General features: G+C 39.7%; 5 protein-coding genes across 10 annotated transcripts; 3 read left to right on the forward strand and 2 right to left on the reverse strand.

Moving 5' to 3' along the window:
- Positions 1 to 9,930: 9,930 nt before the first annotated feature.
- Positions 9,931 to 17,411, forward strand: spi1b (Spi-1 proto-oncogene b). Of its 4 annotated transcripts, none has more exons than XM_056752794.1 (6): positions 9,931 to 10,262; positions 10,831 to 10,923; positions 11,015 to 11,096; positions 12,738 to 12,931; positions 14,857 to 15,025; positions 16,865 to 17,411. In XM_056752794.1, the coding sequence occupies exons 1-6, from the start codon at positions 10,221 to 10,223 to the stop codon at positions 17,176 to 17,178; spliced, it is 894 nt and encodes a 297-aa protein (XP_056608772.1). In that variant the 5' UTR covers positions 9,931 to 10,220; the 3' UTR covers positions 17,179 to 17,411. The 4 variants fall into 4 exon arrangements, with proteins under 4 accessions (XP_056608772.1, XP_056608782.1, XP_056608791.1 ...); XM_056752804.1 differs by having other exon boundaries at positions 11,018 to 11,096; XM_056752813.1 differs by lacking the exon at positions 10,831 to 10,923.
- A 941-nt stretch (positions 17,412 to 18,352) lies between these two features.
- si:ch73-314g15.3 (uncharacterized protein LOC368688 homolog) lies at positions 18,353 to 29,272 on the reverse strand. Of its 2 annotated transcripts, XM_056752770.1 has the most exons (12): positions 29,117 to 29,272; positions 28,381 to 28,469; positions 23,714 to 23,832; positions 20,695 to 20,800; positions 20,530 to 20,612; positions 20,210 to 20,359; positions 19,952 to 20,119; positions 19,797 to 19,866; positions 19,624 to 19,702; positions 19,196 to 19,349; positions 18,563 to 18,667; positions 18,353 to 18,485 (listed from the first exon to the last, which is right to left on the reverse strand). In XM_056752770.1, exons 1-12 carry the CDS (start codon positions 29,221 to 29,223, stop codon positions 18,438 to 18,440), a joined length of 1,278 nt encoding a protein of 425 aa, XP_056608748.1. In that variant the 5' UTR covers positions 29,224 to 29,272; the 3' UTR covers positions 18,353 to 18,437. The 2 variants fall into 2 exon arrangements, with proteins under 2 accessions (XP_056608748.1, XP_056608757.1); XM_056752779.1 differs by lacking the exon at positions 18,353 to 18,485 and having other exon boundaries at positions 18,539 to 19,010.
- Positions 29,273 to 29,408: 136 nt separating this feature from the next.
- arl14ep (ADP-ribosylation factor-like 14 effector protein) lies at positions 29,409 to 32,233 on the forward strand. The gene is made up of 5 exons (XM_056750507.1): positions 29,409 to 29,667; positions 30,150 to 30,348; positions 30,476 to 30,592; positions 30,785 to 30,840; positions 30,973 to 32,233. The coding sequence occupies exons 1-5, from the start codon at positions 29,597 to 29,599 to the stop codon at positions 31,199 to 31,201; spliced, it is 672 nt and encodes a 223-aa protein (XP_056606485.1). The 5' UTR covers positions 29,409 to 29,596; the 3' UTR covers positions 31,202 to 32,233.
- A 756-nt stretch (positions 32,234 to 32,989) lies between these two features.
- fshb (follicle stimulating hormone subunit beta) lies at positions 32,990 to 33,924 on the reverse strand. Its single transcript, XM_056749575.1, has 2 exons — positions 33,360 to 33,924; positions 32,990 to 33,211 (listed from the first exon to the last, which is right to left on the reverse strand). The coding sequence occupies exons 1-2, from the start codon at positions 33,531 to 33,533 to the stop codon at positions 32,990 to 32,992; spliced, it is 396 nt and encodes a 131-aa protein (XP_056605553.1). The 5' UTR covers positions 33,534 to 33,924.
- Positions 33,925 to 38,227: 4,303 nt separating this feature from the next.
- Positions 38,228 to 71,266, forward strand: kcna4 (potassium voltage-gated channel, shaker-related subfamily, member 4). 2 transcript variants are annotated; one of them, XM_056747947.1, is made up of 3 exons: positions 38,228 to 41,673; positions 60,395 to 63,345; positions 69,453 to 71,266. In XM_056747947.1, exon 1 carries the CDS (start codon positions 38,402 to 38,404, stop codon positions 40,388 to 40,390), a length of 1,989 nt encoding a protein of 662 aa, XP_056603925.1. In that variant the 5' UTR covers positions 38,228 to 38,401; the 3' UTR covers positions 40,391 to 41,673; positions 60,395 to 63,345; positions 69,453 to 71,266. The 2 variants fall into 2 exon arrangements, with proteins under 2 accessions (XP_056603925.1, XP_056603933.1); XM_056747955.1 differs by lacking the exons at positions 60,395 to 63,345; positions 69,453 to 71,266 and having other exon boundaries at positions 38,228 to 39,494; positions 39,613 to 39,774.
- The last annotated feature ends 36,700 nt before the right edge of the window (positions 71,267 to 107,966 follow it).

The following is a 107,966-nucleotide window of genomic DNA, read 5'->3' on the forward strand; positions in this document are numbered from 1 at the left end:
CTACTCTCTCAAACATCTTTTCCACCACTCAACCTGTTTCGCTCACCATGTCCGGAAATCACACTGAGGAGCTTCAGTTTCTCCTGATCCATTCTCCCTCCACTCCAATCGTGTTGGGTCATGCCTGGCTGTCTAAGCATAAGCCCCATTTTAACTGGAGAACGAATATTGTTTGTGAATGGAGTGTTTTTTTGTGCTACTAATTGTTTAAAACTGTTCTGTCTCCTTGATCTCTTCCCCTCTGTTTCAGGAGGAGCCTGTTGACCTCACGGGGGTACCTATCATTTATCATGACCTGAGAGTGGTTTTTAGTAAGTCTCGAGCGACATCTCTACCTCCGCACCGCCTGTACGACTGAGCGATTGACCTCTTACCTGGCACGTCTCCACCTAAGGGTTGCCTCTATCCTCTTTCTAGCCCGAGAGGGAGGCCATGGAAAGGTATGTGGCCGATTCCTTGTTGTCCGCCATTATTAGTCCCTCTCTGGCTGGGGTGGGGTTTTTCTTCGTGAAGAAGAAGGATGGTTCCCTTCACCCCTGCATTGATTACCGGGGGCTGAACGACATCACGGTCAAGAATAGCCATCCCTTGCCTTTGATGTCGTTGGCTTGTGGTCTCTTGCAGGGTGCGACCATCTTTACGAAGTTAGACTTATGCAATGCTTATCACCTGGTCAGGAAAAAGGAAGGGAAACCCGCCTTTAATACTCCCACAGGCCACTTTGAGTATCGTGTGATGCCTTTTGGCCTGTCGAATGCTCCGGCGGTTTTTCATAGACTCGTCAATGACGTGCTTATGGACATGGTCGACCAGTTCGTTTTCATCTACCTCGACGACATATTGATCTTCTCGCACAACGAACGGGATCATGTTCAGCATGTCCGGCGAGTTTTAAGCCGGTTACTTGAGAATCGCCTGTTCGCCAAGGTGGAGAAGTGCGAGTTTCACGCACGGTCGGTTCCGTTTCTTGGTTTTATCTTGTCACCTGAGGGTATTCGGATGGACCCCACTAAGGTAGAAGCAGTTGCTAATTGGTCTACCCCGGTGAATCGCAAGGTGGTTCAGCGATTCCTGGGGTTTGCCAATTTTTACAGACGGTTCATCCGAGGATTTAGTCAGGTCGCTCTTCCCTTGTCGGAGCTCACCTCCACTTTGACGGTTCGAATGGTCAGAACGGACTCACAAAGCTTTTGATAGACTTAAGAGACTATTTACGTCTGCCCCCATTCTGGTTAATCTTGACCCTTCTCGTCAGTTTATTGTGGACGTCGATGCTTCGGACACAGGGGTAGGAGCGATCTTGTACCAACATTCCGCCCCAGATGACAAGATAAATCCCTGTGAGTTCTTCTCCCCCCGGCTCAATTCCTCGGAGCGGAATTACAACATCTGTAATAAGGAGTTGTTAGCCATGAAGCTTGCGTTGGAGGAATGGCCCCCTTTCTGGTTTGGAACGACCATAAGAATCTTGAACACATCCGTTCAGTTAAGCGACTGAACTCTCAGCAGGATCGCTGGGCTCTTTTTTTAGGTGTTTTGATTTTGTCATCTCCTCCCTGCCGGGGAGTAATAATTGTAAGGCGGACGCGCTTTCGCGTCAGTTCGAGGTCGAAGCCACTTCCCCCCCGGTGTCCGTTGTTCCCCCCGCTCTAGTGGTGGGGGCGGTCACTTGGAGGGTGGAATCTTCAGTTCGCGAGGCGCTAAACGGCGTTACTCCTCTGGCTGGTGTTCCAGTGAACCTGTTGTTCGATCCACAGTCAGTCAGAACCAGCGTCCTCCAGTGGGGACATTCCTCCAAACTAGCTTGTCACCCAGGAGTTTCTCGCACCCTGTCTCTTGTCAAGCAACGGTTTTGGTGGCGTTCCATGGCGCAGGATGCTCACGAGTTCGTCTCGGCATGCCCGGTCTGTGAGACTAATAAGTCTTCTAACCGTTCCCCGGTGGGACACTTATATCCGTTACCCACCCCTTCGAGACCCAGGTCCCACATCACCATGGACTTCGTCACGGGACTCCCTCCGTCCCATGGCAATTCCGTGGTCCTCACTGTGGTGGACAGGTTCTCGAAGGCGGTACATTTTATCCCCCTTCCTAAGCTCCCATATGCTAAGGAGTCCGCTAACATCATCCTTAACAACGTTTTCCGCATCGATGGTCTCCCTGTGGACGTGGTTTCTGACAAGGGCTCTCAGTTTGTTTCCAAATTTAGATTTAGTTTTGTTGACTCCTGGGGGCCACTGCAAGTTTAATGGGCTAATGGGCAGTCCGCGCGGGCTAATCAAGATCTCGAGAGGGTCCTGCATTGCGTCGCCTCTTCGGAGCCGTTGTCTTGGAGTTCTAAGCTGACTATGGTCGATTATGCTCACAACTCCCTCCTGGTGTCGTCTACTGGTTTTTCGCCCTTCCAGTGCTGCCTAGATTACCAACCCCCGTTGTTTCCTTCCCAAGAGGCGGACGCCTCCGTCCCTTCCACTCCGGGTTTCGTTAATCGTGTCTTCGCACCTGGAGAGTTGCAAGACGAGCCCTCATTCTCGCACGTAGACACTACCAAACGTCAGCTAATCGCCATCGCTAAAAGGCTTCCCCTTACGTGTGTGGTCAAAGGGTCTGGTTGTCTACATCTGACTTTCCCCTTAATGTCCCTGCACGTAAACTGGGGCCTAAGTTTATCATTCCCTCCCGATCACCAAGATCATTAATCCTGTAACCGTTCACCTCAAATTACCTCCCTTTCTCAAGCGAGTTCACCCTACGTTTCATGGGGCCAAGATCAAGCCCATTGTTCACTCTCCTCTTCAACCCTCGACCTCTGCCCCCCTGCCCCCTAGACTCATCAAGGGATTGCCGACCTATACGGTATGTCGACTCTATGTAAGACGGCGGGGTAGAGGTCACCAATACCTAGTAGACTTGGAGGGCTACGGTCCGGAGAAGAGATGCTGGATTCCCGCTCGAGACATTTTGAACCGCTCCCTTATTGATCGGTTCATCCGCTCTCGTGAGTAGGTTCTGGATGCCAGGAGGCATCTTTGGGGAGGGGGTTCTGTCAGGCTTTGCCTTTTGTTTTAGATATTTTTTGGTTATTTTTGTATAGTACTGCTGAATTGTGTCTTCTTTATTTTCCTCCAGTCTGGTACCCCATTTAGTCTCTCATCACGGTTAATTACTCTCACCTGCTCCTCATCTGTGTTCCCTCTATTTTACCAGTTCTCTGTGTGGTGATGTATTTGTTTGTTACCTTGTGTCTTGCATTGGCTAACCTTGTTCTCTGAGCCGGTTTGGATTATTTTTCTCCCTTACGGCTCTTTTGGCTTCTTGTTTACTTTTACAGACGGATTACTCGCATTTCGGAGAGAACACCCGGCCATGTTTTCCTGTTAAACGGACAGGAGTGCCCTGCCGTTTTGTTGTTGCTGTTTGGAATCTTTGTTCAATAAACTGTGTTCACTTACCCTGCATCTGAGTCCTTTTGTCTATCGTGACAAGTACCAGAACAAATATTGGTTCTAGATCTCTGTCTTGAAAAAATTATTGAAATTTCACTTGAGATTAAATTAAATCTATCTCACTTGCCAGCTCTCTTGGATTTTTCGGATATAAGGGAGGCAGTTAATATAATTTAGAAATGTGAATGCTGGTGTGATTGTTTTCTTCAACAGCATAAAAGAATAGCTGACACAGAGTGACATGCAATTTTAGGAGGTTGCAGACCACTTAACTGTACATGGTCCGCGTGGTTGTATTTTGAGAGATTTTGCAGAAAGTAACATCCATGTTTATTGTTCAGTATTCTTTTCTCTTCCATTATAGTTAAAGCACTTCAGCAGGAAACACACACTTTTTACAGCAAGCCTTTTAACTTACGTACTTCATTCATTATCAGATCATATCATCTTTTCCCATCAGATTGTTTGTTTTTGAATAACCAGCTGTATGCTAAAACAGTCTATACTGTATATGACATGTTTATTTACTAAGTCGTGTATGAAAGGTTAATCTCAACTATTGAGGGTCTGTCATATCAGGGAGCTTTCTTTATCAGGGAACCTCTTCTAGTGAGTTTTGGTGTGTGATGATGTACAGTACTCCTGGTAAGTATAGCGTATCCACGTATACAATGTAGTTTGTGGTCATTCTCTTTCTGAATAAAGCCTACTGTATAGTGGTCATTGACTGGTGTGAGGGTCTAGGTGTCTGTTAATGCAGGTGTGATCTCTTGGGCTGGACGCTGAAAGGAAATGTTGAATCTTACAGGAAATCTGCTTTGTTTAGATAAAAGCATGCAGCCAGCCTTCGGTCAACCGCCCCCTCCGCAACAAGTACCGGTTTTAACACCACCAAAAAATGCACTCATACAAATTTAAACACACCTTGGTGTTTGATGTGGCTAATTTTGTATATCAAAACCACTGAGATAAAGTCCAGTGAATGTTGCAGAACGATTAGAAAAACAGACTTTATTCATCCAGTGTGTGTGTTTGTGTGTGTGTGTGTGAAACACTGTTGCTAATTTTTGCCACTCAACCTTTCAAATTAGACATATTTGAGATAACCAAAAGGACAACTTTGTCTTCATCTGTTTAATCCTTTCATCTATGTGTCCATACCAAGTGTGTTTAGATCAAACTCTATAAATAGCTCTCTGACCATATCCTGCTGGTGGATCTTTTGTTCTGCAGTAAAAGTTATGATAAAAATGAGGAATTGGGAATAAGAAGTGAGAAGGTTGGATGTTCCTCTGATGGCCAAACCTAATGCCTAGTTTGTGTCATTGTGAAAGAAGTGGAGGCCACCAAAACCTCCTCTCAGGAAATGCAGACAGGAAATAAAGGCCAGTCTGTGGCAGGTCCACTCCATGTACTTACAAAATCTTAAATATTCCCAACATGTGCTCCCTTTTTGATAGGCATCCATATGCATGCAACATATATATGGCTCATTCAGTTTCCCATTACTTTTTCAGTTCTGTGATTTGAGTTGAAATAATTTATTATTCTTTTTTTAAACAACGTTTTGCATTTTATTTGTGGCATCAGGAAAAAAAAAAGCAATGATAAATTAGACCAAAATCCATTTGAGGTGGAAGATTAAGGTTGTTTAAAGGATTCTGTGATTGAACATTTTAAAGCAACTTAAGTAAAATTAACAGATAATTGAATCTTCCACCTTTTGCCAAATGAATGAACCAAATTATGTTGCTGAATAAATGAACTGCCAAGCGATTTTCTTCAAACTTCATGGTGTGTTGTTTTTCATTTCTTTGTTTGACATTGCATGATGTATTTTATTTATGGCCATGACTGACTTTGATATAGGTTCTTTATGTCCACATGAGCATGTGGACATCAATCTGGTGAAACTTTAGCCAAGGCATGCTATTATTTAACAAGAGGGGTGCAACATGTTGTTTTGCAATCCACTACAGGGCTTCCTGTTTTTCTTAATATTCTGTTTGGTCATAAGCAAAGATCAGGACGAAATGACCTGCCCTGTGGAAAAGAACACAGTATTTGGGGTCATCATTTCTCTTTTTTAATATAGAACAATCGTCATTTTATTTTGAGAAACAACAAATACAGTCTGAAAAGTAATTACCTATACCACTTTTACATAAGCTCACTTTCGTAAAAATAAAAATGAAAGGTAGCCGACTCTTTTTTTAGATTAAGGAGAATCCTTAAAGGAGGAATAATGAAAGTTAAGGAAATCTATTTCTTTACATTCTTTATGATGCTGAATTCAAAATCACAGAAACAGACAATAGAAATTAATTAATTGTCAAAAATACTTATCCTGATAATACTAAGACACATTTTTATTAGCAGATATTGTGCATAAGTACTGATAAACATTTGTAAATATATTTCAGATGTGCTCCAAATGTTTGTCTCCAACACCAGAGTTTAAATAAATCAAAAGATGTAAAATAATATATGGGGAAACCAAAGGAAATTTGAGTGAGTGTGTGATAAATAGGTGCTTCACTTTTGCTGTCTGGTTAACTTCTCTTATTCTTCAAAATGATGTTAAACTATTTACATTGCAATATTGTAGCATATAACAACCTTGCACAGCTGAGGGAAACCTCAGTCCTGTAGGTGATTTATGAAGGCATGTAAAATGATATGTGTTTGCCCATTACAGTACCCTTTTTTGAGTATTACATCTAGAAGCATAGATTTTACCCAAACAAATCCAGGACCACAAACAAAAATGTATGTGTGAATTATATAATTCTAAAAATCATTATCTGTCTATGTGTTTGAGGTTTTTATACCGATGCATTGACTCACCCAGTCCAAGAAATGTATTGACCTGCTATATCTCCTGTTGATGTTCCTGTATAGATGTGTGGTGTTTTATAATGGCATGACTACAGTTACTTAGATTTTGAGTTAGCCAAGTGAAACACTGCTAAAGAAAAGCTTAAAACTGTTGTATTGTCATATTAAAACTTTGCTTAGTTAATAGGCTTGTTCGACTTGATGCGGCGCTGATAGATCCGACAGGCGGATGACATCAAAGTACCGCAAGAGCGATTCAAAAGCAAACTTTAATGTTTTTTTAATCGCTCTCGCGTTACTTTGATGTCATCCGTCTGTCAGATCTTGTGCCGCCACATCAAGTCGAACCAGCCTGTTAAGTTGACTTCATTTTCATGTGAATAGTTGCAAACATGCAAGAGTTGAGGATGTGACACAAGCATACGTGTACTAAATAGCAGTAGTATAAAAGACAGACGTGTGAATAACCTTCTATTCACACCTCATGATGCAGTGCTGGCCACAATGTGCAGTTCAGATGAAATGACAGTTCTGGCTGCACTATACTATACCGATGAGCAATAACAATTATTTAGATTTACGGAAGATGTATTTTTTCACAGGCTTTCTCATTATTGTAGGCCGCTTGTACAATTTCAGTATATGAAAAAGGCTATTATCTCATGTCACATAATACTTAACAAGGATCTCAGGACAAATACAATAGGATGCTTTGTGTGTTTTTTTTTTAGATAGTGTATGACAATACACTGTACATTATGTTCAAGTAAACAATGTAACGGAGTTAGACAGCTATATTTTTGGTGTAGCCTAGTTATTGTCTGTGTGAAGAGTGTGAAGGTCTCAGCTAAAGATCCTCACAGGCCATCCACTTGCGCTCTAACAGGAACTGAATCTGAAAGAAACCTCCTACTTCTGCTTTTTACTCAGATACACGGAGTGGGTTGCTTTATTTGTGTGGGTCTGTGTGAGGGTGTTGTTTTAAAACAACAGGTTCGCTTCAAGTCAGACGTGCAAAGCCTTACAGAATGCCAAGTCCAAAAGAACAGACTGATAATGTATAGCTGATAACAGTGATGTCCATTTTGAGTATGCAGTTCCTGTTATATCTGAGATTCATTGTTGTATTTAAAATTAAGGGACTTTCATGTGTATTTATGTACAAGTTGCGTACAAAATATGTCCAACGGTAAATCCAAAAATTATTTTATTACATTAAAAGGTTATGATTATGTCTATGGTGGTAAAATGCTATCCCTTTATTAAAAGGTGAAGAAATTCTCAATCTTCCATTGTTGAAACGAAGAAGTGAAATTTGTTTAATTTTTGTCTCATTTTATAGAAAGAAATATGATGAGGCCTTGTCACAGTTTGTTAACATGACTTAATACAGCAGACATAATAAACTGCCAAATCCTAACTAGCGTTAGCGTTACCGTTACAACAATCTGACATTCGGTTTTCAACAGGGATCTCCTGTATCCTCCATGCAAAAATGTTCAATCTTCTCCAGTTTAGCTCTTTTAAATAAAAACAATACATATAATAGGTGGTTACACTAGGAAACATACTTTTCAAACTTTACGGGTTTAAGCAACACAGTCAAAGCTTTCCCGCAGTTGCACCATTCTAAGACGGGCAGGGGCAATGAAGCAAGAGCTAAATGAGCTGACATTGAGCGGATGAGGAAAGGCTTTGTGGGTGGAATGTCTAAAACTCTCATGAAGAGACGCAAGCAATTTGGAGAAAGAACCACATTGTTTAAATTTCAGATAGAGGAATAGATACATAAAAAGTCAAGATGGATACACGTAAATAATCCATAGCCACAGTCACATCATCTAATATTTCAGTGTGTAAAAGTCAATTTAGCTGTCTGCACCTACCAGATGCTTTTGCCTTAACTATATTATAATCTTTGCAGTAAAACAAGAAAAGTTTACATTGTTTTTTTTTCTCATTTGCATGTTAAATGATATGAGAAAATAGACTGCTGAGGTTGTTTTAACACATGCAATGTGTATTAATACATAAGGAAAACAGCGAAAGTCATCAGTTTTAGCCGGGTGTGCATGCAGCTGTGTTTTACACCAGGGCCGCAGTAGTTTGTGGTTAAGACAGCTTGAATCGTGATGAAACGGAGCAAATACAAAAGCAGTTAAAGAATTTTACTTGGAGAAGCAATACACTGAAGGCTAGGTTTTCAAGTGTTTTGCAAACAATGAAGAAAGACACATTTTTGTGAATCTAAGTATCTGAAAAGCAGCAATCCTGTCACTTGAATTGGATGTTAATCTGTTTTGTTTATTTACTCCTAAAGACCTAACCTTTTTACTTGACATGTTAAGTTTATCACAATCACAAGCTGTACAGATGTGCACTGCAGTACAATTGCAACCCAGTTAGTGTAGAGATAAGGGTCAAAATCTGTTAAATAAGCCTAAATCACCAATTTAAACACAGTTTGAGTCAAAATACCAAATTGTTGTAATAGGGTGAAATTATAATTTGGGATTACTTCAAGAAGCTTTATACTGTATCTAAAAAAAATGTAGAGTGGCAGACAATACCAAGTTACCTATTGTGTGCTATTTATTCTGAGCGGCAAACCTTTTTTCTTGGTTACAAGGTATATCTGATATAAAAACCCGTACAGACAAGCAAACACACCCCAGACACAAAAAGTATCTCTGATATAGTTATAAGAATCTTTATCTTTCTGCTGCAGCTTGGGTTTAAGATAAGTTAAATGTGTGGTTTAGTAGATGAGGACATAAACTAAATTCCATTTCTTACGAAATTCAACCGAGTACTATTAATACCTTCAGGCATTCACTGCAAGCTAACCAAACTGAAACTTTCTATGTATATGCCTCTATTGTTTTCAGTGCATGACGTATCCTGATAATATTTAATTGTAGAGGATAAGTCATAAATGAATTTTTAAATGTACAGACAGTATTTTAAGCAGTCACTTATATAGTATCAAACTTAATCCTTTGTAAATGACTGTCATGATATTGTCAATGACGTACCCAGCTGAAAATGTGGTAGAATGTTTGACACAGGTGGAAATGTTGATAAAAGATAAAAGGTTCTTTCCTCATTTTCATTTAGGATACTGTATCCTCCATCCCAGCATGTAATGATGTATCTTAGCCGGAGGCTGATAATACAACGCAATCAGACATCTTATCAGCCTGTAGGTTCTCTGTCTACAACCAAGATATGTCTGAAGGTCCAAAATGAGACCTGATGTGATTAAATTAATGAATTTAGTTTAAGTTGTTGAAAAAAAATATTACATATACATATATTGAATGTAATTCTCGCCTACATAAATAATTTATTTAAAAGCCGGCTCATCTGAGTATTTAAATTAAATAATCAAATGTGTTAAACAATATTGACATTAAATTAGAGCTTTTGCCTTAAGCTTCTCAACAGGTACAATCTCTTGTGTTTTCTTTTTTGGTATTTTCTATTGCATTAAGTACTTTCTATAGAATGACAAGCACCTTGGAGGTGGACAGAAAGAACAGCGGTCAGCTGAACTGTCTCTGATTGGCCATTGGGGGAGGTGACACTGTACGCCTATTCTAACTGCAAAGATAAAATCCCCACCTGCCATTACCCTAAAATCAGGAACCTCTAGCGGACACACACACTTACCCACACGCCCCAAAATAAAGAAGTAACAAACAGAAACCTTCGTCCCTTTGCTACCTCCAGTGTGACAGTAGCTCGCTCTGGCTGTCTTCTTTCTGGGCCTTCGCTGATTTGAGGGCCCCCGCTTGATAAGGTGTGCGAGTTAGATTTTTGGTTTCGTTTGGTAAGAGGAAATTTAGCAGAGTTGAGCAATGGTACGAGGACAGTTTTGAAAGCCCTTGAGAAAGCATCAGAGTCGCAGATTGTGTGTCAACCGGCGAAGAATCCATGCTGCATCCGTACAGAATGGAGGGGTACATCATCCCACCCGTGAGTATTTTTTTATCCTCTCCATGGTGCTATTAATTTGCTGGTGATGCTGTTAATAGATGCTTAAACTTGAACGATGCTTTTGTTATATGGTGCCATCGCGCCGTGACTGACGCATATCAAAGTGGACGTACAGTTACTGAACATCTGGATTTTTTGCGATAGAAGGGCCACCATCTTATGGTGGTAAATTGTTTTGGCATCAGTCAGTCTTCTTGAAGATTATTTGTACATTGAGTTGTTTGTTAGAACAAAGTTAGCAATTCTGTTAGTGTTATAATTATTCAATAACATCCAAAACGACAATCAATTGAGATTCAGTTGAGTATCCGTTTGACATTTGAGCATTTAAATCAAATCTATATGTTTGATAGATTTATGATCCATTTGAGCCTGTTAGATTTGTTTAATACTTTTGAGACTGGATTTTATAATGACAGAATGCTTATAAATTCAGTTAATTTGATCATAGCTCACAGGTATATTCTGATGGCTTAGATTATCGTCGTATAGCAAATCAACAATAGGATGTTCAACAAAATGTATAACAATCATAATTTCTACGTAGAGAGAAGAGAATAGAGACAGAGTAACCTGGACTGGCTGGATGTCACATACACCATCCGTACAAAAAGATTACTGGGCAGTTTTTACTAAAGATGTGAGGCTTTTCTCATATGTGTTTTATTTTTTCTGTTTTTGGCTCCAATCGTTCAGACTGTTCACCTTTTCTCTATCATTTGTTTGGTCAGCAGCAAACAGAGGAAATGTTTGAATCAGAGATGTATCGACCACCAATGGATTATCCATACATCATTGATGAGGGTCAAAATGGTGAGTTTTTGTGTTAAGAATCATTCTTCATTGACAACAGAAAAGTTTTTATTTTTTTTACTTATTTTAGCACCCGTTAAACACTGCTCTGACTGAGTGACCTATACACAGGCTTTTTTGAATAACGCTTTTTTCCCCGCATATCTTTTCACACCGATCTCTGTGTTATGACACCCAGAGAGGCCCAAGTAGTCAACATCTTGTTATAGTGAGCTAACGGATCAAAATCACACCCAGGGCAGCTGGGACTGAGCTACAAGGGGACGTTAGGGGAGCGAGCGAGTGGAACCGGGCGAGTGACCTAGCACATAGCAGGAAACAGATGCCTTGTTGTGACAGGCAAGAAAACTACAGACGTAGAACGACAAATATCCCCAAGGGTTTCAATCCAAAATGAGACAATATAGCACAAATTTATCAAACTGTGTGGGCGCCTGAAATAAAGCTGTTGGGGTGCTAAACATAAGCAGGGGTTTTCATTTTTGAGGCTGAGGATGACCAAGTGTAATGTTTCTGTATAAGGCTGTGTGAATCGTTTTATCAATCAGGTTATGCTGACCTTTGGTTAAACCTGTTTACACTTTAGTCATCCTATTGTCACGGATCTATTTGTGTAAAGGGAATGAGAAACTGAAAACAATACTTAGTTTCAATATACAGCAGAGTAAACATTTGCTTCGAGCGTGGCTCACAAATGTAATCTCCTGACTGAATTTCTAACAAACACAGTCAATTCTTACTGAAATTTTACTAAATTTACAATGCTTGAAATAAACCAACAGAGAATTGACAGGTGGGATAAACTTAAACAGCCAGTTTGCTGGACAGAACATATACATGAATGGTCGAATGTGTAATTTGTTTGGAGGATCTATTGACAGAAATGCAATATAATATACATAACTATGTCTTCTGTGGTGTTTAAAGACCTTACAGAATGAGGCAATATGATTTTATTACCTTAGAATAAACAAATTTGAATCTACGTACAGTGCTGGTTCCCTCGCATGTTATTCGCCATGTTGTTTCTACAGTAGCCATTAGCGTTCAAACTGCTCTACAGAGCATAATTCGTAAATATTTGATCTGCTTTAGCAAGTCAATGTAGTGCTTTGAAGGGGGGATGGAGATCCAAACATCACCGCTAGATACCGCTAAATTTCATACATTGGAACTTTAAGCAAGTAGTGCCTTCGTAAAATTAGGACATAAAAGTAGTTTTATGTTTTTATTAACAGTACTGGTGTGCATCTCAAGACGAAGCAATGGTATATTTCAATATACGTCGTTTTCAATCCAGACAGCAACAAAACATGCATTTTGGAACTGGGCTTGAGCCTTGTGTAGGAACACTCCCCAAACAGTTCAATTTAACTTTATCGAGCAACCTAACTATTACAAACTATCACATTAAGAAAAAAATACTTGAGGCTACTCAAAAACTGCTAAGGAAGTACTGGTGTGAACAGGAAACAGAGTGAAACATACAGTCCAAGTGCTTACAGTGAGACAGTATGAACAACCGAATTTCCAGATATGAATGATTTAGCAGTTGCTGTTACCAGATTGCAATGAAGTTTTGGTGTTGGATGTTAAAGATGCTTTCTACTAATCTATTTCAACCTGACTGTCATTGTCTAGATCACACTTGGGATTATAATACACATCACATCCATCCGGTGGATTTTGAGAACCTTCCAGATAGCCATTTCACAGAGCTACAGAGTGTGCAGCCACTACATGTAACAAATGTGCATCGCTTCACAGATGTAGAGCCTGGCCATTTTATCGATCCAGGCTTAAATGGGCATCACCTCCCCCTGGCCCCTCCACAGGTGAGACCATAAAAACATTCTTAAATAGCATTATCTAAAACTACTACACGGTTTCATGTCAAAATCTATGAGCTGACTGCTGATACTGTTGGGAACAAAGACGTTTTTTTTATAAATACAGCGATGGGAATTATAAATCTTCCTCTTTGTTATTTATTTGCTTCTTTCATGACACCAGTTGTTGTACATGCCAGTTAGGAGCTTGTAGAATGCATCTGTGCCCAAACTGTTGCTCAACAAAGCCTTATCCTGACCAAAACTCAACACTGTCATCATAACTGCAGTCTGCAAACTCATCAACTGCCATTACACAGAACATCCTCGCTTACACAAACAAAACCACTCTTTATTGTGACACAACAGACTTTTTATAAATACAAAAGTTCAAACAGTGAGATAGGAATCTGCTTTCTGAGAGCAGGTAAAAGAGGCAGTGGCGTGCCTCCTCTAATAATATAAATTTTGAAAAAATCAACTGTAAAATATTAAATGAGAAAAACATTGACACATATTATGTGCACATACTTCAGGATATTGCACTAATGCAATATATTTGATGGAGACATGCAGGGGCACGGTCCACATGCCATCACATCGGAATCGGTATTATAAACATCAAATGAAAATGGAGCATGAGTTTACACTGAACTAAAAAAAATCCAAAAGCATGTGGAAAAAAGTAAAAATTCACATCCAAGTGGACTAATTAGTAAACTAGTTTAGACACTAAATCAACTTAGAAACGGCAGAGAAAGCTTATGCTGTAGTTTTTGCTGACACTTCAAAGGATTATCTTGTCATGTTGTACAAATGACAGAATCTAGAAAAATCAAAAACAAGCCAGTGATTGATTTCCAATTAATATACGACTCTAAAAAATATTTTTTTGTTATGGTTTACGCTACCAATGTTATAGCAATTATTGTATAGTAACAGTTAGGAGAACATTTTCTATGAATTTATACAAAGGGTTTCGTCCTTCAAGTGTTTCACTGCTGTTAACGTGTGAATTCATCATCTTATCTGTTGTCAATCTGTAGTCGTTTACACACCACAACACCAGCCATAACAACTTTTTCTGCATCTAAACCTTGCATGTACAAATATAACTTATAGAGGACGGCAATGCTGTTTTCTTGGCCGAGCAAATGAGTATCACACTATCTAAAAAAGAGTGTTAAAATGTATGAAATATAAAATATTAAGAAATGTTGGGGCCTTATGGTAATTATGGGCTTTAAATGCCTCGTGCATTGCCTCCATCTCAGCTGTAGGGTGAAGAAACTTTATTTTGGACATTCATGATTAACAGAAACTGAACAAAATTCCGCTCATGACGTCATTTACATGATGTATTGTAGTGAAAATAGCACATGACTGCTTCTTAAAAACAAAAATGGTATAATTTCAAAATACTGTATGACTATCATGTGTATTTAAAGTCCTCTCCTCTGTACACAAATCATCAGACCCCAAATGCAACTGTCATGTCACAAGAAACTGCCACCCAAGCATTGCGTGTGCAATTACACTTTAAGTTGCTATGATCTTTGACACTTTGGGTTTCTCTAAAGGGGTTTTTTACTGTCTGGCAAGTGGTTTAACAGAAAATTATGGGGAAAGACAAAATTAAGAGTTTGCGTTCCAAAATGAGATAACTCCGTTTTCAAAAATCCTGTTTTTTATAGTTATCATGTTTTTATTGCGTTTAATTCTGTTAATTAGCTGTATTTTTTAGTTATTATTGATTAAATAAATAAACTAACTGCAGTTTGATTGATATTAATTAGAATGAACAATACAAAAACATGATTTTGTTATCTCATTTTGGAACCAAACCACTAATCTCTGCTCTTTTTCCTTCTTCAAATGTAAATCTGAGCGATTTCGAATGCATTGAGATGATAAACTTTATGTTTTCACAGATGGCGTATTTGCCCCGGGCATCAGTGTGTTACACTCACAGTGTACAGCCTTCTCCTCTCCAGCGCAGCTCGGATGATGATGACCCCGGCAGCCGCAGTCCTCCTTTAGAAGTGTCTGATGAGGAGTGTATGAGAGACCACATTTCTTCAACAACAGGGGGAGAACATGGTAAAGAAATGGCAAATGTCTGCCGGTACCTTTACGATTCCAAAACCTTGTAGCCTACATTGATACATCGCAGCCATTACATAATGGCATTGAAATGGTAATGATCTGTGGAAAGTGTAAGAAAGCAATACAAAACAACATCAAAAATCCCATAAAGAGTCATGGCATCAAACTGAATACAATTTTCTCTTAAAAATTAAAAGGGTTCAAAGGACTAGGCTAAAACTAATATTATTGTTCGTTTAAGATGCAATGTAATGTGTATACACGGTTTGAGGTTCAAGAAGCAGTATTTTTCCATATACCGTGCATGTTTGTATCTCCTTTTTGCCCCGTCTCTCTGAAATGTGCAGATTTTTTACAAAGTTCATCGCTCTGAAAAGCGAGTTGTGCTATAATTGGCCAGTTAACAAGTGCATAGTGATTGGTCGAATAATGCAAGCGTGTGACAGAAATGTATCGCCTCTTTTGATACGGAAAACGAAGATGACCAAGCCGATTCATCAACTTTGACTTGAGCAGGATGTATAGGATTGCTATGGTTTTATTTGAAAAATGTTAAATAGTTAAAAACTATAGATAACGGTTTTACCTTTTATATACAACGTTATATAGACTATACACAACCATATACATCATACAGAGTTTGTGTGAGATAGAACATTTACCGCAGGTATTGGTAATATAATAAATAACAGGAGTGCTTTGGCACTTCTTGATCCACCAGTGTTACGCTATATCCCGACTCAAAAAAAGACAATAAAACCCATAATAAACACGATATTTGTTGCCTGTCTTGATCTCTCTCCCAGGTTTGAGAAGCAATCATCGGTGAAATGCGCTGCACAACCTTGAACATTTGGATTTTACTTTTCTGGAACAGTGTTATAAATAAAATGTAACCATTCTTAGTTGTCTCATCTTTTGGCAGGGCAAACAAAGAGGCTTTCTTTTTGCAATGAAACACACGGCGTCTCTGTGACATGGCTGCGGCGGTGATGATAGATTTACAAGTACACCTACATTACTTGCGTTTAGATTTGGGCGGTCTTAGTCAAATCATGTTACGAAGTGACGTACATTTGCTGGGGTGTTGTTACATGAAGCGTTTCAGGCAGGTCTGGGTGAGCATTTGCTTTTAGATAGAATGCATCTTTACGTGTCTAATACATGCATGGGCAACTTATAAAACACCAAAGACACAGAAAAACACGTCTTCGGGCCAGGACATGAGGGTAAAATTAAGGATTTTTTCCCTTTAAACAACCATAAAATCTAATTGGTTGATCGAAGTGACACTTCTAAAAGGGTGAATCACATTTCACGCCTTTTACAGACGATATATAATTATAAAAATGTCAATGTATCACTTTACTTATTGATTGCTATCAGGATGTTACGAGACTTCCAACCAGCATGACAAAAAATATTTCGGGACAGAATTACAGAATTTAAAGGATAATTCACACCCAAAAATGAAAATTCTGCGCCTTCAAGTCATTTCAAGCCTGTATGACTTTCTTCTCCAAAACACAGAAGAAAAATGTTGGTAATAGAAAACCATTGGTTCCCATTGACTAGTATTGGTTTTGAGTATAAGTCAATGGGGACCAACGGTTTTTGGTTACCAACATTTTTGAAGAAAGTAAACCACACAGGTTTAAAACGACAAAAGGGGAATTTTGAAGGTGAAATATTTCTGAAGTATCCTGCTTAAAGAATCAATGTTCTAAGAATTGTTCAGAGAGGAATTTTCCAGGTAATGCTTGACTATTGTAGGGAATGCATACTCATCTGACTGTGGAAGTTCATTTCTGGTTATTTGCTTTGTTTTTCAAGGTACCAAGAAGAAAATTCGCTTGTATCAGTTCCTGCTGGATCTTCTGCGAAATGGTGACATGAAGGAAAGCATTTGGTGGATGGACAGAGAAAGGGGAACATTCCAATTCTCCTCAAAGCACAAAGAAGCTTTAGCACACCGTTGGGGTGTACAGAAGGGAAACCGCAAGAAAATGACCTACCAGAAGATGGCAAGAGCGCTGAGAAACTACGGCAAAACGGGAGAAGTCAAAAAGATCAAGAAAAAACTTACCTACCAGTTCAGTGGGGAGGTTCTTGGGAAGAGCCATACAGAACGGAAGACTTACATGTAAGCACATGGGTAAGGGGAGAGAGAGGAAGACAAAACTGAGAGAAAACCAGACAAAAAGAGCAATTGACTATACGGTTTAAATCTTAAATTTCCATTCCTTTTTTATTATTCACCTTTGCATTAATCATTAAACTATAAGTATTGGTAAACCATTTAATTGCTTTTGTGCTGCAGACACATGATCTGTATAGTGTACATACTGTATTTACAAGGAAATAAAAAGAGCAAATAGAATGATACTGGTCCAACATGGGTAAATAATAAAAACTATTTTCAAGTAGGGACAGTTGCAAACTTCATCACCACGCATGACGGAAAGAAATCACAAAAATACAAAAAGCAGAAGTGAAAACCAATGACACAGGCTCACGCAGCACGGAAAACTCTGTCACGTCTTGGCAGCGCACACACACAGACGGAAGAACGCCATTCTTAGCTTATTTTTTGAACTGTTTCTATTGAAATCACAAACCCTCTGAAGGAAAAACCTTCATAGATACTAAACAAATAACAATGCATCTCTGTACATGGTGACCAGCTGTTAAGCCATTTCTTCATAAAGCATTTTATATTTCAGGGTAATTTCTCAGAAGTGCAGTGACTCATTGCAATTATTTGAATATAACCTTGTGGCATTCAAGAAAGGGGGGAAAATCCTAAAAACTGTGGGAAAATCTGAGGAAGTACAGATGGGTTTGATGCAGAATGTTGTAAAAACTTTAAAAAGATTAACAATTGATTGTATACTAAGTTATTTGAAAACAGGCACATTAATGCCTTTAATTAAATTTAAGAGTTTTTTCAACACTGTCAATGAACATACATTATATGAAAGTTAACACAAAACCATACCGATAGCACAACTCTTTTTTACAAGTCTGTCATTACCTCAAACTCATCCAAGTAAAACAACACAGCACCCCCTGTCAGCAAGACCGCAGTACTGCTTAACAAAAAAACATTTGGACTAAAAAGTCAAAAGTTAATTTCTTATACATAGGCAATAGTAATTTAATCAATAAAAAAAGCATATATTTCTGAGAACACACCTCAAGATTTTTTCCCTTTTGGTCTTTATCTGTACATACTTAATGAACCTTCAACCATTACAGTACTTCTCTGGATGTGTATATGGAGAACAGTTAAGGATCAGTCTAAATTAAACTTGACATAAATGCACCAACAGTCTCTATTTTCCCATTTTATTCAGAGATCTTTATAGAAGAGCAGAAGATCATTATTCTTAATAAAAACGTCCAATCATGAGGTCTTCTGAATGTTGGAGGGCTTGACAAGAGGAACATACCACTGAGGGTAAAAGAGAAGGATCATGACAAAATATTACATGATTGAAAACACCAACATCAACAATAACAGATACTTACCTCTTCTGTCATGCCTGCAGTCTTCCTTCCCTCTGTGTTAAATGGCGGCTTTAAAAACCCTTTGAAATGTAACTTCACCAAGTCATGGAAGGTTTTCAAGGAATCCTGAAATACATTAACAAAATAACACTCAAGAAAAACAACAACGCTTCTGAAAGATTAAATTGTATAACTTCAATATTAAAGTGATAGTTCAACCAAAAATAAAATTCTGTCATCATGTTATCACCCTCCTATCATTTCAAACCTGACTTTCCTTCTTCCACAAAACACAAATGAAGATATGAAGAACACAAATGAAGAACACAAATGAAGACAAAACACAAATTGAAGAATGTTGTTAACTGGCCCCCATTAACTTGCATTGGTTTTTTTTCATATAATAGAACTGAATGGGGTGCAGTGCTGTTCGGTTACCAACTGTGTTCAAAATATCTTCTTTTTTGTTCTGTGGAAGAAATAAAGTTATACAGGTTTAAAATGACAAGAGGGTGAGTAAATAATGACAGAATTTTCATTTTTGGTTGAACTATGACTTTAATTGTCCTTTCATTTACAGTGAAATTTCATAAACCACTTAATCAGTATTTAAAGTTACATGTCAGAAAACAAAATCTTTCTCAGTGGTCTTACCCATCCTTCTTTAGAGCAGATGTATGTGAACCATCTCAGCCCTGCAGCCACATGTGTGATCTCATCAGTGTAGATAACCTCCAATACCTTAACTGAGCTTGAGTCTCCATGAGCAGCAAAACGAGACAACGTCTGAGGATAAACATCCAAACCTCTGTGATAAAAAATAATGATAGAATAAAGCAAATGGATATGGACCTTTTTATTAATAACACCACAAATTTTGTTCTATTAAATTTTGGCATTAAATTACAAGAAAATTATAGTTAGCACTGTTTCCTATTCAGGTAATGTAATGTCTCTAATGAGTGTGAATGTAAATTTAACGTTTCCCTCTTTTGACTGCTGTAATCCATAACTTTAAAATATTTGTGTCCATTTCTAAAATCAAAAATAAGAGATATTTCTACTTATGAGCTCTGTCTTACCTGGCTTCATGGACCATGTGCACTATAGCTAACCTTGCTAACAAATCGTGAGACGTATCTGTTGCTGACTGCCATAAACCTTTTAGAAAAGAAAGGAGAGAATTATTGAACCTCTATTATCACCTAAAGTCACATAATTGAAATCAAAAGAGATAAAGACATAAAAAACACACCGTTATGTACTGGTAAAGCACCAAAAAAACTGCCGAGTTCTATAATCCTTTGCTCAAGTAACTGATAATGCTGCAAGAGAAAGTGTGGTTGGATCAAGATTGGATTATCAAGTTAGCATTTAGACCTAATTCATTTAAGATGCCCACAGACAAACCTTTGCTTCATCGCCGGCTACTTTGACAAAGTCATTGAAAAACTCCCGGGGCAGTGGTTCTCCAGTGCTCAATGTAAATGTGGAGAATCTTGCTATAATATCCCAGGAGAGGTCTATTGCCCACTGTTCTATATTAGCGAGTGAGTGTAGTAAGGCGATCCTACTTGCCTGATAAAACAGAAGCAATGAAAATACCATCACGTTCAATGAAATAATTATTCAGCAATCAAATTTCTGCTGTAAATGAAGCAAGTTTACCAGTGTGCCACCTTTGCCCCGTTTGATTTTACCAGGCTCCAGAACTGTCAGACTGTCTTTTCTGCTGGGCTGTGATGGAGGACTGGACTCCCCAATTTCTGCTATTTCCCAGCTGTTCCATTTCTCTTGCACCATCTTGGTCAAGGAAACCTACACAGCACATCATACTTTTTTTAATGAGGGTTGAACATGCACAGAGATTGTCTGAGAATAAAACAATCCCATCACAATTTAAAATCTGTTTAATAAAAACACCCTGTTCTGTTCAAAGATTTATGTTCTTATGTAGATCAATCGTTCAATAATATCATTATTTTCACCTTTTCCTGTGGGTCTGGGGTCTGAAGGATTTTGGTGGCCCACGAGCAAAGCATATTTTCATTTATTTCCACGGGCAAAATGTCTACAAAGAATACAACAGAACAAAGTAAAATTACATGTCATATTCACTGATCAAAATCATAGGTGTATGCGCTGTAACTCACCTTGGTGGGTTATAATACTTTTCACAGGTAAAGGACAGAGGGACAGCATTCTCTGAGTGTTTATGAACACTTTATCATCTAAGACTCGCACATCATACACTTGGTTCTGGTGACAACATACATGACACATTAAACATGATTACCATTAAATTCTTATACATACATTAACACAGATCATTACACTATAGCAGGGTTATTCAATTAAAGTTACGAGAGTCTTTATATTTTATTCCAAACGGAGATCCGGACAATATGTTTTTTTTGAAAATACATGAATATTTTATCAATGTAGCCCAGTTGTATATATATAATATAGATCTTTTATCAGGCCATTTATTTTATATTTTGACACCACCACAGTATTTAATGTATTCTAGGCTCTGTGCCTTTAGGGGAAAGCACTCTTTATAATTGTCTGATAATTCATATTTGTAAATAAAAAACACTGAACACATACAAAAAGCCAATGTAATGTAACAATAAAAATGCTCTCATCATAAACAGACAACAAAGTTACTTACGAAATTAGCCTTTCCATGCCATTCATGCAAGAACTACTACTTCTATCTTTAAATATCCCAATTTAGAACGTTGTTCATAACAAAATGTGACTCTTCTTGTGAAAACCCAGAAGTCTTTGTACTGTTTTCTACATAAATCCATCCCACAGAATATTCTGTAAAAAATATAACACAAATGTCTTCAATATTGACTGAATAATGTCTTTTTTAAGATTGATATCTAAGTGAAATTTATATTTAAACCTCTTTAAAAATTAACTTCAACCAGGCATTGCTAATGTCGGAATCCGAAGGACGGTTATGCGGCGACTGTGTTCTTCCACACTTTATTTAATTAAAATAAGCACGTGTCTGATTATTCTGTCTTCATGTCTTTGGCTTCCATAAAATGAAGTTTTATGCGTTTAGCACTAGATAAAGATATTAGAGGATATAGCGGCGAAATATAAATTACATGAATGTTTCTGAGAGGGTGATTACATTTAGTAGGCACACTGCTCAATTTAAACAACCAAAATAGTCAAACGTTTTAAATGGTTTATTGTGCTATTGCCGTTTCTCAATATTGCTTTACATAATCAATAAACGCCAAAGTCCGGTTCCAGTACTCAAGAACTGCGTCCAAAAAAATACCCCCACTTGCGGACTTTGCACTACTTTCATGACGTATTTCCTGTTTTTTGGAACCAGTGTTCTAGTAGGCATGAAGATCCCAAGTGAGTATGTATTTCTAACCTGATGGGACACACTAAGCAAGTGCACATGTAACAATAATTTTTAACCGCAAGACCGGTTTCCACAAGAACAAAGCTTTATGAAGCCGGTTCTTTATGTTCTCGGAATAGAGAAACGGCCATATTTAGTACAGGTACAGTTGTGTTCAAAATTATTCAACCCCCACTGAAATTGATTGTTTTGGTCGGTTTGACATTGATTATGATCATTCAGTCATCCTGCTTACAATTAAATCAAAGAGGCACGTGTAGGTCAGACAAATATAACATAACATTTATAATGAAATAACCACAAATGTCTTTTCTGAGCTCACATCATTATCAGTTTTATTCAACCCCCAAGTGACATTCAATCTTAGTACTTAGTACAACATCCTTTTACAGTTATAACAGCTTTTAAACGTGAAGCATAGCTTGACACAAGTGTCTTGCAGCGATTTACGGGTATCTTCGCCCATTCATCATGGGCAAAAGCCTCCAGTTCAGTCACATTCTTAGGCTTGCGCACTGCAACTGCTTTTTTTAAGTCCCACCAGAGGTTCTCAATCGGATTTAAGTCTGGTGACTGCGATGGCCACTTCAAAATGTTCCAGCCTTTAATCTGCAACCATGCTCTAGTGGACTTGGAGGTATGCTTGGGATCATTGTCCTGTTGCAAGGCCCAACGTCTTCCAAGCCTTAGGTCTGTGACGGACTGCATCACATTGTCATCCAATATCTCCTGGTACTGAAGAGAATTCATGGTACCTTGCACACGCTGAAGCTTCCCAGTACCTGCACAAGCAAAACAGCCCCAAAGCATGATTGACCCCCCGCCATGCTTCACATTAGGCAAGGTGTTCTTTTCTTCATAGGCCTTGTTCTTCCTCCTCCAAACATAGCGTTGATCCATGGGCCCAAACAGTTCTAATTTTGTTTCATCAGTCCACAGAACACTATCCCAAAACTTCTGTGGTTTGTCCACATGACTTTTGGCATACTGCAGTCGACTCTTCTTATTCTTTGGGGACAGCAAGGGGGTGCGCCTGGGAGTTCTGGCATGGAGGCCTTCATTACGCAGCGTGCGCCGTATTGTTTGAGCAGAAACTTCATTACCCACATCTGACAAATCTTTTCTCAGATCCTCAGCAGTCACACGGGGACTTTTCTTCACTCTACGCTTCAGGTAGCGCCCAGCAGTCGAAGTCAGCATCTTCTTTCTGCCACGACCAGGTAGCGTTTCAACAGTGCCCTTTGCCTTGAATTTGCGAATGATGCTTCCTATGGTGTCTCTTGGTATGTTTAACCTCTTTGCAATCTTCTTATAGCCATTGCCCTTCCTGTGAAGAGTAATCACCTGTTCTCTTGTCTTCCTGGACCATTCTCTTGACCTCACCATGTTTGTAACCACACCAGTAAATGTCTAGAAGGAGCTGAGTATCATAGTCAATTTAAAGCTGCCTAATTGGTGCTTATTAGGCTTTATTGCTGCTCCCTGATATCCACAGGTGTTTTCAATACCTGATTGAAAACACTTCATTGAACCTCTGTTCTTCAGAGTGGAAGTCTTTAAGGGGTTGAATAATTATGTCAATGAAGAATTCACAAAAGAAACATTTACTACTGTATTACAAAACTAATTGATGTCATTTTAGTTGCATATGGTTCTTTAAGAAGTCCTTGTAGGATTTCATTCTGAATACAATTACAAATGTACACTAAATTCCCTAAAACCATTTACAGCATTGGGGGTTAGATGATGATGAATGCACTATAGAAACTTGCCTGAAGTCCAGTGGAGGAGGAACCTGTTTCAAGGCTGAAATCAAAATAATGCCATGGGCAGATCAATGCCAGTTTCCCATTGCCCAGATCTTCAATATCACCTTGCTCCAGTGGGCCCCCTGTCAAACAAAATATTGTGTCTTGTAAAGATTTTTAAACAATTCTCTAATTTCCCTGAATTAAACTTCTCTGCAGTTTTCTGAAAGTGTTTCGACATACAGAACTAAAAGGTATGCTTGAAAAAATATTCAACATGCTTTACAAAAGCAAAAACACCAGTCTAAATTAAACAATAAATCAAAAACAAACAAAGGATTAAGCTACAGATGAATAAATACAAAAATAATGTGGAAGTAGTAGTTCAAATATTAAAACGTGGCGTTTTTTGTTCCATCAAATCCCTATCTTCAAAAGTCAAAGCGCACTCAGACTTGAGAAATTATGCGGAGGCGATTGGAATAAAGGGGCTCCAGTCAACCATAACAAGTGTTTTGCATTGAACTGAATTGTTAAGGGGGAGGGCATAAAGAATCTGTTGTTCAAGAGGAACCAAATGAAATTAGTATATTTCAGAAACACATGAGTTGCCAGGGTCACATGGGATCAGGGGGGTATTCCAGAAAGCTGGGTACAGACGTGCTCAAATTTGTTGGTACCCCTCCTCAAAAAAACGAAGCATGCACAATTTATTTCATGAAATAACTTGAAACTGACAAAAGTAATTGGCATCCACCATTGTTTATTCCATATTTAATAGAAATCATACTTTGCTTTAGATTTTTTTAGTAGCTCTCAATGTGACTTCTGGACCTGTTGACAGGTAGTTTGACACTTACTGAGCAAACTGCTCCATTGTGCCTTGTCAATATTAATTATAGCATATTCCAGTCTAGCTTTTTTATGTTTTTCTTTCAAAAATAGAGTCCTCCTGGGTCTTCTACCATGCTCAAAAAGCGACGGATGGTGAGATCAAAAACTGACATACCTTTACCTTGGAGTTCAGCTTGTATCTCTTTGGCATTTATCCTTGGTTCTTTTTCTACCATTCGCACTATCCTTCTGTTCAATCTGGGGTACATTTTCTTTTTGCGACCGCGCCGTGGGAGGTTGGCTACAATTCCATGTACATTAAACTTCTTAATATTTTTTTAACTGTTGTCACAGGAACATCGAGCTGCTTGGAGATGGTCTTGTAGCCTTTACCTTTACCATACTTGTCTATTATTTGCTTTATGAGCTCCGCAGACAACTCCTTTCCTATCCTTTGATTTCTCTGGTCCATGTTCAGTGTGGTACACACAATGATACCAAACAGCACAGTGACTACTTTTCTCCGTTTAAATAGGCTAAATGACTGATTACAAGATCCGATACATGTCTGATACTTATTAAATAAACTAATTAATTTGCAATATCACTATAATCAAATTCAGAATTCACAACTAATTGTATTATTAACTCCATTATTTAACCTTTAAAATGAAATAATCTTTAAATAAAATAATGTAAGCTGTTATTGTTCAACTTTATGCATTTATATGAAATATTGTATATACTTTGAATTAGGTTTATTAAACATCTCCAAATATCACTGGACAAATATACACACCTTACAATTTCCAACAGTCAAAAGGATGTTAGTAGTGAAGTATTTTAATTCCAGAGCAATTGCATAACATTACTCTTGTCCACTTATTAGACAATATTTGGTGCATGGGGTCAAAGACAGTTGTGGCCTAATGGTTAGAGAGACAGATTTAAAAGGTTAAAGGTTGCAAGTTCAATTTCCATGCCGGCAAGTTTACAAGGCTTTATAAAGTGACCCCCAATGGAATCACCATGGCATATTGTTCACATATTTGAATTCTTATTATAATTTTAAATCCATTTACATTAAAAATACATAAAAACGTAGATTTAGGGTTTTTCATACAGACTGTACTCCTTCAAATGTCCTTCTGTTCCTCAGCGTCTTCCTACAATTTAGTATTGAAAGGCCTTTCTCCAAATTACAATTAGCCTTTCAGGATAGGCCGTTTCCACCTCTTTTAACATTTGGAAAGCAAAGGCCTTTAAGCAAAACTATCTCAAAAGAAAGAAACAAAAAAACTAAATCTATGTGAATTTGAAAGGGATATATGGCTACATGACATATTGGACATGTGACTAGGCCTAACATTTTAAACCTCTACCTCTGTCACAGCATACCTTCATCCTCTGCAGCAGATTAATTATCATACATAGTGTAGTGAACTGAGAAGCATTACACAAATGTTTCCTAAATTATGACCAATGTAGAAGTTTCTAGATTTAAAATAGTCTCCATTAATATGACTACATCAGCAACTGTCTCAAATAAAGCTGATACAATGCAAAGTCAGTTTTCAGAAAACTAAGAAAAAATAAAGTTAGATTTTTTTAAGGAACATACAGAGAGGGAATCAAAAAAGAGGTTTAATACTGCCTTCAAAATGAGCAATGTGTACATATACACAACACAATTTTGGTAAAATACCATCGTAGACACATTAAAATAACAGTTAAAACAGTTAAAACATATCAACAATCCTACACTTTATGTACCAAAGATAGCCATGAGTATAAATTTAAAATATTATAGTATAAAAAGTGCATATATTTACAAGATTTATATATTTAATTCAATATTTAATTTATAGTGTTTATAGTTTTATAAACAAGTAACTTAATTTAATTTTATGATTTTTAATCATAAATTGATGCAGATTTAAAGGGGTCAAATGACATGGCTAAAACGAATATTATCGTTTGTTTAATATGTTATGTAATGTGTATACACGATTTAAGGTTCGCTGTATTTTCCACATATCGTGCATGTTTGTATCTCCTCTTTGCCCTGCCTCTCTGGAACATGCTGATTTTTTACAAAGCTCATCGCTCAGAAAAGCGAGGTGTGCTATGATTGGCCAGTTGGTTATTGCGTAGTGATTGGTCGAATACTAGAGCGTTTCATGGAAATGTAATGCCTCTTACCATATTCGGAACATCAGGTTCCAAAGCAATTGTACTTACAGGTGATAAAATGTCATCGGTACTTCCTTATATCAATTTAATATGGAATCTGATATGGAAAATGAAGATGATCAAGCAGATACATCAACTTAGCCAGTGCATCTTAAGCAGGACGTAAAGGATTGGTAAGTTTTTTTTTTTTAAATATCATGTTAAACTATAGTTTACTGTTTTACCTTCATATTCGATGTTATAAAGACTATAAACAAACAACCATATACATCCTACAGAGTTTGTGTGAGATAGAAACAAGCTCGCATTACAGCAGGGAATGGTAACAAATAAATCACGTGAGTGCGTCGGTCCTTTTGATCAATCAGTGTTATGCCACATCTCGTCACGACTCAGCAAAGACAATAAATCCCATTATAAACACAACATTTGTTGCCTCTAGGTGGAACATTCGTAAGGACTTATGTTGTCTTTTTTCATGTTGCGAGCGTGTCTGCATTTGCAGATCACAAACACAAGACAAACTCAACCCGCGTTAGTCCGTAGCATAGTCTTTAACAATGACAATATACTCACAGGCTGCGAATCTGAAGCGACTGTCATGTGAAGTTGTAATGGTTGGAATGGCCCCACTTTTTAACCAGAGCTTTCGTGCATTGCCGGTTTTGATATCTTCCAGGTTTGTGAAGCAATCTTTGGTAAAATGCGCTGCACGAACTAGATATTCTGATTGTACTTTTCTGGAACAGTGTTGTAAATAAAATGTAACCATTCGTTTTTAGTTGTCTCATCTTTTGGAAGCGGAAAACAAAGAGGCTTTCTTTTCACAACGAAACACAGCGTCTCCACGACATGGCTGCGGCAGCGACGATACAATGAGATTAACAAGTACGCCCACCTAACTTGCATTTACATTTGAGCGGTCTTTCTCAAGTCATACCACGAAATGACGTACAATCGTGGGGGTGTGGTTACACAAGGCGTTTCAGGCAGGTCTGGTTGAGCAATCGCTTTTAGATAGAATGCGACTTTTGTTTTAACACTTTTATTTTTCCAATTTTACATGTCTAATACATGCATGGGCAACTTTTAACACACCAAAGACACAGAAAAACACTTATTCGCGCCATATGATCCCTTTAAGTCTTCGATGAAAAAAACCTCTGATTTATAACGTTGTTTTACAGTCAAAAACGTTAAGCTTCCCCGCCGTTTCCATGGTTACTCTTAAAATCTGTGATCCATTAACAATGTTTTCATGTTGTTTCTGTGAACGTGCGTTAACTCTGGGAAACATTCATGAGATTGAATAAATTTACTCTTCACACGTGTTCTGGAACCGACATACCCCAAGTAAGCAATATTTGGTTAAATCAACCCAGAGTTCAGGGTTTATCTGATGGTAAATTAACCATGCTTTCTGTAATACACCCCAGACCTAAATGGTTGATGCAACTTTACCATCACCTACATCTCAGAAAGCAGCACATACAGTATACAGTTTAGTAATGTAGCAGTAGGCTATGGAGCTGCATTCATCATCAACATGTTCTGGGCATCTACAACAAATAGAAGAATACACAGAAATAAAAAACAAGGGAAGAAACTTACCTCACCTAAAGCTTTATGTAGGTATTTTACCTGTGTGAAGTGTTACAACTAACCTTCATGTGGGCAAGATGAATCCATAGCCCAGAATGTATCATCATCTGTATGCACCAGGACTATATGCTCTCCGTCGTCTGAGTAAAGCCTTGAAAAGAAAATGAAAAGATGTGGTATATAGGAATATAGACAAGCAAATAATTACACTCTTGAAATATAATGCAGGGTACAAAAGTCTGAGACCACTAGTGCAGATGCATTAGCATTTTTCTTATTTAAAACAGTCCCAAAGAACATCTTATTTGCTTCAATAACATTTACATTTGGCAAATTGTAATGCAAAATGTCCAACAAAACATGAATCTGAGAACAGCTGAGCCTCACACCTCCACGAAAACTAAAAGGCATTGCAGACATCTGCAGTGTTATGTTAAAAGCAAGTCCAGTGCCTGTAAGGGATGTGGGCAAACACTGAACATGTCTATTCTCTGCTGGGTGTTTTAGGGCTCCACTTTTACAATTTTGCCCCACACATTTTGGTGCCAGTCTTGGTGAGTGCAACATTTTTATTCAATATCAATAACAGTCAGAAACCATCTTCAGTTACTTATTGTTCAGTATTTATATTTTCACCAGGTCTGATATTGTGTAAAATAAACATAAAAAATAATGTAGTTTAAGATTACATAAAGAAATTTATTTACACTTTATGGCATTATTTGCATGTAATGATACAACCCTTTAAAAAGTACCCGGTTTGTGTCTGTGTGCATTCATATAATGATGGGAGCTTACTTCGTGCATGGTGACTTAAATTTAGATTTGTCTCCCACACACTGCCAGTTTCCAGCTTTGACAATATCTGTCAGCGCATCAACTAAATCCTTCTCGAAGTGATCCATTCAGTCGTACTAAAGTAAGTCTAGAAGATCAGCTGCATGCATGTGGCTACAATAACATTCATACGTTCATTCAATGACTTCCTGTTGCGACTATTTTTTCAAAATAAAAGTTTCTTCACACATCGCTTCTTTTTGTCGCTTTTAATCACATATTTATACGAAACCGCTCTGCTTTGCACAGGAAATGATGACTCACTGGCGTCTTGTCATAAGAAAAATATTACAAGGACTTTTAGTAACAGACTATAAACTTAATTTGTAAACTGTTATGCCTGCTCAGTGGCGCTAAACAGGTACAAACGCATGCGCAGCTGCAGAGCTCGCGGTTTCGGAGTTATCGCTGAGAAAAAAGACGCCCCAACATTATAAAATCATGCCGATTTCTTGTTCAGCTATCGACTGCTCAAACCGCTTTGTCAAGGGATCGGAGATCAGATTCTACAGGTAAGATCGTAGGATAGATTGTCAACTATTTGCTACATATACACGCGTGGACAAGACATCTGCATTGTTTACATGAATACAACTTGTAAATAAATACGTAACTGTTATGCCCCTCTTAGAACAACACAGGTTTAACAGTTAACACTGTTTACTACAAATGATATTTTAGGTTTTACAATCTTTCTCGCTGTTTATGCTTTTGTACATTAATTGTAATATTTCGTCATTTGAATGGAAAAGTCTGAAATCACTGTAATGCATAATAGTTAAATGATCATATAATGTAATCATCATATATTTATTGTCACAACAGTATTTTACCTACTTAAACCACTGAATTGGTTGTACAGTTTGCAACGTGAAGAGGAGGACAGCAATACCCATTTGGCTGAAATCACATTATTTCCAAGCAATGCTTAAAGAATTAACTTTCAAGCTTTAATGTAAGGGGTCTGTGTCCTTCTTTGCTGTCTCTCATTTAGGTTTCCAATCAGTAAGCCTCAGCTGGCAGAGCAGTGGGTACGAAGCCTCGGAAGGAAAAGCTTTGTTCCCACTCAGAACTCCTGCTTGTGCTCTGAGCATTTTCAGCCCGACTGCTTCCGTGACTATAATGGAAAACTGTTTCTCAGAGAGGATGCTGTGCCTACTATTTTTACCAACTCTGGAGGAGATGGCACTAAGGTGTGTCCATGCCTTCAGCAGTTGTTCTTGTTTAATTCAGCCATATGTTTTCAAGATTTATGTAACTGTTTATAGAAGCCATTTAGTATCGTTACTTTAATCATGGTGTTCATTTCTTTGCTTACAGATTGAGTTACGAAGAAACAGAGGGGGAATAGTTGGAAAGGAGGTCAATGAATCCAATGCTGCTTTCAAACAAATGACCAAAGATAGAAGACAACCCATTAGAGACTCGAGTCTGAAGGTAATACATGGATGGCTTTATATGCAAATACAATCACTTAGTTTTGTCTGTTTATTTACTTCTGTGCATGATTCATTAAATCAGTTTTTTACATAAATTTTGCACACGATTAATGTTTAAGCCATAGGTCCAGCATGTCATGACTGATACAAATAGATCGGGTAATTTATGATGATGATATTTTTTTAACAGGGCAGAGGCCCGAACGAGAGGAGACGAGCAGGGGGAAAGCTCCCATCAGGTGACAGGTAACTGCCCATCTATTTGCTTTACTCATGATCATCAATTCATTCATTTCATGAGTAGGAAGCATCTTCAATTATTCAATTTTTTTTGGAGGATTTGATTTTAACTTAATTTACCCATTTAATTCCCTACAGGCAGTCCCTGTCTGTCAAGAACAAGGTGTATGACAGCAAAGGCCTGCTGATCTCATGTGGAAAGGATCTGTGTGACTGTCTGGACATAGAGTGCATGGGCTGCTTTTATCCATGTCCTGAGTGCGGCTCACGGAAGTGTGGTGTGGAGTGCAGGTGTGACCGAAAATGGCTATACGAGCAGGTGGAAGTAGAGGGAGGAGAGATTATTCGCAACAAGTTTGCCAATTAGCAAATCAGACAGGAGCCCGAGAAGACATCACTTTTGTTTCTGAGATGCGTGTGGACATTGCAGAAGTATTGGGTTTAAATTGTATATTTGTTAACTTTTTATCTAAGGATAGAATTTATTAGAAATGCTTGTTTTCTATTTTATCCTTTGACGATTTTCAGATTGTTTTGTCATTCATGTTGTATTAATGTTTGTCTCATGTTTTTTTACTTTTAGGCAAAAATAAATAAATGTAGACTGCAGCGGGTTTAGTGCTGGTTCAATAAATGATCTCCTAGCCTCATTTTAAATTAATTAAAAATATATATTTTTGGTTTTCGATGTAGCTCAAAGAAGTTGTTTAGATGTTTAGATTATATACCAATTATACAAAATGTAAATAGACACTTCAAAAATATTGTTTCTAAAGTGTTAAAACCCTATTTTAAGATCTGTGTTTAAATCGGGAAGCCATGCATGTGCAGACATGCTATGATGAAGTCATGAAACCTGTGTTTTAGGGCATTTTAGGGTTTTTTAGGTTATATCATATATTAGATATTGTCTAAGATGTCTTTCTAATTGCCCTATTCGTCTCAACGTGCAAATTTAGGACTCTTCACCTCGTGTTGCGACGCTAGAAGCCAGAAGCGTCACAATGAAGAGCAATCTGTCAAAGGCCAAATTTTCCCGGTAGCTGTACAACAATACATGCACAACAACCGTAAACTTGACTTGTAGCAGGGATAATGTGTTGTTAGAGAATTTAAAAGAAAGATTTCCAAGACACTCAGAACTAGGCAGACTATGTGAAGCATTCTTAACCTTTTTTTTTTATATTTGGCCCAATTTTTTAAGATCATGCAGTACAGCATCAACACTGTTTTGTTTATTACATTGCATCTTGATTTGTGGTCAAAGTGGTGTCATTTTGAAAATGGTATATAAAATACCATGACAATTCACAATTACAAGGGCTTTGATTATTATTTGCTAATTATGATATCATTTTCGATATGGTTGAAATTAATTAAAATCAATTTTATAACAACACTGTGTCTTTAGAGTTTCTACTTTTATGATGTAAGTTGCCTTTTTAGTGTAAAAAAAATGTTTAATTTAAGTTAGTTTAGTTTAAATCTTGGGCAGTAGGTTTAAGTCAGCTATTCCTTTCATTGCCACACAAGTACATTCTCTGTGATGTCTAACACATTTCCTTATTTGTATTTAGGAGATTGCCACTTTTCTGAAAACTTTAATATTCATATCGATTCACTCCTAATTTGATTGTGTAAATCAAGTATGGTTTAGTGAGTTTATTCAGCATATCAGACTGAGTGCATCCTCACAGAGACATTTTTACAGTTGGTCTCAGAAGGACAATTATAAAAACACCAATTTCACATGTAAAATGAATGTGCGACTACGTTAGCACCTGGGAACAGATGGTTTATCAAATGAAATGGGCTCCACTTACGTTGTGTAAAAGCAGTTTTAATGTGTGGTTTGTGCCTGATTACAAGATCGATAGTTGAACGCACAGAAAATTCCAGAAACAAAACAGGATGAAACAACATTTCACATATGACCTATTGGGAGCATTGAGGCAACGCATCATTTTTAAAAATTAAAACTATTTATATGCTTTAATGGGCTATTGCAGAATGGTGCTGGTTTGTGGATTAATTAAAAATACTTCAATTTCATAATGCATAATTCCATTATGTAGAATATTAATTACACTATTACATTAACATTTTTATCATGAGGTTTGAAAAGTTAGCAGAGATTTGGATTTGGCTTTAACTTCTAATAATGTGCATTGCAGCTGGTTGTCTGGTGGCTGAGAACTCCACAGTCCATAATGTCAGTGTTACACTTGCTGCACTCACAGCTGAGGGCCACAGGGTAGCTGAAAACCGAGTCAACCCTGAGAGGGCAGCCTTTGAATTCATAAGTTTCGTAGGTCCACTCTCTGAAGTTACAAGTGTTCTGGTAGTTCTGCACCATAGGGCTACGGTATACTCTTTCCTGTAAACAAATTAATACATAACTTTATTATGGTACAAAAGATGGAATTAAAAACATCAAAATAAAGTTTAAAATATAGATGACAACAATACCAATTCTGCATTTATGTCAAATGTTTATGCATCATTGCTCAATTTTATGAGAGTACCTGTGTTTTGCAGAGCCCAGCACAAGCAGTAGTGTCGATAGTAATGCAGCTGCCACATTCCTCACTTTCCACAGTAATGGAGATATTGGTAAGTCGACAGCTGGACCTGCCCTCTGAAACAGCCCTCATTAGCACCGGCAACAGCATCACCATAACAACGAAGTGCATCCTCATCTGGGAATCATTGCAAAAGTGTGTGGCTAGTTAAATAAACATACTGGAATAAAGTATTAGCATCATATGTCCATCTAGAGATAACAAATGTGAATGCATTTTGTGTAATGGATTATCAAAAAAAATTAAAAGTAAGAATAATGCCATTAGACTGGGCATTTCTCAACCTGCTTGGGACCCCTGCCACCACTGTGGAGTTTTCCCATTTTTAACCAATCTCAAGTCACTTCTTCTTGAGATAGGAGTTTGGCAGTTAAAGCCATCTGGCTCTTCGATTGATGTCATTTCACCCCATTTTTTATAAATCGCTGTCTGGTGCTGATGTATTGGGTTAAACCTCTGTTAAAGAAGGCACACCTAGAGTCCACTGCTCTAGAAAATTTTAGACCTATTTCAAATCTATCTTTTACATCTAAGATTTCTGAGAAAGTAGTCTTTCAGGAGCTTCAAACTTTTTTGGAAAATAATAAGATTCTTGAGATTTTCCATCAGGTTTTAGAAAATACCATTCGACAGAAACAGCTCTATTAAAGGTTTTTAAATGACCTCTTATTAAATTATGACTCCGGGGACTCCCTATATTGTTGTTACTCAACCTGACTGCTGCTTTTGACACTGTTGACCACTCAATTTTCACACCTGGAGCACTGTGTAGGGATAACAGGGTGTGCATTAGACAAATAATAGTTCACAAATCCAGTTTTTTTTTTAATCTGGGAATTATCTTTGATGAAGGTCTTTAAATTCGATAAATATATTAATTTGGTGGTAAAGTCCTGCTTTTATCAGCTTCGAATTCTTGCTAAAGCAAAGCCTTACCTATCCAAGGAATGTTTGAAAAGTCATCCACTCTTTTATCACATCTAGATTGGACTACTGCAATTCCCTCTATTTTGGGATTGGTCAATCAGCTTTATCCTGTTTACAATTAGTTGAAAATTCAGCAGCCAGACTTTTAACAAGGCACATTGGTCAACTTCGGTTGAATTAAATAGTGCTATAAAAAATAAACGTGACATTGACATTAAAAAACGAAAATGTAAACGAAAAATCCCCAGTTAAATTATAATCATATATATACATTAATATAATATAAATATAATTATAAATTAATCTCAGCATTAATTCTTTGTTAAAAATGTCTATATTTATTCAGATCCAAATATAAGATAAACTAATATGTTCAAAGCAAAACTAACAACTAGACACAGACTAAATACTGTACATAAACTAAACAGAAATAAAAAGTTCACATCAGTCCTACCTGCTGGAGTTTTGCTCAGACAAAATCTCTTGCTCTCTCATATGGACACTTATACCCTCCTGTAAGACCAGATGCCGACCATTGGTTGAGACAAGCCATGTCTTATCATACTACGGTATTTGCTTTTGTGGAGGTGGCACAAATCCTTAAAGCCCTGCGGCCATGGCATTCAGTCTGGGAGAGGCTTAGCCAGCACAGCATCCATGTAAAGGCCACCAGTCATGTTCTGGTTTTCAAGGTCAATTTTTCTACAACACATTTATTTTTATATAAATCTACTGGAACAATCACTTGTTTCAGGAACCTTGTTTTGATAATTAATCTAATAGTTCCAGATGGCTTCCTTAAAGAGCCCGACATGTTCAACAGATTTTTGTCTGATGGAATTTTTTTGGAAGATCAAAAATGTGTGTAAATTATTAGGTTCCAATTGAATACTTATCTGAAATGAGTCTCTGTAATTCTACAAGTCTAGCATTCGTTTCACATAGCATTGCTATATAGGCCTATACTTGAATATTGCCTGAATCTGTTTGAAAGCTACAGTCTTCTTGATTTTTATTTTGCTTTAGCATTCAGTTTCTTTCTCATATCTCAGCCTGCTTCGACATCTTTGACACAAATCAGCTCCAGCTCAACTTTGACAAGACTGAGCTCCTCTTTTTCAGACTTATCCGCCCCCGGTTTCTTTCTATTTTGAAGGTCAAGCAGTCATTGACTCCTGATGTGTACAAATCTGGCTGTCCAAAAAGACCCAGTGACCTTCGCTTATCATGCTGAGACATCTGTCCCAGCATACGGCTGTTTAATGCAGCAAAACAGCTTTTTTCTATTTCTAGTACATCAAACATGTTGCTGCCTGACTTTTCATCTGCCGCGTTTCATCTTCAGTAATTCTCACATTTTCCCAAGTCTCAATATTTACCTACCAATGGTGGCAGACTTATTTGATTCCTATTGACGGTTTCGGCAGCAACAACATAATCAAACATGGCCCAAACTTAATTTCCGATAGACCTCAGCAAAGAAACTGTTGAGTAGTTTTAATTGAATTTAATACAAATAATATACATAATAAATTAATATTCATATAAATTAAACATAACTTTTTTTGTGAATATAGGTATTATGGCCTGTTCAGTTACATATTTTTAGGAAGTAAATACGCATGCTCAATTTAATAACAATTTTTTGTTAGGTATACAGAGAGGTAAATTCCATCTGAATGGTTATATGAGGTGTCCCTGGCCTCTATAGCTCTATGAAGTTGTTGTTTGAAATAAAACTACTGCCCCCTTATATTCTGTCTATTCTCCATTGTGCCAACTGCATGCTAGCAATGAGCACAATAGACACATGATAAGCAATGCTCAAAACACGCTACTGCATATGTGTTTCGAAGAGAATTTAAAATCATTAAACTGGATCAGTTGGTCGGTGCAAGCTGCTTAAAAAAGAGAAGACAATAGTAAACACCAAAATAAACCAGTCAAATCAGTCTGATTCACAGATTTACCATGTAAAGCAGAGTATATAAAATATAATAGCTAAAGTTTTAGTTCAGAATGTCTTGAGTCTTAAATTTCAGTTGATTACAAAATAACTTCCCTTGAACACAGTGCTGATACTGAATCTGTGTTCATAAAGCTCTCTGATATTGAATAATGTGCTTCAGAAAAAGGTGGTGTAGTGGAGAGTAATCTGATCTGTTTTACTTTAATACACACATCTCATCAGTTTAATTTAAAACCTGAAAACATATCATCATTTTTGGAACTTTGGATAGCCAACATCTTATTATTATTTCCTTAAACTTTGTTTAAACAATCTGGAAGTGGCAGTTAGCGATCGTTGCAGTTGTCCGTTGTCATTACAATGTTTAGGCTAAATATTTAACTTAGACTCTTTGCTTGACAGAAATGCAGAGATACGGCACTATCACGTCGTTCTTTATTGATTTGTTTTTCTTTCTTTAAAATGAAAACCAAAGAGGCTTTGACAGAAAGTGCGTGAATCTCAGTGACTGATGCGCGCACCGTCTGTCTGGTGCGCACTGTTTGTGCTACGCAGCAGTCCCTCGGGCAGGTATTTGCGATTATCTGGATGTCCACAGATGCACAAGGGGCTGGTCAAGTTTGAAAAATGCAGCACACGGGCGTGCGCGCAATGACCCGCCGTCGCCACTGGGGGACGACCAAGTTCTTTCTGCGCTGCAAACGTGCCTATCTCGGCGCAGCTCAGCTCCCAAATAACACGAGCACAATGCTCAATGGGCGAGACTGAGCGGCAGACAGATGCGCGCTGCGCATACTTACCTAAGGCTATTTCACATGGCATCCTAAAACTTTGATGCATCTCGACTCTGATGCTGCTCGTTTGATTTATCGAGCCACGCAGCATGCTCTTGGCAGCAGCACCTGCTTTTTGGTGAGTGTGAGTCCAGGCTTAATGCAGCGGTGCATGTTTTTTGGGGAGGGGGAGATGTGCAGGTGATGAGAGATCCTGTTGAATTAAGACCCAACGGCGGACCGTGGCCAAAACTGTCATCCCTCGATTGCGATCACACCTGCCTGTTGAGGTGTTATGTTCTGCGTTTGGATACGTCGAGGAATATCTGTATTACCAAAGCGTAGAGGGAATTTTAGACAAACCTGGGATTTACGTCCTCACGCATCTCCAGCTTTTTATATTAAGGGTGGTTGCTGAGAAGACGTTCTCTTATCTTTTCTTGTGTAAGTGACTCGAACGATGGAAGTTAGAGTGCATGAGAGGGCTGATAAATTGCGTGCGACGACTGTTTATAATTAATTGTCAGGGGAATTTGGATCAGTGATATCACGCGCTGTTTCCTGTTTCTTGCTTGGCTGGCCTGTAATAATAAGATTGTGCCATTGATATTATTTCTATTATTTTTTTTTGCAGAAGGGTATACGAATAATAATATTGTCTTTGTTCTCAAATACTTTGATGATATATATATATTATATGTAGCCATCGAAGACTTGATGGGATGTCAATTCTTCAGGGCAAATTATATGATGTACAGTGTTTGTTTTCTACAACACGTTTATTTTTTCTTTTCTTTGCAGCTGTTGCTGGTGTCAGACGGATTCAGTGATTCATTCATATAGCCACTGAAGGGGCAGAGGACTGGACAAACCTACACCCCACCCCTCCCTCACAGCAAAAATGGGAACCAGTGATTTCATAGGTGCAAAAGTCTCTACGGCGAATGAGCACCTAGGATAACGTCGCTGTCTCTCTTGCATCCAGTTACCTTTATGGATTACCGTGACAGCAGTGCGCGCCACCTAACCATATGGATTCTATGGCACTCTTGGGCACATATCCCTAATGATGTCACCAGAAACGCTCTCGTTTCACAACAGTTGTTAAAGTCCAATTACAATAAGTAAAAGTGCATTTAAAGACCATCGAAACTACACTTGAACTACGCTTGCGTATTAACTAGGCGATGGACAACTAACAGCGCCAGTCAAGTGCATTTATGAACTTTAATGTGCTAAGACGGTCTCGTGCTTAGCCTTATTCTTTATCCAATTGCTGAGTTTTTGGGGGGTCCAACGTTTCATAGTTCGTGAAGATGGAATTTGCTATGGTGGGCGCGGACAGCGGGAGTTGCAACAACCACCTGCCCTACGGATATGCACAGGCTCGTGCCAGAGAGAGAGAGCGCGAGCGGGAGAGACAGTCGCGCGCAGTGGCGACGGCATCATCAGCTGAAGCTGTAACGGTTGGAGAGGGAGGTGGGTCCTGTGGCCATCCCCACAACAACCCGCATCAGAGTCGAACCGCCTCTTCAACGAATGCCAACAACAGTAGCGCCGGGACCGCCTCGTGCCCCTCCTCCTCCCAGCAGCCGCAACAGCAGCAGCAACACCAAGAGCCACCACAGCAACTTCTCAGAGAGCGAAAAAAGCAAAGAGGCGTCTCGCGCTGGAGACGGAACCGCGCAGCACTCGGTGGGGATCTGCGCCACTCAGAGTTGGCGCTCCTAGGGTCCGAGGAGGACATAATGATTGAGGAGGACGAGGCAGAGGGCGAGGAAGAAGAGGAGGACAGGGGAAGTAAGAGATCGAGTTTTGTCTATAACATGGATGATGAAGAGGAGACGGTTTCTTTAACGGACAGGCGTCCTCAGTCAGGGTACGAAAATGTTTACAATGAGTACGGCTGCTGCGAGAGAGTTGTCATCAACGTGTCAGGCTTGAAGTTTGAAACTCAAATGAAGACTCTCGCACAGTTCCCCGACACTCTCTTGGGGGACCCTGAGAAACGAATCAGGTACTTCGATCCTCTGCGCAACGAATACTTTTTTGACAGGAACAGACCAAGCTTCGACGCCATTCTATACTTCTATCAGTCAGGGGGGCGATTAAAGCGACCCGCCAACGTGCCGTTTGACATATTTTCCGAAGAGGTGAAGTTCTATGAACTCGGCGAAGAGGCAATGCTCAAGTTTCGCGAGGATGAGGGCTTTGTGAAAGAGGAAGAGAAGCCGCTACCCGAGGACGAGTTTAAACGTCAGATCTGGCTCTTGTTCGAGTATCCAGAGAGTTCAAGTCCAGCCAGAGGGATTGCGGTCGTGTCGGTCTTGGTTATCGTCATATCCATTGTTATTTTTTGTTTAGAAACATTGCCAGAATTCAGGGATGACAAAGAATTCCTCAGCCCAGGTAAAAATTCCACACACGCAGACAATGGATTCACGCCATTTAATGATCCATTTTTCATCGTTGAGACAGTATGCATAATTTGGTTCTCATTTGAGATAATTGTCCGTTTTTTTGCTAGCCCCAGCAAACCTGCTTTCTTTAAAAACGCAATGAACTCCATAGACATTGTCTCTATTTTGCCTTATTTCATAACTCTTGGCACAGACCTCGCTCAACAACAAGGCAACGGACAACAGGCAATGAGTTTCGCGATTCTGAGAATAATACGGCTTGTCAGAGTGTTTAGGATCTTCAAGCTGTCTCGACATTCTAAAGGTCTCCAGATTCTCGGACACACATTACGCGCAAGCATGCGAGAACTGGCGCTGCTCATCTTCTTTCTTGTCATCGGTGTCATTCTGTTCTCTAGCGCCGTGTACTTTGCGGAGGCTGATGAGCCGTCGTCACAGTTCACGAGCATTCCAGATGCTTTTTGGTGGGCTGTGGTGACCATGACCACGGTGGGTTACGGGGACATGAAGCCTATAACAGTTGGGGGTAAAATAGTGGGCTCGTTGTGCGCCATAGCAGGTGTCCTGACCATTGCGCTTCCAGTGCCCGTCATCGTGTCCAACTTCAATTACTTTTATCACCGGGAAACTGATAACGAAGATCCGACGACCGTTGTTGAACAGCCCCCACCAGGTTGCCCGTATTTTCCGGATTTCCTCAGAAAATTAAAAGGGTCCCCATCGGGGTCGTCTTTGGGTGACAAGGCTGCTGAGTATATGGAGATGGAAGAAGGCGTCACGGAATCTCTGTGCGGTGCTGACACGCAGAGCCCGAGTAGAGGGAACGGTACTGATATAGGCGGGAAAAACAGTTCACATTCACGAAACCTACAGACAGATGTATGATTATAAAAAGACGATAACCTTTTTTGAGATGTTTTCGTGAAGATGACTGCACAAATAAATCAGTTAACAGCACACATGCACGCACGGTTGCGCACTTACAACGTGAAGACATACGCTCGTGCGCAAACACACAGAGAAGCTCACACACGCATACTCAAGTTATGGACCTAAGCTGAAACATTTTTGCAATGTGGCTACATTTGTAGAGAAACATACGCTGTAATCCAGTGACAGGCAACGCAAAAATCACCAGCTTTACATGACGTGGAGAGGATATCTGCCCACCTGTTCTGTTGATAGAACTGAAGAACTACCTGTTCATTAAATGAAGGCAACAAAGAGAAATTTGCATAGGCACTTTATGAGTTACGTTTGTCAGTAATTGTAGAAGAGTTCTTATCCAATGCTATTATGCAATAACGTTAAAATCGTTTGCACTATCATCAATTATGTTATAGTCTCCTAGGCAGGGAGGCAGCACATTGACTGATAAAATAATAATAATATACATTGTATTAACAATTCGAAATAATATGAAATAACTACGCTGCAACAATCACTGCTGAGAGCAAAGAAAATGAATTCTAAAACTACTTGATGTTTCCCATATTAATGAATTATTCTTTTTTTAATTATTAATTGGAGAGCAGAACGCATGACCAAGGGAATATTATCCTAAATCAAATTTTGGCAAGATGTGTCAGCATGCCAGTATTCAGGATGTACTTCATTCTGGTAAAACCCTATTAGCAACCCCTGTGTAGTTATTTGTGCATTGTCCAGGATAGCTGAAGAGTCATTTTGATCAGTCCCTTTGTGAGTATTGAAAAACAAAACAATCATCTTTGTTTTTGTGAAACATACACTGCACTCTTTTGTTCGTTTTCAACTCTCAATCATCATGCGAGGATTCATTCTCTCTAAGCATAAATGTCACAATATGGTAAGCCGATGCCAAAACACCAGTTTTACATTCTCCAACAAAGTCAACGACACCAGGCTTGAAGGATCGGTTGGCCACTGCTTTCAAGTTACTGTTTTGGAAGTATAATTCAAGGGAATGCTTCATGCAACTATTTCTTCGTCCCTTTACCAACTGTCAGTGCGTCCCTTTATAAAAATACTGATGGAAATAACAAGTCAAGCAGCACTGGAGGGAACATGAACTCGTCTCCAGCGCTTTGTCGGACTTCATGCACAAGAGTGGGCTACCTGCGTTCCGGAACGACCACACGGAGGGCACGATGACTAATGAGCATGCGCAGTTTACCGTTCAAGCTAAGGTAAGTGTTTGTTTATTTACACACCAATCATGTGATCATCTTCGTGCTCAATGCTACATGGCCCCAGGTGTTTAATCATGTGTACAGGTGTTTACCCATCTGCATCTACACTAAATAAGATGTGTGTTAGTGTTAGAAACAATTGCTTTACATGGCATGCCATAGATTATACCCACACTTCTCTCAAAACAATATATCTACAATATCCTGAATTGCCTAGCAACAAGGGATCTGTTTTAAAAGAACACTAACCGTGCTGGAATCCAAAAATCTTCAAAGCGTCAAAGTGTTTACAGCTTCATTTTCAGATGTCATAATATATAGCTGTCGCTGTTATATTGTAGACAAGATAATTACCATTTATTCTACAATAAACTGACATTTTGCCATTAATGAGATGTACTCTTAGTACTACAGTGAGATAGCTGTTGGCTTCCAAGACTTGCTTATCTATGTCAACTAGTTAAACTTGTAGGCTTAAGCCTATTTATTGAGTATATTGACTTATTGGATTATTGCACATAATTACTTTGTGTTGGTGTGCCTTGTGGTCTGTTCTAAATGTACATAATTTATTAATAATAAAAAACCTTAATACAATTGTAATAGTTATTATTATTAAACAAACTAGATTGGTGGGGTCACCTCTATAAACTGCGTCATGTGAGAACTGACTTGACCGAGTACAATGTCACTTTTCAGAAGTGATCAGAATTCATTATTAGACATGCAGCACATACAGCGGAAGACATACTGTATGTCTGTTTTACTGTTTTAGTTTAATACGATGTAGATAATTTTTTTCACTGTTTTATACGGTGTAGATAATTTTATCATGTGTCTTTATTTGCAATGTCATGGGAGTTTATTGATCATTCATTCCACTGCAAATAGGCAAGTGTTAGTGTGAGTACTTTCTTTTCCTAGTATTTATATTATTATATTTACTAGAGTTCTATAGGAATCTTGCTTGCCAAGTCATGCAGTGCTTTTGCATACAGTAGATACACGAAACAGACAGATAATACTCAAATTTACATAATAGCCCAGGTCATTAAGCAGTCGTTTACAGGTTAATGTTGTATGCCATTAAGAGGTTATACTGCAGTGTAATTGATTAAATATTTGACTATAATTAGCCCGTTTGTAGGTCCTTTAAACAGATCGGGGCCCAAACCCTGTTGTTGTATTATTTTTTTGAGTCTGAAAGCTAAATCAGCCTTAAAGGTTGCTTGCCTATTTAAGCACAGGTCTCTGTTGATGAACACACTGTCGCGCAGGTGTTACATTTGTAAAATGGCCAAGTTATCGCAGCCCATCTCACTACTGTGCACTAGCTTTATGTTATGAAACCACACTTTTATTAAACACAGAGAATACTGATTTTGAGATCGGTGGCCTGTACAGTCAATTCATGGTAAAGTATATGTTTTTTTAAGTGTGTGCATAACGTATAGTAAATCAATAAAACTCTCGACCACATCAGCTTCATAAATATCATCCTCACTGAAAGTATCACACTAGATTTCCTATTGTCGATCGTCCATGACAACAATGGACATTTGGCCTTATTGATAGATCAGTGCGACACCAATCTCCATTTCCGTAACACTGACACCCCGTAAATATCAAGACCGACGTTTGAACAGCGTGGAGAGCCAGAATAATATGCCATTAGTCCAACTGAAAGCAATCAGCATCGCTTCACCCAGAGCGTTAATTAGCTGCTGTACTTGATGTGTGTAGCATGACACAGAAGTGTAGCTGTACAGCAGGGCTAGATTTCCATACCCACGCATACATAAAACTTGTCGGATGATGGAAAAATAAACAGCTGCATGGATTAGAAACTAAATTGTCAGATGTTTCACTCTATAATCCCCTCATCTTCTCCCTGTAAAACTGAGATTCAGTCGAATCTGAAGTGTGGTTTAGTTTTATCTTTATGTAACTGTATAAATACTGTAATGTTTTGCCATATGAACCTTTTGGAGTTTCTTTAGTTGGCCCTAAGCACAGGTGGTGCGATGCATCTGAGACTTGGGATAGAAACTGGTTCTTTAGGATTGCAAGGCTTTTTAGGACCAGTGTCCAGGCAGTGTGTTTAATTTTGAAAGTGTGCAGTGGTTTAATTTAAAACGTCCTGCAGCTAAACAAAGTTCAAGAAAAGCTGATTCATGGAATGATTTATTGTTGCTAACAGTAGGGTCTTTTACCCTCAAGTCAAGTTTGAGTTTTATGAACTTATATTTTCCTGGAATACACACACTGTTTGACTACCCTGTTAAAAAGACCAGTGTTGCTGGCCACCAATGTATGTTGTGTTTTGAATGCTTGCTGGTGCTTCATTTTGGTTTGTTCATGTTCAGGATTCTTGTATATATTTACTAGCAAGAGTGCCGTGGTCAACCAGCTTCACCAGAAACACCATGCAGCTTGACCAACATGCTTTGTCGCTGAACAGCATGGAAAAATTGGGTTACCAGCACTAACCATCATAAACCCTGCTGGTCCAAGCTGGTCTTTTCAAGGTGCATGGAAGGCTGTTTTCCCTTTTATATTCCACAAGGAAGCATAAACCTCGCTCTTACAGTCCGCATCTGATTGTACCTCCCTCTGTGGCATTTGTTTGTGTTGTTGACTTGTCATGGGCACACACACATAGACAAAAACATTTCTCTTCAGGGTTTAATAACACTCCCGTAGGGCAGGGCAGTGGAGGGCAGGATGTGTGTGTTGCTGAGCATTTCTGTCTTGTTGGGTTGTGTTTCTCCTATCTGATGGCTTACACCCAGAGGGTCAGGGAGCATTGTCTGCACTAATAGTACTGACTCCTGTGATGAGAGACCCTAGACGGGACGCACGCAATGGGACACCCTAACAAAATGTGTGACCTTAGCAGAGGTCAGCACATCAGAGGCTGTCACTTTCATTCAGAATCAAGATAAAGAAAACAGACTATTACAAAACGTTACTATAAAAGGGGCAGGATACATTTATGCATAGTGCAAAAAAAAAAACATGGTAGCCTTCCAACCTACCTGCTGTTGTGTTTTTAGGGATACTTAATAAAACATTAAATAAAAATACATAAAAGTTTAATGTTTCAAAATAACCCCTGTGTGACTGGAGTTACCTGTGTTTTTTCATTGTTTGTTTTACTGATATATTCTTACTTCAGAATGACAGTGATGTCGGCATAAATATTTATTATCATTGAATTCTTTTCTCAAGACGTTGCGGAAAAATGGACTACTGAATATGCTGAACAAAAAAATCGGAATAACATGCAAATATGTTTGAAACGACAAAATTTGTTGTCGGTTTTAAACAAGAAAATGAAAAAGCAAAAAGCTGACAACCATTGATGAACAAGGTTAATACCCAACATTAATATATCATCATCAGAATTGAACATGGCATTAGTATTATAATGAACATTTATGCAATAGGAGAGATTCATTAGTGTCTTGTTTTTACATCAAAGTATCAATTCAATACAATTTTTTGTAAATTACAAACTATTCAATAAAATTGTGCTCTATGCACTAAACTCAAGTGTGGATCAGCTGATCCTCAGCTGAGGCAGAAAGATCCAGTGAAAAATAACCCTTGTTCCCCAGTTGATGATTTGGGCATACGTGAGATATGTTTAGACACATACCCAAATCATCAGGGCAGTCGTGGCCTAATGGCCAGAGATTCTGACTTGCTTTGCGGGTAACGATTGAGGTGCCCTTGACCAAGGCACCTTACCCCCACTTGCTCCCCGCATTTTTGATGATCGTTTCTGTTCAGTCTGCTCTTTTTATTGTGTTTAACAGGCCTACCTGTAGGGGGAATGCTGCTCTTCTCAAATGCCCCTCCAGTAGAACCCCATTGCTGCTGCTCTACTCCTGTAAGGGAAATGCTGCTCTTCTTTTTAATGCATATACTGAAGAGCACCCTTTGCTGCTACTGTGATTGGCGCCTATGGTTCTGTTGGGGGGAATAAATGAAATAATAATTCACAGTCGTATACCCCTATCGTGGTGTTGGGGAGTTATCACTGTGCTCCCTGGTCTTATTCATGCTGGCTGCATGTATGGGCAGAGAGTTTTGCCCAGAACAGAACCATACCACCAATCTAAACTGCATGCTAATTGTCAATAATTTTGACGGTAGTGAACCTGGCAGAAATCAAGAATATAGCGTTGGCTTGCATCGGCTGATCCTCATTTTTCCTGTTGAAATAGGACGCAATCACAGCTTCCGTTTTAAAATTCATTCAGCTAATAGCAGCTTATCGCGTTGCTCAGGAGCAAATTACCCTCCTCCTTCCCCAGCTCCACTTCACATTTTCAATCGGGACTCAACTTCTGTGATTCCATTTCTTTAGTCCCAACTACATTTGATATATCTGTTGCACTTAAATGTCTTTAAGAACTACTGACATCTGCTTGTTCTGTCCTGTTTACCCTATGGGGGGTTATCGCTGCGCTCCCTGCTCTTATTCATGCTGGCTGCATGGATGTTGGGAGTTTTGCCCAGAACCCTACCACCAATCCAAACTATATCATTTTGACAGTAGTGAACCTGACAGAACAGAGTAACTGTTTTGCATTTGCAGGACTCTTAAATTATTTTCCCTAATATGTCTTGAATACTTATATGACGAAAGCTGAAAGGAAAAACACAGCATTTCTAAATCATACAGATTTCTTAAAATACAACAGAGTGCACAAATTAACAATGTGAACTGAAATGACCTGAGTATATGTACAATGTGCATTCATTTGTATTTTGTTAAGAGGAAAACATAAAATAATTTACACTCAGGTCTTCCTTAATCCCTTTAAATACAGTACAGCTGTGCAGTATAGCTCACAGATTAGTTTCAATGTCACATTATATAGTAAATTAAGAAAACAAGAAAGATTGGAGTAATTGAAGCAATTCAGATGAACTGTTATCGGCCCATGTATAAACATGGATACTCCAAACACATTGTTCTTTTTTGTTCATATGATGTGAAAGTTGCTGGCTTGCTTCAGTTCCTCAGTATTTGGTACAATCCATTTAGAAACTGTACTTCTTGTTAATTTTATTACTAAAAAATATTTTTTAAAGACTTTATTAAATGTTTTAAATGATTAGAAATGTATGACTTCAGTCTTGTCTGTCTTTTCAGTCTATTTAGATTAGGTTAAATCATAAGGACCAATATATTTATCTCAGACGGAGGTGACCAATTGCAATCATTTTAGAATCAGCAAATACAAAAACAATATTATCTGGACACTTATTTGATATAGTATGTTTTTACTGGCATTCGTCAGTAATGATGGCATCGTATTGTATGCACATTGCATGCACTTATTCTCCAAGTCCAACATTACCTCATTGCAACTATTTTACAAATTGGCTAAATCTGAATTGGGGGAATGAACATGCACAATCCCAAGCAGAAAGTTTGTGTGGACTTTTAAATGTGGTGTGGATATTAAAATATGTAGGCTTATATATTTCAATCATTACAACACAACAAAAAAATCATTCAACTTGTAACTTTAAAACCAATAACAGTCCAATGCAAACTATTCAATAATTTGATGCAGCTGCATTGGCAAAATCAGTCATCAGTTCTTTAAAAACAAATTAATATTTTGGTATTAGTTAATGTTTGAAAGATACGTTTCTCGAATGCACTGTATCAAAACATACAATAACTCCATTAAATAACTCTCTAAATAATGCCATCTTTCAAGATGTGATATTGTAGGTTTCTGGGGAGGTACTGTGGCCTTGCTTTGCATCATAGACAGTCTCCATTTCCACACATACACACACTTCCATCAGAAGTAAGGAATTACTAATGGGACTGGCTATGCCCTGATGTAATTCCTGCTCTGTTTGGTGGTAATAGATGACAGCTAAACCAAGCGGGAGTCAGTGACCCTCTGACATATGCACACTTGGAAGCTGCAGACTGGACACGGCTGAGCTGTAACCAGCCTGATCTCACAGAAATTCCTCACTGTTTTACAAGGAGGACAATTCGTATGAATTCATAAGATGTGAGTCATACACAAATGTATGATTATTGGTATAAAACAATAATGAAGCCCCAAAATCGTGTCATTGGCACGAAAACAAATCAGACAAAAAGAATACGAATGAGATTAGAAAACCTCTCAAAATAGTTGCCATAGGATTGTACTGGCTTCAACTGCAAAATCCAATCCAACAAGTCTTCGTAAATTTGAACGAGTATTTCCTGCCTGGCTTGTAATGTATTAAATTGTTGATATAGTCAGCTTGAGATAGTGTAAACAATTTCATAGTATAAAGTGTTATTACTTGGCTCTCACTAAAACCCTTTATATTTCTGCTCTGTGGTGATCAGGGGATATCTTTATTGTTGTGATAGAGTTCCTCTGGTTTGTGTGTTTATCTTGGTGGATTTCCTGTGCTTTAATTGACTCGTCATGCTGCCCCCAGAGAGCAGGCTGAGAAACTGCAGTTTAGAGATCTGGAATTAACCAACACTTCCTGTCTCCCTACAGAGATCAACATACAATTCACTGCTCCTTGTATAAAAGTAGACTAATGTTTTTTTTTAATTATTTAGAGGACTGTTTTGATGGGTATAAGGATCTTTATCTAAATTTCCTCAGGAGAGCTTTTTATTTGCCTCATTTAGTTGTTCTGTGAACAAAACGTTTAGTGTGTATTTGTTTTCGGAAGAACACAGAGACCTACATTTGCTTTAGCAACAATAAAATGTTGTCTTAAGAAAAAGGGAGTAATAACAGTTTTGAAGCACATTTTGCGTACATAGTCTACAGGGAAAGTGATGTGAGATTATCCCATCATTTTTATATTGAATAATTGAGATTTTGTCCTATTGTAGCTGCCCCTGTAATGTTTATTTTCATTCTGACCACACAGCCTCGGAATGTGGTTGCATTGGTGTATTGAATGCAATCTCTGTCAAAAGATGTTTGCAGACTTTGCATATTTTTATGAATAATACCTGTTTTTTTCCCATTCTGGGTTTAAACACGCAGATGAGGCCTAGTGAGATGATTGACTTTCCCCTACAGGAATGTCTGCTGGAATGGAAGGAGAGTCTTTATTTCTCTTACACTCCCTCTTTTTCTTTCTCCGCCAGTCTATCTGTATAACTGTTTTAGCTTCTTTAGGGGGCGGAAATGTTAATGTTGCCATGGTAACCTTAGCTAAAATCTATTCAGAGCTTAGAGCGTGTGTGCATGCTGTGTATGTGTGTGTTCGTGTTTTCAGTCTTCTTTATATTGTCCTCATATAAACATAGTAAAATATGTAAAAATGGACTTGTGTAGACATTTTAGGTATCAAAATGATGTTTGACTTTGAAATGTTGATGTAATGTGACTGTGTTTTTTTGAGAGTCAGGATAAGTGGTAGGGTATAAATATTATGAGCCTGGTATGAAAACAATGGATGTCAGATGTCTAACAAATACGGAAAGAAACTTTTACTTTCTATGTTAGTGGGAGAGAGTGAAAGAGAAAGCACTTGCCTGTTGTTCGATTGGAGCAATGTTTCCTTTCTGTGAGGTTTTGCTGGAAAATGTGTTTTGGAGGCTGCAGCGCTTTCCAGCTCAATCTGTGTTTTCTCTCTCAGTTACCTGAGCATTGTTTATGGTGCCTCCATATTCATAGCAGTGTGGCAGACTCCAAGATTTGTCTCATGATATCTCTGCCGGTCCCCCAGGCTTTGGTGCATGCAACATGTGGAGCACTTAAGTGCTTTTCTGCTCCTCGCTGCTTGAGAGAAGGCTTGTTCCCCAAGCACAGCTCATCACGGCAGCTGCTGCCCTCTTTCCACATGGATTTTGACAAGTTTCTCCCTGTCGCTTAAATAATGCAAACTCTCTCGCCTCAGTTTAGCACAATTAACCACAGTGACACTGTGTGTGTGTGTGTGTGTGTGTGTGTGTGTGTAGATTTGTGACTGCCACTTTTGTTCTGTATATTCTGATTTAGGATAATGGCGAAATAATCACCTGATTGTGATTATTTGTGTATACAGGTCATTGGTTAAAGGGATATTCGCCCACAAGATACTAGAATAAATTATGCTTTATGAGAGATTAATATTATCCACATGTTTTGCGATGTATCCACAGCAAACACACGGTCTGTAAAAAAAATGGTGCTACAATGAACTTGAAAGACATGAATTGCTGCTCTTTTGTAATGGGGAGTAATTCGAGGTAAACTTGGATAAAAATGTAGAATGGATTATGATTTAATTTCATTAATTAAATTCAAATTTTATTGAAATTTTATTATATAGATTTAAAATCAAGAGAAATGCAGAAAAAATGCAGGCAGAATCTCTTTGATTATGTGTGAAACTAGAGAAATGTGGGTCAGAAATAGTGTACATTTACATTTAGACATTTGGCAGACGCTTCTTACATTGCTTTATCCTATACATTTTACGTAGGTATTTGCAATCCCCTGGGATCGAACCCACAACCTTGCTCTTACCACTGAGCTACAGGAAAGCTGTATATTGTTAATGCATATAAATTAATATTATTAATATTATTATTATATTTAGTTTGACTGTGTTCCATAATACAATTCTATAAATTTAAAATGATTCAAAAAATAAAACATTTGTATTTGAATATTATTACAAACTAGTGTTGTCTTTCTACCATACAATAAAAAAATACTCAGAAACTCTTCCAAAAAATTATATGTTTTATTGTGGTATTTTAAATTTCATGGGTAAATAAATCATTTATTTCTTCATTATTATTACATTTCAAATTGCAGTAGGCCAAGGTTGTCTCAGCCCTATTTACACTTAATTATTTACCGATTGCACCGTGTACAAATACATTAGATTTGTAAATCAAACTTTAACTTATTATTGGTCACTGCTAAGTTCCCCTGTTTTTAAATATTGCCTTACAATTGATTCTTATGTAGTTTTTGTCTCTTTGGTGACATTGCACTTTCCATCTTGCTTGTGTTTCCCACCACCTACAGTAGCTGTTCTGCTCTCATTTAGACGAGGCTTGAAAAATGGCAGCAGACTGCAGTGCTTATAGTGAACCTGTGCGAGGGAGATTTGACTCACATTAGAAACACTCTTATACTTGGAATACCAGTGTATGAAGCAGGTTTTATAGAATGTTGTCTATAAGACCAAAGTAGATATTTTAGCCAGACTGAATGACACAAGGGAAGACATATTATAACATTGTATTGACACACTACAAAAGTGCATTGCTGCTAGAAAGGCATTGCAAGCGCTAAGGATACAATAAAGTCATAGTTTATGTTTTTTATGCATATGGATAGTTGACAGATAAACCCTAAATGTGTCCTATTGTGTGACAGCAAAGATTTAGGAAATAAATCTATTTTGTGCTATTTTATATTATAAATGTTAATTGTCTAAAAGAATATATTATCAACCGTTTATTTTTCAAAGTTTTTGCTGTGTCACACGGTCACACCATGTACGGTATTTTTGTCAGTTTCCCATATAAAGAACATGCTGTTTGTTTGGTCTAAGATGTTGGGGAATATGTGGGCAAAATTATTTTAAATAACCTTTTTTTCTTAATCTGATCTGTACAAAACCCGGCTACTTTTCCTAAGTTTGCCACCTAAGCATACCAACAAATGTTGGACTTCATTCAACAATGTTTAGTTGGTGAAAATAAAAAACCTCCTTAATGAGCATTTGTGGGCACCCATAGGAAATGAATGGGATATGACTAAAATTCAGAGCATTTTTTTTGTTCAATAACCATCAATAACTGCAACACAATGCAGATCATACATACACATAAATGAAGGGGTGAGCCTATACAACATCCTCAATGTGACCAACATTCACACAAACGGACAAACACTCAAAAACAATCCAATCAGCCACAATGAAGAACATAGCAGTCTGCAGTGGGGACTACTTGAACGAAAGGGGAGGCAGGTTCAGGTGGCTTGTACACGCCCCAATCTCTTTCTCCTCCCCCACGTCAAATCAGGGACACAAAGCGAGGCGCAAAGAAAAGTGAAGAGCAAAGAGAAAACAGTATCGCAAGGGAGCGATTGGCTGAAACGCGGATTTTAAGGAGCGATGCAAAGTAGGAGATGTGTTGCAAAATTATTGTTGCTGAATTTTTACTTTGCCATACATGATTTTTTCTCTCTGTGCTTTACTTTTCTTTTTCAGATTCTTAAGTTTTACTTGCAAAGATGCAATTTTTTGCTTGATTGCTTTGCTACAAAACTCATGTTTTTTTTGCAAATATTTTTTTTCTCTTGCAAATATATACGACCCTATTTTGGCTCCATACATAGGTTTATAGATTTTAGCCAATGCAACCAGTAAATCATGCCCCTGAAATTACATGTAACTGCTATTTTTGATTAAATCAAATGTCACTGAAAAACAAAAGTGGGACATATTTTGGGGGTTTCCATTGTATTTTAATTAGTGGAATCAATATGGTTACACTTTTTTTACAGTGCCCGTGTTACAGTATACATTTAAGTACTGTGTAATTAGAATGAACTAAATGTACTTACTATAGGGTTAGGTTTTGGTTCAGGGTTAGTTACAATACTATAGTAAATACATCTAACATGTGTAACAAGGGCAGCGTAAAATAAAGTGTTACCATGAATATTTTTATGAAAATGGTTTTTAAGTGAATTTTAGGTAAAAAATCAACATAAACAGAAGCGTTGTTTATTTAAAAGTTTTTTTTACTGTGTTTTAATTAGTGGAATGAAGTTTTTAATGAAATTTTTATTTCCTGTGAAAATTGGGTGAAAAACATAAAAACTGCTTATTTTACATTTAAATAAATTAAGTAACAGAGATAAAAATCAATAAATAAATGCATAACTTGAAAGATTTTACATTTATTAAAAAAAAAAAATTGCTTGAAAGAAGCAATGTCAATTTATTAATTTTTATTACCATGACTGCTAATGTAAATGGCATCTTGAGCCCTGAGTGCATTCTTTCATCTTTCACAAATAGCAATAACCAAACATGAAATGCATCACACTGAGCCTCAATGCATATGACACAACCAAGTGTTCTATCAAAAGTGTCAGGTAAAGCTTGGTTTATGTGCATGTTTGTGAATCCATGTATGCGTGTTTGAGTTTGGATGAGGCAGAGAAAGCATTTTTAAGTCCAACGGCTGCGCAGTTTCGATGCTGACAGCTGAATCATAGGTCGCTAGGGCAGAAGGAGAAAAATCAATTGCTTTTAAATTCACTTTGTGAGGTAATATCAAAGGCATTGACTGTTGAATCACAAATAAGTACATGGGTGCGTGCAGGTTTAATGCAGAGGCAGGGTGAAGAGATGAGGGTTTATGCAGAGGCTGTTTTAGGCAGCAGTGTGATGAAGATGCCTGTCGCTGATAAAAACTCCTTCAAGACCTCCCACTCACCTTCACTATCTGCCGAAAATGACCAGTAGCTGCGGCTCGAAATCCTGCACTGACGAGCGCCTTCACCATTCATTATTATTGTTTCATTAGGTTTGCCAGCGGGTAAAACCCAAACAGAGCGCTGCAGTCATCACTCATTGATGATGCAGGTTACATTGCTCAGGGGTATGTCTACAAATTAAATTTTAATGTCCGTGCCGAATATTCATGTAATGTAATACAGCCCCAAACGGGCCAGAAAAGTACAGTGAAAGTAGTATATGTGCACCTTATTGTTTACGTACAACTTGTTATTATGAACCCTTTAAATAAAAAATTAAATCTATTTATGTTTATTTTCTTTAAGCCTTCAAATCAATAGAATAGTTTTAGGTCGGAAATTAAGTCGTTATTCACAGAAAATGGATAAATTGTGCCGGTGTCCCATTTTATGGGCTGCTTATACTGATATTTGCCATTTGATGTGAATTGTGCATTGGAATTGAAGTCACTTCGCCTGGCAAGCATCTGCGAAAAACATTTAGTTTGCCAAATACATTTTTACTTGTTTGTTAATGTTTCTGTTCTTTAACCGAGATATTACACGTATCTTATGTTTCACGTAGTATTACATCCACCTCGACATGCCCGAATTTTGTCACAGCTGTGTGGCCTGACATAATTGACATTAGGCAGAGCCCAACTGAGGCATTAGATCTGTCTGACTCTAATGGGGATGAAGGTCATTGGCAACATAAATCCAACGTGTGAAAAGAGATGGAAACGGGCACGGGATGACTGCTGATATCCTTTCTGTTTCAGATATGTCTGTGTGATTGATGAGGCTGAAAGCAAACAATACATCTTCTTTCAGGTGAAGAGAAGCAGCAAGGAAACTGGCACATTTGTGTCCCTACTTTAGATCACTCGCAAATCATTGCAGCTTTGAATTATGGGACATATTGGCATGCGACTATATCACAGACAGAGAGAGGTGTTAATCAGAAGTAGACACTTTTGGCATTTGAGAATGGTTATGTAGCTATTTTTACAAATGAAGGCTCTTCATTATCTCTGCTGGAATCTGCATGTTGTGGATGATTATATACTATGTAAGAGACAGTATGCATAGACTGTGTCATATATCAAACAGAACTGACTGCTACATTGATTTTCTGTACAGACATTCAATAAACATTTTCAGAGACCTTACCATCAACAAATCTTACATCAAAGTGTCTGATTTACTTTACCACATAGCCTGATTGTGAAAAAGGGACATATTAAGTATTTTCACATTTTAGGCAAGTCAATGAAATGTGTTTGTACATGTATATGGATATTAATATAGTTTTGACTTGGAAGTTTTTTTATCATAATAATACTTTTAACAGGATGTATTAAAGATTCCAAGGAATGGGAAGAAGGAGGCGGGAACCGCTAATGTTAGCGTGAATGCATATTTTAACCTCTACCCTAACCCAAACCCTAAACCTTACAGTATTATTTTAATTATTTCCGGGTTTCCTTTTCGTGTACGTTGAAAAATGTCTGCTCTCCACCCAGGTGCACGCAAACATTGGCGTTTCATATGCACCCAAATTTGAACTTTGGCGTACGAATTACACAATAATGCAACAGCAAGTTATTTATACACAATTGATGAGACCGGGTTGACCATATGGTTTGTTTAAATGCGATCGAATACAGGACCCATTCAACAAATTGTTTATGTAATAAAATGAACATGAAACAAAAATGTAGCAAATCGTTTATTTAAAGGGCCGCTAATACAGGGGTTTTCTGCAATGTAAAAATAGTCAGTGGTATCCAAAGAATTGAGTTTCAGCTCAAAATACACCACATATCTTTCATAACAATATGTTGAACATGGCCGTTTGTGGCTGCAATGGAAAACGCGCCATTTTTGTGTGTGTCTCTTTAAATGCAAATGAGATTCTGCTCCCCTCCCCGTATGCAAAATATGAGGTAGAGTGCTTATATATGTGCTTTGGATGACATAAAGACAAGCAATATGGCGGAAAGCGCAATTAGGTCTGTAAAGCATTGCCCAACCAAAACCATACACTAACTGCAATAAAAATCCCCTTAATGCCTTGTTCATAAATACAAATTAGATGGAAAAGACAAAATCATAGATAGAACAACATATGCTGTATGAAATGTTGGCCATTGATGATTAATCATGTGCATGCATATTACTAACAGACATAAACACGGATATAGGCATTAAGAGTTTTCAGGGTACTTGTATATGACAGACAGGTATGTAAAGATCAGCAACCAGGTGTTATTATGTTGTGAGTATCAATTTCTGCGTAACCTCATTGTCTTACAAATGCAAACTCTGTTTCAATCCGCTCTAAGTTTTGTCGCACTAGGACATACGAGAAAACACTGAATTCACAGAGAAAGACACTGCTGTAACTTTCTTTCATTGTAATGAATAAGCTCTACAGATATTATGTTAGTCACAAGTCTTTTACCACTGACGTTACGACATAACACCTGTCTTTGTACCATGTCTCAGGTTTAGCAACTTTAGCAAGGTGATTTAAAACGATGTGTAATAATACTTACTTCTTCCGGAGATAAAGCTTGATCACAAACAGCAGGTACTGATCCACTCTTGAGAATAATTTTTTTTGCGAAACCCATGCTAGGGGTATCGGACAGCGTTGTTCAAAGGCCCGGCCGGAGACCTTTCCAACGAGTCCTGGCTCGTTTCTCTCCGGACCGGAGATACGGACCAGTGAATGTTGGTAAATTCGTTATAACTCCGGCACGCGAGGTCGCAGTGGGACGAACCCGGCTTGTTGGAAAGCTCTCCTTCCGGCCTCCTTTTATGTTCCATTTTACATCCAACAACAGCTCACATTAGTTGTTTCTTAGATATTTTTTTCGCTGGCTAGTGGCTACATCTGCTCTTGCCTGAAAATGGCTGACAGCGTGTCTCTGGCGTTATGTGGAGCTAGGCGATCATAAGGCGGAGTCTGTGAGCGGTCATGGGCAGGCGTAAACAATGTGACATCAGATTGTAAGGGGATCGCCAACAGCCTGTTTTGTGTCACTGTTGTGGTTTAAAGGAGTTTACAAAAACCGCTGAATTTCTGGTACATTTAAAAGAGCATTTTCTGGTATTGCGGCCCTTTAATACAATTACTATGCAGTAAAATAATAATACAAATGAATATTAAAAATAAATAAAATAAAATATAAGTAATAGCCAAACACAAAACGGAAGTTTACTGGGGGCAGGCGTGCGCACGTCCGATGAAACGTTCTATATGATATCTTGTTTCTAAATATAAACCAGCCCACAAATACACAAACCATGCTGTATTATGTAACATTAATGTTTACTAAGTGAAAGCAGTCTGGTTCTTCTTTGAAACGTTATACTGAGGTATTTAACGTCCAGGCCAGTGCCAAAGAGAATTCTAAGTGATGCTTGATGATTTAATTAAAACATCATTTTACAAAGGAATTAGTCAGACATTGATGTCCTTATTTGAACATGTAACTCTCAAGTGTTTATATAGATTTCACGAACACATCTGTTTGTACAATTTATCCTTTTGATGCTTGAGGGACAGGGTACAATTAAATCTGTTAGACTTTATCCAGTTTAATTATTCTCCTAATTTAAGGCTATTAATAAACACAGCATAAGGGCAACACCACTGAAACGGCTGTTTTAACGTCATTCTGAGCGTTGCCCTTTTTAGTCGCCATGCTGCTAAAGGAACGTGTTTGTTAACTCTCCAGGAAGTATTGACTAAAAATGGAGTTTAATAACCCTGTACAAGCCAAAACATCTATACACTATTGCGAAATTCGTCGCTCATTCACTTTGAGAAGGTGTTATTTGGTTTCTTGAAATGCTTAATATCACATAAACTCTAATAGCAGCTATATCTATTCACTACATGTTTGTGCTTTAGTTTTCAAACACAATGTAGAAGAGCAATCTGGAATTAAAGGGATAGTCCAACAATTTTTTTTAATTCTGGAATGAATTACTCAAATCTTTCCAAACCTGTATAAAATTCTTTGTTCTGTTGAACACGAAAGAAGAATTGAAAGAAGAATAAAAGAATTTGGAAGAATTAAAGATTTCCAGAGCACCACCGCCTGTCATTACAATGGTAGTCAAAGGTGCCCCAAACCCCAGTTTGTTTTCCTGAATTCTTCTAAATATTTTATTTTGTGCTCAACAGGAGACAAACATATTATTACTTCTACTATGGTAATCAATGGAGCCTCAGAAATCTCAGTTGCTAACATTCTTCAAAATATCTTTCTCTGTGTTCAACCAAACAAAGAAATGTATACAGGTTTGGAACAACTTGAGGGTGAGTAAACCATGACAGAATTTTGATTTTTGGGTGAACTGTCCCTTTAAGAAGTAATCGTACTTGTGGTCCAGACAGTGATAAACCTTTCTAAATAATGAATCGCCTGTTCTCTCATTTCTTTGCTTACTTAACTCTGTTTTCTTTAAGCAAGTTCAGGGCTCAGTGTGTGTCTGACATGACATGAGCATGTCTGATTGAGTCAAATTCTTTAGTCTGAAAAACACTGCACGCTGATATTCAAGGTCATGCTTCACTGCACAGCTAAATTAGTGAAAAGGTTTTAAGAGCTTAACACAAAGTCTTGTGTCCCATTACAGGTTATACAGTAGAAATAATCAAGGAACAACCTTACAAGTGTCACATCTAAGCCTTGGGTTCGAACGGATGACTGAATGGATGACAGCAGGACAATTGTCTAACCTTCATTCTAGTTTAGATAAGATTAGAGAGATGTTTGTGATGGGCCTGTAATTGTAAATACGTTGCTGTCAGAACCACTGTTGTCCACAGAGTCAACAAAACTTCCCCTGATTAAAAATCAATAATTGCTTGACAGAGCATACACCTCTTGTTGCCATCTACATTTTCTTGAAGAAACCCTCAACGTACCATCTCACTCCATAAGTGATCAATTCTCTATCCGGTATTCCTCTTCAGAAGGGCTCTGTTCAGAATGAGCCTTACCTTGTGGATGAATTGGTCATGTGTTGTCGTGTTTGTGGATTGTTTTGAGGGGGCGGAGGATGTCTTTGCTTTAATGATGTTCCATAGCTCCTCCCCCGCGAGTGGGATGCCACTAATTCGCGCTGACGGTCTGTCATGAAGTCAGATGACTCAGAGGCACATCATGCTCATGTGCCTTCATTGTGCAACCAAATCTGAATGCCGAGGGTTCCGACTCTACACGTTGTCACATACTTACTACATGCTCTGCCTGCTACAGGGAAGGCAGCCAAGAGACATAAGAAAATAGAAAGAGAAACAACAGTAGCAGCAGCTATGTGGAAGCCAAAAATGAGATATGCGTTTCTCAATGCTCAGGATTGATCAGCAATGATATATAATGTGGATATTTGCAGTGGATATAAATTATATTTGGTTAAAAAAACTCATTTTAAATCAAGGTGACTGTCACAGTGTTTACTTGTGCACCGAATTGGCTTGAAACCAAAACTTAGTATGTGTTCACACAAAAATGGTAAAAAAAACTTATTTTTAGGTGTCCCTCACTTCACTTGTACTAAAATATCATAAACAAGACAAATCCTGTCTTGCTTCAAATGAAATAATGTCCTCAGGTTTAAATGAGGCTTAGGGTAGACAATATCATTAGCCTGGTATGAAAACTTTGGAAGTCTTCCCTACTGTACACAACATCCTTCAACCTTACTAGAGTTCATGGGATTTGGGGTTGTTGTTGGATCACTGTTCACTGTAACATTCATAAGACTGTGTGCAGGATGGCTAAAATTAGCTACGGAATGAAATGTCTCAGAATAAGGAAAATTGGCCTCAATTACTGGAGAATTCCTTATTCAGTCATGTTTTGACCGCTCCTGTGCCAGGAAAATATGAACGTTATTTAGTAGCGCAGAGAGGAAAGTGAGCAGCGAAGAAAGAGAGAGAGTGACGGAGAGAGAGAGGGAACAAAACGTGTATGTTAGTCAGTGGCTCTGAGTGTTAATTATGTTTCTAGGGGTACGAGTCAGCTCATAATATTTTAGTTCGATTAAAGCATATGTGTGATGTTCTTTACGTTTAAATCCTCAGCACAGAATAGAAACATGCATTGCAGCTGATCTATTTATCTGAATCAGTTTGATGATAGTCGCCATTGTTGAGGTTTGTTTATTGTGTGGTTCTTTTTTGAAGTAAATTTTCATTAGCCATGAACACTATAACGTTTTTATTTCAGCTTTATTACCCAATGATCATATTGAAAATAGGAATAATAACCATAGACATTGGTATCAGTTATTGCACATTACTTTAGCTACTGCTTAATGCCAGTGGACCTTTGAAACCCCATTTGTTGGATATTTTCCTGTTTCAGATGAAGGTCCTGACATAGGCCACTGCTGGCCATTGTGTAGCAGCTTAGACAACTTAAACAATGTCTAGGGATATTGGTACATGACATGACCACAAGAAGCATGCGGGCCCTGTCTTTTACTTTCAGCCATTACGGAATCCACTGAAAAGTGATACTTTGTGACCTTTCTTGCTGTGATCCGAACTTTAATATGAAGTGACCTGATCTGGCTGTGTTTCTCCTGGACCTTTTAAGTTGAAAAGTGCACTTCACATACATTCATGTATTGGCAAGTTGCAGTCCCACACAGGTTAAACAATGTTGCTTGTCGGGTGGCGCAAAGTTTTGCAATCGGCTGTATTATTGGTAACTGCTGGTTAAGTGTGTTCTTTATGGGTTATAGGCTGTCTTGTGATGTTAGGATGAGCTCCTGCATTCATGCTGTTCCACTCGGCTTCATTGTAAATGTAAAGTCAACTGACCGATAGTTGTTCTGTAATTGCATCATTGAGAAAACCATTACTTTGATTTGAGACAATGCCAGACAGAGGACTTTTGGAGGAGGAGAGATTTTGGTCTCTGAGTTCTTATTATCACTCACACACCTTGCATATGTTAAAATAGAAACAAATGATATTTTTGATGGACCTTGTTAGTATGTTTTCAATGTGCTGACTACTTTGCTTTGTTAACAATTTTTGTGCTCTACGCAACAGAGGATTGCATGTTTTTTTTTTGCGCAAACAGTTGCTTTGTGATGGCCATTGAGTTCTTTCAAGTAAGAATTACCAAAAAGACAACTTGCTGTAAAACCATGAGAATTATTTTTCTGTGTGTGTAATGTGTGTTTACTTCTCTGTTTGGTTGCAGTGTTACGAGTCTTGCCTACGAGAGACTTTTCCGTCAGCCTATGAACTCCTACAGTACAGAAATGAATGGACATGGCTGGCAGTCAGCGGACGGAAAGTGGACCGCTGGTGTCATGGACACTGCATCCTCTCCATCGAGCAGTAGACAGGAAGTCCATCATCAAGCCAGGTGTCGAACTGTTTAAGACCCACCCCAACAAATGCCTTAAAGACACAGTACACTACATCTCTATGTAGAGGAACCTGCAGCAGGATACTTCTTTACAAAGCTTGACATGTTTTCATTTTCTTCTTTACGAGTGATTCAGTGTCTTGCAAGAACAGATGTGAATATTTTCTTATAATAGAGAAATATTTGTTTGGGTGTAGTATTGCCACTTGGTTTTGTGTGGTAGGACTGGTGAAAGTTGTTAAATAAGTGAAGGGAAAGTCTACTGTTTGTCCATGGCAGCCTCTTCCATCTAGTTTTATTTTCATTCCTAAACCAAAAGACTGCCGACTGGAATTGAGATATTCAGCAGCACTGCTCAATGATGTCAGTCTTGATGCCTTGTGGGGTCACACAGTTACAGTATAAATGCAGGGTCAAAGTCACATTCCCCTCACTGGTTTTCACCAGACCTCAAATAACAATCACCCGCTTTTCGATAAGAGTAGCTATGTCCTAGTCATAACTCCTAAATTAAACATAAGTAATAGTCGGATTCGAAGCGTTGCTGTTTTGAGGGCCTTGGTGGTCTCCAAGGTATATATGACAAAGCACAGGGAGTGAATTGCGGGTACCATCAGGTTCGGTGGACAGCTGGTTGACGTTCATGCGAGTCGGTGCAGCACTGGACTGATGCCCAGTGCTCAGATGGTGAGCCGAGTCTGTTTATCTCAGCAGTCGCATGCGTCTGAATCCACTTTAAATGACAGCAATGTCCAATTTAGAGCCACATCTACAGATGGATTTATAAATATTACCCATCGGTTTATTGAAATAGGAATAACGAGAGCACTGCAGCACTTCTAAAGCGTATTATAATGCTTTTCTGTTGTAAACTGGAATTTTGTTTGTGCAATTCAATTCCCCTCTTTTGCAATCCCCTCTATAAATAGTGGCCTCAAACAGAAGACTGCAAATTACAGTTCCCCACACCGACAGCTTGACAATAAAGCCACATCTAAACAGATCTGCAAGTCATATTCCTAGTATGGTATATAAGATGAAAACACAGGGAGAGTCTCTTCTACTTCTATCCCTCGCTTCACCTCCCACTCCCGATTCCTTCTTCAACACACTGGCACACAATCGTTTTCCTTTCTTCCCTGCCTATCTGACATGCACCCAAGCATGCAGACTTGAGCTTATGCACACATTCTATTCTCTAGCTCTGTCTGTTTGTCTGTCTTGTTCCTGTATCTGTCGGAATCTACTCTGAATAGACATGTCAGAATTTTAATAAAGGATAAAATATTTTGTGGTCTATATGAACTTCTAGAATATAAACACAAACAATTTATAGAATGAACCAGCTGCTTTGTTGTCATGGAAATACATTCAAGTAATCTGTATGCAAAGTTATATGGAAGTGTACTATCTATTTTTTTAAATCTAGCCTTGAATATTACATAACCAAAGTTGAACCCTGAAAGTCTTATGTTTTGCGTTTGGACCTCTTTTTATTTCCTTAAGAGATTTAGACGTGGTGAAAAACAAAAGATGCACATGAAACGCGTATGTACATAATCAGATGTCTATTTTATTGTGTCCTCGAGGTCACACATCATTTAAGGGAGATCTACTTTTTGACTGTTAGCCTTCTTGAGTCCCTGGCCCTGTCATTCGCATAATTCCTGATGGGTTTCGTGAACCTCGTGGAAGCCTATCCTGCCAACTGCAGACTCTCCACAGCTCTCTCTTTTTTAGCGTGTGTGGTAGTTAGATTATTGGACCTTCTAGCAGAGAACCGCTTGCTAAGTACTTTTCACAAACTGAACACAATGTGGATCTAAACAAGGAGCACCATGTCATGTCACATGCCGCAGATCAGCATGTGGCTGTAATATGTAAATATGTGTCAGTAAAATGATGATGTCACAATGACATGTTGCTCTGTGCTCCATGCAGTGGACCGTAATGGTTTACGTTCAAGAACAAAATAATTCCTTAACATTCACAATGCAACTCGCATGGTTCTATCATTGTACATCAAGTCAACAGCCAAGAATTATCAGCCAACCGCGAGGAGATGTTGTTTCCATGGTGATGCTCTGCCAGTGCTGACTGGTCAGATGGGTTTGGAGGAAGAGAGGAAGCTTTGCATTGTGAAAGAAGAGAATTACCTGCTAAATGAGACAAACATATCAGCACATCCTCTTGTTGATTTGATCAATTATTTTGTTCACATTTGCTTTCGAGTCGTGGGACTGTTTAGATAACTCATGTTGTTGAATTTACAGAGGAAACAAAATTAGGAATCTAAAAGCTAAGGGATAGTTCACCCAAAAATGAAAATTCTGTCCTCAGTTGCTCACCCTCTTGTCATTTCCAACAAAATAAGATATTTAGAAGAATGTTGTACCCATTGACCTGTTGGTTTTGTCCACACAAAAGAAGTGAATGAGTACCGCCGTTGTTCAGTTACCAACATTCTTCAAAATTGTATCTTTATCTTTTGTGTTCTGCAGTAGAACGAAAGTCATACAGGTTGGAAATGACAAGAGGGTGAGTAAATGATGACGGAATTTACATTTTTGGTGAACTATCACTTTAAATGATAAAGTACACAATGTACCATAAGAAATTCTGCTCTCTCATTGAGAGGCAAAACCATGAGAAATATATCAAACATAGAGTACCTGGAAAAGAATGGTAGTATACCAATGTGATATTTGATGTACTGTATAGACAATAAAATTTTGTTGCGTCTTTACTCACAGCATGACATATATTGTTCATTGTTGCAAGTAACGTCTTGGTTACGTATGTAACCTCAGTTCCCTGATGGAGGGAACGAGACGTTGTGTCGAGAACGACAGATGGGGTTCGCCCTTGAGAACCAATCAACTCTGACTACTATAGAAAAGGCCAATGAAATTTGGCGAATGCAATTTGCATGCCGGGCTCCGCCCCCGGAAATCCGGTATAAAAGGAGGCCGGCGTGCAGCATTCACTTACCTTTGTTCTGAAGAGCCTGAGACCTCTCAAACTGCAGCAGAATACGATACGTGTTCGTGGCATAAGGGACACAACGTCTCGTTCCCTCCATCAGGGAACTGAGGTTACATACGTAACCAAGACGTTCCCTTTCTGTCGGTCTCTCGACGTTGTGTCGAGAACGACAGATGGGGTTGCCTATGGAAAACGCCACAACGCTGTATCGCGTCACAATCTCTAGCGAAGCGACGGTAACAAGCCTGGGCGTGTCATCTCGAAGCTTTCGTGAGACTGTAACCTTCCAGTGTGGTGGTCGGGGGGTTCCAGAGCTTTCTTGGAGAAAGATGGGTACAGCCCTGACCGGTAACTTTCACGGACGGGGCCTTAGCTCTCTATAGGCGAGAGGCCATCCAGATCAGTTTACACCGGGTAAGCGCGACTCTTAATCAGAGAAGCGCTACAGAGGCCACCTCCTACCCGTGGGGAGGAATATGGTGGATATAGGTATGGTCTCGTCCTTGGAGGAGAACGCATGGAACGTGCGGACTGAGTAGTTAACCGCGAGGTGGAGGCCCACCTGGGGAAGCTCATGGGTTACCAGGAGTGGGAACCATTCTCATGAGGATACATCAGACGGAACAGCCCACGGAGGGGGTGTTACAGACGTCCGGTAGCACTAGGTCCGGTTAGCGCTATCTGTGATAGCTCACATGGTATCCCGGCCTAAGGGGGAAGGCTGCTCTGCCCAGCCAGCCCCCAGGGGGTGCTTGTTTGGTGATGGATGGAATGCCTATTCTTAACCAGTGTCTGGGTAAGAAGGGAGGCTGGTGAGGTACCAGTTTCTTAGCGATGTGTTCGGGTAAGAAGAAAAGGTAAATAGCACACTGACCCAACCTGTTAGAGGGTGGAAAGGTGCTTTCGCAGGCATACGCCCCCCCGGATGCCAGTCCTACATGTCGCCACGCAGGACGTGGGCTGACACCGGGTTTACGCAAAGGTTGTTAACCCTTGCGAAGGTGTTTGGGCATAGCCCAACCCGCAGCTCTACAGATGTCTGCTAGAGAGGCGCTTCTGCCAGTGTCCAGGAGGTGGCTAAACTCCGTGTGGAGTGAGCCCTCACTGCCAATGGGCATGGGAGATTCTGAGATCGGAATGCCGTCGTAACGGCGTCCACGACCCAGTGCGCCAGCCTCTGTTTGGAGACAGCCTTCCCCTTCTGCTGTCCTCCAACAGACACGGAGCTGGTCAGAGCTTCAGAGCTCTGCGTGCGGTCCAGTACGTACTGGACACAACACTAATCGGGGTGGGTCTTCCTCCCCTATGGGGAGCGCCTGCAAGTTCACCACTTGGCCCCGGAGGGAGTAGTGGGAACTTCTTGGGCACGCATCCGGGCCTGGGTCTCAAGATAACGTGAGAGTTTCCAGGGCCGAGTTTAAGGCAATCCAGGGACACGGAGGATGCTCGGTGGTCCCCTACCCTCTTGAAAGAAGTGAGCGCCGTCAGGAGGGCCGTCTTACTCTATGAGGAAGATCGGAACCTCCGAGGGGCTCTTTGGGGGGCCCTGAGGCTCCCCAGGACCACTTAGGGTCCCAAGAGGGTATGGAGCGGAGATGAGGCGGATTCCGCCCTCTCGCTGCTTAGGAACCTGGTGACCAGGTCGTGTTGCCCTAGAAACTTTCCACCGACTGAGTCGTGATGAGTGGCAATAGCGACTACATACACTTTCAGTGTGGAAGGGAGATGTTAGTCTCCAGTCTCGTGAGGAGGGGAACACAATCCTGATCAAGCACCTCAGTGGGTCTTTCTCGTTGAGAAAGACACCAGGACGAGAAGAGGCACCGTCTAGAGGCGTGTAACCGCCTAGTAGATGGGGCCCTAGCCTGGGTGATGGTCTCAGCCGTATAGGGGGAGTAGCCATCTTAGGATCTTCTCGTCCCGTCTAGAGACCAGACATGGGTGTTCCAGAGGTCTGATCTGGGATGCCAGAACGTGTCCTTCCCCTGAGAGAGCAGGTCCTCTGTCAGGGGAATGGTTCAGGGGGAGTCGCTGTCCAGAGCATCGGCTCTGAGGCCAAGTGCGGTTAGACCGGTGTGGTGTAACCAATAACACTTGGTGCTCCTGCTCCCTGACCTTGCACAGAGTCTGTACAAGAAGGCTCCTGGGGGGGGGAAGGTGTGCTTCCGCCCATCCCGCGGCCAGCTGTGCGCAAGGATATCCGTGCCGAGGGCAGGGACTATCAAGCGGGCAAATGGTGGTGTTACGGGAGGTGAACAGGTTTTACCTGGGCCTACCCGAACAGCCTCCAAATGAGCTGGACTGCACGGGGGTGGAGTCGCCACTCTCCACGAGGCATAAACTGGCGAGAAAGCACGTCGGCTGTCTAGTTCAGTTTGCCCGGGGTGTGTGGCCTGCAGGGAACGAGTCACCTGTTGACTCCACCGGAGGAGGCGTCGAGCAAGTTGTGTTTAGCTGCTGTGTGCGAACGCCACCCTGACGATCTGTATTCGCTACAGCTATAGTGCTGTCCTCGGAACAGCACGTGCATGTCTCGCACGAGAGGCCGTAGCCTGCTCAGTGCAAGTAGCATAGCCCACAACTCTTGGCAATTGATATGCCAGCGCAGGCGGGGGTTCGTCCAACACCCCACCTGCGTGCCCGTTGCACACTACACCGCACCCCTGCAGGGAGACTTCAGTCGTCACCACGACCTGCCTCATAACCTGCTCAGAGGGACCTGAGTCCGTCGAAAAAGTCATAAAGACTAGGGGTTATGGTGCGTCGGCAGCAGGGCAGCATCACCATGCGCCTGCTGCCGGTGTGCCACGCTCTCCTCGGAACTCGACTCTGAAACCAGTGTTGGAGCGGTGTCATGTGCATCAACTCGAGGGGTATTAGCCCGCGAGGACGCCATGTGTCCCAGGAGCCTCTGAATTGTTTCAGGGGGACCGCTGTCTGCCTAAAATGTTCATTTCAGAAAGTTCAACACTGGTTGGGCACAACTGCGGACAGGTGTGCCGACATGGTGACAGAGCTGAGTTCCATACCGAGAAAGAGGATGCTCTGCACTGGGGAGAGCTTGCCCCTCTCTTGGTTGACCTGGAGTCCCAATCGACCTAGGTGCCGGAGCACCAGGTCCCTTTGTGTACATAACAGATCTCGCGAGTGTGCCAAGATAGGCCAGTCGCTGAGATAGTTTAGTACCCGCTCGCCTTCCTCCTCTCAGGGAGAAAGGGCGGTCAGGGACAGACCGAAAGGGAGGACTCTGTACTGATATGCCCGCCTCTCGCACGCGAACCGTGGGAACGGTCGGTGTCGAGGAGGATCGAGACATGAAAGTAAGCGTCCTTCAGGTCGATTGCCACGAACCAATCCTGACACCTCATAGATGTCAGGACGCGCCTCTGTGTGAGCACCCTGAATGGCAGCTTGTAAAGGTGCTCTGTTCAGGGTACGCAGCCTTTGGGGGCAACCCGCCGTCTTTCTTGGGAACGATGAAGTGCGGGTGGTGACCCACTGAACATCTTGGTTTTGAGGGACGAACTCGATGCCTGTTTTGCCAGAAGGGTGGTGACCTCTACCCGAAGTACGGAGGCGTCCCTGCCTCTGACAGAGGGAGAGATGATGCCCCGAAACTTGGGTGAGTCTCTGGCGAACTGGATCGAGTAACCAAGACGGACCGCCCTCATTAGCCAGCGAGACAGTGTGGGCAGCTCTCGAGCTCCCAGGGACTGTGACAGGGTGACCAAGGGGACGGTCTGCTTCATCATTCCCACGGGGGGTGGTTCGTCGGCTGGCGGAGCTAACCATGTCGCGGGGAGTCCCCGGAGGGAAGGTTTTTGCTCCGCCTGCTTACCTGCCTGGCGGGACAACGGCACGCACTGTCGGTTTGAGAGTGGTGACGGCTGTCGTATATGTGTACGACCTCACGCCTCGCCAGGGTGTGAGGTCGGTTCGCCGAGCACAGTCCAGTGGAGTGTGCGATCGGCTGCAAGTAAACCCGGGGAGAACAGAAAACTCAGTGAGTAAGTGGGCGCCAAGCCCTAACAAGGGCCCGGCTTTGGTGACGAGGCAGGAGTCGTCCCGTACCGACCGATCAGAGCCGTGGCTGTGAAGGTTCGGGCCCGATGTTGTTCTCCCTGGGGTCTTCCCGTCAGTGTCCCTTCTCGCGAGGAGGTTGCTGACGGGGTGGAGGTTTCCCCCTCGACCTCTGCTTCCGGGGTGCCGCCTGTGGGGGCACAGGAACCGGAGCCGATGTCGAAAGGGTCCTGGGTTGCAGGGAAGCAGACGTCACGTGAGATCTCGGAGGCCTGTAGGCGGCCGAGTCGCGGCGTGAAAAAAATGTGGTTAATTGCCACTGTCTGCTTCGCCGTCAAAAAACTGCTGAGCGCAGTCCTCGACGGTGTTACCAACAACCCACCCTGCGAGATGAGTGCATCAAGAAAGCGGACTTCCTTGCTGTCACTCTTCTGCACAAGGTATAGCCGGGGGTGTCTCTCCTGGACCACTACCGTGGACATCGTCCGACCCAGGGCCCGTGCCGCCGCCTTAGTCGCCCGTAGAGCGCTGTCAGCGGCGGCACGGAGATCCTGCATTATACCCGGGTCGGCCTTACCCTCGTGGAGCCCTCTCAACGCCCTGGCCTGGCGGACCTGCAGGATGGCCAAGGCATAGAGAGAGGAGGCAGCCTGGCCCGCAACATCGCAAGCCTTCGACACCAGTGATGCCAAAGTCTTACGTGCTTTGGACGGTAGGAGTGGTCGATCCCCCCCCAGGTGGTAGCCGTCCGCGGCACAGGTGCACCGCAGGCGGACGTTCCACCCGGGGGATCTCGACGCAGTCCTTGGCTGCCTCACCATCGAGGGAAGTAAGGGAGCCGGAGCTGGTTTCACTGGAACGGTCCGTGAGAGGAGCGTTCCAAGTTTTACACAGCTCCTCATGCACCTCCGGGAAAAACATGGCACCCGGGGTGGGCGCGGTTTGCACCGCGCACCGACCTCGGGAACCACGCATCCCCGGGTTAGCACGGATGACATCACTTCTGCTTCCTCCTGAACTCGACCGCTGGGGGTGGAGTTTGGATTCGGCAGAGTCGGATGCCAGTCTCCCTCCGATGCTGCGAGCGACATCTCATCTACGTCACACATCGTTTCCGAGTGTGTGCGTGAGGATCCGGACGGTATGCCACCGCCGGTTGGGGAACGTTCAGAAGAGCGAATCGGGGTGCGATCGGCCCGTGAGCACTTGGCTGGCGGGTTTACGTTCGCAGAGTTCCCCGTATCACTAACGCTGCTAACGTGGGTGGTCATCGGGGCCGTAGCCACAGATGTCACAGCCCGGGTAGCAGACGAAATGGTGGCTGGTTCCCGTAGGAAGACAGCCACCCGTGACCGCAACTTCTGAATGACAATCTGCCCGCAGTGCAGGCAGATGTGTCAACGAACGCTGCTTCAGTGTGCTGGACGCCCAGACACCTAATGCAGCGATCGTGTCCATCCCCCTCCTCGATGAGGGTGCCGCACCCAAGAGAACAGCGGGACATGCCGCGCTGGAGAATGCTCAGTCAGTCCTGAAAAGGACTTTTAGAAAAAATCTCTAACACCTCCGGAACCGCCGAGACGCCCAGGGGAAGGTCGCTGCAGAAAGGGACGATCCGCTGTAACACGTCGTAGCACCAGCGTGTAGTTGTAGAGGATTGAATCCTGAGTTGTACTCATGAGCGATGGCTCTGAAGAACAAAAGGTAAGTGAATGCTGCACGCCGGCCTCCTTTTATACCGGATTTCCGGGGGCGGAGCCCGGCATGCAAATTGCATTCGCCAAATTTCATTGGCCTTTTCTATAGTAGTCAGAGTTGATTGGTTCTCAAGGGCGAACCCCATCTGTCGTTCTCGACACAACGTCGAGAGACCGACAGAAAGGGAACTACAGTCGTCTGCTCATTGTTGATGGATTTCAGTGAGCTTAGATCAATTCTTTAGAATCATAATTAGGCATTTTTCACTTTTGTAAAGTGTTGTAATGGACAAAGTTACCAGTGTAACACTTGGCTACTCACCCTTGTCTCCTTACAGTAATGAAACCGCAGGAGAACATTGCTGACTGAGAAAGATCACATTCAATTACCAGATCGCTTTATTAATTCTGTGAATCATATACCACTTTACCCTCTCATACTAAAAGATCGCTGAGAAAACGATCACACACATGGATAACATTTACTAACCATTCCTGCTAATGAGGAGGAGGTATAGGTGTTCAGGAATGAGAATTGGATCATTTTTGTAATCAGTACACACAAGTGGGCTCTAGCTTTTCTGCTTCAGAAGTCCTGTCAATGAGAGGTGTGTTGGGGTCAGCTCTTGTGCCTCCTAACAAACATGCAGAAGGAGATGCGTTCGGTGAGTCTGTATTTCTTAAAATGAACAAGGCAGGAAAGTGTATAGAAACATCCCCATCAAAGTAGTAAATAAATAAACCTGACGTCCGTCCATTTATGCAAGTCTTGGATGGGCTTGCCCCCTTTTCTTCTGCATGATGCTTTGGTTTTGAAAACTTGCATCCTGATTGAATATGTATTCGTGTTATTTATTACTTTTTGTATATTGGATACCCTGTATCATTTTTTAGAGGTTATTTCATCAATCTTCTGGATTTTTTTACATGCATATCATTTTGTAGGCAGCAATATGATGTGATGGAAATGAAATTATGTGCAATGTTGAAAATTAAAAAAGAAAAATATAATATATTCAATAAAAAAACAAAGAAGGCCATTTTTATCTTTCTCCTCTGTGTGCATTTTTCAATGAATGGTTTGTAATCTGATCGTCCTTCTCTAAACTCTGCTGTCATGATATCAACTCACATTCTCCTCTGTTCTGACACTCTGATCCCCGTTTGTGTTTGTAAGAGAAGCCTGCGAGTTCATGTATTGTGTGTCCAACAAGTACCTCACCGAACCCATTCTGAGGGTGAAGGAAAGGGCGTTTTAACATGAGGGACGTTTTCTACTTTATGAGCTCATTAACTTGTTTTTGACACCTGATCCGCCAGTCTTTCATGTAAGGCACAGTTTAAATATTTAAAATGTAAGCTGCATGGAGCAATTACTAGACTCTTGGATAAGCTCCAGACACAGTAGCCGAACTCCCTCTAAAGACAATGTGCCCGAGCTCACACCCTGCACACAAAATAGTCCTGCACTCCTCTGCCCTGCACACACACACACTTGCATGCGGCATTGTAAACATCCTCACACTCACAATAACACTTGAATGCTGATGCAGTCCTTTTTCATAACACAGACTCGCTTGTCCACACCAGCGCACCAAAATAAATGAGGTGTTAATTAGTCCCAGTCTTATCTTCTGCCATTCTTTGACTTAAGGGAAGAAGTCACCAGTGGCGAGCGGACAAGAGTCAACAGGTAGTAGGGTACAGGTGACCTTTCTGCTTTAATTATAGATAGCCCCTTTCTCTCTGTGCTTCTTTATGTACTGTAAACGGCAGAAGCTGACATGGAAAGAGACAGATTTATCTTTGGTTGTTTGCATTCTGCCTTGAAGGTCAGTGCTTTTGGACTCCGAGGGTGTAAATCAGCACTGATATTTATAGATCTGCGCCCATCATTGCTGTCTGTAAAATGGGGTGAACTTGCCAGAGGACCCAAAACGGTCCGTGAGGTTCCCATCTTGACATCAACTCGAGGCTACTTGCTTACCCGCTCGCACTTGTCATGAATCCATCAGCACGCGTACATAGGCCCTAACGTTTCCAACGTTATGAATGTCATCTGTAACATTCGGATTAGCCGTGTACAAGCCTGTTTGTTACCATTGGGTTGAACCCTCAGGGCGCATTAACTCATTTTTGAGGACTGGCTCATCAATGAGATTGGCACAATACTAGTTGCATCATACCTACGCAAGGTCACTAAATACTGAAAAATACAGACCATGAATGGTAATATTTCCGACATTTGGTTTTACATTTGGATTCAAATGCATCTTAGTGGATGTGTGTGAGTTCTGCTGGCTTTGAGTTGTGGCTTGTGGCTGTCTTCCAGGAATAGGCCACATCACTCAAAGGTGTAACATTAATCCTGACACAGAACAATAGCCAAGCACATGGTGGGCATTCTGTAGCCTTCACACTACCACAGAACGCGGCAATAGATGGCTTGCCTTATCCCATTCCCCAGCCCTTCGCTGGAAACTTAATGCCCAGCTCTTTACTGTCCCTGGAAATTCTACACCATTTTATGCTCCAACAGTTTTCTTTAACCCGCCTCTCTCAACATCGTGCCCTGAACTCCTCGCTTTCTTTTCATTCTAATCTAGCACTTCTTAGATTCGTACAACTCACCCTCGGAAATGGCCAATCTCTCTCCTGCTTTTCTATTGTGCCCCCTTCCTCATCAGAATTCTGTAGCGTAATTACCCAAGCTTTTCCCAGAGCCTCTTCAGATAGCATTTGATTCACACCCAATTAGAGCAATCAAGTGATAATCAAAAGTTAAATTTTCTCAAAAATGATTGCCTGTACTGGGTGGAGAAAGACTGGGCAAATGATATTCCCCCATGGACAGCAATTGCAGGAAAAGATCAATTGTGTTTAACATCATTTACAAGCAACGGCTGAATTTCATTATTGCAATAATACGCACACGTTGCCATACGTCATTATGAAACATATAATTAATATTGTATCGTCAAGCTTATCTTTTAATTGGAGAGCTGGAAATTTTTGCCTTATGTAAAAAAACACAAATAACTTTGTACTGGACATTGTGATCCAGACCATGGATTCCTTGAATTTGTATTCTTGACTGAAGTCATTTGACCTTCTACGTCAATGTTTTCCACACTGAAAACAAATCAAACAAATAGTGAATAACGTCATACTTACAGGTAACAAAATAACCTGAAGGTAACACACCTTTAAATGTCCTGACCCTGCTGAACCCCATTCACATATTAATGACATGATTCATGGCTGCTTTCACAATTGTAGGAACTTAGAATTAAATACTGAGTGAATTTCTATATGGAAATTTTCAAGAATATTGCCTGTCCCGCCTCAAAGGATTGGCATTTTTGACTGTATTCAACAATTAACATCATACCACAGCGTTGTTGTTTTTTGCTCTGCTCCACATTCTGAAAACAAACTTACCAAATGTTTCTGTGTCAGTTACGTAATTTATGTATTTTTGTATGCAAACCCCGGAAGCGAGCATATTAGGACTTCTGGGTGCATAGCCCAAAAGTCCATGGGTTTTTTAATGGGTTTTTGGTAAATTGTCTGATATAAGGTCTGTGGTTAAAAAAAACTCTAAATATTTTCATGTTTTAATCTATGACATAAAACACACCAGTTGTACCACACTTGTATTTTTTTAAATCTTTGTGTCTTTAAAGCGGCAGTTGCTTATAAGTTGCTAAAAGCAACTACATTTAGGGGGGAACTTAAGACGTCATTGCGCATTTGATCTCACAAATAATGCAATAGTGGGCTCAAATCTCTAAAAACATTGTTGGGGATTCATTCACGGAGTAATTACTTACTTAAGAACACATTTTTAATAATGTTTAAAAAAGTTGTAAGAGGCTTGGTGGGTGTGATGTTGATATCGAGCAACAATAATAGTGTAGTCTAGCCTCGTTTTTGCTATTTGTATTTAGGCTTCAAAAAGAGCAAATATTGTGCTAATCAGTAAAGATTATCTTAATAGAAAAAACATGAAAACATTATGATCATTTGTTATTCACAGATCTTATTTTTTGCAATCGTCCAAAGTCAATGGGAAAAATGATAGGTTTTTGGTCAAGGGAACCTGCACAGTGCTAACTTAGGGGTTGGTCCCACAAAATAAAGTCATCTCTGAGGTAGTCAATTAGGACACTTTTAATTGGATAGCAGGAAGGCTTTAAAAGGACTACAGAGAAGGCGCTGAAACGGACTACAGCCCTTTACTTCCTGGGTACATGATGTCACTATTCCAAGTGCTTTTAATAACCTCTTCCCAAAGGAATACATGTAATATGGGCAAGGCCTTCCTTAGAGAAGTTGAAGAGCCGCTGGAGTAGTGTTTGGTTAACAGAGATTGTAAACATTTGACTGAGCTAAGCGCTAAACTACTTTCACTTTCATCACAGTCCTACAGCTGGTAATAAGAATTCAGCTACACACCTTCTAAGATAACCAATGGTCAAATATCAGCTTCCATGACTTAAACATCGGCTGTGAACGCTGTTCTGTGTAATACACTAATATAGTGTGTGTATGTGTGTGCAGATACCTCTAAAACACTTCTATGAAACGTCCATTGATGTCCTGCTTGCAAATGTCTCCTGGTCAATCTGCTTGTTTTATTATCCAAATCAGGTCCAGCATAAAAATGCAAAACTAACGCTTCTGTTATTAGTGTCAATTAATATAACCTGTCTGACGCCATTCGGTCCGGTGTCATTTCTCTCGGCGTAGTAGAAAAAAAATGGGCGATTTCTAACAAAGATTGACATTGATTGCACATGAACTAGCAGACCTCCGTTACACTTCGATCAATCCGCATGTTTTTAACTGATGAAGTTAAGTTGACGCCATTGTTATTGTATATTGCTAAAAGTTAACGAATACACGTGCCCTGAGAGGGGCACGGACCAATCACAACAGCCTGAAGGAAGCTTGCTGATATGGTGTGGTTGAGAGTCGGGACATCTTCACACACTCTAAGTGGGGAACCAATCACTACAGACCTAGTCAGCTTTACCAATCAGAGCGTTTCGGAAGGAGGGACTTTATATAGACTGGAAGAAATCCAGTCGTTTTCTTAGAAGAGAGACAGCAAATGAACAATAGACCTGAAATATGTAACCATGAAATACTGAAATAATGTGAAATTAGAAAAATTAACATACATTGTTAAACAACCAAGAAAACACAATCAAAGCCTCTAAAACAGCCAAAGACTCCTTTAAAATTAATTTACACCGTTGATTTGAATTTTTTACAGCTTAGACATGAACAGAAAATAAAATTAAATAAAGCTCATCATATTTTGTTTAGTTAAGTAAAGGCTTTATTAAAGTATGTCAATTTGAAGATTGAAGGATGAGACACCTTGCCTTAGACTCTTCCTTTATCTCAAGGACAGTATCAACACAAAAACTCCCATCTGTCTGTGTGACAAGTTGAGTCCAGAGGTCACGGCTTTACAGTGGCCTTTTGGTGTAATGTCGAAGCTCAAGGTTTAATAACATGTGCTGACATGTGTTGATGAATGCAATCACAATGGTTATTTCACAAAAAGGTGTACAAAGGGCTGACAGCATCACTTCACCCTTAAATGTGATGTAACTACATTCAGTAATATTTGGTGACTTGAAATCTGCTGTCTTGGCAACAGAAGCCTTTCATTTGAAATGGGTCCCTTTGGTAACGATGAATGTATGTTAGATCGGCCCGATGGCTCTGCAGGACTATGTGAAACAAAGACAACGAGATAAGAGGAAAGAGAGAGAGGTGCAGAGAATGAAGACTAAAATAAATGAGCGGGACAATGGATGACAGAGCAGAATAATAGCAGAGGGGCAGATCCATGGGAATGAGAGGAAGAGATTATGTGAAAGAGTGCAGAAGGAATGTTTGAACAAGAATAGTAGCAAGAGAGAGTGAATGGACGTAATGCTCTGGCAGGGAGAAAGAGAACTGTTGATGCAGAAACGATTGAATTGTAAGAGTACAGAACACGTAAGACTGCACGTACTCAGCCATCCATAACATGTACACGTTTACACACACACACACCGCCATGGGCACACAGTATATCCTCAACTGCTCCATGCAATTACAGACATCATTCTCAGCTCTGATAACTCCATACACGAGACTCATCTCAACCCAACCATTATACCAAACCAGGCTCTGTGAGATCAGAGACTGTGATTCTACATGACACGCATGCCCTCACGGTCAGCATGAGGCCTTAAAAAAGCTAGCTGGGAGCTAAGGCTTAGTGACATGGGTTGGAGGGGGCTGGGGAGGAAAAGTGTGTTTTCTTTTTCCCAGCAATGGAGGTTGGAGCACAAGAGCATGGCACAGATAATTTGTGACATGGGAGGCGGGCGCTGTCTTCGATGCACTGGCAGTGAAATGCACCAGCATGAGGTGTGAAGGGAAATTTCTATTTGTTGTCATGGCAACTGCCAGTGTGAATTGTCTGGAGCAAAAATACAAGTGGTGGAGAGGGGAGGAGAGAAAATAAAAGTCACATGTTGGATCTATTCACACAAACCCCCTTCCGTTGCAAAGACGATTTAGACATATTTATTTTAGAAACATGAGCACCCCGGGGCTACGGTACATCCGCTCGCTATCAAATTCAAACTGTTTATTGGAAAAAGCTTTGTGGCTTCGTATTAAAAATAAAGTGCTCACAGGTAAAGCGTTCAGTGTATTACAAACACAAATAATTGGATTTGTTCACATATGAAGTTGAAATGAAGTATTAGTCATTTCTAATTGCAGATATTCACCTAGGCTGTATATTCAGGAGGAGATTTTCTCGTAGTGGAATGAGTGTCAGGTTAAATTTGTTCTACGTTGTATTGTTGTTGTATTACGAGAGACCGAACGGTACGCTCATGCCTCTGAATAGTGCGCGAGCACAGTCGTGCACTGCCCTTGAGAGGTTCTCTCTCAGACCGTTTAGACAAGGGGGAGGGACGTATATTTCCTATGAGCATCCAACAAAGTCATATATAGGAGTGTCAGGATCTGTCAGTCATCTACAATGGATATTTCCATTCACCACCTCACCAATTTAGAGCTTACAATGCACTGGGTCTTTTTGGAAAGACCTCTGACTGACGCAGAAACACAGGGATACATACATGCACACACACACACCCTTTCAAAGGATTCTGACACTCATTCGGGGTCCGGGCTGAACCTGAGCAGCAGTAGTCAGTCTGATATTTTTAGCTGTGACACCTCTGACCTGCCAGTGCCCTCATCATCCTAGGTAGCTTCGTGTGTATGTGTTGTCAGTGTAGGGATTGGGGTGTCAAATTATGTTTCAAAGGGTATAAAAACCACTCAGCACAACTCAATATTTATGCCCATTTCTGTATGAAAAAATATTCACATTCCCCAAATCAGGTTCGTTGGACATAATAGAGCAAATATGTTAAGTTAATTAGCAATAACAGATAAATCTGTTTTTTTATTTAATTTAATGATTAATTAATGATTAATGATTGTTTTACTGTGCATTCCAGTTCATATCAATCAAACTGTAGTTCGTTTCTTTAGATTAGTAATATTAACAAAACAATTAGACACAATAAAAGCACAACAACCTAATAAATAACATGATTTTTGAAAAAAAAGGTGTTTATCTGTTTTTGCAAATTAACTCTTCATATACAGAATTAGAAAATTTAAGAGACCTCTACCAAATTAGTTTTTTCGGAATATAATTTGTATATAATTTATAGGTACGCTTTAAAAACTGTAAGTTTTTTCTGAAGTTTCAGAAAAGTGGGGGAAATATGTAATTTTATAGTAAAAGATGGCAACCCCGGTTTACATGTTTATGTAAAATGATAACTGTGACACCCAATGGAAGTTTTTTTGCATTTGCATTTATTAGCAGAAACTTGAAACTGGACAAAAAGGTCATAATAACAAAAGAGCAATGTTTGCAGATCTTGAATACTGCAAAGAAAACAAGTTCATTTTAATGGCTAAACAGCACAATATGCTTTACATATATTTCAGGATCAGTTAAAAAATTAAAATCTGATGGAGTAAGCCTGATTTATTTACAGTTTCCTTCTACGGTGTATATTAAGGGGTTGTAAAATCACTTTCTAACACACACACTGTAAACACATCCTCACATGTATAAAACGAGTTGACATCTACAAGTGCACCAGCATAAATATTTCTAGTGTTGGATCAGGTTTGGACCGCATGGATTTTACCAATAAATGTTCTGGTTGAAGTTGAAACGATAATGGGAGCTTAGAATGAGTCACCAGCTGTTTTCAATTGGGGACAGCAGAGTGTGCGATAATTTGGATGAAATGGGAATGAAGCATGAGAGGCTGCGTGCAGAGAACATCTTATGGAGAGGCTGCAAATGCGATCGATGCAAAGATTTACGCAGGTGTGCGGATGGATTGGCAGGCTGTTTTAAAGATAATCTGAATAAATGTCATAGTTTCCTACTGAAGTGGTGCTATGTTCATATTCCCCGTGTTGAGATATGCTGTTGTGTGCATTTTTAGAACTCCGGGCAACGCTGGTGCATCTTATTGCAAACTCTGTGATGAAGTGTCATATTAAAGATATTAAAAGCTGCGGTGCTGCAAGCGCATGCAGTTCACGTCCTTTCCACTGTATCTGTTGGAAATTTTAGAATGTTGTGCAGGCTTTTGCTGTAAGTTTAGTTTAGTCTTATTCGGATCTGCAGGTAAGTGGTATGCAGTGCAATGTTGAGCTTGTGTTGTGCTGCGCTGCATTACGCTGTGCCGTCTCAGCTTAAGCTGCTCAGAGGGAGCTGTCAGTCAGCCCCTTACGGCTGAGCAGCTCACAGGCATGGGGCATTTCATTCAGCCTTACAGAGAGAGAGCGAGAAGAAGAGAAGGACACTAACAGTTTACTGTGGGAGCAGAGCAGTTCACTTTCAGCCTCACGCTGTTAGAATACCAATTCATTCATCAAAGACTATAACTACACACTCCGTCTCTTTCATGTAAAGTGCTATTTGAATGACTGTATATTTTTCTGTTCTGTACTCATTAAGTCCTTTGCAAACACCTCCCACCCCACGTACCGAGCCAAGTCACAGTTGCCTCGCATGCATATTATTCACAACCGTGAAGTGATTGAAAACTCTTGTGATGCACAAAAATTTGCGTATTTTTGCCCCCAAACCGAAAAACTCCATCTAAAAATATCCTGACCTTTTTATCTTGAGTCTTTTCCTCTTTTTCATGGACAGGAATAGAACGAAATGGCTGGGAGCGAAAGGAGCGGCATCCTCCGGTTGGTGTATGGCACAGACTACGCAGCCTGTAAGCTCGGGCTTTGCATAAAATGAGCATTGATAAATTTAGCAGACTTACGTAACCCTTCTTTCCTCAGATTCGAACTGATGAGGCAGAGGAAGATATTTATTTAATTCCACAGAGCTTGTATGCTAATGATGAGTGGAGAAGCTTTCAATGTTTCACACTGTGCTAGCTAAGTGACAAGCAGAGAAGGGGTTGGGATTGGCTTCGGCAAGCTCGTATTCACATGCTGTTTCCGTGATGTTCAGAACTACCTGCCGAGGAACCGCTTGGCAGTGGAACATTCTGGGAAATAAATATATATCAATATTTATTAGATTGTACATGTGGATTTCAGATCACAGTTTTGAGCGCAAAAATGTTGCCATGTGTGATTGTGAGTGTTATTCTCCATCTGGAGTACTTGAGTGTGAAAGTGATTCAGCGATGTGCAAGGTAACACACAGCACTCGCTCTAAAACACCGCCTGAACATCTGTTTAATGCCTTGTGAAGAAATCAACCGCTGAGATTTGTAATTGAGCTTGCTAACATTCTAATCTTGGTTATGGTGGTTTGAAATGTTGTGATGTTGGGGATTTTTGGGTGAACAGAGTACTGTGTGGTTAGACTTCATCAGAGGAAATCTCCCCACTTCTTCACAGCAGGTACTTCTTTTCTTACTTGAAATCGTGCCCAAAAATGTTTACAAGGCATCAGTGGTATAAATACTTCTAAAACATCAATCCTGCGGCTGCTCACTCAGAGCTGCCCAAGGGTCCACTTATCTTATGAATGTGTACAAGGAGTGTGTTCATAACTCACCCTCTCTCCTGCCATTACTCCCAGGGACATAATATCTGATCTTAATGGGGTCCTCTGGTATTCTGTCATATTTGCAATCGCCCACGCTTTCTAAAATTTAGGGTAGTAAGAATGGCTGACTTATGATGAGAAAGTGAGCCTGTGTTACCAAGAGCCAGAGGAATAATAACTGTGGGCTAATATATTGTACAGCAGCCCTGTTTTAATGCATTATAAAGCACAGGGGAATAAACTGTGTTAGTAGCCTAGTAAGTGCCCAGCCGTCTTCTGGTTGTTGCAAACATCTTGATGAATGTATATATTAGCTCACAGTGGAGTATAAGCAAATTAATCAAAAGCAAATACAAGAAAGTAAAGAGAAATGAACATAAGTTTGGAAAGAGTCGGTCCTGTCAATCAACACACAAGCAGATTCTTACAGCGACAGCCAAGTTTCATTCTCCTTTGCTATACCTGGATGTTGGAACAATCTTCATAGTTCGATCTGATCAGCTACATCCCTCACATCCTTCAAGAAGCAACTAAAAACTAATCTTTTTCAGCAACACCTAACAGGAACATGCTACTTTCTTCTTAGATAAATAATTTTTTTTCTCTCCCAAAATGTATTGTCTTGCTTTGTGTAACTGGGGGTCTCATGTACAAAGACTTGCGTTGAATTCATTCTTAAACATTGCATACGGGCAAAGCTGTAAAGCACATTCTCACGTTAATTTCACTGTTAGTACATCCAAGCTGCCGTACGCAACGTTTTTGTACGTACACAGCATTGATACATGAGGCCCCTGGCAACTCTTTATAACACGTATTGCTACCTCTATGATTTAACGCTTCCTTTCTTCCTCACCTCTTGTAAGTCGCTTTGGATAAAAGCGTCTGCTAAATGCTTAAATGTAAATGTAAGATGAGACTGGATGGGATGTAAATTTTTGTTCAAAAGTGCCCCAGAACTGTTTGCTGTCCTACATTCTTCAAAATATCATCATCATATTTTATGTTCAACAGAACAAAAAAATATCTCACAAAGGAATGTTTCCTACTATCGTAGTCAATGGGGTCCAATAACTGTTTTGTTATAGACGCCTTTTCTGTTAGTAAACATTGTGACGCATTTTTGTGGCCAGATATTAGGTGGATGGAGAAAGATCCACCTGACCGCAGGCACATTCTGGGTAGCACGTATTGTTTGCTTGCTTTTTTGACAATGATTAGAAAAAATTCTGATTCAATTTTAACTAGGACCATGATTGCTTTTGAAAAAGTTAACTTTAATGCAAGGAACCTGGTCAACCTGTACATGCTCACTCAATGGATCCAGGGACGAACTGACAGGATTACCTCCAGTTGTGGAATTACATCTACACTTACCAGACAGAGAAACCAAGCGTTTATAGTAAAGATAAACTAAGAGCATATACATCTATAAATGACGGCGTGTACTAACAGAGGCAAACGATAGCAAATGCATTTACTTGAACACAAACCTGACACAACATGAGCCTTCTCACTGTCCCTCTCCCGTTATACTAATGCACATGTGACAACTAAAGAAGAGATGACAAACAGTTTCCTTTATGTTTAGTTTCTGGCCGATAGTTTACTGCTAGTTCAGTAACTAACTATGTGAAAAATAACCTTGTTCCCCAGTTTCTGATTTCATTTTTTTAATCTTAAGGGTTATAAAGTGAAACGCAATAATTTTTGATGATCGTTTCTGTTCAGTCTGCCCGGTTTATTGTGTTTAAATACAGCTGTCTTCATTGTTTTTGTTTGGCAATGGCAGGAGGTATGTGTTAAAATATTAAATTGGAGACTGTATTCTGTCGATCGTGGCACTAAACAACACAAGAAGATATTTTAAACTCCTTATGTAGCCGAATCTGTGCTAGTATTGGCGGCCTCCAGTTTTCCCTTTGTTTTGCCTCCAGCTAATGCCTTGACGTAAGCGTGACGTCGGCGCAAAATAGTTCTATAAGCATTCTTTCAAATATCTTTATGTGTGTTCATAAGAACAAAGACATTTATATCGACGCTGTCGGACGGAATCCTCGCATCTCCAAAACCATCATTTTTCAGGGAATAAAAAAACTGCATATTTTTTTAATTATTAAACATTGTATCATTAAAGTTGTTATATTGCTATCATATACTGTTGTGTACCAGCATTAACAAAACATTTCCCCAAAACCATGTTTAATCGGAGATAAAAGGTTTATGACTTGGGAGCAGGGAGACACGAGATTACGTTGTGATTGATATGAATGGTACGGACACAAACGGTCGCTGCTGCCACCAGTGTTCATTAAAGCCTGCGGTCGCGTTGAGCCTTTTGACAAGAGATGACGGGGCTTCAAGAGCTAATGAAAGCTAATGAACGTGGTAACATACATCTTCCTATCTCTATTTTAAACGTTAGAGCTATGAGTGATGCAATATCCAAATAAAACGATAAACTGACTAGGGTGTCTAATATAGGCGGAAATTTAAATGCACGCAAATAAAGTCGGCGGTCACGTTAAGACTCTTTACAAGAGAAAAGGCTTCAATAGTTAACCAAAGCTAACGACTGTGGTTACATACATCTTCCTAAACTCTATTTTAAAGGTTTAAGAACTATAAGTGATGCAAAACAAAACACGATGAGTTGACTAGGCTGTCTAATAGGCGGAAATTAGCCTAATCTGCTCGCAAATTTACCTTCGTGGCTCACAGGCTTCCTTCTGCACTGAAGCATTGCAGCTATCGATTTATAGAAAAACAGGCCTACTCAAATGTATCTAACCTAAATATTTTCAGTCCTTATTGTCTAAAAAATAGACAGAGTTATCCGTCTTTCAATCAGGAGACGTAATGCCGAGAGGCTCCCGAGGAGTGAAGAACACTCGGAGTTACGAGACTTCTCAGACAATTGAAGTGTCCAATGGAATTAAGAGGTTTGCTCTCAAGCTATGTTCAACACTTTAGATTGGTTAATAATTTGTAAAAATAACAGACCCACATGGGAACTGACCAATAGCATCGATTTGTGAAAAAATATGAAATTGACTAAATTTGGACATAGGAGGTTTAGGCCCGACAGCGAGGATATAGGTTTAGAACAACTTGAAGGTTAGTAAATGATGACAGAATTAAATTTTTGGGTGAACCATTCCTTTAAAGGCAGGGGAGCTCTGTGAATAAGATTATTTTTAAACTACTGATGTACTGTACAGCGTTTTGTACAAAAAAACGTTATATTTATGCAAATCCACAGCAGAATGGAAAGGCTGTAGTCAAATCTTAAACCAGGAGTCAAACTAATAAAGAAAGGTTTACTAAATCATTTTTATCAGTCATTGCATTTATCATAACTTTTTTTAATTATTTAGGGCCTCTTCTTACATCATAACAAAGAAAGAAAGTAGTAAAATAATCACAAACAGAAACCAAATAGCCCCTTTTACAGTATACAGTAAGTGAAACACATCGGCACTCATTACGCTCTCACCAAACAATTAAGGAGAATCTGATATCTGCTACCTTAGAAGCTACTGTAATCTCTACTAAGACTCTGTTAAGTGCTTCACAAGATACAGGTTAGGAACCGTCATGTCATCATGTATGGGTACAACCATTCAATCTGTCTTTAGCATCCTCAAAGAAATGCTCCGGCTCCACACATTTTTCTTAAGTGTGAAATGCCTTCATGATTCAGTAGCAGCGTGACACTGAGACTTGACAACACTCCCCGAAACTGTAAACTCAGCAGGGCCAAACCAGGCTGAGGGACCCTGCAAGTTCTGGCACTTGAGACAGATGGATCGTAGCTAGTGGTCTTCCCTCAGGAGGCTGCCAGAAAAATACAAAGATGCCAACTGCTCCACGATGGACACTTCAGCTGAGGTGTTGCAAATATGAACGCCTGAAAATATTTATGACGATGTGCAGTATACATTCTGCTGTCAGAAGTTACATGCAGACAACCAACTTTCTACAGTATGTTGCAAAAGTTTGTATTTATACAGTTGTGTTCAAAATTATTCAACCCCCAATGCTGTAAATGGTTTTAGGGAATTTAGTGTACATTTGTAATTGTATTCAGAATGAAATCCTCCAAGGACTTCTTAAAGAACCATATGCAACTAAAATGACATCAATTAGTTTTGTAATACAGTAGTAAATGTTTCTTTTGTGAATTCTTCATTGACATAATTATTCAACCCCTTAAAGACTACCACTCTGAAGAACAGAGGTTCAATGAAGTGTTTTCAATCAGGTATTGAAAACACCTGTGGATATCAGGGAGCAGCAATAAAGCCTAATAAGCACCAATTAGGCAGCTTTAAAATGACTGTGATACTCAGCTCCTTCTAGACATTTACTGGTGTGGTTACAAACATGGTGAGGTCAAGAGAATGGTCCAGGAAGACAAGAGAACAGGTGATTACTCTTCACAGGAAGTGCAATGGCTATAAGAAGATTGCAAAGATGTTAAACATACCAAGAGACACCATAGGAAGCATCATTCACAAATTCAAGGCAAAGGGCACTGTTGAAACGCTACCTGGTCGTGGCAGAAAGAAGATGCTGACTTCGACTGCTGTGCGCTACCTGAAGCGTAGAGTGGAGAAAAGTCCCCGTGTGACTGCTGAGGATCTGAGAAAAGATTTGTCAGATGTGGGTACTGAAGTTTCTGCTTCACGGCGCACCCTGCGTAATGAAGGCCTCCATGCCAGAACTCCCAGGCGCACCCCCTTGCTGTCCCCAAAGAATAAGAAGAGTCGACTGCAGTATGCCAAAAGTCATGTGGACAAACCACAGAAGTTTTGGGATAGTGTTCTGTGGACTGATGAAACAAAATTAGAACTGTTTGGGCCCATGGATCAACGCTATGTTTGGAGGAGGAAGAACAAGGCCTATGTAGAAAAGAACACCTTGCCTACTGTGAAGCATGGAGGGGGGTCAATCATGCATTGGGGCTGTTTTGCTTCTGCAGGTACTGGGAAGCTTCAGCGTGTGCAAGGTACCATGAATTCTCTTCAGTACCAGGAGATATTGGATGACAATGTGATGCAGTCCGTCACAAACCTGAGGCTTGGAAGACGTTGGACCTTTCAACAGGACAATGATCCCAAGCATACCTCAGAGTCCACTAGAGCATGGTTGCAGATTAAAGGCTGGAACATTTTGAAGTGACCATCGCAGTCACCAGACTTAAATCCGATTGAGAACCTCTGGTGGGACTTAAAAAAGCAGTTGCAGTGCGCAAGCCAAAGAATGTGACTGAACTGGAGGCTTTTGCCCATGATGAATGGACGAAGATACCCGTAGATCGCTGCAAGACACTTGTGTCAAGCTATGCTTCACGTTTAAAAGCTGCTATAACTGTAAAAGGATGTTGTACTAAGTACTAAGATTGAATGTCACTTGGGGGTTGAATAAAACTGATAATGATGTGAGCTCAGAAAAGACATTTGTGGTTATGTTATATTTGTCTGACCTACACGTGCCTCTTTGATTTAATTGTAAGCAGGATGACTGAATGATCATAATCAATGTCAAACCGACCAAAACAATCAATTTCAGTGGGGGTTGAATAATTTTGAACACAACTGTAATTTTTTACATTTCAATAACTATTTCCTCAACATATCTTACCACGTATTTAAAAATTCAACAGTTTAGTGCTATCAAATGAATTGATTTAGAGGTCTACTAAGCTTATTTTAATGTTTTATTTGAATGTTACCCCCGCACCTATTGACATGGATGCAGAATCACTCAAAGTTTGGTAAATCATGTCATTCTCCACAAACCCTGGTCAAAGGTGTGCTTTTCACCCATGATTTATTCAGCGAGCAAAACTGTTAAGGCGGTTACTGAGATAAAGTGGGTGGTAGTATTTGGCTATGCATATGATCTTAAGATAGTGGCATGACAATACATTTTTCAAAGCCATTGATAATACTTGAGTGAGTTTCTGAAGAGTTAAAATAACAATTTAATAAAACAACTGAAGAAGAGGGTGAGAGAGCTGAAGAGAGAGGAAGACAGGGAAAAAAAGTGCTGTCCTGCCTTTGTGCAGGGGTGACAAAGGACACACTCACACATGTTGCAAACAGATGGCACATTTGTCCTTAGAGACGCTTTTCTTATTTTTATCATTAACCTATGTTAACATTATATTATCTAAACTTCACAGATTCTGTGATGACTCTCTTTGTTTTAATAGAAGGTCTACGAGTCCCGCTCTTTTTCCGGTGGAGACAGGTGTCTCCACCGGATGACTTCATTGACTGAAATTTGGGTAAAATTAATCTGCTCTGCTTCCTGTGAGTCAGAACCTGCGATGTGAGAGCCAATAAATGGTAACTATACTTTAGAGAGGGACTGAATGCTAAACAACACTCGGCTGTCTTGGCTTGCAGATATATTGCTTTCAATTTTGTACATGAGTTGGCTTCACTTAAGCCATCCTGGCTCAATCAAAAACTTGGCAAACATGAATTATCCGCTCTTATTGTAATACAAAATCATCATCTTTTTTTCATCTTGAGGGCAGTATTAAACCAATTTGTAATTGCTTCTTCCAAATATAAAGCAGAGTTCAGATTTTGCATCGAGTCTTTCTTGCCAGTAACAGGAAACAGTTCCTGCTCTTTGTGATAAACTCATCCCCAATCATCAGAATCAAAGCTACATCCAAATCCAGGCCACATTCCAAACACTGTCCTAATATGAATCAGCATTCAAGTGAAAAAACAGCCTTCAGGCATTCAGCATAGCCACGTGTGTTTTATCTTGCCATTTCAAATATACAACCTAATTACTAACAGCAAAACATAGATTCAAGGCTGAATTATCTTTAGAATAGTTGAGCCACAAATGGATATGTGACTTGTGTGCTACATCCCTTGTGTGCAAGAACAGTGACCCAAAGATACAAAACACATCTACAAAGTCCACATCATTGGAATGAAACAACTACTGGATATCTTTATGACTTTCTTTCTTCTGCAAAACACAAAAGAAAATATTTTGAAAAAAATGTTTGTAACCGAACAACTCTGGCAACCATTCACTTCCACTGTATGTACAGTATGGACAGAAAACCACAGAGACATTTCTCAAACTTCTTTTTTGTCCAGGTTCCTTTGAAGGAATAAATGATGATAAACTATCTCTTGAAGCCATTTGTGACCCTGGACCACAAAACCACCCATAATTACATTTTTGAAAATGTACAAACGTTTTTGAAATTTATATTATCTGCATTATACATATCTCCATTGATGTATGGTTTGTTGGAATAGAGATACAACTATTTGAAATCAAAATATTGATAAAATCGTCTCTAAAGTTGTCCATTAGAGGCGCTGTAGCAGGCCGTTGCTATGAAGAAACGGGTTTGTTTAACACTCTCTATTAACTTACTACTGTAATGACACTGTGGAGAGTAGATTAACCTGAAAGCAGAGATTCTAAGATTTACCAACCAAACTTGAGTGGGTTATTCCCAAAGAGCGGGCAGAAGCCAATATAGTTTCTTGCATGTTTTGGGGCATTTTTTCAGTTGCGTTTTTGACATTCCTTGACATGGCATCTGATGCACAGAAGCCATTGACACATGTCACTATGCTTAGTGGTACATCCCGTTGTCATTGGCATGTATCATTGGATAGTGACACTTAAAACACTTGACAGTAGATAGTGCTATAGGTAGGTGTCACTGTAACGTTACATTACCGCGGAAGACTGACACTGTCGCGGAACATGATGGCATATGTTGTGACACCTCCGGTAGTAACTGACACTTGAGCTGAGCCGCTATTGAGACATAACGGCCACACAAAATCTCAATTAATATTAATCTGATTTCAAATTTAGGATTTATTACACACCCGTGTTAATCTTTGCCATATTTTTTTTATCATTTTAATGTATTTAACTACATATTACGCAGCATTTTAAGTCGGTTTCATATAATTTACATTGCAATTACTTAAACCGCCAAATTCACTTAAAAAATAAAGTGTTTAGTTGTTTAATTAAAAAATCTAACTAAAGTACATTATTTATTATGGCTAATTGGGCCAGATGAGTGTAAAATGGGGCTTTTTTGGCAATTGGTTAAAACCTGTGGGGTGAGCTGATGAGGAGAGTGCATAAGAGAGGACCCAGGACTCTGGATGATCTAGAAAGAGTGTTCAAAGAGGAATGGTCAAAGATCCCTCTCTCTGTTTTCTCCAATCTTGGATGAATTAACATCAGGGGTGCCAATAATTATAGCAAACATGATTTAATGTAAAAAATAATCATCTTAATGCAGGGGTTTTTTCACTGAATAATTTTACTTCAATTAAAGGATGGATTATTTTATTTTTTTGCATTGTGGTTCTATATTGTTTAAAAAAACACATTTCTTAAAATACCAAGAACATTTTAACCAGGGGTGCTAATAATTGTGGAGGGTTCTGTATATATAAATACAGTTCTGGGGCCCCTTTGACCTGGATAGTATTTTTTCCCCTACTCTGATAGTCAATAGTGCCACAGAACTGTTTGGTTACAAACATTCTTCCAAATATATTTCTTTGTGTTCATCAAAACAAAGAAATGTATAAAGGGTTGGAGCAACTTGCGGGTGAGAAAATGATTGAATTTTCATTTTTGGGTGAACTATCCCTTTAAGAGCCAAACTCTCTCACTTTACATCCACTCATATTTTGAGTGTGGTTCAATGACCAAAAAAAGATGAACTAAATCAAAGATGAATTTGACTAAAACCATTATTTATTGAAAAAAACATTAAGATAACATCTGTATTGTAAAAACCTTTTGGGCATTATAATTGTGGAGTGAAAATCTGACATAGTGATAGCTTTAGTTTGTACATAAAAGCTATAAACAGGTAAGGGTTTTGTTTAGTTGGTTCTCTAGTGCAATAACCTCTCTTTAACTGGTTCACTTCATTTGTGTAAAGGACCAAATTTCTCTTCCCCTCTGTTAAGTTCCCAGTAGCTTGTGACAGTTCGGGATAAGCATCTGGCAGTATTATGATTATATTCATGTCTGAGCTGATATCCTAATGTTTCAAAGCTAAAACAGAATGGCCTAATACTAACTGTTTGTCTGTTATTGATAGCTCTAAAGTAGAAGTGTGGTCATTTTTTGGTTTATCCAACATTATAGCCAGCAAAAAGTATTTTAATCTTATGAAATCATCATAGACATCACTTGGATGTCGGACAAATGTTTCTGCTGCGGTTGGAGAAGCGTGTGAGTTCTTTGGATCCCTCCTACAATGTTGGCTCATCAAGAGCAGTGAAACCCCCACCACTGACCTCAGTTTTTATCCCTGCCTCTCTGACTTGTGCAAGGAATGACTCTATTCTGTTGATAACATTTACATTTTCATTTATGCACTTGGTAGACGCTTTTATCCAAAGCGACTTATATTGCATTATCTTATACATTTATACATAGGTATGTGCGATCCCCTGGGATCGAACCCACAACCTTGCATTGTTAACTCAATGCTCTTAACACTGAGCTAGAGGAAAGCTTTTTTGTTTCTGTCTTGTTGAAAGAGGTTTATTCAGTCCATTACAAATTAGCTCTGTTGCAGCTATTGAAATTATTCATCTATAAGCTTTCTCTCTCTCGTTCGTTTCTCTTGTCTCTCGCTCTACAACCACAGGTTCAGTAATCTATCAATGCAACACATAAAGAGCCACCGATTCACTTTTACTCTTTACTGAGCAACACACACACACACTTGTCATCATTAACCAGCAAATATGTGGCATGCTATAGCAGTTTTCATGCAGCCCTACGAAGTGTGCATAACACACAGCTGTGAATAAATAGTACTTTGGGAGTTTTTTAATAATCATGTTTATAATATGGCCCGAAAATCATATTTACATCTTTTACACAAGCTGTTAGTGTAAATGATGTTTATTTTATATTAAATTGTTTGTTACCATTAAGGATTTGATTAAAGGTTTTGTATGGTTTTGAAAGTATCAAAAAATACACAACCACAGCATATGCAATGGAGGGAATCGCAAGTGTATTATTGAGGTACACATCAAGTTGTTTCAAACCTGTATACAGTTCTTTGTTCAGCTTAACACAAAGGAAGATATTTGGAAGAATGCCAGTAACCAAACAGATCTCATCTTCTGAATATCTTCCTTTGTGTTCAGCAGAGAAAATAAATGTATACAGGTTTGGAACAACCTGATGGTGAGTAAATGATGGCTGCATTTTCATTTTTAAAATATCCCTCTAACCATCAGCTATTATAGGTTATTGTTTGCAACTGTATTACTAAATGTCTGTCTATGTGTCATTCTACATTACAGTAGATGTGAAAAATAAAACTTTTTTACTAATTTAATAAAAAAATTGTATTGCTCCCCGTCTTTGCACATAGTAGGAACAGACATGGATATTTTCCTAGTTCATTCTTGGTGCAATTTCACATGTAAGCTCGCAATGAAACAAGTAAATATTTCTTTATATGTCCTGTGTAAAACCTCTCGGTGGTGTTGAATAATTAGTTTGGCTTGGACCTTTCTCTGGATTCAAAAAGGAACAGATGTGCTGTCTTTTCCTGTGTGTGTGTAGGAGAGACAGAGGAGCATGCTAGATTGCTAGAATGTAGTGAGGTGCAGAAACTCTGTAAATGTTTCCTGGCAGTTGACTAGTTCCTGGCTAGTTTCCTAGCTGCCATATCCAGTTGTTTGTGTCAGCCGCTGTGTGCAGTAAACGCCAAGAAACAAGGCCTGCATTCACAGAGAATTATGGGAAAATTACAATCCCTCCTTGAGGCATGAAGGTGGTGAGTTATTTGTTTAGAACCTACAATTTAATCACATACCAAGATATATACACAGTTTTGCCAGCATATGGCAATGCGTATAAATCAATTTGACATCAATGATACTTACAAAAAATTATCTGAATTATGAATATAAATTTAAGGGATTAAAACCAGCGTACTAATTATGTTTAAGACACTTTTGCAATGCTAAAAATAGATGCAGTATTATCCTTCTGCAAGGTTATCCTTTTTCACTTGAGGTCAAAAAGTTAAAAGCTTATCTTCTGGTTAACGTTCCCTTAATTGAAGAAAGTATTCTTTGACTCGGACAGATTTGAATGAATTTAGTCAATAGGTTGGTTTAAGGTGACGTCACGCTGCTGCATCGCGAGAGCGCGAAATTCAGATGGAGGGCAGGAAGTGAAATAGCTGAGGATCTGCTAGTGCCGTCTGAAAAAATGCAAATGTATTGTGTAGTTTACGGCTGCTCCAATCGTTCAAACCAAGAAGAGGGAAAGGGATTTTACAGAGTACCAAAGATAGTCACTCATAAAGGTGAGAAATGTAAAAAGCTCACAGAACAACGAAGTAAAAATTGGATTTTTAACATATGTCTGCGGTCGGGAGGAGCAGAGTCTGTTAATGCCCGTGTCTGCAGCGACCACTTCGTTGGAGGTATGTTAGCTAGCCAACTTATTTTTTTGTGTTTATATAGCATTAGGTTGTCATTAAATGCTCATTTACTTAGTAATGATTATTAAGTTACCGGTAGTCTAATGTGGACTTCATTGGGGCTTTTTAGGCTTTGGGTGACGTTGAGTCGGTAGATTGGGCTCCGACGGTCAACCTATGGTACCAAAAAGCTAAACCCAAATCAGAGGCGTCTCTTAAACGAGAGCAGAGGATGAAGCTCAAGGAAGACCAACAAAGATGATCGGAATGTGCAGAGGCTATGTTGGATCTCCAACAGACAGATGAGATCCCGGATCTTAAACAGACAGCCGAAAGCTCCGAACCGAAGCAGCAAGCTAACAACAACCCACAATCAGAGGGGATCAGTGGGAATGGGACATTAAATGATTTAGGTGTCAAGCATTATTATTAATTGTTATTAATAATTATTAATTGTTACAAACGTTGGCCAGAAAACTTGTATGTTTGTAAAAACGTTGTAAAAAAAGATAACTTAACAACAATTCATATAATTCATATTCATGAATTAAGTAAGTATGCTCCCCACTGATATGTTGCAGGCTATGTAGATGCCGGATGCCAGACTGAGCTAACAATGGATGACATTGAGAAGATGGAGGATGTTCAGAGACAAAACACAACAGAGCTGGGAGATCTTCGGGCCAAAGCAATGGACACACAGTTCAACAAGGAGTCCTTTGAAAAAAACGAAGACAAGACAAGGTTCTACAGAGGGCTCCCCAACTTCTTAGTTTTAATTCAGATTTTTGAGCTGTGCAAACCCTACATCAGCTGTGGTCCTATGTCTGTGCTGTCTAAATTTGAACAGTTCATTTTAGTTTTGAAAGATTTAGCTTTCAGCTTCAAGATCTCTCTGCCAACTGTTTCTTGAGTTCGGCATAAAGTTATAGACATACTTGATGAAAGGTTGGAATTTCAAATTGAGTGGTTCAATATTGGGGATAGTGTGGGATTTAACTGTGCTTCACTACAGATATCTGCATTTACCAAGGGGAGAAAACAGATGTCATTGTATGAGGTGGCAGACACAAGAAAAATAGCGTATATGCGTTTTCATGTTCAGAGAGTTATCGGTTAAGTCAGAAGAAAATATCAGATTCTGCAAAGCAGGGCTATGTCCATAGAGCACATGGCAACAAAACAAGGTGAGGCACTAGCATTGATTGACTAGATTGGGGTTATTTGCTGTGTCTTGTCTAATCTTTCGGAGTCTGTTGTCCCATTGGAGTAAGGAGGAGGGAGGGATAGGAATCAGTCAGTCCAGTACCTGAGCCCTCACACATGTAGTGTCCAATACCTGATCCCTGCTTCTTGGGTCTGATGATAAGTAAGAGGACAGGGAGTAGTAGTAACTGAGCCCCGACATGTATCAGTCTGTTAATATGTTTTCAACAAGTGTAATACTTTTATCCACTAGGGACTAGTATAATAATAATAGTGACTAGGGCTAGTGACTAGTCCAATTGTACTGGCTATATGTATTATATGTAATGAAATGGATTCTAATCTGTTATTGAACACCATGTTTGTGTCACACAGCCCACTTTCAAGAGTGCCTGGATCCTTTCATTAAACATGTGAGTTTGTAACTTGCTGTTATATCAATACTGTTGTATGAGACCAGAAAGTTGTACGTCTCCAGACTTTTATATGCCTTCATTTGCTGTCTGGTGTAATACGATGTCTGAAGGACCAGATAGTTGGTGATGTCAACAGCCTCCACTGTCGGCAAATCTTCAAGATCGACTGAAAATCACTCATCTTCATGAGGAACGGGTCACGTCCAATATATTTGTTTACTAACTCCTTGTATCTATTTCTTGAAACTGGTTCCAAATTCATTTAATACGGACGCAACGGTTTCCTCCATAGACGTATTCTCCATGTTTACTTCCTGCCCTACATCTGAAATCGCCCCCCTTTGCGCATCATCATAATCACGTGACTGAAACCCAGCTATTATCAGCATTCATTCCAGTGATGCATTCTGCTGATAAGTGGTTAAGAGCAGAAAAGCTGTTAATTGAATCTCAGGTCGAATCTCACAGCGGGTTCAGACGGGCAGGTTCATCAATATGAACTATCTCTCTTTCTCTTATCCTTAATTCTTTCATCTCTGAAGTCTGGCTTTTGAACAAGAATCCCTAAACAGCTACACATGGAGAGGGGCCTGGTGTGGGTGTATTTGAAACCAACATGGAATTTTAACATCAAATTTTTGCTGTTGTTGTTTCCTAAATCTACAGTATGAGTTATGTTTGAATACAGCAGCCTGTTGTTTTCACATGGAGTGGGCCCGTAAATCACCTGGCTGTAGGTCTGGCGGATATTATGCAAGTTTTGGACATTGGCACGAGGGGCTTGTCTATCATGTGAGGCCAAAAATAGACAGCTACCCTTAGTGGACTAGAAAAAAATTACAGGCCAGCACAAATCCCTCCAGAGCTGGTATTTTCAAGGAGAGGATAGAAGAGTTGGGGCAACCATATACTGTAGCTCAGGTTATGAATGGTTTTCCTCATGTCACGGTTTTGTCATGGCAAGGGTGTTCCTATGCAGCTGTGCATTATATAATTAAATCTTTACAAATTACGTCATATAAATAGGAACGAGCAAAGAATGCTTTTTGAACGGTCTATAGGGATTAAAATAATCTTTTAATTTAGTAAAAACCTTTAGTATAATAGATGATTTTATGGACAATGTTGTAAAAAGATTTACAGGTTATTTACTTCGAAAGGTGTTATTTTATTAGAGACCTCTTATTTATTGTGCCTCTTATTGTTCTTATCAGTGATTTATAACACAGCCTGTATGTGGCATTCAACAAGCCCATCCTTATTGAAAAAATAACATGTATTAATGTTGTTGGTCTTTAATAGTTTCCAATAAATATGTTTTGTTTTATTAAATCAATAATAAGTCATAATGAAGTGCAAAATAAAATAATCAATGTTTGAATAACATGTCTTCAGAGAGCGAGGTTTGGCTGTTTAAAAGTTTGGACATAAAAGTAATTTGAAAAGGCAGACTTTTTAACTTTTCCCTAAAGGTAAAATGTTATGATGTTAAGTGATAAAAGAGAGCTGACTTTGACACATCCTTGACGATTTTTTTTGTATAGATGATGTCATTATGATAACATTTTCATGACATTTTTTGAATAGTTGTTTACTTTTAAAGCCAGATGGCAAATTAATGATACCACAGTTGACGCACAACTAATAAATATAATATTTTTTTTTCAAAATATACAGAATTTAATAATTATAATAATGATGATGTTTTAAAAACATATCTTCAGAAAACTGGTCAGCAATTAATTGTTAAAGTTATTTTTAACACATAGGAGGGACATAAATGGCACCAGTTCACAGAATGACCCTCTGTTTTCTTTCAACCTTCAGTGATTGACAGATGCGGGCGCACACACACACACACACACACACACACACACATACACCCTTAACAGGGCAAACAATCTGTTAAAAAACTGAGTCATCAGGAGCATGTTGCTCAGGCACTGGAGGAGAGAGAGAATAACACAAAGGTGAAACATAGATGGAGAGAGAATGAGACAGACAGAAGAGGGAAAGTGAAAGGAACAAATAGTAAACTTTATAAAAAACAAACCACAAAAAAAGTTAAATAACAGCCTGTGTCAGTCTGTAAATCTTTGCATGATTATCTCAAAGTGCACGGCCCCCCTGACTCATTTTGTGTTCCATGTAGATGATGTCATCGGTATATTTGGGGGACAAACAGAGACCATAAGCTTGTTTGACATAATGAGGTCTGACAGAGTTGGTCACAAACCAGTCTGCCCTCATCCCCATCTGAACAGTGACAACTGGGAGGGGAATCAGAAGGGAAATCATATCTTCATTTCAACCTTGCCTTAAAAAGGTGGTCATTACAATGATACTCTGCAAACTACTTCAATTTGACAAAGTTATCAAAGACACTTGAATAAGACCCGAGGAGCTTTCTGAAATACATCAAACGGATGTTCAAGGATACTGCATTTAAGTTCGAGTTTGAATATATTCAAAGGTTATGAAGAAGAGAGATTCAGTGGCTTTGGATCGTGGACCTTCATAGTGTTAGTAGCATTTAACTGTGAACTACACGGAAATGCTTTGAAAAGAAATCGTGAGGGATTGCTTGGCAACCAGCAAGCAATCACACTCAAAATAAAGCACAGAAAGTCCATCTCGGTGCTCAATGATGCATCACCTTTAAATTGGTTTAAACGGAATCCAAAAAAGTACTGCACCGATGGACTATTTCTCATCTCTTTGTTTCACTGCTCCTCCCACCTCATCCCAGTGTCAATCAACCGTGAGAGAATCATCGCTTCAGTGAACAAATGACAAACACCGCAGCAGCACAAAATAATCCATTATTTTTATGCGAGTTATTTAATCGTGTGCGCTTTTCACATCAACATTTAGAAAGTAATGATATTGAGGGCGAGTTAGTGGGGCCTTTTAAAACGATCACATGGAGAGGATTCAGTTCGAGAGAACCGTGCGTTGTGAGATGTCCTGGAGGTAGATGATGCAACAGTGCATGGAGAAGGGTAGAGCTAGTGACGGGTTTGCTAGTACACTGTTTTCATCATGTCACGATCCCCTGTGACAGTTGTGGCAGAACACTCACTCAGGACGAGCTTACGCTCAAATACGCGCACAATAACACAAATAAGTGCGAGACAGCCACAGTTGGTCACACAGTGCTTTAATAAAAGCATATAAAAGTAAAGGTCATCCTATAGGCTGGCTGATTTAATAAACTGTAGTAAATAAATAATGTGCATCACGCTGTTGTATTTTGGGCTGGGGAGGGGCTTTGCGGATGTCTGGGTGAGAAACTGCTATGATGCAAATATTTACAAGTCACTAAATCACCCTCCATCTGTAACCTAAGAAAAATAATTGAGTTACTGGGCATATGAGTGAGATCACGGTGAACCTTTCTTGTGTAGCCTTTAACTCTTTCAGTATGTGTAGAAAATTACAGTATCGATGCATGCATTAAACCTCATTGCTTTTAAATAAAACAACCCTATAGTGGCTGTCTTAAGGTTTACTTGTATTTGTGTATATGCATCTGTGTTTCTGGCCTCCGAATTACATTAGATATTTGTGACAGAACCCGAAAGCTTTTAGGTTCTGAGATCCCCTTCCATTAAATGGAGATTGAGTCTCATCAATTTGAAATGACAAAGCATCAGACAAGCACTATGTTATATCAAGTCAAGGTCAGTACAAATCAACGCTGTTTCACGGTTTAAACAGACAATAGCAGTAGAGACTAGTAGAGAAAATATTGTAAAAAGACTGTATAAAATGTTTCTCCTAGCATCGCACCTCCAACCACAGAGATAAAAACAGGAACATCTCTGTGGATCCCTCTCCATCCGTCATGTTCAACACACTTATATAACCGTAATAAAAGACACAGCTTGCGATGAGGATTTGATTCTGTATGTCTTTGGAGCATTCAGAGCTATGTTGCTGCCTGTGGCCCAAAAGGAGAGGGAAGAAGAAGGGGGGCTGGGGGGATTCTGGCGACTGGACACACTCATGTGGAAAAGTAGGAACTGGCCTGGAGGGGCTCGGCAGACTATCACAGCCTCCCCTCCTCGCTGTGGTTACTGCATAAGGCCCGATTCACATTTTGCTTCTAAAACCGCACGGAAAACGCGAGCTGCACTGCGTTCTCCTTTTTTTCCAAAGTGCCTGGACTTTGCGCTCTCCTGGCGTCTGTCGTCGCTAAGCATCCATTGGCCACTATGGCCGTTGAGACGAGGAGGTATATGCTCTGAAAATACCCTGCATTACAGATTTTTTCCACTGTAATTACACACAAAATGTTTGCTTGTCACACAATTTCAGAAACCTGACACTCAAACACCACTCGGCAAAACCATACACTAATTCATGTGAAAACACACATTGCTTTACTTAACACCAACCAATAATGATTTTAGAAGAGGCCTATTACAGTAATAGGCCAAGGGTCAGGTAATAGGTTTTGAACAATGCAGACAGAGTAAGGGGAGGTGGAGGGAGAGCCAGAGGACGAGGTATAGTTTGAATAAGGAGGAGGAGTCGGATGGGGAGCAATCGGAGGAAGAGGAGGAGGATGAGGAACAACAAGAGTGGTCTTGAATGAGATCATGGCTACAGTCTTGATCATGAAATAAACCATGGTTTAGGGTAACAACGAGAGAGGCTATACAGTGAGCGAGTCCAGCTAAATTTGAGTCGATTCACAGTGGCTGGTATAAAACGAACCTTAAGAAATGAGAGCAGGTATGTAACAATCTACTGTTATGTACACATGTTCTAGTGTACAGATACTGTAACAGCATTACAAACAGTAGGCTATAATACATATATTTTACAGTAGTACTTGCGTTCATTTACTACGGTGCACTGCATTGGTCACAGTCTGGTGAGAACTGCACAACAGAAGACATTCTGACCATATATTGTATAAAGTAGTATATATGTTTCATGGTGGGGAATGTCACATGTTCACTGAAGAGAAAGGCCAATAATTTGGCCAATAATGCTATTAGAATTTGTGAAATACGCAACAATATCCTTGATGATGCCACAATTTTTGCGAACATAAATGTTGTGAGTCCCTCCAGAAAAAAATAATACATATATATTTCGTAGTGTGTATAGTATTCACTGAACTTACAACCACAATGCTCAGCAACAAACAACAAACACAACAGTAAATAAAAATTTGGTTTTAATCTTGCTTTTGATTTTACAGTGAATTTTCAACATCTCTCTGACAATTTCTTTCAGTCTTGTACAGAAATGTACCGAGGAGCTCATGAAAGAAGAGCTTTAGGTTAACTGTGTGTATATGATATATCCAAAAATAGAACATTATGGTAAAGGTGTTTGCGACAGAAGACAAATGTTTGCTTTCGAAATGTGTTTGTGATATTTTTAATTTAGTGCTTCATTTTGCAAGAGATGTGAGGCCTTTTGCATTTTGTGTGTGCAATTCTTGGATTTGTGTGTAAGGTTTTGAAAAAAAGAGTTTTGAAAATGTGTGTAAGCAGTTGAAAAAAACTGTAAAGCTGCTACTAGATTTAGTTATGCTGTGATCATATGTGTCTTCATTTTTATTGAGCTTGTCTATATTGGCTGGTTGGTTCTTGTCACATGACCTGCGCTCTTGCGGCTTTCTGAAAAGTTGAGATTTTTTTATTTCTATGCGGCGCAGATGAGCCTGAAAAAAGAGCAGTATTTTTATGTGCCTGCCCTGCGTCTACATTTAAAATAAGGAGTATGCGCCAAAAAGACACAAAATGTGAATCGGGCCGTAGTATATGTGTGTGTGTCGCGTGTGTGTGAGAGGCAGCGTCAAGGAGGGAGGTGTCTGACCCAATGAGATTCTGAATGTGAAATATGTGGGTGAGGTTAGTCATGTGTGAGCATATATGAATGTGTAGCTGAACAAAATGTTTCTATGCCGAGAATGGGCATGTCACGAGCATGAATGCGTTTGTATGTGATAATTTATGCACTCACATTAAGTAGACTTTATTGTTTGGTTGTTTAGTTTTGTTGCATGTCTCTCCATCCCTTTGGAGAACGCAGAGGATGGGCAAACATACACGCACGCATGGTGACCCACGTGCACGCACGCACACACCTTGTTCTCTGACAGTGCCTTAAGTGCTTCGTTATGACAAATGGAAGCGGACGTGTTCTGCCCCATCGGGCCTGTCTTCACATCCCTCTGCAATGACACAGAGCAGTGAGAGACAGCTCATCTGTACCCAAATAAAAAAATGTGAAAAACAAACATCAAACAAACAAACAAACACACATACATTCAGCAGCATCATTCTGATAGAAAATGACCTTTTATTACATAAACAGTGTTCAAAGAACACAAAAATATACAAAAATTTGATATACTGTATACCCAGCAGAAATGTATTCAGTGTGACTCTGTAGACAGCTATTCTGTATTTTCACAGAGAGGTATGAAAGTGCGCTGGAGATCAGATGATTGGGAATAGGGGACCAGCTATTGAGTATCTCTCACTATATGCATCTCCCCTGCAGTGGAATTTGACTTTGTCTCTGTTGTGTCGTCAACTTTGGTTTGATGCATTGCTGCGATTTTTTGGTGACTGGTTGATGCGCGCTGTCCTTTCCTATAGGACTTTCCTATAAATAATCCATAAATAAATGTTGGTTTGTAGCCAGTTAAATGTCTCCTACTAAAGTAGCTGCAAATAAAAAACTTTGTAAAACTTGCCTGAATCAGCATTGAAGCAGGAAGATCATTTTGAACGCCTGCTGTAGCGAAACTCTCCATCATGTCATGTTTGAAAATCCATGACCAATTTAATTTCATAATGGATCTATTACTGTGGCAAACTGAGCTTCCCGTTTTGATCACACTCATCCATGCAAGCACAGAGTTTTAAGATTAATGTCAATATGGTTGCATAATGTACTTACATAATGACATAACATCTCACATTGAGTCATCGATGTGACATTTTTGATAACTTTTTTGCCACCTTATGGGACTGTAAAGGGGTGTTCGCTTTTTTAAAGCCCCCGTGTGGTTAAAATCAAGTTTGTATGTGGTATGGATTGCAAGTCAACATTAATGCTCTGAAACAACATTTAAAGCCCGCTTCACATTTTGCGTCTTTTAAATGGGGGGTTCTTTTTTTCAGCAATGTCTGCGCCACATCGAGATGAGGTCAGGTCATGTCACAAGAAGCAACCAGGGCAACGAAAATGGAGACACAGATGTTCACAGCATAACTAAATCTAGTAGCAACGACAGATGCCGGGAGTGTGCAAAGTCCACGAGCTTTGGAAAAAAAGGAGAAAGCAGTGCTGCTTTAAGAAGAGGCTGACCGTTCCAAGAGCGCTGCACTCGGGATGGAGGTCATTCCCACCTGCTTCAGTGGGACTCTGTCACACTCCAGGCGATTATATGTTATCTTGTCTTGCTTCCGGACGAATCATTCACAATTTGTTCTGTTTAAGGCCACAATGTACAATGCTAGCTTCACTCTCTGAAGGTATAGTGATTAGTGACTAGTACCCGTCCTTGTCCCCTTCCCACCACTTTTCAAAAAAAAGTTACGCCACTGGCCATGTCCACCTCTCCCATCTCAGTTTAGCATTAATGCTGATATGAATCCGCATATTATCACTTGTAAAGTTTGGTATAAGCTTTTATTAAACATTTATTCAAACGCTATGGTGGGTCTTGGTAGTTTTGCCAAAACCTCATCGGGGGTTCTCATGCACACGAGACACTCTGCCTTTATTTACATTTACATCTAGTCATGTAACAGACGCTTTTTTCATTAGCGAATTACAAGTTGGGTAAACAATGGAATAAATTGGGTCAACATTAGGACAACAAAAAGCATAAGTGCAATAAAACATGTCTCACAAAGCCTACTACAGTGTACGGAGCTAAGTTTATTTTATCTGAGTAAGCATGCATTTTTTTTATAGATATTGTACAAAAGATATAGAAATCAGAAATGATCAGTCAGGTGCAGACGGAAGAGATGTGTTTTCAGCCAATTCTTAAAGATGGCCACAGAATCTGCTGGTCTTGTAGCAGTAGGCAGATCATTCCACATATGTGGAACCGATCCAGAGAAGGTTCTTGAGAACAATTTTTTTACTTTTTGGGATGGCACCACAAGACGTCGTTCATTTGCAGAGCTTATGGATCTGGCGGGTACATAAGTCTGCATAAGTGAATGAAGTTAAGGGGGAGCCAAACCAGTGATGGTCTTGTAGGCCAGGAGCAGAGTCTTGAATTTGATGCGAGCGACTATAGGGAGCCAATGTAACTTAATGAAGAGATGAATGACGTGTGCTCTCTTCGGTTCATTGAAGACCACTCTTGCCACTGCATTCTGGCAATCCAAACTTAATAAACTGTAACTGTGTTTTTAGTGCCGTTTGTTAAGAAAATATAGACTTACCAAACGTTTCAGCCCGCGTCCCCAAAAAGAACAGTGCCAGTGACGGGTTAAAGTATTCAAACCAAGGGGCAATCTTCCGGTCACTCTCGTGAAACCAACAGGGAAGTGACTTAAACTGCAACTCACCAACAGGCCGCTAGTGGTTGGCTCCAAAAAAGAGCAGAATCTCATTGAGCCCCATGTCAAAATGGCCAACTTTAAGCACAAAAAACATGTTCATGCCTATTTCCCAAAAAAAATTGACCTATATAGGTAATTTTGCCCTTCATGACAACTGTAAGGGGGGTGATTTTTTATAACTCATCCGTTTAGATTATATTAAGGCTGAAAATTCTGCATAATAGAGGGCGTGGCCACTTGAGTGACAGCCAGGTGTCCATTGCGCTTTCGCATGCACATTTTTTGTGTAGTTTCAGGTAATTTACTTCAAGAGTAAGCTGTAAACCACTGTAATCGTTTAAATGTAAACCTCCAAGACGTCGAGCTTGGCGACTATGGTTTGTTTCAGCATCCAGGCACGTCAACTCTACCCACGTCCTGCAACTTTGCCCATTTCCGATTATCCGGGAGTGACGCGCGATGATGAGATGCCAAGATGGCGACGAGCGGCTCCGCTTGCTTTAGGCTTCATTTTTACTCTTCACAGACCTATCGGTGACGTCACTTTTATACAGTCTATGATTCAAACGTTGCGCGTAAATGCACACATGCACCCTATTCTACTTAAACGAGCATAATGACAACACAAAAGTACTGACATAATATTATTTTATAGTTATTTATTCATTACTTTACTTGTTGTTATACATAAACTGTGAACTATTACTACATATGGTCAAATTTCATCAAGTGCTGATGGATGTGTCTTTTCGTACCTGAGGACGATGGTCCCTCTGACTGCGGCGCTTCTCCGCCCCACTCCGCTGGCCCCCCTGCCTTGTATTTGGTCAATATAACAGTTTTTTATAATTGCTATGACCATGTTTTCAGTTCACCTAACAAGTTTTCTAAACTTTTAACACAGCAACACACCTAAAACACATAATTGGCAAAACTTTTCATTTCATGCTCAAAATCATTGTAAACTAAACTCCAACACTCATTTTAAAAACACAAAAAACAAAATACACTGTGTCTAACAATACACTAACACATGTATTCTACTGACAGATGCATCCAGTCAATCATATCACAATGTCATAAAAACACTAACATCATATGGAGTAACAGAAACTGCATTATTTGATATGTGACATGTCTTCCCTTATAAAATATGTTGGTTTCTCAAAAATTCTGGACAATAAATGCCAGTGTGTCCCAGCTGAGATTTGTCTGTATTCCTTCACCAGCCTCTCTGTATGATATGACAGGGATATTTAAACTGGGGTCCAGGGTGTTTGTCTGCTTTTTTGCTACATGCAAAATGTTCTGAATTATTTATATATGTATATTACTAGTAAATATATTTTTTTTTTGCATTGAAAGTGAAAGTTACGTATTACAGTACAACTACATATTGAAATGTCTCTTCGGGGTTATATACCTCCAACAATATTTGTAAGTTTGGAAACAATATGTTGTGTTTAAACTAATTTATACACTGCATAAACTGTTTATCTAATACAATTTTAATGTTTCATGGCACATGATAGATGGATATGTATCTTAGGAAGGGGTTCCTCACAAAAGGTTCATCTGTTCCGTCCCTCACTTCACATGTGTATGACAGAAGGCGTAAATACAGACTAAGGTTGTGCTTTATGTATTTGCATAACTTCAATTAGCTTTTCATAGTTAGCAATAGAGTAAAATACAGATGATATATTTGTCTTGTAATTCACAATATGAACAGCTGTTCACTTTGAAATTAGCATATAAGTTATGTTAAGAAAATGATGTTATCTGTTCTGACCTACAGTGGGAAAGCATTCGTAAATTTGGCCAAAATATTTTATTTGGTCTTGGTTGAGTTTGTGTGTTAAAGAAGTTAAAGCATTTTTAATTTGTGTAAAAAATATTTATTTTGTGTCCAGGCAAAAAGAAATGTGTAAATTGTATTGCCTACACAGCCAGATGTTGTGATAACTGTGTTAAGAGTTTAGAAAAATTTTTAAAGTATTAGAAAAATTGTTATAGCAATTGTAAAAAACTGTAATCAACGTTTAATTTTGACAAACAAGAATATCCTTAACCTAAAGCCTGAAAAATAACCTGCATGGGACTGTTTAACGTTGTGCTGTATTGGACTTGCTGGCTGCACCTAACCTAATCCGGTTGCTAATGTCGTTAATGTAACGTAATCACCTCAGGGGTCATGATGGAGGGGGAGAAAATTCCCAAGTGGTGATGGCTTTTTATTTTCCAGGTTTTATTTTAAATGTACCTAATAATTTTTATATTCTGTTACACTTATCGATTACATATGCTATTTCTAGTAGCCTAATTTAAAAAAAACATCTGGAAATCATCTTGCGGAACCCCTGCTTTAAAATACCGTTTTAGTGGGTATTTAGGTGTGCACATGCCAATGGTCGGATTTTAATCTTGTCATATAAATACATGAATCATTTCATCTGTCATGTAAACACTACATTCAGATTGCACAGTCAGAACAATTCAATCCGACGTGTCCATGTAAACGCGAAGAGGTGCTGTGTTTGTAAGTCCGCCATGATCGTCTGTTGCATTAAGCTAATAAATATAATGTGTTCTTAAGTCACAGGACGTCACAAACAAACTTGACACATTTTTCTGTTGTTTCATCTAGTAGTGCACATGACTTTTTCAGTTGACTTGTAAATGTGAGGAAGTTTGGTATGTACACACGCTTCAGATCTGAAGTCAACAGGAGTATTTTTATATTACAATATTATGTTAATAAACAGTTAATAAAAACTTTTTAATAATTATTTTTGTTAATGGGTATCCTTTTAAATCCCTCCAAATCTGAGGCCATGGTTCTCAGTCGGAAAAGGGTGGCTTGCCCACTTCTGGTGGATGGAGAGCTCCTGCCTCAAGTGGAGGAGTTCAAGTATCTGGGGGTCTTGTTCACGAGTAAGGGAAGAATGGAACGGGAGATTGACAGACGGATCGGTGCAGCTTCTGCAGTAATGCGGTCGCTGTACCGGTCTGTCGTGGTGAAGAAGGAGCTGAGCCGCAAGGCGAAGCTCTCGATTTACCGGTCAACGTTCCTACACTCACCTATGGTCATGACCGAAAGGACAAGATCCCGGATACAGGCGGCCGAAATGAGCTTTCTCCGCAGGGTGGCTGGGCGATCCCTTAGAGATAGGGTGAGAAGCTCGGTCACTTGGGGGGAGCTCAGTGTAGAGCCGCTGCTCCTCCACATCGAGAGGGGTCAGCTATGGTGGCTCGGGCATCTTTTTCGGATGCCCCCTAGACGTCTTCCCGGGAAGGTGTTCAGGGCATGTCCCACCGGAAGGAGACCCCGGGGAAGACCTAGGACACGCTGGAGGGACTATGTCTCCCGGCTGGCCTGGGAACGCCTCGGTGTCCCCCTGTAAGAGCTGGAGGAAGTGTCTAGGGAGAGGGAAGTCTGGGTATCCCTGCTTAGACTGCTGCCCCTGCGACCCGGCCCAGGATAAGAGGAAGAAAATGGATGGATATTCTAAATGACATCCCTTAATAGCCTTATATGTTTCATATATTGTAGACAGGGCGACACAAACTGTAAATGAAAAAAGTAATCTTTAACTCACAAAAAGCCTTCCTAATCAACACACAGGTTTAAAAATGTGCCTCTTGCCATGCTTCATCTGCGTGAGATGTTTGACAGCGAGAGATAAGCAGGGATGTGGCTTAGCTGAAGCCAGTCCCCGATGAGCCAGTGATCACCTTCAGCCATGGAGAGAGGAAGGCCAGAGGGAGATGGAAACGGGCAACTCAGTATGATTAGGTGTGTGCTTTCTGTACAAACAATCAAGATGGCAGATGTGCCACTGTGAATTACCTTGTAATGTTAGCGAACGCTAATCCCTCAGCACATTCATGCTCTTTGCTCTCTTTATCAATTGATGTCTGCTGATATGAACGGAGCATGCTGTAAGAGAGACCACAGACAAGGCCATGGGGAAGAGGAACTGTGCTAATAACAGTGCATTTATAAATGACTTATGGTCTACAATTTGTCTGTCATACAAGATTTGAACAGAACACATCTGGCTTAATTCAGCAAAGAGTTATAACATCCTGCCCTATCAAATTTATAGACAAGTGTTTACCAATGGTTTTGGTAAAAACATCTCATTTCTACTGGGAATTAGCTTTAGTCTGTGCCACGTCTTACTGCGAATGACATTCATCATCTGAAAGATGTGCATATTCCCTTGATAGTGAGCAGTGCATTTGATGTAGAGCAAAATGTGTATACTGTCCCGTTTGGCTACTGTATTGATTAAAACACGGTCGGGTATATTTCATATTTGGTGAGGCATTTACTTTAAAATTGAGTATAACATTCTTATAAATGGAATATGACATGACATCGCACCAGTGTTAGTAGGTTGAAGGTGGGGAGAAGGAACTATATTTGACGTGCAAGATTTTCCTCTGTGCCACAGCTGACTGAGTTTGTAGCTGACAGAATGATGGTGGGTATTTTTAACAGCTGAAGTTTCCAATAAGCGTCTTGGCAAACTCGGCCAACTTTGTCTTATCCAGCTCCAGATGGACAGATGCGCTGATACCTCTACTTATTCATTTCACGTCAGAAAAAGTCAACACAGTGAATGCCAATAGGTTTATTTTTCTCTTTTCTGTCATTATGGTCCCACGTCCCTCCCTCCCAGTTTGTCCTTTGTCCAGAAACTGAACTGTGATTGATGTGCCGCTGTGCCGGTCCATTGGATTTGGTATTGTGCTTTGAATGACTTTTATGTGCTAATGACCCTGTTTAATGAAACCTTGTAAAATTCTGCACATGTCAAGAAAGCCTAATTTAAAGGCTTGGAGATTTCTACTTCACTCGACTGCCTGGTTGGACATTGGATTTCTTAATAGTTCCCAGAATCCACATATCTGGAAAATAGATTATGTTCAGTAAAATATCTTTCGGATTCAATCATAAATTTGAGACGACGATACCCATTTTGCATCTTGCCTCATGTGTGCCACAAACGCTAGATCATTACGTAAGTTACTGTGAATGGTGTAAACTGAACATTCATCCCAGATAGGTAAAACTCCATCAGCCTTTACAGTTCATAGTATCACCATAGCAACGCTCCTAGAGACTAAACACTTATAAATGGCTATGTCATACATCTTTATCGGGTAGACTGAATTCAGCAGGACCAGATATTAGAACGGTCTAATAAATACCAAAGACTGACAGAAATATACACCTCACAAAAATTAAAAGGCCATGAATCACGAGGACATTAACAGGTGTTCGTCCTATAGTCTGCTTGTGCTATATAGACAAGACATTGATGTTCATAACAGGTGGTTACACTGTTAACCTCCATCACTGCTAATGCAGAGGATAGAGAGCATGATATGCAGTGTGTACTTATAGAGGAAGGCTATGGGAGGACGTGGAAAGATCAGAGGCTCTCAGCAGCTTGGGAAAATTTAAAAAACGAGCCGAGTAGACTGAGATGAGAATGCATCTGTGTATATACAGGCTGAATAGCACTGCCATCTAGAGGCTTCAGTAGCCCACAGCCACGTGCTGGTGTTGATGTGTGGGATAATATTCAGCCTCTCCTGCCAGAATCTCTAATTCCATGTTAAATGACCTGTCATATGCCGTATATTTAGTACTGATGCTGGTATTACTTTTAGTAATGAGTCTTCTCTCAGCATGGATTGTTTTGGTCTATCACCGGGAGCGTTAAAGTAATAACAAATGATGGCAGACTACTCTTTCTCACTCCTGACTAATCAAAGCTATCCATTCAACACGTGCAGTGGGGTCTGCAATGCGCACCATAGATCTTCTCAAAGAGGAACCATAGACCAGTAAGTCTTAAAGCGTCAAGATCAGCTAGCAGAATCCACTTAGTTTATATAAACATACACATTTCATTCATTAAGGTTTTGTAGTTACAAATCCGTACAACATATAAACTTTAGCAGGTTAGTTTGTTCAACATTATCCATCACGACTGACGAAGGCATAATGAGGAAGGAGGTTGTGCTAAAGGGATGGGTACAATTAAGAACACCTTAGAAAGGAGTCCTGCTGAATTGTTTTTGCAACTCAAGACACAAGCTCCAGGGGGTCTACTTTAGATTTTCCTATTCCTCCCCTCCAGTTTAGCATCGAGTGTCTGACAAGATGAAAATTAAACGTAGAAAAAAAGAGATCAATCGACTGCCCTTTATTAAGACTCCCTCTCTATTCCCTCTGGCGGTGTGAGATAAGTTTCACACTCCCAACTCCTCTGTCCTGAATGGCAGAAGTCTGTTTTTTTACCGCATAGACTCCCTGCAATGTTTTTCACTGTAATGGAGCATATAATTCCCACAAATTGTAGGTCATTTGTAGAAATTTCCCATCCCTAGTGAAGTATTGAAAATGGCAGGACAGGTTAAGAGATTATTCAAATACAGTTCTACAGTATTTGAACACCACAGTTAACATTTTAGCTTTAACATTTATCAGATACCACCTGTAAGATGTCTGCTAATGATCTGGAGATCTGGAAAACATCTGCTGTGTAAAAACATATGCTAAACATCGTCGAAAGAGCTGTTGTACATCCACATTAAATCATACACACCTTACAGACATCTTCTAGAGGTCCATATGACATCTGATGTCTCAGAGATGTAGGGCAGATGAGCGAACAGGTGCCTATCAGGGTAAAGTCCCCCCGTGATCGATAATTTTAACCCGTAAAACTTAACACATTTAAACGTTTTTTTCCTTCTATAAAATACCTTGAATGTACATATCAGCTTCATTAAAGGTCCAGTCAGAGAAATCTAGCGGCATGGTTGCGAATTGAAAACAACTGCTCGGTCCCTCCATCCTGGTCGAAACA

This window comes from Triplophysa dalaica, chromosome 1, assembly GCF_015846415.1.
Source record: "Triplophysa dalaica isolate WHDGS20190420 chromosome 1, ASM1584641v1, whole genome shotgun sequence".
NCBI lineage: Eukaryota > Metazoa > Chordata > Actinopteri > Cypriniformes > Nemacheilidae > Triplophysa > Triplophysa dalaica.

What these genes read in the sequence shown, in the direction of transcription:
- si:ch73-314g15.3 (XM_056752770.1), bottom strand. Translation starts at nt 29,223, where the DNA reads ATGGATCACTTCGAGAAGGATTTAGTTGATGCGCTGACAGATATTGTC. An exon ending in TTCATCTTGCCCACATGAAG is followed by an intron (nt 23,833 to 28,380) that starts GTTAGTTGTAAC and finishes TTTGTTTGACAG; the next exon opens with GGGGCCCACTGGAGCAAGGT. An exon ending in CCTCCTCCACTGGACTTCAG is followed by an intron (nt 20,801 to 23,713) that starts GCAAGTTTCTAT and finishes TGTTGTCACCAG; the next exon opens with AACCAAGTGTATGATGTGCG.
- kcna4 (XM_056747947.1), top strand. Translation starts at nt 38,402, where the DNA reads ATGGAATTTGCTATGGTGGGCGCGGACAGCGGGAGTTGCAACAACCAC.
- spi1b (XM_056752794.1), top strand. Translation starts at nt 10,221, where the DNA reads ATGCTGCATCCGTACAGAATGGAGGGGTACATCATCCCACCC. An exon ending in GGGCAGTTTTTACTAAAGAT is followed by an intron (nt 10,924 to 11,014) that starts GTGAGGCTTTTC and finishes TTGTTTGGTCAG; the next exon opens with CAGCAAACAGAGGAAATGTT. An exon ending in TCCCCCTGGCCCCTCCACAG is followed by an intron (nt 12,932 to 14,856) that starts GTGAGACCATAA and finishes ATGTTTTCACAG; the next exon opens with ATGGCGTATTTGCCCCGGGC.
- fshb (XM_056749575.1), bottom strand. Translation starts at nt 33,533, where the DNA reads ATGAGGATGCACTTCGTTGTTATGGTGATGCTGTTGCCGGTGCTAATG. An exon ending in CTGGGCTCTGCAAAACACAG is followed by an intron (nt 33,212 to 33,359) that starts GTACTCTCATAA and finishes ATTTGTTTACAG; the next exon opens with GAAAGAGTATACCGTAGCCC.
- arl14ep (XM_056750507.1), top strand. Translation starts at nt 29,597, where the DNA reads ATGCCGATTTCTTGTTCAGCTATCGACTGCTCAAACCGCTTTGTCAAG. An exon ending in TCGGAGATCAGATTCTACAG is followed by an intron (nt 29,668 to 30,149) that starts GTAAGATCGTAG and finishes TCTCTCATTTAG; the next exon opens with GTTTCCAATCAGTAAGCCTC. An exon ending in CTGGAGGAGATGGCACTAAG is followed by an intron (nt 30,349 to 30,475) that starts GTGTGTCCATGC and finishes CTTTGCTTACAG; the next exon opens with ATTGAGTTACGAAGAAACAG.